The following is a 140,511-nucleotide window of genomic DNA, read 5'->3' as shown; positions in this document are numbered from 1 at the left end:
TATCTAGTGCGGGACTTGTGTGAGGGAAAACAATGATTTAGAGTCTCAGGCAGGAGTTGATCAAACAAACACGAAAAGTTTTATTAAAGGAAGTTTATGACACAAAAAAGTTGAAATTGAAAGATATATACAACAGATTAAATTACAAAATATTCGAAATGGAAAATTAGCTATATTAAATGCACCAATAAATATATCTCAGGTAGCTGATGCAATCAAACAAGCAAAGATAGGGAAATCACCAGGACACGATGGATTAACATCAAAATATTATATATTTTTATATTTTATTATAAAAAAGAATTGATATTGCTACCATTACAAAATTTAATGAACGAAATTTTAAAAGTAGGAAAAATACCAGAGACTTGGAAAGAAGCCTTTATTTCTTCTTTTTTTAAAAATAAAGTTTTTATTGAACAAATTTAACAAAATACATTATCGATCATTGTAACCAAGTACATTTCCCCCCTTTTTATACCTCTCCCTCCCTCCCTTTCCCACCCTCCCAAGACTTCCCTCAGCTCCCCACTCTGATTTGTTTGCACATGCTATTCTCTGCATGTTGTAAAATTGTACATAAGGTAAAGGGACCCCTGACCATTAGGTCCAGTCGTGACCGACTCTGGGGTTGCACGCTCATCTCGCATTATTGGCCGAGGGAGCCGGCGTATAGCTTCCAGGTCATGTGGCCAGCATGACAAAGCCGCTTCTGGCAAACCAGAGCAGCACATGGAAATGCCGTTTACCTTCCCGCTGTAGCGGTTCCTATTTATCTACTTGCATTTTGATGTGCTTTTGAACTGCTAGGTTGGCAGGAGCTGGGACCAAGCGACGGGAGCTCACCCCGTCACAGGGATTCGAACCGCCAACCTTCTGATCAGCAAGCCCTAGTCTCAGTGGTTTAAACCACAGCGCCACCTGGGTCCCTAAAATTGTACATACTGTACTGTATTAAGAATGTGTCGAAAGTTCTGTGCATACATAAATTTACAGGAAATAGGGCTGCCACACACTCGGATTTTCCCGACATGCGGGATAATGCGGGCAGCAGCAGTGTCCAGGCTGAAATCGGGAAATGTCTAAGACAATCTGGATGCGTGTGCTGTTTTTGCCATTTTTTTTTCATTTTCCAAAATGGTCTTTTTTATTTCTCCCCAAAAATTCAACAACGTTGGGCAAAACTAAACAAAAACTTTCCCCGGATTTTCAACCCTACAGGAAATATGTCAACCCTACAGGAAAATGAAGCAGATAGCAGGAAAAAACGTAAAAGAAATTGTTTAAAAATCAAAATTACAAGATATGGCGGATACTGCAGTATGTAATTTAGGAATAATATGAGTTCCGAGGAAAGGCAGGGAAGTATTTCTTGGAACTAAGGGGGGGGGGATGCTGTCAGAGAAAAAGTACAGAAATTATAAAATTGAAGTACTGTGCAGTATGAGTGTTGTTGGGGTTTTTTAACCACCTTCTCTGCAATCCTATACAGCAGTGGTCCTCAACCCCCGGGCCACGGACCGGTACCGGTCTGTGGATCAATTGGTACCGGGCCGCCCAAGGAACATTTAAATACAATTAAATTAAAATTATTAAATCAAAACAATCTAAATAAAATATAAACAATCAACATCCCCCCCTCAGCGGGCCCCGGTAAAATTATCAAACGTTGACTGGTCCGCAGCAATAAAAAGGTTGGGGAGCACTGCTATACAGTACTCATAAACATTACCATCTCACTTGCATTTTGCTGATGCCTTCTGTATCTGAATAAATCACACACAGAACAAGCAATCCTCATATTTGTTGTTGTTGTTTAGTCGTCTTAGTCGTGTTCAACTCTCCATGACCCCATGAACCAGAGCATGCCTTGGAAACTCTCACTTTCTTCTCAAAGCTTCTCCTTTTTTATGTCTATGGAGTTTTCTGGAGTGGTTTGCCAGTTCCTTCTCCAGGTAGATCACATTTTGTCTAAAAACTCTTGGCTATGACCCGTCCTCCTTGGGTGGCCCTGCACGGCATAGCTCATAGCTTCTTGGAGTTATTCAAGCCCCTTTGCCACAACAAGGCATGAAGTCCATGAAGGGGAATCCCCATATACCTGTAGATTACAGCTATGACAAGTAAGCATAGGACGACATACTCAACTGATTAAAATAGAACTATAAACCACATGGGCTTAATCAGGATTTATTTTATTTTATTATTATTATTTTTTAGAAACATTTTATTGGTTTTCAAATAAACACATTAAACAAAAATAAAACACACAAAACATTCATCTACACACACTCCAACATACAATAGACATAGAATTTTCTTGTGTTTACAATTCTTCAATTATTTCTTTTCCTTTGCTCTGCCGAGCTTTGACTTCCTCCCCCCCCCCCTCATCCGGTTTTCTTATTCACTCCTGTCTTGCAGTTCTTTTGTTTTAATCAGGATTTATTTTAGGGGGGGCAGAACTGAGTTATCTACAACACAACGGATCAGATAGTAAAGTATTTTTTATTTATTTTCTTGATTTTTATCCCGGCTACACCCAGGATAAACCATGCAATGCAGAAGAAACTGTGGATGATTAATGGAGTCCATGATTAAGATATTTCAGACCCAAATGTTTTCTGAAAGGCATGCAGTTCACAAACAAACAAAACAGAAGAGAAACCCCCTTTTACTAAAAAAAGATAAAAGGGGGCTACGTAAGGAGAGGCGAGGCGTGGGTGGGTTGTTTCTCCAGTACGGTACAGTACTGTATGTACAGTACAGTGTAAAAGAAAGTTCGGGCATTTTGCCATAACAAACATGGCTGCTTTAGCAGCCGGCCAACGAGGCTGGAGGGATAGACGGGCTCCTATCTGCGGTGGTCATAGCAACCGGCCAAAGAGTCTGCAGGGATAAACAGGCTCATGTCTGCGGTGGCCATAGCAACCAGCCAACGAGTACGGAGGGATAGAAGGACCCACGTCTGTGGTGGCGATAGCAACCAACCAACGAGTACGGAGGGATAGAAGGAAGCGCGCAGTTCGCTCCTGCGCGTGTTTCCTTAGAAATCTGAGTTCGGTCCGGGTCTTTCCCAAGTCCAAGTACTGTACATAGATAGGATCGTAGTTCCTGAGGGGTTGCCGACCTTTCAAAAAGTGGCGTTTGCTGCTGGGAATCTGAAGCCTTCTATCCCCTTCTACAGCAACAAAGGAAGCAAAAAATGCATAATTAGGTATCTCCCTGGGCTGACTGCCTGTGTTGCGCGTGTTGTGTTGTTGTGTGCAGCCCGTGCAAAGAAGGGCTACATTTAAGCCCCCCAGGAGTCTTCTGTTGGGTTATGTGGGCAAACTTTATTTTGCGGCGAATGCTAGCTAGATTCATTGGGGGTTATGGTATATGCATATTCAGTGTTAGCCATTTGTTTTGTAGTGTGCAGCATTGTTGTGTTTAAATGGTTTTATTGTACACCACCATGATGTTCGTGGTTTATAAATATTCTGTTTTAGGCAGAATCCCCCCCCCATTCCCGACAATATGAACACGGAAGATTCATGTTCTTGTGGGACTGCAGCTGTTGTTACTGAGCCACAGTTTACTCAGCTATTCAGGTATGGCTACAGGTATTAAGAGGTGGGGTAGGGGAAATGAAATAAATGCTTACGAAAGGTACATTCATGCATGTGATCAGTAAACTGGAGGTGCTATGTTGATGGAAGTGAGGCTTTTGTAGAAATGAACAGACCTATTTCTCAGTGGTTTAGGATTACCAGTGGCAAAGAGTCAGACTTATTTAGCTCACAATGCCTTGATTTCTCTGAGGGTACCACTTTGCTTTCTCAGTGAGAGTTACCTTTTACTCTTATGTCTGAAAAGGGCAATGCCCATGGGCGGGGGGCCCAGAAGGCACAGTGCGGCGGCCCTAGGCTCGCGCTCCCCACGCGCCTCTGGAGCTTCACGCAGGAGCGGGAGCCTGGAGGCGCCGCGCTGCGCTTCTAAGCTGTTTTTTTTTTTTGCTTCTAGGGGGGGGGTCAGCAGCCCCCCTAAAAGCAAAAAACAGCTGAGAGGCGCAGCACCCGGCAGCCAGAGGAGAAGGTGGACAAGGTCGGGGCCTCTGCAGCGGCGGCTCCGCGTCCGTCCGGGCTCCCGGCCGGCCTCCTCGCCATGCTCCTGGCCAAGATGCGCCCCTTCCTTGCCGCCTCCTCGTCCCTCCTTCCTCCCCTCCCTCCCTCCTTCCTCCCCTCCCTCCTTCCTCCGCAGGCTCCTCCTCGCGCCCCGCCGCACGCGCGGGCGACTCGGCGGCAGCTGCGGACGCTGCTCCTGCTGCGCTTGCAATTGCAAGCCGAGGGGGCCCATGGGGGTGCCAGGGCGCCTGGCCACCATGGGGGCGCCGTCGCTGCCGTTGCCACGTAAAAAACACAGAGGCCGCCTTAACCGCTTTGCTCCTTTCCCGGCGGCGGAGCCTTAAGCGAGGCGGCAGCGGAGGCTTCGGAACTGCCTCTGTTGAGGAGCGGCGCCCGCTCAGCCCAGCCCAGCCACCCGGCGCCGCGCGCTCCTCAGGGCGCAGATTGCCGCGCCTCCGACAAAGCCGACTGTGCGCTGGGCAGTTGCTCTGCCAGCCAGAACTCGGACTTGCTGGACTCTGAGATTATTCTGTTGTGCCCAATTTCTTCTCCCGGGGGCGGGGAGAGGAAGGCAAGATGAGACTCCCTTGTGATCTCCTGCTGCCTGCAAGGAATTAGGGTCGCGGGAGCCTCCACCCTCAGCAGCGCCCGCGCGCCTTTCGAAGCTGCAGGCAGCAGCTTTTGCGCCTTAGCGGCCAGGCAGCGCGAGTCACGGGGGAGAAGGGCCATTGACAGTAAGAGCTGTTCGGCAGTGGAATTTGATGCCAAGGAGTGTGGTGGAGTCTCCTTCTTTGGAGGTCTTTAAGCAGAGGCTTGACAGGCATATGTCAAGAATGCTTTGATGGTGTTTCCTGTTGGACTGGATGGCCCTTGTGGTCTCTTCCAACTCTATGATTATATGATGCTATGAGTTCGAAGGCATGGGCAACTTTTAAAGTGTGGTGGAAGCGCTGAGCACAGTTCACCGCCCCCCTCCCTCCCAGGAGCCAAGGCTCTGCCATCTCAAGTTTTGAAATCACGGTGCCTAGGTGAAACCGGAGTCAGTTTCACCTGGCTCCGTAGCCCCGCCCACATTCCCACTTTGTGGCCCCTCCCCTCCCGTGCCTTGGCTCTGCCCCTCCCCCCTAGTCTTGATCCTGGCTACGCCCCTGGCAATGCCAAAAGTGAGGGTTTCAACCCAGTGCTGGAGATCCTACCCATTGCTAACGGGGATCTGTAGGGAAAGGAAGAAAGACTTACCGATAAATAAATACAGAGAACTATGCATTTGCCTAGTTATATGTTCATTTCACCAGTGCACTTGCCCTCTTCCCAAATCCTAGTCAAGAGATACAATTTTAGCATGAGAATGAGGAACCTCAGGCCCAGGGACTAAACGCAGCCATTCTTATTCACCCTGGTCATACCCTTCCTAGCTTTCATTTGGCTGGGACACACGTTTGAAATTTAATAATGCCTCTTGATGAGAGATGTGTGTGTAGTAACATCTGAGTGTTGTGTGGCCTACAGCACAAGGCACATTTGTTGCTTCTTGCTCCATGCACCATTGTCATATGGCTCCTGGAAGGTTGCTCATAAGGGAATGTGATCCTCAGTCTGGAAAAGGTCCCCCATCCCTGCAGTCTAGCATCTTTTCTCTCCATCCTCCTCAGCACATACCTGTTTCCCCAATTCACAGTTGTGAAGCACACAGGCCTCATAGAGGCTGTTTGGATACTCAGGCCAGACAGTTCTAGTGCATCTCAGAGGCCAGAAGGTTTTTCATCTTCTGGGCCATGAAGCCCAGCTGCCCCCTCCTTGGGAATCATGGCACGATACTACTTCTGACAGAGCTGACAAAGAGCTTTCCCTGCCCTCCCTCTTGGATCTTCTTCCCTGCAGCAATAGCAAAGAATTCCTGTAGCTTTAGTCGATAGCCTTTTCTGGGAGCTCATCAGGTTGTTGGTTTTACAGGAAAGTTTTACAAAGAGAGGGTTTCCTGGACAGCAGTTACCGTGTGCAGAAGCTTCCTAATGGTGCCATAGCCTTGCCTGTGTTGGGTCAAAAGCTCACAGCAGAGCACCTGCATCAGCTGAAGGAAAGTATCCTGCCTGGGAAGACCTGTGCTCTAACATGGATTCTGGTGAGCCAAGTTATTGTTGGCAGGTTGCTTTTATTTCATGACCAACGGGCTTGTCACTGCACTTGGCAATGACTGTTATCAGGCCTGCCTGCCTGCATCCCTCTTTTCTTGCCTTTGGCTTGTCCTCTTCTCCACTTCCTACCTGCTTCATTTATTTGATGCCATCAGTTGATGTCTGATGCCACAGTATGACTGGGTGGTAGTGGTGGTGGGGCCACATGCTGTTATTATACTTTGGGAATCATTTAGGCTATAAAGTGAATATTTTCCAGGTGTTGATCTGCAAAACAATTTTTTTAGATTTTTTACCATAAAGATGGTGCTTGCTGCCAACTGATTTGTATAGGGTTTGAAAGTGGTGTGTGGCATGTGTATGAAACAGGAAACTGGCTAATCATTTGCACCCCATTTGCAGAATCCCGTTCCTTCAAAAGCTGCCCAATTCCGACCTCCCATCCAGAAACTGTATGATGAGTTGCGGTGCCTGATGTTGAGCCATGGAGTTGCCTGGTCAAAAGAATTGGAGAGAGATCTACCACGCTCCTGGCAACGGCACGGGGATCTGGTTCTGTTCAGTGAGGAGAGCTTCAGAGAACCGCTATGGGGAGAGCTGGGTAAATTACAAACACAGCATTGTGCCAGACCATTCTGAGCTTCTTCCTTTCTCAGCAAACCCATCACAACTGTTCTCTTTCAGGACAAGAGCTCTGGGAGGTGGTTGCTGGTGCACTCGGGGCCCAGCGTTTGGCAAAACGTGGACGCGTGCAGTCAGATTTGTTTCGATCCCCAACAGTGACCTTGTTGCTGGGGGAGGATGGCTGGGTTGAACACGTAGAGAATGGAATTCGGTAAGGGAGAGGTGCAGTGTAATATTTTCTCCACCATACTATCTTCTTTCTTTGAGTTCACTGAAAAATGGAGTCTAATCAAGACTTTTTCAGTTCTAGAGCTTAAGCCTAGAAAGTTGAAGGTGTTTAAGGAGTGTTCATTCACCCCAGTCTTTAGCCAGAGCAGCTTACAAGGGTCAGCAATGAGACCCAGCCCTCAGGCTTGATCTCTCAAAAAGAAAAGGGAGTGGGAGGGAAGAGGAAGAAGAAAACTTATTTTTAGTTACAGAATTCTTATAATGGCTAGCTGCAATGGAAAGAATTCAAGGAGAGGAGCCAGAAGTTGCTGACTTTTCAACTGAGAGGCCCAGAAGTCCCATCCCTACCTCTGTTTTGGCCTGATCTTATGCTGAAGTAAATGTGCCCATCAAAAATATGACAGCTATTTCTTCCAATGAATTCTAAAAAAGCAAAGGATGAATTTGAAGTCTGCAGTAATTTTCATGTAGTAAGATTTTTGAGTTGGCTCTGGAAAACCCAGCTGGTATTGGGTGAAGATTGGATTGGGGTAAGGGTATGGTGAATGTTTCACTTCTCAGGGTGAAAGGTAGATAAGGCTGCAGTCCTATATATACTTATCTGTGAATGAGTCCCATTGCATTCAGTGCTTATTTTTGAGTAGATGTGTAGGCATTGCGCTATAATAGCTTGTTTGTTTGTATATGTGCACAGTATTTAGAAAAGTATCCTTGTATGCTCTGAATTTCCTCCCACCCCAAATAGGGGTTGGTTAAGAACTACAAGTACTTAGCAAGTACAAGCTTGATTCCTTGGGGACATCTTCTGATTCGGTTGCCTCCGCAGGTACATGTTTGAGGTGACACAGTGCATGCTGTCTCCAGGAAACATCACCGAGAAGCTGCGAATAGCATCTCTCAACTGTGCTGGGGAAGTGGTGGTAGACCTCTACGCTGGTAAATACTGCGATACGAGGGAGAAGCAAAGCGGCTGCTGTCTCTTTCTGCAGCCCTATTTGGGGCACAGCCTATTTCTAAGTAGTTTAGCCATCCAGAGATGGGTCTTGAAGCCGGGTGGGCACCTTGGGCCATGCATAGAAGTAGCATGAACTCAGTTCGCTTGATTTCTCCGTGGTGTTCCTTGGTTCCCTCTTCCAGGGGTCTAGCCCTCCTCAAGTTGAACTACATTTCCCATGCATCCTGGGTTGTGATTGGCAGCATGGTTCTCTAGCCCTAGCAAGAAGCATTTGACCCATTGCTTTGCCAACTAAGGCTTCTAAAGAGAGCCCTGCTGGATCACACCCAGAGCTCATTAGTCCAGCATCCTGTTCTCTACATTGCGGCCATGGAGGTTCCTCTGGGAAGCCCACCAGCAGGAGAAGAGTACAGTAGCACTTACCTGTGCACCACAGCTGCTTGTATTCAGAGGCACACTGCCTCTGGTTGGGGAGCTAGTAGCCATATCACCCTATCATTTGTCTAACCCACTTTTAAAGGTATTCTATAAGATAACGAGCGGCTCTTCTCCCCCTTGTCTTCAGGGATTGGCTATTTCACCCTGCCGTACCTCATTCATGCTGGTGCTGCCTTTGTCCATGCCTGCGAGTGGAACCCACATGCTGTGGAAGCACTGCAGAAGAATTTGCAACTGAACCGTGTGCAGGATCGGTGCCTCGTTCACCAGGGAGATAACCAGAAGGTGAGCAAAGAGGGGTAGAAATGAATGAATTAATTATCAACTCCCGTCACCTCTGACCTTTGCCCGTGCTGATGGGAGTTACAATCCAACAATATGGAAGGGTCACCGAAACTGAATGTTGGAAGATTAACAGCAGACAAAAGAAAGTCTTTCTTCACACAGTGCATAGTTAAAATTAGAAAGATGGCTCCCACAGGAGGCAGGAATGACTCCCAATTTGGATACCTTTAAAACAAGTTTGTGGAAGATTGTGCTATCAGTGGCTACTTAAGATGGTTGGATGGTGCCTTGTGTGCCTCCTTCCAGAAACTCCTGCAGCCAAGCTGGAGCCAATCGTATTGCTCTGCTTTCTTTTGGACTGCAGCATTGAGGCCGATAAGGGAGGTCTTATTGGAGCAGCCCAGGACCTCCCTACATACTGCCCAGGCTTGTGCCCTGGGGAGGTCATTTTGGTGCTGCTAATGCAGTGGTTTGACTTCACCCCGAGAGGCACACTCCATTGTCTCTTGAGACAGACAGATGCCAACAAATGGCAGCATTGATAAATCCTGCAAATACAGTGATAAGACACACTCTCCTCCCTCCCATCACAACTACTCATGAAAACTCTATTTGGGCACACTTTTTCAGAACTTTGCTTTTACTCTGGTTCCAGCTGCTGCTTTTATAGTTGAGTGACATCTACTTTTTCTTTTTTAAATGGTTCTACTTTTTAAAAAAGGTTTTACTTAATTACAAGGTTTTTCTTTTGTATTTTGTTATGTAAGCTTTTTTATGTACTTCAGTAAAGAGTAAATAAGCAGGAAATAAAATAATAATTGTCAGGGCAAAGCAGGCAGGAAGGAGGTCTGGCAGCTGGGTCCAAGGAACAGGGCCTTTTCAGCTGGGTCCTTGCAGCTATGGAACTCTCTCCCCTTGAAATACACTGTCCTTGGTAGTTTTTAGGGAACTTTAAAAAGTCTTGTTTGTTTGTTCTGCATTGCTCCAGATGTGGGTGTCTAATAGGCAGCAGCCTCTATTTTTAGTCTAACACTGGTAGCTGGCTGTGATGTATTGATCTGTAATTTGTTAATTGCTGCTGCTAGGATGGTGATTATGTTGTATAAAACCACTTAATGTAGTTTTAAACGTTACAAGCCACCATAGGAAAGTATTGTAATTTGAATGGTGCCAATTTATTAAGTGCATAAAGGATTCAGGGTCTTCTGACTTCATTGGCCCTGACAAGGGGGTTGATCTCTGCCTCCTGTTTGTATTCATGAAGTAGAGTTTTATTTGTCTCTGATTGTCCAGCAGTTCAGTTTCTCACTTGTTGCCCTCTGAAGCAACAGAGTGAGAATTGCTATATTATCTGTTAGAGCAGCCCAGACTGCCCTTTGCTGCCTTCTCTAGATTACTCTCTGCATCTCAAAAACTTTTTAAAAAAGAAATAAAGTCTCCTCTCACATTTTCCTTCTGTTATGCCTGTTCTTATTCTTCCTCTTCCATTCAGTGATAGATTATGTGCTTTGTACGCCAAAGATCCTCTGTTCAATACGTGGCATTTCCAGTTAAAACAATTTCAGGAAAGGCGCACAAAAGGCCAGTCTCCTGCCTGAGCTGCGTGACACCCGCTGCCAGTCAGGGAAGGCGATGCGGGACAAATCTCAAACTTGCAAAACACAACTGTCTATGTTTTTTCCTTGTTTGCAGCTGGAACTGTGGGATGTGGCTGACAGGGTGAATCTGGGACTGATCCCCACATCGGAGGCAGGATGGCCAATCGCCTGCCGGGTTTTGCGGAAAGATGTGGGTGGGATCCTGCATATCCACCAGAATGTGGAATCCTTTCCAGTGAATGCCCTTAGGCTGCACCACAAGCCACATCAACCTCGTGAGCAGCTTCCAGTGCAAGTGGTGTCCAACGTACAAGAGGACAAGGTGACCCTTGGGGACCACAGTGTTCTGCAGGAAGCAGGAAGGAAGGACCTGGCCCTCTCAGCCAGGGACGAGTGGCAAAGGTGGGCAGAGGCCACAGCAACCCAGATCAGGACTTTGCTTCAGGATTTGGACGGGAAGCAGTGGAGGACAAAAATCCTGCACATTGAGCAAGTGAAATCTTACGCCCCTCATGTGCACCACCTGGTCTTGGATTTGGGCTGCCAGCCCCTTATGTAGTTAGTTGGCTTTCCTACAGGAGCAACACTAGGAGAAAGGTCCCCCATCTTTATGGGCCTGGGGGCACATTTGGGAATATGAGGAGCTGTCATAGGCAGCACAAAATACCCATTTTGCAGAAGTGAAGACGGGTGAGGCTCAGAACTTCTGACCTAGACAGGAGAAACAACTGCAACCTTCCCTCCTCAAGCCCCAAGTAAAACACAGACACAAAAGGAGGAGGAAACTGCTTCCCAAACAGCAAAAGCAAACAACAAAACAAAAAGAACTTGCCTGATGAGGGCTTCCAGTGTGTTGTGGCATTGGGGAATCTAGCTCCAGAACATGGTCTTTTCTTCATGGCACTAGCAGAGGAAACAGCTTTGGGTTTGGGCAGCAGAAATGCATGTTGTTCTTTTGAATCTGCATGCAATTCTTCACTGCCATCCTCTTTTATCCCTAGTGATATGCTTGCTGTTGTTCATCTTGGGAGTGTTCTGGCAGGAAACGGCTGACGTATCTCCCCAAACCTTGCTGTGAGCACTGGGTTTTCTCCAACTAAATTATACCCTGTTTTCAATGGACCAGCCTGGTGTAGCTTTTCTAGAAAAAGAGGTGCCAGAACTCACCATGAACGCCTTCATTGTTCTCTTAGAATTGCAATGGTGCCCGCCTGAGAGGTGCTGGAACTCAGTTCCAGTAAGTTCCAGCTAAATAAAAAAAGCCCTGGACCTGCCCATGAATTTCAGTAGGTCTACTTAGAGTAGGACTAGCATTGGCTATAATCCAATCTTTAGGATGCTGTTGCATTTTCACTCATCTTAACGTGAGGTCACTGACAATCTGTACATCAGAGGTCACCAGCTTTTTTGACCAGGGAAGTTCTTTCTAGGCATATGTGTGCCCATGGGAGCCAGGTTGGCAACCGCTGCCATACCCTGTATTTACAGGACTTGGCAACTGTGAGCAAGGTGAGGTCTACAGATGACCACTTGCTGGCCCATTAATCCTTGATGCCATCTACCTGCTTCCTCTTTTCTTCCCATTTTGCCCCTGCTCACCTTTGGAATATCCTGGAAGAAACCTAAAGGACCCCTCTGTCCTGCAAATGGCAGAGGGAAAGTGCTTTCACAGAGGAAGCAAAGGCATGGGAAGTGCAGTGGGGGTGAAATACTTGATTCAATCTAGTGCCCACATTGCTGGTGCTAAGAATACCAAACTTTTATTGTTTTCATTGCCTTGGCAGGGTAGCATATTTTTTTATTTGGCTGCCAGCCAGTTTCTAGTACAAGGATGTCTCTGAGTAGATCAGGGTGAGGTATTTGCCCTAGGGGCCTGTTCAGCCCTCGGTGCTTTACCCAGGCAACACCTCTTCTTTATATTGTTTTTATTTTATCGGGGTTTCATTACTTTTCAACAAGCATCTTTTAACTTTTTGTAGTTTATCTGTATAGTTTTTTTGGTTTTTTAAAAATAATTTTTATTGGAGATTTTCAACTTAAAACACTTATTATAACAACATAACATAAAAATTTAGAAAAATCAATCAACTTTACCAAAAGGGGGAAAAAAGAGAAAAAAGAAAACAAAAACCACAAAAGGAACAAAAAAAGAAGAAGAAAAAGAAATAACATCAATCTTATCTATATCATTATCATGACTTCGACTTCCCCGTCCTACCCTTCCCGAGTCCATTTTGTACCCAACTTCAGCAGTTTTCACCATCATCTAATAATACTCATCTAATACTCATCTAATAATACTTCCTATAGCTTTACATAATTTAATACTTTTAAATCCTAAAAAGCTCTGTATAGTTTTAATTTGTGTAAGTCCTGGTCTGGGAAAACGGTGGGGCACAAATAAATAATAAAAACAGATTTTTTTATTGGCTCTGCTCCATGCCCTCCTTGAGTGGCCACCCCCTTGGCTACGCCTATGCCCCTGGAATAGATCAATCGCATGTGAATGTCTTGGCGCAGCTTTAGAAGAGTGTTTCATTTGTATGGGTTTAAACTAGAGTAACATTTCTGGGAAGTTACTGTGCCTGGAAATTGGGGAGCAAAAGGGAAGTGCAGGTAAGCCCTGAATAAATATAGGCCAGGATTCCTGTTTCTGCTCCGTGAGGCATCGTCTCAATCTGGGATGCACAGCCTTTGCTTTTTTGCTTCAGTCTAATCTGCCTACCTGCCTGCAGGGTAGCAATGGGAGCTGTGAACTCATTGGGTGGGGTGCCTGCCTGCCAACACTAAAGCCTGTCATTTTTGTTATCATAGCTCAGAGATAGAACCCAGAGAGCAAACGGAGCATGAGTCAGCTTTCCATTTGTTCTGGAAGCCACCTCCTGGGTAAGGAAGCCTCTAAATCAGTGCCAAGAAGCAGCAGCAGCAAAGGTGGTTGCCAAGAGGAAGATCAGAAAACCTAGAGGCTAGGCTAAAGGAAGCATTTAATCACTGGATACAGGAAGAGACTTGGAAATCCTTGCAGGCAAGAAATAAAAGCCACTCTAGGATCTGGGGCCTGTACAAACCAGTCTGGTCTGACCCCACCTACGTTATCGCCTGTTGAGGTTTTTGTGTATTCTTGGGGAGGAGTTCAAATGCTGTAGCTGGTGATGACATGTAGCCAGATAGGTCACCTGCGTACTTTGGACCAGGACCAGCCCACCTCTCCTTCACACTAGCTTTCTGCGGCAGTGCTAAATTTGACAGTAGCATCTGTGTCACCCTTTGTGCCAAGCAGCAAGCTGGGAGAGATCGTAGTTTTGGTCTGATTCAGCAGGTCTCCTGTCTTCAATAAGGTGCAAGTAGGAGCCTAGGAAGCTAGCTGCCTCATACTGTGCAGTCAGACCCATAGGTCCATCTAGCTCAGTACTGACTAATGAAAGACCGCCTCCTACCCTCCACACTCTGGTGTTAAGATCAGTAGAGGGGGCTCTCTTAGTAACTCCATCAGAAGTTCAGGTGTGTTTGTGGCCGTGTGGCCCAGGAGAGGGCATTATCTGTGGCAGCCGGTGGATTGCTCTCTTCTGTGCCATTCCATCTCCACAGAGATGCATCTGGTACCTTCATAGTAATAGTTTATGCCATATACTGGAGAGTCACCCTGGCTTTGACACTTGAGACGTGTTTTCAGGACCTGCCCTATTCAGGAAACTCATTTCTCTTCGATGTTTTAAATATTAGCTAGAGATCATGGGAGTTGTAGGCCAAAACATCTGGAGGGCCGCAGTTTGGGGATGCCTGGTATATATGATACAGATATTCCTTTGCCTGAGAAGCCAGGAATGCCCCTTTTTCTAATAATGCAGTTGTTGCCATCAGTTTTTATAATAGGCTCAAGTTACTCTTAGTAGTACTGCATGTTCTCAAAGCAGTACTTATGTCCAGTAAAAGCAGGGCCTTTATTGTGGTGGCACCGGTCATTTGGAATGCACTTTCAATGAACAGCAGTAAACACAAAGGTTGCGTACATTACTCATCATCTAGATAGCCTGATAGGTAGTGCTGGAAAGGTATTGGTGGTCACGGTGCATGTAAGCACCAGTGACAAGGAAATGTAGTCTCGAGGTCCTGGAAGCATAGCTGTCAACTTTTCAATTTGAAAATAAGGGATCAGCAGCAGCCTCACCTGTCCTGGGGAGACTACAATATATCTAACAATACAGGATAGCAGCAGGAAACGGCACTGGAATAAGGGAATTTCCAGCAAAAAAAGGGAAGGCTGATGGCTGTGGCTTGGAATAAGGGAGTTTCCTGCAAAAAAGGGAGGGGTTGACAGCTATGCCTGGAAGCCAAATTTAGGATGCTAGGTAGGGTCTTTTCCAGGGAGTCTTCACTTCTCATGAGGTGGCCAAAGTATTGGAGCCTCAGCTTCAGGATCTGTCCTTCCAGTGAGCACTCAGGGCTGATTTTCTTAAGAATGGATAGGTTTGATCTTCTTGCAGTCCATGGGACTCTCAATAGTCTCCTCCAGCACCATAATTCAAAAGTGTCAATTCTTCGGCCTTTTTTATGGTCCAGCTCTCACTTCCATACATCACTACTGGGGAAACCATAGCTTTAACTATACGGACCTTTGTCAGCAAGGTGATGTCTCTGCTTTTTCATATGCTGCCCAGGTTTGTCATTGCTTTTTTCCCAAGAAACAGGCGTCTTTTAATTTTGTGACTGCTGTCACCATCTGCAGTGATCATGGACCCCAAGAAAGTAAAATCTCTCACTGCCTCCATTTCTTCCCCTTCTATTTGCCAGGAGGTGATGGGACCAGTGGCCATGATCTTAGTTTTTTTGATGTTGAGCTTCAGACCATATTTTGCGCTTTCCTCTTTCACCCTCATTAAAAGGTTCTTTAATTCCGCCTCACTTTCTGCCATCAAGGTTGTGTCATCTGCATATCTGAGGTTGTTGATATTTCTTCCAGCAATCTTAATTCCAAAGACAACAGGCTGCACAATTAATCAGGGGCATATGCCTTCTCAATAGTGGCACCACAACTGTAAAAATTGCTGAAAGGAACCTAAAGAAAAGCCCTGCTACATCAGACCAAAGTCCTCTTGGGGTACCTCAAGACATTATTTTGTGAGAAGGATTCAAGCACATACCCAAAATTTATTCCCTGTTTTAGGAGACCCTAATCCCCCCAGGTGGCGCTGTGGGTTAAACCACAGAGTCTAGGGCTTGCTGATCAGGAGGTCGGCGGTTTGAATCCCTGCAACGGGGTGAGCTCCCGTTGCTCGGTCCCGGCTCCTGCCCGCCTAGCAGTTCGAAAGCACGTCAAAGTGCAAGTAGATAAATAGGGACCGCTCCGGCGGGAAGGTAAACGGCGTTTCCGTGCGCTGCTCTGGTTCGCCAGAAGCAGCTTTGTCATGCTGGCCACATGACCCGGATACTGTCTACGGACAAACGCAGGCTCCCTTGGACTATAGAGCGAGATGAGCGCCGCAACCCCAGAGTCGGACACGACTGGACCTGATGGTCAGGGGTCCCTTTACCTTTAATCCCCCCCTCAAAGAGCTATCCTTTTCATAGTGGTTTAACAACCAACCCTTCTTCTCAGGAAAATGTAGCTCTGTGTGGAAAATAGGGTAGTAGTACTAGGAACTCTCAGTCCCCATGATTCTTTGGCCATGACTGTTTAAAGTGGCATACAGGGTAAAGGGACCCCTGGCCGTTAAGTGCAGTCGCGAACGACTCGGGGGTTGCGGCACTCATCTCGCTTTACTAGCTGAGGGAGCCGGCGTTTGCAGACAGCTTCTAGGTCATGTGGCCAGCATGACTAAGCCGCTTCTGGCGAACCAGAGCAGCGCACGGAAACACCGTTTACCTTCCCTGGTAAACTTAAGTTTTAGCGCTTAAAGTGGATTGAAGTGCCCTATTGCCTTTTTTTTTTTTTTGCTGTTAGTGATGGAAATGCTCTGAAAAGTGTGGTATGAATGAATAACAGTGCGATGTGTAAGGCACCCTGTAAATCAGAACAAACACTCATTGTTCTGCAACTGTCCTGCAGACAAAACTGGAACGAATGCTTAAACAAAAGCCATAGTCTAATCCAGGGGTCAGCAAACTTTTGCAGCCGGGGGCCAGTCCACTTGTGGGGGGCCGGACTATATTTTGGAAAAAAAAATGAACAAATTTCTATGCCCCACAAATAACCCAGAGATGCATTTTAAATAAAAGGACACATTCTACTCATGTAAAAACATGCTGATTTCCAGACTGTCCGCGGGCCAGATTTAGAAGGCAATTGGGCCGCATCCGGCCCCCGGGCCTTAGTTTGGGGACCCCTGGGCTAGAGGTTGTAAGACTACAACTCCCATTGTTCTTGACCATTGGCCTTGTTGGCTGGGACTGATGGATGTGCATAAGCATATGCATGTATACTTCATCAATGGAACCACTGAAAAAGCTAAAGACTGGGAGAAACAAGTGGAACATGCACCCAGAGTCTGTAGCACTGGTGTTCTAGCCAATTGTGCCTTTTCCTAGGGTACTCCATCCCACCCCCAGCGAATAGACATTCCACATTATGAGCATTATGAGACTGTCCGTGGGCCGGATTTAGAAGGCGATTGGGCCGGATTTGGAAGGCGATTGGGCCGCATCGGGCCCCCGGGCCTTAGTTTGGGTACCCCTGGTCTAATCTCTGTGTCACCTTTGTGCAAGCAAATCAAGACGAGTGCTCAATAAACAGGTCATCTGGAGGAGCCTAAAGTCCAGCATCCTGTTTCTCAAAGTAGCCAACCAGATGCTTATGGGAAGCCTGCAAGCACGACATAAGGACAATCACCCTTCTGTGGGAGACTTGCCAGACTCCCGCACTTCCTGCCTCTTGAGAGATTTTTTTTTTGGGGGGGGGGACTTCTAATTTCCATTTGTTGAGGATGCTGTTGAGTGATTAGGAAGCCTTGTTCCCCTCGTAGGGCTGCAGTTCCCAAAGTGGTTTAACGACGAACTCTTGAGAATGCTAGATCTCCAAACAGCTCTCAGCACCCATAACAAACTGCAGTGTCCAGGATTCTATAGGAGAAGCTATGACCGTTTAATGTGGCGTGCTTTGTATGCATAGCGCAGATGAGACATAATGTCCAGCTTTATGTCGAGGAGCTTCAGAGCTTGTTGGTTTTAGGATGCTCTTGAAAATGTTTTTACTTCAGTACTGCTGACTATTTAAACGTGCGCGCGCGCAACCCTCCCCCACCCCCGGCAAACACCCCTTTTAGTCCATTCGAAAGTTTGCAGTAGATAAATAGCAACCGATTAAGCGATACTGTGTTTGGAATAAATCCTGATCTCAGCTTTAAGAAGTTGGCAAAAGGGCGCGGTGCCTTTAAGGAAACGGCTCCTCCCAGGTCAGGGAAAATTTCAAGCTGTTCCTGCAGCAGCTGTGGTGGTTAACCGCGACGAGAGCCGGGGAATCTGCGGGGCGCGCTGCGTACAGGTACCTGTACCCCTCTTTTTCCATGCCATTTTCTCCTCCGCCCCCACCACCTCGCCCCGCCACCGTGGGAGGACTCAGCATTCCACCTTCCAGCTCTGGGCCCCTTTCTAAAGTAGTGGTTTTGCACCACCACCAATTCCTGTCCTCGATTGCATCCCCGCCCTAGTTCGCAAGCCTGTTTTGCCTGCTTTTAAAAGGCTAGCGTGGCATTAGTTAACCACCTAGGGGACAGGTGCCATTCCCCATCCCAAAGTCCTGCTTGGGTGGTCTGGCCTGCAGGTCCTCCCTGGTGTGCAAAGGCTGGCTGGGTTTAGAAAGACACTCTGCGTGTGCTTTGAGGCAAGGGTTCCAAGTAAATACTGCTTGGGCTTACTTGGAAGTAACGCACGGGAGTCCTCGGTGAGGGGTCTGCCCAAAGTTCTCTCGTGAGGTGTGTACCCATTGTTCTTTCGTCCTAATGTTTTCATGGACTCGCTCTGGTTTATGAACTCTGTGCTTCCTTTATCAGATGCAGGGCCTTGCCATTGTTTAGAAACAGCAGACTTTGCTATTAAAATTTTATGTTAGCTTCAGGGATTTAACTTTTCCCCAAACCTATTTGAATTGTATATGTGAAGGTGTTCATATGGAGAGTCTTCTTGAGCATGTGCAAAGTGTTTCCCCCTTTTATCAATTCATTTAGTTATTAATTGCGTTTATATCCTCCTTTTCCTCCAAGGAGCTTTAGGTGGCACACATGGATCTCCCCCTCTCCATATTATCATCACAACAACCTTGTGGGGTAGACTAAGCTGAGGATTGGTGACCCAGTGAGCTTGGATTTGAACCCTGGTCTTGGCATAGCAGAGTAGTTGCAGCTTGCAGGAGGAAACTTTAAGTTGGTTGGCATAGCCTCAAGGCAGACTCATGTTCTTGGGCGTAAGGGAAAGAACTTCATGCACATTCAAAGGTGTTGCCTCTTACATTGCAAGATCCAGGGCTGATCAGCTGACATTACAAGTGAAGGGCCTCTCCAGTCTGGGTTTCATTTTGCTTTTTTGACAGGTATAAGGTATATTCTGTAGCATAGCAACAAGGCAATCATATTTATTCATTTTTATGTACTTAACAAGATTTGTATAGCACTTGGATGTAAAAATAAGGAAGTTAAAAGCATGCAATATAAATATTTAAAAGATAATTAAAATTAACTGTAAGCAAAATGAGATTTTAAAATGTGAACACCTACACACGTCTAGATAGGCCTGCCTACACAAAAGTGTTCTAAGCAGGCACCGAAAAGACAACAACAAAAGGTGCATGCCTGGTGTCAGGGGTGATATGATAGCCATGTTCAAATATATAAAAAGATGTCATATAGAGGAGGGAGAAAGGTTGTTTTCTGCTGCTCCAGAGAAGCGGACACGGAGCAATGGATTCAAACTACAAGAAAGAAGATTCCAGCTAAACATTAGAAAGAACTTCCTGACAGTAAGAGCTGTTCGGCAGTGGAATTTGCTACCAAGGAGTGTGGTGGAGTCTCCTTCTTTGGAGGTCTTTAAGCATAGACTTGACAGGCATATGTCAAGAATGCTTTGATGGTGTTTCCTGCTCGGCAGGGGGTTGGACTGGATGGCCCTCGTGGTCTCTTCCAACTCTACGATTCTATGATTCTATGGCAGGGGTCCCCAGACCAGACTACGGCCCCCGGGCCGGATGTGGCCCAATTAGCCTCCCAATCCGGCCCACGACGCCCCCCGCCGCCCGCTGCCGCCGCCCGCTCTTACGGCGCGCGGCGCCGATCTTCAAAATCGGCAAAAAATCGCCGAAAATCCTTTGTGCACATGCGTATGGGCCTCTCCCGACCCAGAAGAGGTCATTTCCGATGCACTTCCGGGTCGGGGGAGGCCCATACGCATGCGCACAAGCGATTTCCGGCGATTTTCCCCCGACCGTGTGCGCATGCGCACGGGCGCGCACTCCCCCGCCCTCCGGCCCGCCGCGCGCGCACTCCCCTGCTCTCCGGCCCGCCGCGCGGTCGGCGCAGCGGGCACCGGCCCGAAGCCCGGTAAGTCTGGGGACCCCTGTTCTATAGTGTCAATGGGCAGGGAGTTCCAAACTGTAGGGCAGCCACCCTAAAAAATTGTGGGTTTTTTCTTTTTAGAATTATGGCATACTGGTCTGCCTATACACCATTCTGCTTTATTAGTTTTCCCGCAGTACTTCCCCAAGGTTGTTACATTATTGGCATCTGGAAGCTCTTGAGCTATTGTGCAAGAAAAGCAGGCACTCTCCCCACCCCCCAAAAAACTTACAGGATCTCCGCAGGAAGTTGCACTGAGTGGAAATGAAGCAGTATGCCATCTCTGAAAACAGAATCGCATATGACAGCCCTGATACCATCGTGAGCATAAATCATTATGAATGCACAGCAAAAGGGTGGCTCACTCATAGGCTGGTTAAGATCAGTATGTTTTTGTCAGCTATGTAGGGCAAGAACTATCTCATTTCTCTCAAGGGAAACATTACAAGTACGGTAGTTGTTTGAGGAAAGGCTTCCTCCTTCAGAAGTGGAAGGGTGTGCGTGTGAGAGACCTAACCAGGCATATCAGCTAAGTGGAGCACTTCGCATTGTGTGCTGTTTTTCTATGGTTAGTGCTAAAGAGTCCATGACCATGTGTTGATAAAAGTTTTCGAAAATGTCATGTGTTCTTCCACAGGATCCTGTGGAATGGTATGTTGCTGCTGTTTCATAGGAACCAACTCCTAGGGGCCGAGGTCCCTTCGAAAACCTCCCCCCCCAAAAAAATATTTGAGGGGTTCTGGTGCCCCCAAAGTTGATGAGCTTTGCCATTCAAAGAGTGTGAATGTGACATATCCTGTTTGACTATGTGGTGTGGGACTTACCTGCCCCCCCCCCAATATTTTATTCAAGCTGGCACCCCTGGCTGTTTTGTGTTTTAATGATTCTTTGCCAATTCAAATATCCCGTACAGCTTTGGAAGCCAGCTAGGGGTCCTTCAGCCTGTGGCATAGGAAGGGTGTGTGTGGTGGGTGCGCGGGTGTCATCACTGGGGTGTGTGTAAAAAAATGTGTTTTTTAAAAAAAGTAAAAATTGGGCTCACGGCACTTTTTTTCTTGATAAAATAACTCCTGCACCTCCCTCCTACATCACTGGTAGCTAGGTGAGGCAGGGGGCACTGGCCGCCACACCGCGGGGCCTATAGCATGCCTGAGCAACGCATCTTTCCTGAGGGGGAGGCGGCGGGCAGACTGCCTGCAAGCTCCACACTGCTTTTTCGAGCAGTGTGGGGCTTGCGTCTGCCCACTGCCTCAGCCACCCTACAGCTGGGGGGGAGGCTGTGGAGATGCTCCACGCCGCACACGCCACAATGGGCATGCTGCTGCTTTCGGCTAAGGCACACTCCTGATCTTGAAACATGAAGCAAAACGTTTGGTGTGGGTGCACTTGTACGCAGGACAGGGGACACCAGGTAGAGTGGAAAATAGGATATTAAAAATCCTATCCTGGTATCCCAAGAGGTATTTGTCTTTCGAATACCAGAGCTGAGTGTTTTTATCAAACATGCTTCCTGTTTGCTGTGGGAAAATGTGGGACAGCTAAGCAGGAAATTAAGTGTGTGTGTTTAAATGCAGGGGAGGGAAGACTTCAAGCTTTGAGGTCTTCCAGCAGGAGCCAAGTGCAAAATAGTGGTTAATTCATTTCCTTAATTCTACATGTATCTTGGCCAAGGGATTTGTTTTCAGTAGCAGAAATGTGATTCCACCTCTTTCACACAAAAACGCAATGCTGTTTCCACCCATGCTTCCTTCATTTTAACAGCCTGGAATATGCGGGGAAAGCCCTACCTGGAGATACAAGGGATTGAACCCGGGGCTTTCTGCATGCATATCAGATGTTTTTATTGCAGAAAAGTGGCAAATTTCTGGGTGGTGGTGCAGTTGCGTCAGCAACGTTTTCTGGCTCCCACTCGAACAACAACAACAAACAGGCTTTGCTTCATCAACTCTTTTAAGGGTCATCAACACTCTGCTTGCCCCAGGCTTTGAGCAGTTTTCTGTTTGCCTTTTCCTGGGAAAAGCTGCTCTTCATCACCGAATCGGAGCAAGCATCTATTTGCGGAAACCCTGATTTATGTTTGCTGCAGTTCAGCAGTAAAGAGTGGGTTTTCCTGTAGGGAAGCATCCAGACAAGAGGAAGTGTGGATGAACACTTAGTCCCCCTTGTCTCAGCCTATCCTGTCTCACAGGCTTGTTGTGAGGATATGATAGGGAGTGGGCAAATTTATGTATACCACCCCGAACCCTTTGCATGAAAGATGGGATATAAAGGTAATAAATAAATAAGTTTAGAAATCTACTCATGATGCCTGTTTTGGTTTGTAGGTGTGAATTTATTCCCCTTTGCATGGCTTATGGGGTGCGCTAGGTAATCAATACTATTCACTGCCTGCCCAAACCATCATTGTGTACCTTCTTCAAGTTTGTAGATCTCAAGAGTCTTTTAGGCCATGCACATACCATGTATTTAAAAGCTTGTTGTCCCCAAAGAATCCTGGGAACTGTACTCAGGTAAGGGTGCTGGGAACTGTAGCTCTGTAAAGGCCTAAAGTTCCCAAGATTTTTTACGGGAGATACTGTTGTTGGCATCCTTCTTTCTCGAGATAATGGAGTGTGCCTCCAGGGGTGAAGTCAAACCGCTGCATTAGCAGCACTGAAGTGATCTCCCCGGGTGTGAGCCTGGGCAGTATGTATGGAGGTCCTGGGCTGCCTTGCTAATGTGATCCAAAGGAAAACAGAGCTATACGTTTGGTATAAGCCTGGCGGCAGGAGGTGACAGAAGGAGGCGTACAAGGCGCCATCCAACCGTCTTGGGGATCTGAGTAGGGTTAATTCCTTAGCTTTTTCTTCTCCCAAAGATATCCTTCAAGGCAGCAGAAGTTTAGGACCAGAGTTTTACTTCTCCTACATGGCCTCCCTTCCCAGGTTGACAACCCCACCTGCCCCTCACTTCCCTCTACACTGCATGTAGAGCATGTATGTTTCCGAGCACAATTCAAAGTGTTGGTGCTGACCTTTAAAGCCCTAAACGGCCTCAGTCCAGTATACCTGAAGGAGCATCTCTACCCCCATCGTTCTGCCCGGACAATGAGGTCCAGTGCTGAGGGCCTTCTGGCGGTTCCCTCGCTGCGAGAAGCCAAGTTACAGGGAACCAGGCAGAGAGCTTTCTTGGTAGTGGCGCCCGCCCTGTGGAATGCCCTCCCATCAGATCTCAAGGAAATAAACAACTATCTGACTTTTAGAAGACATCTGAAGGCAGCCCTGTTTATGGAAGCTTTTAACGTTTAACAGACTATTGTATTTTAAAATTTTGTTGGAAGCTGCAGAGTGGCTGGGGAAACCTGATGGGAGGGGTATAAATATTATTATTATTATTATTATTATTATTATTATTATTATTATGTGCAAAAACTGCCTTCTTGGCCATTGACATAGCTGTCAACTTCCAGATTGGAAAATAAGGGATCAGCAGTGGCGCGGCACCGGAAGTCGCTTCTGCGCATGTCCAGACATGTGCAGAAGCGACTTCCAGTGCCGGGCTGCCCATGTCCGCCTGTCTGGGCACCAGAAATCACTTCTGTGCATGCCCGGGCATGTGCAGAGGCGATTTCCGGCAGCACTTGGCAAGTGAGCGAGCAGCCAGCTGGGAGCCAGGACATTTACGGGGTATTTTACAATCCGAGGTTGCAGCGGGAAACGGATTTAAATTCAGGGGTTTCCTGCCAAAAATGGGAGGGTTGACAGCTATGGCCATTGGACCCACTATTGGCCTCATCTGCCCACTCCACTGGAGCCTGTCTTCACAATGCAGGTGAGAGCTGAGTGCAGGGTGGGGACCAAAGGTGGAGAAATCACTCCAGAAGGAACACAACATGTCCCCCATCAGAGGTACTACCCCTCTCCTAAGACAACATGTGGAAGATAATGTGCTTCTAATGTATGGTGTGTGTATGCAGCCACCGTGAGGAAAAAAACCCAGTAGATCCACAAGCCTGAAGTCTCTGCCCCCACCCCATGCCATGTTTCCAATATGAAAGGGCTCAGTGGCAGAGCATCTGTTTTGCGTGCAGAAGGCCCCAGGTTTAACCCCCAGTGTCTCAGAGTAGGGTTGAGAACATCTCCTGCCTGAAACCCTGGAGAGCCTCTGCCAGTCAGTGTAGACAATACTGAGCTAGAGGGACCAATGCTCTGACTCAGTGTAAGGCAGCTTGCTATGTTTTGTTATCACGTGCATTGGGCTTTTCACCATTTTTCACTGTTAATTTTATTTTATTAATTTTTTTTTGTAGCCTTGTTTTTACTACCTCAACCCTTCCTTCACTGCTTTTGGTTTTTGATGGTGCCCCACTTTCCACACCACGAAACCTCAGAGTAATACTGTCAAAACATAGAGCTGAAATGAAAGTTTGAGATTGGCCGGAATTGTCCAGTTTTGCTGTTCCTGTTTCAAATTTAAAACCTTGAACTCTCAACGTCAAGGTCTGCATTTTGAACATGAAATTTTACTTCAGCATTCCAGTGCTTGATTCTGTCAGGGTAGGATTCACTGAGTCAGGTGGGCCAACGGTCTGACTTTGGTATAGGACAGTTTCTCGTGTTCCTACAGCACTTCACCAGCTTCCCCTTCACCAGAAAGGCCGAACACATGGTGGAGGCTTAAAAACTATAGGGCAGGTAACTGACACTATCAGCCCCCTCAGCTGGTTCAGCCTCATTCTTCAGCTTCTTGGTGACATAGGACTGTGGAGGATGGGGCCCTGGTCCATACTTTTCATATCTCTCCCAAACGGCTCAGGCTGGTCTGCAGCCTTGTCTCTTTTCACTCTCTCACAACGGTGTAGTCCCATGGCCACAATCCTCTCCTCAGACCTTTTGGGGTCTCTCTTCTGAGGCCTGCTCTGTTAATAATGGGTGTCTTGCATGGACATAGCCAGGATTTTTGTTGGGTGGGGGCAGGCCTTTTGTTGGGAGGGCAGGGTCAGAATCTGCTAGCTATGTCTTTTTATTGATTTGGGGTGGGGGCAGCTGCCCCTCCGTGCCCCCTCCCCGGCTACACCCATGGTGACTTGGCATTGATCAAGTTGGCACCAGGGCAGATACCATAAAGCTCAGTACTGTACATGGGTTTTTTGTTTTTGCACGAATGTTAGTGCATTAACTGCTAGATAATTTAAAAAAAATAAAAAGTAGGATGTTTTTGAGACTTTTGTGAGGATTTCTTTGTTTTGGAGGGCAAAATCAATATGGAATCCCTATCCCTCTGAAGCCCAAGTATTTTTTGTGGCGTCTGTTGATTTCACTGTCTTTGCTCAGAGCGATTCCCCCTGGCCTTTGACTTTTAATTCAAAGCCCAGGTATCAAAATGCTAGAGATTTTAGGCTCTTCTCTTCTCTCTTTCTCCTCCTCCCTCTGCTGTGCCAACATTCAGATATTGTCTGCCTGGAATAAGATCCTATGTTTTTCGCCGTAACCTTTATGCCAATTGGATCCCCACTCTAATCCTTTTAGCAAATATCGCAGCTGGTCCCACTATACTTGAATCGTCTTTGAGAAGCATTGTTCTGTCTTGTCTTTTTCTTTCTGTTAGTCTTTCATTATAAGTACTTCTAATAAAGAACTGAGTTATGGCATATATATATAGCTAAAGCAGAGCTTCTGAGAGACTAGAGAAGAAACTCAAACATCCGCAGAAATAGAAAGAAAGTGTATTGGAGGGAACTTAATGGAGCAGCTTCTCTAGAAACAACCAGATGAAGACTGAGCATGCTCATAATGTGGAACGTCTATTCACTGGGGGTGGGATGGAGTACCCTAGGAAAAGGCACAATTGGCTAGAACACCAGTGCTGCAGACTCTGGGCGCATGTTCCACTTGTTTCTGCCAGTCTTTAGCTTTTTCAGTGGTTCCATTGATGAAGTATACATGCATATGCATCAGTCCCAGCCAACATGGCCAATGGTCAAGAACAATGGGAGTCTTACAACCTCTAGCCCATATGATGTAGCTTAGAATTGTTATTTACAGAGCCTCTGCAGTATAGCGGATACGAGTCAGAGCTATAAGTCGGGGAGTTCCCAATTTTAAATCTCATCTCTCAGGTGGACTTAGGCAAGCCTCAGTCTTTCTTGACCCTGGTTTCCCCACTGCCCCAAACTGCAGTAGAATGCTTTGACCTTTTGTAGGCAACTAAATTTGCAGGAAAACAATGCAAAAAGTGTGTTTTGAAACCAGGCTTACTTTAGCTAATACTGTATAGCAGGTCAGTTGCCTTCAGAGTTTTTGGTTTGCATTGGCTCATGTCAGCTGGTTACATCAGAAATGCCGAGCCTGTGGCTCTCCAAATGTTGGGACTCTGAATCCCATCATCCATTAACTTTGGCTGTGCTGGCTGGGGCTGATGATAGTTGGAGTCCTGCAACATTTCTGGAGGGCCACAGCTTCCTTATCCCTGGGTTAAATGAACCTGTAGTATTCTTGCTCAGCTATGCTAAACTCTTAATCTTCCTTCTAGCTCTGAGAACTCTGCAGCCAGGGAACGGGAGCTGCCTTCCAGCCTGAGGATAACGATGGAGGCTGTTGATTTGTCCTTCCTTTCGGAAGCTGAGAGGGATCTGATCCTCCAGGTCCTGCAACGAGATGAAGCACTGCGGAAAGCAGAAGAGAGGAGAATTAGGTGAGAACCCAAATGGCTCAGGGGTCAAGAGGGAGGCAAGAACACCGCTGCGCTTGCTTTGGAGAACTCAGCTGGCATAGGAATATAGTCCAAACCTTTGCTGCTTGCTTAAGATGACAAAAACAAGGGTGTTTTCAGGTTCCGATTGGTCTGCTTCAGCTTCATGGGTTGTGCATTGTACAGGCCTGCCCTGGAGAAGTCAGTCTGGGTAATAATAAATAGTAAACCTTTATTGTCAATACACCACCTGTGTGCAGTGAAATTAAACGAGCCCCCCTCCCTCCCCATACACTCAGTCTTGTTTGCACTCTGTGTGCTTGTCAGAAGTCAATTTCACCACTATTTTTTTCCATTCAGCAGCCCAACAGCCCACGGATTAAAAAAACCTGTTCTTTAACCTGTGGCTGACTATACTTCTATATCTCCTGCCCGAAGGTAGGAGATTAAAGTCGTCCCCAAGAATTTTCCTCGCTGTTCTGAGGCAGCGGTCTCCTGCGATGTCATCTAGTGAACTCAGGGGACAGCCCATGATATCATGTGCTGTATTCATCACCCTCTGTAGGGACTTCCTGTCCATGGTTGTCAAACCAGCATATCACACTGTAATACAGTATGAAAGGACACTTTCTATTGTGGACCGGTAGAAAGAGATAATCAATTTTCGTTTGACATTGTTCTTACGCAAGACCCTGAGGAAATGGAGTCTCGGTTGGGCTTTCCTAACCACCTGCCCTGGAGAAATCTGGGTGATTCAGAGTAGTTTTCCCATCGTAGGGATCTGCCTTATACTGCATCAGACCATTTGTCTGTCTAGACCATTTGTTGTCTTGGAAGCTTTCTTCTGTTTGCAACCTTTGGGATCCAAAGCACTGTTTGGGGTTTGGGGCGGGGAGGCACTGTCCACATGCCTGAGATTGCCCATCTCATCATCTCCCTGCTCATTGCGAAACTCTGTAAAATAGTCCGATTTTTATCTTTTCTTCCTCTTATATTCTGTTTTGAGGCTCTGCTGCCTCTGTCTCTGCACTTACATGGGCTAAGCTAGTGAGAAATATTTTGCTGTATTCATCTCTTTGTAAGATTTGTTACCTGCCCTTCACCAAAAGGGCCTACAATGAAAAGTATGATTATAAAAAACAAATTGCAATTATGAAAGCTATAAAACAATTCCAAATGAAACAGAACAATTTATTAGCATAGAATCATAGTTGGAAGAGACCACAAGGGCCATCCAGTCCAAACACCATCAAAGCATTCCTGACAGATGGCTGTCAAGCCTCCACTTAAAGACCTCCAAGGAAGGAGACTCCACCACACTCCTTGGCAGCAAATTCCACTGTCGAACAGCTCTTACTGTCAGGAAGTTCTTCCTAATGTTTAGGTGGAATCTTCTTTCTTGTAGCTTGAATCCGTTGCTCCATGTCCGCTTCTCTGGAGCAGCAGAAAACAACCTTTCACCCTCTTCTATATGACATCCTTTTATATATTTGAACATGGCTATCATATCACCCCTTAACCTCTTCTCCAGGCTAAACATAATCAGCTCCCTAAGCCGTTCCTCAGGCCTTTGTTTCCAGGCCTTTGACCAATTTGGTTGCCCTCCTCTGGACATGTTCCAGCTTGTCAGTATCCTTCTTGAACTGTGGTGCCAGAACTGGACACAGTATTCCAGGTTAGGTCTGACCAGAGCGGAATACAATGGTACTATTACTTCCCTTGATCTAGATGCTATACAGTCATACCACGGTTTAAGTACGCGTCGGATTGAGTACTTTCAGTTTAAGTACTCCGCGGACCTGTCTGGAACGGATTAATCCACTTTCCATTACTTTCAGTGGGAAAGTTCGCTTCAGGTTAAGTACGCTTCAGGTTAAGTACAGACTTCTGGAACCAACCTCCTTCTTTGGAGGTCTTTAAGTAGAGGCTTGGCAGCCATCTGTCAGGAATGCTTTGATGGTGTTTCCTGCTTGGCAGGGGGTTGGACTGGATGGCCCTTGTGGTCTCTTCCAACTCTAATGATTCTGTGATTCTATGATTCTAATTGTGTACTTAAACCGAGGTACCACTGTACTCTTATTGATGCAGCCCAGAATTGCATTGGCTTTTTTAGCTGCTGCATCACACTGTTGACTCATGTCAAGTTTGTGGTCTACCAAGACTCCTAGATCCTTTTCACATGTACTGCTCTCAAGCCAGGTGTCACCCATCCTGTATTTGTGCCTTTCTTTTTTTTTCCAAGTGTAGTACTTTACATTTCTCCCTGTTAAAATTCATTTTGTTAGCTTTGGCCCAGTTGTCTAATCTGTTAAGCTCATTTTGAAGTGTGATCCTGTCCTCTGGGGTATTAGCCACCCCTCCCAATTTGGTGTCATCTGCAAACTTGCTCAGGATGCCCTCAAGCCCATCATCCAAGTCATTGATAAAGATGTTGAATAAGACTGGGCCCAAGAGAGAACCCTGTGGCACCCCACTAGTCACTTCTCTCCAGGATGAAGAGGAGCAATTGATGAGCACCCTTTGGGTTCGGTCAGTCAGCCAGTTACAAATCCACTGAATGGTAGCATTGTCTAGCCCACATTATACCAGATTCTTTACAAGAATACCATGGGGCACCTTGTCAAAGGCCTTGCTGAAATCAAGATAGGCTATATCTACAGCGTTCCCTTCATCTACCAGGCTTGTAATTCTGTCAAAAAATGAGATCAGCATAACTCTTTCTCTCTCTGATATACCAGTTAATTACATTAGACTTGGAGCTCGTAGTGTTTATTTCACAAGGGACATTATCCATTATGTTATTTCTTTTATTCATTGCTTATTACAAAAGAAAGTGTCTCAAGGCAGCTTAAAACAAATTAAAAATGCAGCAAGTAACCTAAGCAAAATAACTAAATTATTTATTATTGCATTCCCCCTCCCCCCTCTAAGGAGCACAGTGCTTGCCCCCTACCCCATTTTATTATCACAGCAGCCCTGTGAGGTTGGTAGATCTGGGTTTGGGCAGAGGTTATCACAGGCCTCCTGCTACTTAACCGAAAGGGCCAGGCTAAGTCCTTCTGCATGCAGATCAGCTTCTGTGACATGGCCCTTTCCCAGTCTGCAGAAGTACAGACCATGTTCCTTAGCTTCTTACTCTCAGCTCCATGTAATACTCCTGATATATAATTTCCCCTGAGAGGCATTCAAGGTGGTTTACAGATAAAAATAAGAACAGCTTAAAACATGGGGGGGGGGCAGTAATTAAACAATGAAACATTAGTAGAATTAAAACTGTGCAAATAATTACAGGTGCCCCCCCTTACATGGGGGTTACGCTCCAGGCCTCCATGCACATAAGGGAAAGTTGTGTAGGTGGGGTGCACCCTCTAAAATGCCGGGTTTTCCTGCTCTCCAGATCTCTCTCCCCACACAACTCTCCCTTCAACTAGAGTTGAAGCTCTGGGACCAGTTGGAGGCTGGAGGCTGTACAGAAAAGCAGCTCCTCCTCCTGCAGCAATGCACACATCGGCTGTTAGGCAGGGAGGCTGAGCAGAGTAAACAAAGCCCCACGACTTTGTTTCTTTGGGGCTTCTTCTGCCCTCACTGATGTTCTCTTTGGACTCTTTGGGGAGAGTCTCCTCGCGAGCCACGAGACTCTCCAGCTCTCTCCTGCCATTGCCTGGTATGGTTCTATTTCTGCATTTACCTCCCAGCGCTGCACATATGTGCGGTTGTGCACAAGTTGATCGTGTGTATGTGTGTGGGACGCCTATACGATAAAAACAGCATGCCATCATTAAAAGCAATCGATTCGCCAAAGCCTGTTGGGACGAGGAGGTCTTTACCTCCTGGCGGAAGGACAGCAAGGAGGGAGCCAGTCTGGCTTCTCCAGGGACGGAGTTGTAGAGTCTGGGAGCAGCCACTGAGAAGGCCCTCTGCTGCGTCTGCACCAAGTGAGGGTGGCGGGACCGAGAGAAGGGAGTCTCGGAACCTGATCAGGTTCAACTGAGGGCATACTCTCTTTCAGACAGATTAGACCAGGGGTCCTCAAACTACAGCCCGGGGGCCAGATGCAGCCCATGCGAGCCAATTGTGCGGCCCCCGCCACCCGCTCTTACTGGTGCGCCGTGGTGTGGTTGCCCATCTCTAGGTCGGTGCGGCACCAGAAATAGCATGTGCACACGCGCGGGCCGGAGGGCGGGGGAACGCGCTCCCATACGCATGCACACAAGCTATTTCTGGTGCCGCCCCGCCCCGGAAGTGCACCGGAAATGACGTTTGTGCATGCGCAGAACCCATGCGCCAGAAAACGCGAGTATGCGCGCATATGGGAGCTCGTTCCCCTGCCCTCCGGCCCACTGTGCGATCGGCGCCAGAGGAACCGTCTCGAAACCAGGTAAGTTTGGGGACCCCTGCCTTAGACCTAAGCCTTAAAGAGTACCATCTTCACGGATGCAAGCCTTAGCTGGACTAACCAGCACCTGGATTTCTGGAGCGGATGCTGTGAGATGTATGGGAACTTAGGCTCAATTCCCTTGTATGAGGTAGTCCTTAGTCATTCCTGCTTTGTGCTCCTTGCAATAGGCGCCTGAAGAATGAGCTGCTAGAGATCCGCAGAAAGGGAGCCAAGAGGGGAAGCCAGCGCTACAGCGAGAGGACGTGCGCCCGCTGTCAGCAGAGCCTGGGGCGGATCAGCCCCAAAGCCAATACTTGCCGTGGCTGCAACCATCTGGTGTGCCGGGACTGCCGCTCCTATAGCGCCAACAGTTCCTGGCGCTGCAAAGTCTGCACCAAGGAGGCGTAAGTTTGGCAGCTTGAGTTTGCCAGTGATACTTCCTGTCCTTGTGCTTCCTGTTCCTTGTCTCTTCCAGCTGCGTCTGTTTCTTGTCTCTGAACCCACATGTTTGAACCCAGTTTTCAATGTACAGCTTAGAACCAGCTTTTAATTTAAAGGAAAACATGCAAGATTCTAGCTCTCAATGTTTATGCACAACTTGTTTTGTCTAAGGGCTTTAGGATTCAGGAGTTTTAACTGCCCTGCTCAATAATTTAATCCTCCATGCATTCTTTTTATTTTCCTTCGTAGAAACGTGAGGCGAGTACCATTAGCAAGGCTGGGTTCTTGCCACCAAGGCCATGAGACTGGTTCAGGATTTATTGAGCCAAGAATGTTGCTGTGGAATTGTTTGGGCAGAGGGAGGGTCCCATCTGAACACGCCCTTGATAACTACCTACAGGGGAGCTTTGCTGTTCCTGCTGCAAAGTTGTGTCTGCAAAATCCCAAAGTCAGCAACAAAACATCTATAGGTTTCCATAAAATGTTTCCCCTGTACATTAATGAGGGCTAGAAACTTGAGGTGTTTATTTTAATGAAACAACAACTCAGCAAGTCAAATTCTATTATACATAGTTACAGGTAGGTAGCCGTGTTGGTCTGAGTCAAAGCAAAATAAAAAAAATTCCTTCTGTAGCACCTTAAAGACCAACTAAGTTTTTATTTTGGTATGAGCTTTCGTGTGCATGCACACTTCTTCAGATACACTGGAAACTTCCATTTTACATTATACATAGTTATGTAATAATCCATGCTTCGGGAAAACTGAGTGATGGTAAAAACTGAACTAAACATTAGTGATAAAATGGTTACAAATGGTCTTTTGCAGCACTCTTCTCTCTCTCTCTCTCTCTCTCTCTCTCTCTCTCTCTCTCTCTCTCTCTCTCTCTCTCTCTCTGTGCAGGGAGCTGAAGAAATCAACTGGTGACTGGTTCTATGACCAAAGAGTAAATCGATTTGCTAGCAGGCTGGGCAGCGACATCATTCGAATGTCTCTTCGGCGCAAACCACAGGGTAGGTTTGACAGTTCTTGGTCTGAAGAGGAGCAAAGAGTCTTTAGTTGCTGGTTCTTATGCAGGATTTTTGTTTGTATTTTCCAATTAAACATAATCAAAAGTTGCCCCAAATAACTTATTAGCTGGCAATTCATGTCCTGGATGCAAACTCTTTCCATTCTCCACACTCTCTCCACCCTTATAGAAATCTAGCTTGGCTTGCCTACTTGAGCGATCTGTATCTTCTCAATATCCTGTGTATTTTCATTCTTCAGCCATGGTGATGGCATGGGCTGCTGAGGAGGAAAGGAGGCAAGCAAGCAAATGTCTATTTTTCCCCAACTCCCTCCAATAAATATTTTGGACATTAATTGGCCCAACCTACTCCTGATACAGTGGTACCTCGGGTTATGAACTTAATTCATTCCAGAGGTCCATTCTTAACCCGAAACCATTCTTAACCTGAGGCACGCTTTCGCTAATGGGGCCTCCCGCTGCCACCGCGCCATCAGTGCACGATTTTTGTTCTCATCCTGGGACAAAGTTTGTAAGCTGAGGTACTATTTCTGGGTTAGCAGAGTTTGTAACCCAAAGTGTTTGTAACCCAAAGTGTTTGTAACCCGAGGTACACTATACTGCAGGCATCCCCAAACTTCGGCCCTCCAGATGTTTTGGACTACAATTCCCATCATCCCTGACCACTGGTCCTGTTAGCTAGGGATCATGGGAGTTGTAGGCCAAAACATCTGGAGGGCCGCAGTTTGGGGATGCCTGCTATACTGGGTAAAGTGGCAGAGCCCTTAGGTGTGGGGTAAATGACAAGGCCTCGGACCAAGTTTTTCTGAAACAAATTACTATTTTACTTACAGTTTTAAGAAAACACCAAGTTAAACATCATTTGAGAAAATGAATTTTTTTGGGGGGTGGGGTGGGGTTTTAAAATCCAGCAAATAAGCAGAGAGAAACTCTGTCAGCTACTGTATTGTTCTCTTTTGTTCAGCTACTGTGTTTTATTCTGTATTTATCCATTTACATTGCTCAGTCCAGCTTCTGGGTCCCTCAGAATCCCCCCACCCCACCCCGGCTCCTTTCTGCTGCAAGGGTCTCTTAAAACTTTTCAACTTTCTATAACACTGGTTCCACAATAACTGCATTAACCAGTTTTCTAGCTTATAGACAGTGACCTTGTTTGCACATAACACTATGGCAAATGATGCTTTAGCCTGTAAGGTATAAGAATAAGATTTGGAAATGACTAAAGATGATATACAATGCAATGCAGCTGGAAAGGATATGAGGAAGTCATTAATATTAGACTAGATATAAGTTGAAGATTTTGTATTTTTGGGTTTTGGGTTTTTTGTATTTTTGTATTTTGTAGTCTGTATGTTTTTTGCTCTTGTGTTTTTGTTTTGTTATAAAAATAATAAATATATTTGAATAATGATGCTTTAGCCTGAACAAGCAAGTGTGCTGGTGAACTGTCAGAAATCTGTGGTTGTTTTGCTCCTTCCCTGTTTGTATTGCTGCTGCACCACTGGAAGCTAAGCCATGGTTTGGCACACCTGAACCTGTGCTTATGGTTTGTCTCCCCCAAACAAATTGTGACCACAAGCTCAGAAATAAAATATTGGGCACAGCTTGTGGTATGTCTGGAACGAGACAAACCATAAGCCTGAGTACAGATGTAATGCTAACCCAAACCATGGCTTCATTCCTGCTAGTGTGGCAGCAGGAGGAACAGGGAGGAGCAAAGCAGCTGCAACCCCCCTCCCCCCAATACATCAACTTGTTTGCTTGTTCATTCACTCCTACGTCATGGTTTGCTTTGGTGTTAACAATTAATGAGGCCAAAAAATATATTTGAAAAAAAATCACTCCCTCACCCAAAGATTCCAGCTTTTCAGAAGTTTCCATTTCCTCTTAATTGCCAAGTTCCTAGGATGATGGGAGTGGCATTTTTGACAATATATGGAGGGCTACAGATTGGCTAACTGTGCACTATATATAGCCACCGAGAGAACTGGGTTTGACGTGGGTGGCGCTGTGGTCCAAACCACTGAGCCTAGGGCTTGCCAATCGGAAGGTTGGCGGTTCCCGTTGCTCAGTCCCAGCTCCTGCCAACCTAGCAGTTCGAGAGTACATCAAAGTGCAAGTAGATAAATAGGTACCGCTCTGGCGGGAAGTAAATGGCGTTTCCGTGCGCTGCTCTGGTTTCGGTGTTCCATTGCGCCAGAAATGGCTTAGTCATGCTAGCCACATGACCTGGAAAAACTGTCTGCAGACAAACGTCGGATCCCTTGGCCAGTAAAGCGAGATGAGTGCCGCAACCCCAGAGTCGTTCGCGACTGGACTTAACTGTTAGGGGTCCTTTACTTTTACCGTTACCTTTATATACAGTGGTACCTCGGGTCAAGTACTTAATTAGTTCCGGAAGTCCGTACTTAATCTGAAGCATTCTAAACCTGAAGCGAACTTTCCCATTGAAAGTAATGGAAAGTGGATTAATCTGTTCCAGACGATGAAAAACACCCCTTAAAACAGCAATTTAACATGAATTTTACTGTCTAATGAGTCCATTGATCCATAAAATGAAGGTAATAATCCATGTACTGTACTATAAAATAAATAAGACAGTATTTTAGATGAAAAAAGTAACTTTTTTCCTTATGTGTACTGATGATAGTCAGTTTGGATGGGGGACTTTTATCCATTTCTGCAGTCACACAATCAACCAGTAGCTGAACTGGGTTCCACACAGTCACAAAAACAAGTCACAAAAATGAAGTCACAAGCCACAGTCACAGAAGTGAAAAACAAAACCAAATATAACTTCTGTGTTGTGTGAGTGCTCGGGACTCAACAGCTAGCAGACTCAACAGGAAGCCTCTGATTAGCAGCGAGGGACTCAACAAATGAAACACATTCAACAGGACCCGGACGATGAAAAGCGACCCCTAAAGCAGCAAATTTACAGTGGTACCTTGAGTTAAGTACTTAATTGGTTCTGGGGTGCCATTTGCACCCTGAAAAGTACTTAATCCGAGCAGCGATAGCGCGTGGGTGTGAAGTGCGCAGATTACTTCTGCTCATGCATGGCGGAACCGGAAGTAAACACTTCCGGGTCCGTGGAGTACTTAACCTGAAAGTACTCAAACTGAAGCGTGCTTAACCTGAGGTATGACTGTAAATGTTAATTGTTGACTTAACCTACCTCTCAAGGTTGTTGGCTGGGTGGAGGATGCATCCTGTGTACAACCTTGAGTTCCTTGGGGGGCGGGGGAAGGTGAGGTGGAAATGTCGTGAATAAATGGGGACTGCTCCCAGTATGTGAGTGTTGACCCTAAAAGGTTTGTTATTTTTATCCCCTCTCTTTTAGCTAACAAAAGGGAGACAACAGGGCAAGCTCTTCTGCAGAAGGCCCAGCTCACCGATACCAAAGGTTCCTCCAAGGCAACACCAAAGAGTCCCCAGCAGCAACGCAAGGAACCCAGGTGACTCTCTCTCTCTCCCACCCACCCCTTCTTGCTCCACCATGGCTGGGGCTCTTGCAGCAACAGGAGTCTGTTTCATCCCTCTCTCTACTGGCAGTGAATATCAAAGCACATGAAGGGAAAATATCAACGTACTTAAATTCCTTCAAGTGTGCAGGAAGTGTATATGCCAGAGGTTTTCAACCTTTTTGGGTCCACAGCTCCCTTGGCCAACTACATTCTTTCTGCGGCACCCCTGCAGGGCTCAGGAGCCCAGTTATATTACCCCTTGCCGACAGAGCCAGCAGCCCCTCACTGCTTTTCAAACACCCTCCCTTGTTGAGTGTTCGCTCAGCCTCTCTTCTCCCTTCTCCTTGGGAGTCCTCCAAGCAGCCACTGATGCCACCCATGATCTCTGAACTGCCCACCCCGCCCCCAAAGAGAGGTGCTTCCTCACTGCCCCACAGGGGCCTGGGAAGCAGCCCCTGGCCAGCGCCAGAGGCACCATTCGCCTGGGGAGCTTGTAGCCAGGGCTGCTGCAACAAACAGCCATGCAAGTCTTTGGGAGGCAGGGATGTGGGAGGGCGTCAGAGGAAGGGAGGGAAGGAAAGAGGGACAGAGGCCAGTGTTGCCACGGCACATTGGTTGAAAACCACTGGCCTATGCATTTTGCATTTGCAGGCAGGCAGTTTTCAGGATGCAATTGCAATTTTTTTAAAAAAGATTTTTATTAAAGTTTGAGAATTTTTACATACATTATATTCTCTCCTTCCAATTTTTAATTTCCCGTACCATTTTTCCTTTCTCTTCCCACCCCCTCCCCCACCCATAATCCATTGGAAGGGTTCAAACTGTTGTCCTCAGCCACGGGCACAATATCTTTAATTTCCACTGAATGTCTTCTGATCCAGTAGTTGTTATCCATTGAAGATAGGGGTTCCATCTGGTCCTTATAATAGCAGACTTGGCCCTCCATGTTATTTCCTGTGACGTTACTGCCATAATGTCTGACTGAATAAATTCAAACAAATGATTAGTCCAGACCTCTACTGTCCATTTTTCTCTATCTTTCCAACCTAAAGCTATTGTTGCCTTTCCTGCTAGTATCATTGCTTTGAAGGTGTGCTGGTCACCTTTCTCTATGGCCATGTTTCCTAGTATCTTTTGGATCTTTTGGATCTCTGTTTGGTTTTAGGATGACCGTTATTTCTGCCTTTCTCCATGTTTCTGGGGCCTTTTCCCCTTCTAGTATGCTATTAAAAAGTTGTTGTAATTTAGGGGCCAGAATTTCTACTATTTCCTTGTAGAATTCGGCCGTAAAGCCATCTAGTCCTGGCGATTTGCCATTTTTCAATTCCTTGATTATGTCCTTTATTTCTTTTATTGCAATTTTGCTATCTAGTTTACTTTTCTCAGACTGATCCAGTGTTAAATTTATATTCTCCTGAAAATTTGCTACCTCCCTTTTTTATATAGATTTTTATAAAAGCTTGCAAAGGCCTCTTTAATTTCCTTTGGGTCTTGCATTTTAATACTGTTTATTTTTATACTTTTAACTTTTTGTTTCTCTTTCCTTATGTTAATATAATCCTTATATTAATATAATTTACAAGTCTTTTTACTGATTTTATATTGTTCCTCTGAAAATCTTTTCTGACCATTACTTCCTTCTTCCACAGCAAAGTCAGATCTAATTCCTCTAATTGTTTTTTAATGTCCTTAATTTGATTTTGGGTTTTGGAACAGTATCTAATAATTTGTTTGTTCTGTAATATTTCTAGTTCCTGAATTTTTAGCAATTGCATTTTAAGACTGGAGGCTTAGAATAGCTGTAAGAAGGCAAGTTCTGCTGTTCAGATGTGCATTGATAAAATATGCCACACATTTAATGGAAAATAGCCTTATGTATGAGTGCGTTGTATGTCTCTTCATCCCCCACCTATTACTGGGACAGAGACCCCCAACAGCTTTTCTACTGAGATCATAGAGCCCTTCTTGTGCAATGTTCTCCACATCTGGTGTAGACAGTGATGAGCTGGGTAGATCAATGATTTGACTTTGTATGAGACAGCTTCCTATGTCTTTGTGTTCTGCTGCCTGATCCTTTGAACTAGAGATGCCAGGGATTGAACTTGGCCCCTTCCACCAAGCCCCTTATTGCCGTTCACCTGTCTAGACTGTTTCTTCCAGTTTGACCCCTGATCACTTGGAGCTTCGAGATGCAAGGAGTGACACAGAATCCACTGAGAACATGAGTCTGGATGGCTTCCACACTGTCTCTTCTCCTACAGCTCCTGGCCCCAGGTTAGAAAAGACCAGTTCTGATTCCTATAAGGTGTATATCCCAATCTGTAGGGGAATCTCTGGCTCTCCAGGAGTTGCTGGACCACAACCCTAATAATTTCTGACCATTGATCATGCTGGCTGGAGCTGATGGGAGCTGGAAGTCCAACAACAATGCTCTCTAAAACTAGTTATTTTCTCCAGCCAGTTGATTATCACTAAAACCCCAAAACACCACTTTTCAGAATGAGCAATCATTTTTATGCCAGCAGTTTGTGACATGATGCAATTCACTGGTTTTCTGTAGTGCCTTTTGAATGTTTGAAAAGAGACTTACGGTGATGGAATCCAAAGGTACTATAGGACAATTCCTGTGCAGTTTGAGCAGTGCTTTCCACCAGAGTTAATCTTTTATTTGCTGAGATGGAGGGTGCACACAGCTTGCCTTTATGTGCCCTTCAGCTTTTTCTCACATGGTTTGCTTGTAGCAAGCTAAACGCAGAGAGATCTATATCAACTTCATGTAAATCTCCTCTGCGATATGACTTGCCATGATAACCTATGAATGTCACTTCTGTTTAGTGAACTAGTGGATGGCCTGGATAATGGAGGTAGCATTCTGCTTTTACCCTATCTGGTTGGATAGCCATCTGTGACGTTCTAGTTGAGATTCCTGCATTGCAGGGGGTTGGACTAGATAGCCCTCAGGGTCCCTTCCAACTCCATGATGCTATGAACTTCTGGTGGGAGGGTGGGGGTGGGAGGGAGCCACAACTTGCCCATTCTTGTTTTAGAATGTGCTACTTTAGAATCACAGGAGCATTCTAGGCAGTTAAATCTGTTGAGTTCAACTGAGGGAAGAGAGAAGAGGTTTTATTAGAGGGAGAGGGAGAGAAAAGGGAGGTAAGTTGGGGAGGATAAAAGCCCTTTTCAGACTTTCCTCCTTAACCCTTCCATAGACCAAATGCCTGGGGTGGGGGTGGCTTGCTGGGAGTTAGAATATTGCCTGCAGAACCTCTGCCTTTGCTTTTGGGGTGGTCCTCAGTGAACTCATGCTGAGAAATAACTTTATGCATGATGCAGAGAAAGAATGCAGAGTTTTATTTTCTGCCTCCAGTAATACTACAAATCAAGCATTGACCAGCCTCCTTTCCCATTCTGACCTAGCCTTCCAGATATTGTTGGACTACAACTCCCATCAATTCCTGATCTTAGGTGGGGCTGATGGGAGCAGGAGTCCAGAAACATCGGGGGGGGGCACAGGTGGGGGGTGGCTGAAACAGACAAAAGGCAAGATCTATTGACCCAATGCACTTCTCAATTTATGGAATTCGCTGCTGCACAACATGTGGCAGTTGGCTAAGGTTTTAAAAGGGGATCGCCTAAATTCATGCAAGTTTACAGCTGTTGCTAAATGCAAGGGTTAGTGGTTTTTCTTCTGCTGTGCCTCAGCTGATCTCATTCTCAGTGTGACTGCAGAAATTTCCAGGCAGACATACTGTTCCATTTCCAATCCTCGCATATAAGCTTCCTGCTTTTCCTCCCACAAATGTTCCAAGAATTTCTTATTAGTTCTGCTTTGGCTGTGCTATAGAGCAAGAGCACCCTTCAGATAGCAGTCATGTGATAACATCGAGGAAGCAGAGCAGAGCTACTAATAAAGCAGAACAATGTGCACATCACTAATTCCCTATTATTGCGTTGATGATGTATTGCAGAAAACAGTCTGGAGGGTACCCTGTTCGGAGAGATGAATATCCTTGCTCTGCTCCAGGAAAGATGTTCTTATGATCTCCCTGCTTTTTGTTTCTTTGCAGCCCTCAACAAGAGAGGACAAAAGCTACCAGCCCTTCAGGGTCCAATGCATCCAGCCTGACGCTCCCCAGCCGCTTCAGAGAGGCCCTCCCCTCCGATTCAGATGGTGTAGGTTTGCACTACTGCTTTGCATGTGGCTTGCTGAAACAACAGGTTTCTTTGCACGTGCTTGGGCACTGTCATATCGTGGCAGGGTGTCTTGGGAAATGCAGGACTTTCCCTTCCCAAGGCACCCCATCCTTTTTCATGGGAGTATGCACATTGGTCCTTGTTGGTTGTATTGATTGGCAGAGTATGGTATTGGGTGGGCTGTCTTAACTCATCTGCACATCTAAAGCTGCTGGACTCAAAAGTGCCAAAACAGCCTTTGGCGCTTGTCCTAAAGCTTGGGCTGGCTAATGCTTTTGGGAATCAGATTTCCTTACTCTTTCTACCTGCAGTCCAGTGTGTGGGATGGTGGTTGTGTGAGGGTCTTGTTTATGTTTTTGTGATGTTGGCATATTCTTTCCTAGGATGCTCGTTTGGGGATCCAAGGTGCAGCTTCAGCTAATGATAATGAAACATTGTTCAAGAAGAATCCCAGGAGAGTTCAGAGGCCTTCAGGTGAAAGACGCTTAGATGCAATGTTATGCTGGCCAGGGTGGTGCAGTGGTTAAGCTGCTGTATTTAAACTGGAGAGATCCACATTCAGATCCTAACTCAGCCATGAACCTTCCTCAAAGGAAGTTTGGACAAGCACCTGTTTGGGACAATCCTCTTGGATTGGGGGTGGGTGGGTGGGTAGTGGTTCTGTGGCCTCTTGGCTCTGTGATGCTGAAAACTGTAGCTCTCTCTTCTCCTGACCTATTTCTGTCACAGAATACACAAAGTCAGTGATTGACCTAAGACCAGAGGAGCCTGTCATTGAAAGTGGGCCTCTAGGAGACAGAAGCAAATCAGTCCCAGGCCTCAACGTTGAAATGGTGAGTCTCCCAAGGGAGTGCTGGGAGCCTTTTTAAGCCTGAGGCCCACATTCCCTTCAGGGGAGCCAGGTGTCAGTGGTAGGTAGGCCCAGAAGCAAAATTTGGCAGAGCAAAAATATATATGTTAATTTTGCCTTTATAGAGTAGGCTAATTCACCAGAGACCCCCCAGAGGACACTGAACGTTTTTAGGTTGGCACGCCTATGGCAGAGCCATGCAGATTTGCCTCCTCCTGTAGGAGAAGCCCCCGACTGGCTGTACCTGTAGCGCTCACAGGTGATGCTGATTTAGTGCTTTTAAAGCCAGAACCTGAGATTTTGGTTTTTTCCTTGGGCGTCAGCTCCCATTCCTTCCCTCACGCTGCTGACACTGTTTAGGTAGGAAGGGGGGGGTTCCTCCACCTTAAAGGGTGGGGTTTCTTTTCTTCCCCTTAGTGGTGATGCACCTTGTCTCCTGCCTTTTCTTACACCTTACAGAGATTCAGGTTACTGAGTATTCTGCTGGAGTGCAGGAAGAGCTTCAAACAATGCACTCCACTGAAGCGGTGTGGCTTGGGGAGAGGAGGTGTGACTTGAGATTTCCCACACCGGTGTTAAGGGAGGTTGTTCCAGAGTCAAATACTGAGAAGTGCTCTCTGCGTCCTAGGGATATTTGATGTAGGGGTAGTATTAATGGACTTCCTTGAGTCTAACAAAAATAAAAATCATTATGGGACATAAAGGGAGAGGTGGTTTCTTAAGCAGGACCAGCCCAATCATAGAGGCAACCCTCACAACCACCTGGGGTGCTGAACTTCCAAGAGCTCCTGCTGTGGCTATGTCAGTATTTGGTGAAAGAACCTCTGCCTTTGGTTTTGGGGGTTGGTGCATAGAGGCAGCTTGGCAGCTCATTTGGCTGGGTGGTGTGTCATTTCATAGGACACAGTCAAGAGAGCCTTTTGAGCTCCAATGGCCACCTGGGGGCATAGGCACAGCTCTAAAAAGAAGTGATGGTATGCAAAATAAAGATGCACTCAATAGCTCATAATAAAACAAGACACAGGAGGAGGGCGATTATGAGCTGTGGGACTTTTGAACTTGCCTGGGGCTCCAGATGGAGCCAGCAGTCTTCCCTTTGGGAAGTTGTGCTGATGCTGTTTAGGATGAAGCCCAGCTGTGTGTGTTTTCTTCTCTAGGAAGAGGAAGAGGAGGACATAGACAGCCTGGTAGAGATTCACCGGAGAAGGACAGCCAGATGCAGCATGCGCAGCGGTACATCCTCGGTGGGTCCCGGTACCAATGCCTGTTGCCTAGGACTCTTTTGAACAAGGGTGGGGAAGCTGTGGGACTCCAGCTCCCATCAGCACCCAGGCAGCATGACCAATGGTTAAGGTTGATGGGAACTGTAGTCCCAGCAATCTCTAGCGGGTGACATGGGTTCTCCATACTTGGTTTACAGAGCGTAGTGTTCCTTCTTCTGCATTCCTATCAAGCCCAAGATATTTATTTATTACATTCTACCTTTACAAAAAGAAAAAGTCTATATCATCAGCATTAAAGGGGGGCGGGAATATATCGTGGCGGTGAACAGCACAAAAACAACAGTAGAATTTCATTCATAAAGCAAATGCACCGTAACTCAGTGGTTCAGCTTAATATGTCACAGGAAAGCTGAGTCTGACCACTGGTCTATCTTGCTAAGTGTTGTCTACTACACTGACTGGCAGAGGCTCTCCAGGGTTTCAGACAGATATTCCCAATCTTACCTGGAGATGCCTGCAAAGCAGATGCCCTACCACTGAGCTACGGTTCTTCCCCCGTTAGCGCAGCTGGATTAAGATAGGTGATCTACAGAATAGGGGGCTTCTTTGCCTCCATTGCTGTCAGATAGGGCAGTCACTCTTCCTATTCATGCAGGAAGTGGTGGAATTCAGTGATGGGATTGAAACTAAAAACGAAAGCTGTGTTGGGACCTTAAGGTTAATGAACAGATTTTTAAAACAGCATAAATTTTCAGGGAACAGAGGCCTTTTCACCTCCTGAAAAAATTGTGCTGTGCCAAATTAATATGATTGTTATTACTATTTATATACCACCCTTCATCTAAGGGTGGCTCACAGGATAAAAATGCAAGGTAAAGACACAAGCAAATAATTAAAACAATACCCCCCCCCCAGGGTCTTTTAACTTCCCCGTTGTTTTGCCACAACAGACTGAACGCTGCCCCCACTTTATAGATGGAATTGTAGGTTGAACATTTTGGTTAAAAACCTTCCGGAGTTGGTTACAGTAGCTGGTCTGCACGTGCAGCAAAATCTCATGGTGACATTGGTTGAATCTGGGCCAGGAAGGCAGAATTCAGTGGATGGTAAATGACGCTGCTTCTTTTCTTTTCTCAGAGCACTTTGGGAAGCATGGTCAGTATCTACAGCGAGGCGGGCGATTTTGGCAATGTCTGTGTTACGGGAGAAATTGCTTTCTCCCTGAGCTATGAGCAGAAGTTGCAGACCCTCTTCATCCACATGAAGGAGTGTCGCCAGCTGGCCTATGCTGACGAGGCCAAGAAGCGCTCCAACCCGTGAGTGTGCATCGTGTTGTGCTGGATGTGTGGGGAGGAGGGAACATGGGACAACCTGTAGGACCAAATTAAGTGGGTTGGTTTGGACATGGTACAGATTAGTAGTTGAGGAAGCTTGACTATAGTTTAGAAGTGTAATTGCAGCATCAGTTGCTCTCCCTCCTAGAGACAGGAGGTAGAAAGCAAAAGCAGACAACCAATTGTAAACCATGTGTTTCCTAGATTTATTTGAAAGCTCAACTGTGGGCTAGGTTTGGTTCTAAATTAGGGTGAATGCAAACAATGTGTGTGGTTTTGTTTTTGTTTTTAATGTGATGCCCGAAACTGAGTTCTGGTGTATTCATGTGTACTTTTTCATTTGTATAATTGTATAAATTTTATAATTATATAATTTTTAATTTAGGAGGGATCAAAAGCAGGTGTAAAAACGCTTTGAATGAACGAACATATATTTTAATCAAACACTCTTTTAGCATAGTTAAAGATGGGCTGCTTTTGGGACAAAATTGCAGTGCTGTGCTTCCAAGACAGAATAGTTATGCAAGAGGAAGTGTGTGCAGCACCCTCAAATGCATTTTTTTTAAAAAAATAAAGGCACTGTATTATATTTTAAAATATGCCAATTTGAATTTATAGATTTATCACTTTATTTTATCCTGCCATTCCTGCAAGGACAGCTAACAGTATTCTTTCCTTCTTCTCCACCCCTTGCCCTATTTTTAGCAAAATAGTTTAGGCTGAGATGGTGAGTGATTCAAGGCCACCTAGCGGTTTTCGTGGCTGAGGCTGCAGGGGTTTTAACTCTGGTTTCCCCAATTTTAGCCCAATGTACTACATTAAGAGTAATCATGAGGAGGGCTGCAATCTGTAGTTGAAGTGTTTCACACACCAGTGTGAACTATCTAAAAATATGGGTTTTTTGGGGTGGGTGTGGGTGGGGGTGACCCTCAGCAAATAGTTATTTTTTGTAAGGACTCACTGTGTGGATACATCCCGCCTCTCAGCATACCAATGCAATTGCACAACCACTTTATCCAAAGCTGCCTGCTTCGCCAGTCTCATCACCATTAAACAGAGGAGTGTGGGACCATGGAAGGAAAGGGAGATAACTGGGCAAGGTGTAACCCTACATGTTTTGCTTCTTGCAGGTATGTGAAGACATACCTCCTCCCGGACAAATCCCGCTCGGGGAAGCGGAAAACCACCATCAAACGGAACACCGTTAACCCACTGTACAACGAGCTGCTCAAGGTGTCTGAGAGTTGTGGGCAGGGGGCTAGCCAGGCTTGTATATGTTGTGCTCCTCTGTGGAACCTATCTTTGCTAAATACACATCCTCTCTTTTTTCATTTTCTTGCAGTATGAGATCAGCAAGGCCCTCCTGCTGACGAGGACCTTGCAGTTCTCTGTCTGGCACCATGACCGTTTGGGCCGGAACACTTTCTTGGGAGAGGTGGAGGTCCCGATGGACACCTGGAACTTTGAGAGCCCGTTGGAGGAATGCCTCCCCCTGCATGGCAAGGTTTGCCCTACCCCACTGCTTGCTTCTGTGGTCCTCCTGTCATGTAGCTTCAGCTGAAACAGGTTCTTGGGAGCTCCAGGAAGTCTTGCTAAACTCTGTTCTCAAGCTTCTAGTTCTAGGTCATTACCTCTGTGTTCAGCTGCAGTTTTGGTTTAAATAACAAACAGGGAATCTTGCTTGCCACCCGTTTTGTTGCAATTTCAGTTGCAGGTGAAGATCTGTCCCATTTTCACACATTTTCAATCATTTTAATTGCTTCTTTTCTCAATATTTTAGTTCTTTGAAGCTGCAGCAGATTTTTTTTGGCCCAGGGATTGTTCTATAATGTGCTTGGTTCGATTACTTTTTAAAACACGTTTTGTTTGTTCTCTTTGAAAGCTGTCCTGGGAATGCCAATTTTGACACTGAAAGGGTGGAGGTATTATGCATTATTTGAGCCACTCCTCCCTGCCCTTAGGTGCCCTGTAATTTATTCTCCTTCACAGCCACTTTAGAAACCCCCCCACCCCATTTGTAGAACCTGCCACAGAATAGCCCCCTCCTCCATATCTTACACAGAGCCATCTCAGTGTCATCTCCTTGCATCAGTAAATCCTGCAGGAATCTGATTGGTTGTACAAACCTTTTATTAATGATGTGCTAATATCCTAATATTTATCATTGCCCATTTCTGTCCTAGAATGCTGCAGACTCATCTGCTTCTCCTCACTACAAAGGCGAATTGGTGGTTTCTTTGAAGTTCATTCCACCTGCTAAGCATGCCAGTGCAGGAAACGGAAGAAAAGGTGGAGATTCAGTGTAACACAACCAGTTTCCCCCTGAATGCAGCAGAAACCATACACGTGGCACCTGTCTGTTTTTCCCTCTTTATTCGTATCCAAACCTTTCCCCAACTCCATAAGGTCTAGAAACTTGACCTAAATTCTGATAACAATCGGCTTTTCCAGTTCTGTGTGGTTGGTAGGGTGGCTTTGGGATTGGGGGAACTCCTGCCATTCATGCTCACCACAGGGGTCTCTTTGTTAGGCAAAAAGGAAGAAGGTGGTGAACTTCAGGTGTGGATCAAAGAGGCCAAGAACTTGACAGCAGCCAAATCTGGAGGGACATCTGACAGCTTTGTCAAGGGGTGAGCAAATGAGAGCTTGCTAAAACTCTGTGATGGGTGGAAAGGAGGCTGGAGACTGAGGGTTTAATTGTTGCCCTGCCCAGGTACCACAGGGGTTAGGTGTGCATCTGATTATAGAAATAATAATTTGCATTTCATGTGGTATCCTGCACAGTAATACGAAACAAGTGTGCTTGGCTCTGGGTAGCAATTGATTTGGGTCTGTGCAAATCCTTCTGAGTTTTAAAAAGGGCTGGATCTTATTATTATAGAAGAGAAGCACTTTGACTTTGAGCTATGCAATACAGTGCATAGTTCTGCGTTTACAGGTCACAGGAAAAGCACTCGCAGGGTGCCCTCTTCTGGCTGCTGATAATTCTCTCCACAGCTTCTTAAGCACAAGAAATTTGCAGAGAGATCTTCAAAAGATGCTGAGTTTTCTACCCCCCCCCCCAATTCAAAGCCACCAATTTCTGCAAGTCCTGGTTGCAGGAGCCTCTTTAATAAGAGAGAGGCGTTTCCTCCTCCCTGGTCCACAGGTATTTGCTCCCTCTGAGAAACAAGGCCACTAAAAGGAAGACACCAGTCGTGAAGAAGAGCCTGAGCCCCCACTACAACCACACCTTGGTCTACAACAACATCAGTCCCGAAGAGCTGCCGCACATCTGCCTGGAGCTTACTGTGTGGGACCGGGAGCCACTTTCCAGCAACGATTTCTTGGGAGGAGTCCGACTCGGCGTTGGGAATGGTGAGGAATCTTCTTAGGGCATGCATATGTGTTTGTGTGCGTGCTCATGGGTGCACCTGTCCCATCAATGGAGATTATATTTTTTAGATGGTTTATTCCTCCCACTTGCTCAAAAAACGGGACCATGCCAATCACTGCAGACAGTTAAGGTTCCACTTAAGCTAGAGGCATTCCTGAACCCTAGCTCCCAGCTCCAGTCTAGCCTCCTTCACAGCAGTAGGGTTCTTCTAGGGCAGAGTTCCCCAAATTTGGGACTCCAGCTGTTGTTGCTTTTTTAAACTACAACTCCCATCATCCCTAGTTTGGCAGGGTCAGTGGTCAGGGATGATGGGAATTGTAGTCCAAAAACAGCTGGAGACCCAAGTTTGGGAAACCCTGTTCTAGGGGAAAGACCATAGTTCAGTGGTCGGCGCACTGCTTTGCATGCAGAAGGTTCCAGGTACCATCCCTGACATCTCCTTTATTAAAGGGCTGGGAAAGGTTCCCAGTCTGAATGCCTGGAGAGTGTTCTTTATTTCAAATGGTATTGCCTTCTGTTCTGTGTACAGGGGAAAGGGTCACTGAAATAAAGTTGTGGAGCTAGAGGCTCTGGAATTTAAATATCCACCACTGTGCAGTTTTGATTCCTGGATGAAATACCACCAGCTGCCTTGCATATAGAAGATCCCAGTTTCAGTCCTTGGACTATCCTGATATGGCTAGGAATCTCCCCTGCCTGAAACCGTGGAGAAACACTGGCAGGCAATGTAGATATGACTGAGCTAGATGGACCCAATGGCTGACTCTGCATAAGGCAGCTTCCTGCATTCCTAAGTTCTTGCTCCTTCGTTCTCCTTTATAAGGCCCGGTCTTTTCAGCCATTGCTTTCCATCCATGGCTCCAGTCAGTTTTATGCTAGTTGACGGGCTGCTTTTCCACAGTGAACTCAACGCCTGAAGCTGATCCCAATAAAACATTTAACTTAATTATAAAAAATGCATAACGTATGCTTGTTACAGAACACTTCAACCCAAGTCAGACAAAATAAACACTTCAGTAAATGTAGCATCCACTAAACATTACAATAAAACAACCTAAATCTTGATACATAAGAAGCAGAGAGCTAAATTCGAAGTTGATGGGCCAAAAAGTAGATATGAGAAAATAAATATGCACAACTAGTACTTGTCTTAGAATCATGGAATCATAGAGTTGGAAGAGACCACAAGGGCCATCCAGTCCAACCCCCTGCCAAGCAGGAAACACCATCAAAGCATTCCTGACAGATGACTGTCAAGCCTCCGCTTAAAGACCTCCGCTTAAAGACACTCCTTGGCAGCAAATTCCACTGTCGAACAGCTCTTACTGGCAGGAAGTTCTTCCTAATGTTTAGGTCTTGCTGCCCTCCCAAGGGGCCACAGCAGGATAAGGGTGGGTCTTCATAGCGGTTGCCCTCATTTCTGGCCATTTCTCTCTACAGACATCCACAAGGTCTATTTAAAGCACTCTTATGCAATTTTAAACAGTCATAGCTCCCCGCAATGAATGCTGGCAACTGTAGTTTGTTAATGGTGCTAGCCTCGCAGAGCTATTTTCCCAGCACCCTTAACAAGCTACCGATCCCAGGACCCTCCATGACTGTTAAAAGTGTTGTAAGATGGCTTTAAGTGGGGTGGATATGACACTATCTCTATTGTTTTACTGTGAAATTTTGTATTGAAACAGAGTTGAAAAACAGGCAACGAAAGGGAAGAATGCCACATGGCATTAAAACAAGAGGACCCACAATTTAAAGACCCGCAGTTTATCTGAGGACAGCTCTATTAAGCAAAATCCAGTTCTTTCTGAGGGAGTGTTACTTGAGTAGACAACATTTGGGGATGGAGGTGCGACACACGTGGTGGTGATTTCAGCCTTTTCGGTGAAGAAGACAGAACACAGCTGGGCACCCAAATAAAACGCCAGGTTTAGCAACGCCCTCACAGATTTTGTAGCTCATGCTAGCCTAGTGAATTCCTGGTGCACGGCTTATACTAGTGTAAGGTATTACACATGTTCATTCTAGTGGGTTTTTTAAAAAAGTCTGTAAACATTACACAGAGATGATTTACCTGTCCTGTGACTCTTTTTTGGGGAGGGAGGGGGGAATAACTAACAGGAATAGCACCTGCTTTGCATTCAGAAAGCCCTATGTTCAGTCCCTGGCATCTCCAGCTAAAATTAATTCGGTAGCAGGTGAAAGGTGAGGAAAGACCATTGCCTGAGTGCCTGGAGAGCTGCTGCCTGCCAGAGTAGACAGTACAACTCTAGATGGGCAGGGCCTGATCTGCAACGAGAAACATGCTCTTGGGACTCCCATTATTCCCAGCCAGTATGGCCAGTGGGGACAGAGTTGATGGGAGTTGTAGCCCGGACAGCACCAGGAGGGCCACAGATTCCCCCCACTCCTGCTCTTTGGCTTTGCTAGGGATACTCGGATAGCCAAATCAGTTCCATCAGTTGGTCAGGATGGTGAAAATGGGCCTTGGCTATTTTGTGCACTTGGCTGACCTCGCCTTTTTTCTCCTTTCAACTACTTGTCCTCTCTTCAGGGATGAGCAATGGCCAACTGGTGGACTGGATGGATTCTACCGGAGAGGAGATTAGTCTGTGGCAGAAGATGCGCAAGTACCCCGGGTCGTGGGCAGAGGGAACCCTTCCCCTTCGCCCCACAATGGCCAGGGCAAGACCATAACTTTGTTCCAGCTGGCTTTTGAGATGGGGCACAGGAGGCAAATGATGGCCAAGTTCACTGCACTAGAGAGTTTGTGGGATGCAGCAGCAAACTTCCTGGCTTTGTACCACCTGTACCAATAGAACTAACACTTGAAAGGGCCCTTGAAGCTGGCTTGTTCTGGAGGGAAATTCTTGGCAGTCTGTTCCAAGGATCTTTTGTCTTATGACCAACTTTATTGGACCCTTTCCGGGGGGGGGGGTGTCCTGCCAAAGTGCCTTTTAAAAATGCCTTCTTTTCCCTTATTTTCTTTATCCCTCAAACTCCCTTTCCTATTTTTTACCACCCCCCTGAAGCCTTCTGCAACATACTGAATCTCTGCATCCTGTTCTTGATTTTAAATGTTAATACCTTCTGTTCTGTTCTGTGCACAGCACAAAGGGTCACTGAAATAAAGTTTGGGTGTATGAAGCTGGAGGCTGTATAATTTAAATATCTACTTTTTATTCCTTTATTAGCAGAATATGAAGGCATGGTGCTCAATGATATGGACAGAAAGGAGGGGGAGGAGGAGGTGCAGTTCAAGTAATGACCAGCCTGCTGTTCCATTGTTTGGTGATTGGCTTTCCCCCATTCAGTGATGATGGTATGGTGGCATGGTGAAATGCATATTTGGGGAAGAGGCATAACTTAATGGCAGAGCATCTGCCTTGCACATAGAAGGTCCCATGTTCAGTCCCAGCATCTCCAGGTAAAGTTGTGAGATACATACTCTATCTAAAAACCTAAAGAGCTGCTGCCAGACAGCATAGACCACTTGCAAAACAACATCAAACCTTGCATTACATGAAATACATTCGACAAACACACAAGATGTAACCGGCTGTGCATTCACATAAACAATACTCTTCTATATTTTCTCATCACAATATCAAATGTTTATCTTGCACATAAACAACACATAATATAATGTTCATATATAGTATATCAAAGTTATGGAACTCGCCCTCCTGGGCTTCATCAGTTGTACATCAGTTGTACATATTCATATATGAAGTATCAAGATAATAGAACTTATAGTAGTTTCTGCATGTACCACTGATGAAGCCCACGAGAGTGGAACAAGGCATTATTCTGGAAATCCTTGTCAACTCTGTGGAACTATAGTAGGCTCCAACTTGGACTTTATGAACAAATGTGGGTCTTTATGAATGAACTGATCTATTGGGACTTCCGTCTATATTATTTCATTTTATGTGTTGTTTATGTACAAGATAAACATTTGATATTGGGATAAGAAAATATAGAAGAGTTGTTTATGTGAATGCACAGCTGGTTGCATCGTGTGTGTTTGTCGGTTGTAGACAGTGTACACCAGGCATGGCCAAACTTGGCCCTCCAGCTGTTTTGGAACTACAACTCCCATCCTCCCTAGCTAACAGGACCAGTGGTCAGGGATGGTGGGAATTGTAGTCCCGAAACAGCTGAAGGGCCAAGCTTGGCCATGCCTGGTGTAGACAAATGCTGGGCTAGATGGACCGTGACTAGGTATAAGGCAGCTTCCTGCATTTCTTTAACGCTTAGCCAACATCTGTTTTCCTTGTTGTGTCTACCCATTAGCCTCCAGGCCTTCATTCCGTAGCAAAAGAGAATAAATTTGTTCCATCTTCTGTGTAACAGCCATTCAGATTTTTGAAGGCGGTATATTAAGAAGAAATTTGATAAGAACCCTTTCGCTTGTTATATAGAGAGTGTCTTTTGTTTGAGAGCAGGGTTTTTTTGTGTGTGTGTGTGGAAGAACATTCAGCTATGTGAGCCTTTTACCCCTAGCTTGGAAAGGTTAGAACCCAGAACGCATCTTTATCATCACAGTGGGAACTTAGGACGAGAAGATCTGCACTGCTTCATGAGAAGTCCTGAGAACAGGAGAATAGATACTGCTGTTTCAATTTTGAGCAGGGGATTTGGATATTTTTAAATGCTCCCCACACCACAATAACCACCCTCTCTGCTGGGAAACCAGCATAGCAGGGAGATAGCCTAGCACCTTTGCCTTGATGTTCTCTGAGTAGACCAAGTCAATGGGACTCCCAATACTGAGCTGATCACTGGCTGAATGTGCCTAGCCTTTTGTTGGTTCATGAGCACCATGGAGGTACAGGGGGAGTGGAGACCCGCTGGTCTTACAGGACCATGCCCCCCCCAATTGATTTAAACCCATTATTTTAAGGGCTCAGGTATTCCAGGGCAGCCTTTGCCAACCTGGTCCTCTCCAGAGATGTTTTTGGACTGCTTCTCCCACCACCACTGTGGGAGTCCAAAAGTAGCAAAATACCTCTTTAGAAAGTACTGCCCTCCGCAGTTTCAAAGTTTTGGCACGTGTTCTGTTCCTCAGCTGGAAAAAACCGGTGTGTGTGTGTTGTTAAATAAAAATAGGTTTATATTCATTCCACCTGCTGTAGAGCTTCCAAATTCCTAGGTGTTCCAACTAGGATGCTTTTAATTCTCAGTATATTAACTACTGCATTGACTGAAAGGAGGTAAGGAGTGAGCAGAAACATGTATACTCTTTAAAGGAGAGAAGGTGCCCTCCACTTAACATAGTTGTAACCAGAGCAGGACCTTCTCCACATGGATTGCTGGCTTGCTCTTGAAAAAGAGAGAAGAGCTCTGATTCTGGGCAGTCCTCTGGTTGTGATACCTTTACACACACACACACACACACACACACACACGGTGGAATGTACTTCTTGTCTAGAAACGGGTAGGCACAAATAAAAGACATCCTTCTGGATAATCCCTACAGGAACAGTTGTGATTATTTTCCTCTTTCTTAATGTGGATGTGGCTGTGGCCTGGGGCGCTGCAGGTTCTGCTGTCCTTTCCTGCAATTTCCTCCCTTCTGTTTCACCTCCAGTTCAATGCTGAAAGGGAAGTCCTGGCTCTCCCTTAGCAGGCAGGGCATGTTAGAGGTCAAAAGGTGTCCACTGTGACTCCTGTGGACGGAGCAGCCCATTATCACTCGCATGTATCCCTGTTTTGTTCCCTCTGGAGCACTTCTTGGTTGCTCAGCAGGTAGGTATCCACAAAGGAAAAGAGCTCGTCCGGTGTCAGAGGTTGGATGTAGCGCTCACGGTCCACGCCTTCTTTGTCGACCAACACTATGTTGAAACGGGAGCGGGTGATATGCAGGAACTGCCTATAGAAACAGAAATTTGGCTGGTGGCCAGTTTGCTGGAGACCTTAAGAGCTCATGAAGAGTAGTGGTCTTAGAGCAGGGATGGGAACTGCTTTTGGCCAGAGGGCCAGATCTGCAATTAGCTAACCCTCCGTGGGCCACATTGACAGGCATTTGCAGCTGCTCACCTGTCAGGTCACCTGACCCTTTATGCCGCCAAGCATTTCCCATGAGATGTAGGAAACACCAAGCCTCAGCTCTTTTAAGTGCGCTCCAAACCTTCCTTTGCAGCAGCTGCAGCAGCAGCTTGAATTTTCCTGCTCTTGACACTCTGTGATGACAGATAAGGGCAAAGCCATACCCAACTTCGCCATATCTAGAGGCCCTGGGGAGCCAGCATGTAACACGAGTGCTTGCACTGACTGACAGCTTATGTGTTGCCAGGCCAGGTTCAATGTTTTTGCATTATTTTATAAAGCCATTGGGAGCAGGATAACTTAAGGGCTGCCTGAGCCCTTCTATCTGCCTGCAATCTTTGGGGGGGGGGGGTCTCTGTTGTTGGCTTCCCCATGGCTCACAACTACTAGAAGCCGCCAGTTGCCAGTTTGCTTTTGGCTTGCTGTTCCACTGCACCTAAAGCCAAGGTATCTATCCGTATCATGGAGCGAGAGTGTCAGTGGATACAACAGGGTCAGAACTGGAGCAATATAGGGAAAGGGAAATATGCCTCAGGGTCCACCACATTTTATTCCAGACCCCAGTTCACTGAGATGAATGAAGGATCTGGTACCATCTTCACAGCATCAGATCAAAGCTCCACTTAGTCCACCATATTGTTTCCAATAGCAGACACCCAAATGCTTCTTGCAATTTCACAAGCAGGACATGGAAACAATAACAGCCCTTTAATTGTTCCACAGCTACTGTTCCTGAACCTGGAAGATGCATGTAGCCAGATTGGCTTGTACTCACTGATAGTTGGCTTTAAAGATTTTTAAATTCTAAGTTGACCCCACCGCATTTTGTGGCAGCTGAATTAAAAATTACAAATGTGGAAAAAACAAACTCCCTCTTCATTTTGTTTTGCCTTATCATGCACACTCTTCTCTTTGCAACATCCCAGCAACTGGTCGCCCAAGGCCAGTAACATTCGTCACTGAGCAGGGATTTGAACCTGAACCTCTGCCAGCCACTCTGCACCACTAACCTGAGCCCTTCAATGATGTTCTCTGAGAGTCGGTGCTCACGGATCCTCCCCACCTCGTGAGGCGGCAGCCCCACCAGCTCAATGACAGTGATGTGGCGCAAGTCCAGCCCACATGTGGCTTGCTGCAGTGAAGAGAGAAGCAAATGGTTGAAGGAACCCAGTTGCTGGAGATGGGAAGGGTGTGAGTTCTAGGATGGAAATTCAAGAGGAAGGGCTTACCTGCAGCATGCTGTTCTGCATCTTATAGTAGCGGTCAGAAGGATCAGGAGCAGAGATGATGAGCAGCCGGCGCTTTTCATAGAATTGGTCCAGAAGGCCAGCAGCAGAGTTCACATCCACATTGATCTGCATGGCTGACAGCAGAGCATGAGAAAACACAGGGTTTTAGCATGGTTGGTGTTAACATGCTAGATGGGTAGCAATATGAAGAATGGAGAGCAGTAATAGCGGCAACAGAGCCACCTGCGACACTCTAGGAATGGATACTAAGGACATCTCTTGAGTGTCCCCTCAAATGCCCCCTTTCTGCCATCACTGCTATTACTTTTCTGGGGAGTGGAGCCAGATTACTAACCTTGCTCACAATAGGTCAAGGGAACCTGTTGGACTCCACCTCACCTCAGTCCCAATCAGTATAGCTAGTAGGCAAAGGCTGATGGGAGTTGTAGTTCAATAGCATCTGGAGGGCCATAGATCCCTTGCCCCCACTCCTTTGCTAGGGATACCCAAATTGGGTATCTCAGATACCCAAATTGGTTCACATGGTTGGTCACAATGGTGCAAATGGAGCTTGTTTACACTTTGTGCTCTCAGCTGAGCACACACACATTTACTTCCAGTCCCTTCTCTTCAGGAACACTAAGGGGAGTTGCCCTACAGCTACCGTAGTGAAAAGGCTTGGTTCCCTGTAATCACTGCTCTTAAGCTGGCAATGCAACAATATGCTCAGAAGGACCATGGTAGGAGAAGATGTTATTCATCACTGCCCCAACAGCCATTTCTTCCAGGTTCTAAGCTGAGGATGAGGAAACACTGGTCCTCCAGCTATTGGACTCCAGTTCACATCAGCCCTAGCTGTAATAGTCAATGGTCAGGGATGATTGGAGTTGGAGTCCAGGAACATTTGAAGGAGCACGGGTTACTCTCCCATGTTCCAACAATGCTGAAATGGGGTTTCCAGTTCACAGAGTTAGAGACTTGCGGCATTGGAAGGGACCCCAAGGATAATCTAATCCAACCCCCTGCAATGCAGGAATTTGCAGCCATCCCATATGGGGATCAAACCTGCAACCTTGGCGTTGTCAGCACCACACTCTAACCAAGTGAGCTCTCTGAACCAAAGTTCAGAACAAGCCCAATGAAATTTAAAAGCCCAAAGTCCACCAGTGCTATTTCCTTCAATATAATAATTTTCTGCCATCAGTAACATTTTCAGAACACTTGTAAAGAACTCCAGATCATATATCTATAGGGCCAGAAAAGTGTAGAAAAGCATTCAATAGATTCTTACCCCTTGTTTCCTTTTTTGTATAGGGCACTTTCAAATACAATGCCCCCATGCCAATAACAGCAAAAAATATGTATAAAATAGTAAGAAACTGGAGTTAGGAGGTTTTCTACAAGCAAGCAGTAAATTTTCCATATATGATTTAGATAATCCCAAATCACACATCTACATATCCAGCAGTGTGAGGTGACATTGAATTGCATCTGGCTCAAAGGTTTCCTTGGGTGCAAGCCCTGTCTAGATAAGTCATGCCTCCTGATTGCGCAGAGGTTTCAAGCATGTGCTTAGAAGCCCCATTCAGATGTTTAGCAGTGGAAGGCCAAAGGAGCATTGAGATCTGGAATACAGTGGTACCTCGCAAGACGAATGCCTCGCACAATGAAAAACCCGCTAGACGAAAGCGTCTAGCAATTCTTTGTTGCCTCGCAAGACAAAGCTTTCTGAGGCCGTGTCTCGCAAGACTTTTTTTTTGGCCTCCCCCCCCCCCCCCGTCTGCCGTTTGTTTCTGCGAGACGAAAATTTTCGGAAGACGGCACGACCTGCGGAACGAATTATTTTCGTCTTGTGAGGTACCACTGTAGCTTGTGTGCCTGCATCATCTCCTTCGTTTCCATTTCTCTATTCAAAAGGAGAACTGAATGGATACTGCACTGTAAATGTAGCAATGATCTCAGGTCTCATTTATGTCATAAAAGTCCCAGTGGAGGAGAAGCTTCACTTTGTGTAACCTTAGGCAGGATTTTTGAGAATGTTTGGACCTCAAAGAAGCTGATACTTAAGCATCTTTAATCCCTATGAAGGGCTAACACTAGGAAGTGGGATATACCTTTAAAACTAAGACATGCACCTGAGATCAGAGTCCCCCCCCCCTCATATTTTATTTCCCATTCAACAGCATTCAACAGTGGATATAAATCTACACAAATCGAATAATATTTTCTGTGACTTCCTCCCTTTCTGCATTTCTTATTTTTCTGTCATTTTCTTACTGCCTATCTTAATTTATCCTTTTTTAAAAAAAACAACAAATTTATCCTTTATAATTCCTTTAAATTTCTTGCTGCTTGTGTTTAGATTAATCCTGCTAACGTTTTTAACTGTTTACTATTTGTTTTCACATATTCAATAAATTCCCCCCATTCCCCCCATTCTATTACATAAAGTCTATCATCTTGATCTATTAATCTTCTGGTTAGTTTTGCCATCTCTGCATATTCCACCAGTTTTAATTGCCAATCGTCTCTTTGGGGGGCCTGTTCCTCTTTCCAATTTTGGGCATATATCATTCAGGTAGTCATGGCTGCATACATAATATGTGAGATCCCACACAGTGATGCTTCTAGCATGACATCACTGCTCTGAGCTCCAACTGACATAATCTCAGTTGTTTCTAATTTCTATCAGCAGTTGGATCAGCTGGGGAATAACTGAATTGCAGAGAGCATTCTTAGGTTCATTGTTAGTTTAGCTAGGCATTGTATATCTATCTATCTATCATCTATCTATCTATCTATCTATCTATCTATCTATCTATCTATCTATCTATCTATCTATCTATCTATCATCTCCATAGTGTTTTAGGTTGTCCAACTATTAGCAACTTAAAAATGTAAAAGGTAAAGGACCCCTGACAGTCAAGTCCAGTCACAAACAACTCTGGGGTTGTGGTGCTCATCTCGCTTTACAGGCTGAGGGCGTTTGACCGCAGACAGTTTTTCCGGGTCATGTGGTCAGCATGACCAAGCCGCTTCTGGCGAAACCAGAGCAATGCACAGCAACGCTGTTTACCTTCCCGCCAGAGTGGTACCTATTTATCTATTTGCACTTTTTGGCATGCTTTTTAACTGCTAGGTTGGCAGGAGCTGGGACCGAGCAACGGGAGCTCAGTGGTTTAGACCACAGCGCCACTTGTGCCCCCTATTAGCAACTTAGGGAGTTATTTATTATAGGTTTTCTGCATAGATGGTAAGTAAATGCATTTAGGAAAATCTGGATTCTCAGCCCATGTTACACACACAAAATCTGCCCACTAAGCCTTTTGTATCTTCTCTGACAATTCTCCCTTTCTGGGGATGCTCCTGTGATGCTTGCTAATGTTCGTGTCCTGTTTGCTGGTAGGAAACACCCCAAGACACACAAATAATGTCCAACCTCCAACTTCTCTTGCTTGGACATTTACTACCAGCAAGCCAGGCAATATTCCTGTCTACTAGTTGCTGTGTGTGTGTGTGTTCCACACTCTTGTAGCACGAATGAGGCATATACATCAAGGGCGTACCCACCACGGGGCAAGTTAGGGCAGCTGCCCTACTCTAGAAGCAGGGCTGGTGGGCAGAGGCGGAGCACAGCCCGGCGGAGCGCGAGTTCGCCATTCCCGCCGCGCCGCGCTGCACCCTCCCTCCAGCTCCCCGGCGCGCCCTCAGGCAAGGCCAAGCGCGGCGGGGAACCAGGGAGTGCGGCGCGGTGGGCGGGAACACCGAACTCGCGCTCCGCTGGGCTGGGCTCCGCCTCCGCCCACCAGCCCTGCTTCTAGGGAGGGGCACAGCCCGGCGGAGCGTGAGTTCGCCGTTCCCGCCCACTTTGTGGCCCCTCCCCTTCCGTGCCTTGGCCCCTCCCCTTGCCCCCCCCCTAGTTTTGATCCTGGGTACGCCCATGATATACATTTAAAACAAATACTTGGGTTAACTGTGTAAGATCTCAGTGATGCTTGCAAAACAATGCTCTGAGCTGAAGCTGATGTCACCAAACAGTGGCTGCTTGGATGTGTTTGTTTCTAACTGAGCTGTGGGTGGAGTTAGAGAGGGTTTTTGGAGCTGGCTAATTTTGAAACAATTGCTTGCTTTGTCTGTAAATACAATGCCTAGCTAATATAACAATGGGCCCAAAAATGCTCTCTGCAATCTGGTTTCTCCCCAATTGACGCAGCTGCTGTTAGAAATGGAAAACAGCAACTGAGATGATGTCAGTTGGAGCTCAGGGCAGTGATGTCATGGTGGAAGCATCACTGTGATATCAGAGGCATGGCTTAGTTTTAAAGGTATATCCTGCTTTCCCCTCAGCAGCAACCTGTGAGGCTGCTTATAAGCTTGCATCCAGTTAAGTTCTACTTGAGAGCAGACCCCTTTTAAATCAACAGATCTACATTAATCATGCCTATTCATTTCAAAGGGTGCACTCTGAGTAGAACTATTTTGGGTACAACTGTTGCCTCTTACCCTAGCTCTTCTGCCCTCAACCCCAACACACACTTACGAATGCACGTGGGCTGAGAGCCAGACCATTGGCGGCTGGACTGACAGACCCTCAAGGGGGCACCCTGGCGTTCATATCCTCCATCGCAGTGGTACTCGCAAGTAGCTCCATAGTTGTTCCCTGCTGAGGTGCAGCTGACATAACCGTGCTCTGGTGGCTTTAGAACAGGACAGCGACTCACTGTGGAAGGGAAGGTTAGGAATCAGAACCCAAAGTCTTCCTCACCTCCAACACAACACAGGGCACACCCACACTTGTGCATTTAAACTACTGTGACGTCACTTTGACAGGCATGGCACCCCCCTAGGGTATCCAAGGGACTAATCTGTTAAAAGTGCTGAGTGTTGTTACGAAACCCCTAATCCTCTCAGAACTACAATTCTCAGAGTGGTTTAACCACCTGTTTCCAAGGAACTGGGAACAATCTAAAGTTATCCCACAAGTGAGTGGATTCTAGAAGAGGTAGTCTGGCGACAGAAGCTTAGAACTCCTCAGGCTGCTCCCAACCTTGCTCACTCAGAACTATCCAAGGTCCTGCAACTCTGCCTTGCCTCATTCCCCATCAGACCCGGCTTCAGAACAGAACATGGCATTTGTAGCAAGTCACAAAACGTCCTGGTCTGGTGCTATTTTAAATGAATGGTTTGAACTTGTATCTTCCAACTCCCTGGCAGGAGTCATGGAGGAATGGGGCTGGATGGGGAGTTGATGCAGATCGGGACTGCTCTTGCCAAAAATATCCCACCTCCACCTGCCAAGCTGCTATTCTCTCCAACTGGAATGTTGTTATTGGCAAACAGAGCTCTCAGAGGAGAGAATTTCCAACGGGACCATGGCCTACCCATGGTTGAAATCTAAACCATGCCTCTCTCACTGCTCCTATTTAAGAGAAGAGGCAAATATGTACGCAGCAACCTCATATTTAATGCCTTATTCAGTTTGGAGATATGAGGGAAGGTCCTATCCTTTACCTTGGATGCGCACAAAAAACTTGCAGCTTGCTCGGTTGTATGCCTGGTCATAGACGGTGTAGCGGATAATGTGTTCTCCTTCAGAAAACTCAGATCCTGGTTCTGGGCCCCGGAGTGTCATCCTGGACTCAAAAGACAGAGAGATATGTCAGGATGTAAATATGAGGGCTGGGTTTGAACTTTTTCTTCCAAAAAGAATCTTTAGAACGGTGCTGAGCAGGGCCGGCTCTAGGTAGAGTCCCGGTGGCGCGGGGCGCCAGGGTGCCGGGCCGGTAGGCAGGGCGCTGCACGGCAAAGCCGCGTGGAAGCCATGCTGTGCCCTGCGAGGGTGGGGCGCTGGAGCGATCTCCGCCCCTCAGCGCCAGGGCGCGCGACCTGCTTGAGACTGCCCTGGTGCTGAGACCCCAGTGCAGCCTCCCCCAAGCTTACTGTTTGATGACACCATCAGCAGAGTCCTTTGCCCGAGGTGGATCCCAGTACACAGTGGCTGTCAGCTTGTTGGGTTCTGCCATTCGCTCTCGAGACTCGGGACATTGGATTTTCGGAGGCTCTATGTCTGCTTGAGTAGAATCAGAAAGGAACTCCATGGAAAAAAGCAGCAACTAGGAGGAAAGTTTCCGTCTTGGGCCTGAATGACAAGTGACTGGCCACATCCAAATTGTCAGTATTTTGCAGGAGGGATTCAAGAGCATTCCAGAAATGTTGGTTTGTGCCATTGAACTGGATTAAAGTGCTCTTTTCCAACAAATCCACTTTTTTAAAAATGGACTTTTTGCAGATGGGAAGGAAATGCACTAGAAACTTTGGGATAAAACTGTTGAGGTTGGACCACTAAGGCAAATGGGAGCCCCTCAGGGCTATAAAGCATGATGTAAGTATTCCTAAATAAATACTTTAGGTTGTGGTTTGAATAATTGTGTAGCTAGCTGTCCAAAAGACCTATCCCCAGCTGGTTTAATGGCAGTCTTTGGAAACTGTCTTTGGAAACCCTTAGCAGTCTTTGGAAACTGTAGTTCCACTGTTGTGGCCAGAGAGATTTCTGCACAGAAGATTCTTAGGGAGTTCTCAGGGAGTCCAACAATGGAAAGCCAGTTTAAATATGTCAAGTACATGTACATTGGCAATTCCCCCTCCCGTTTCTGTTTCCATCAGAATTCTCTGACATTCCTGGTAGTGGCAATGGCAACTTCTTCCATGCAATATGTGGTTGGCTCCGGGAAGAATTTACCTACACAAATTGGCTCGCTGCCACTCCAATGTCCGTCTTCTGTGCACACACGGCTGCGATCGCCTTCCCGGTGGTATCCAGGCCGGCAGGTGTAGTCACAGTGAGAATCGACCTTGACTCCATCTGAACACTGGTACGATCCATGGTAGATAGCCGGCAGTGTAGGGCACCGAATCTCTGTGCACAGAAAGAGAACTTGAAAGTTCCCCAGTCTCTTCATGTAGTTACAACCCCCTGGACACCAGCTTCAAAGTGTTTCAAGCTTTGTAGCAAAAATACTAAGGTCACGCCTGCACCATGCATTTTAAGCAGATTTTTTTTAAAAAAAACATCCTGGGAACTGAAGCTTGTTAACATCTCTGAAAGCATCCTGGGAACTATAGCTTGTTAAAGGTGCTGGGAATTGTAGCACTGTGAGGGTGCTTTGGGGGAAGCTGATCCATGCAACTGTGCGCAGCAGGTTAATATAAGAGAGTAGCATGTCACAGAGTCAGACTTTTACTCTCGCAAGATTGAATGTATTGCCCTTGGCTGTACTTGAGGGACGATTCCAACAGATTTCACACAAAAAACATTTATGGCAGTACCGAATCAGTGGTGCATGCCCTTCTGGCTTGCACTCTTTATAAAGACTTGAGGAATGAGATTATCACCCCTCTTTTATTGTCCATTCCAGGTTGCCCAACCACTGCCACAGTGTGCTTTCTCTTGGCAGATCAAGATGAGCAGGTGACAGCAAAGGTTGCAAAGTTTTTAGCTGGGGCAATCAGAATAAGAACCACTATTTGACTACTGATTCAAAACCCTAAAAATGTATTTTATATAATTGCCTTCTTATTTCTATTCTTTGTATATCGTATTGTTGTTTCATTACTATGGCCAATGGCTGATGCAAATAAAGATTCATTCATTCATTCATGTCACAGAGTAGCCAATTGAGCAGGAATCCGAATTCAGCTCCCTGCTTCCCCTATGCAAGTCCAATTCTTCAACAATCTGTGCCAGGAACCAGCATGATCCAAAGAGGGAGAGCTTTGCTACATTGACAGGTTACTCAGACTAAGAAAGCAAGCCTGGAACAACAGCCCCCATTGGCTCCTTAGGTTGCCTGGTCTGCCTGGCCTAACAGAACTAATTCTGGTGTTGCAGCATAGCAGGTGTCACAGTGGCCGGAGTGGGCTACTTCAGAGTAACGACGCTACGCAGCTCTGCATTTTATTCTTTTATTGGTGCTGCGTATTTACAGTGCTGAAGTCATTGCTATTTACACGGAGTGATGTGGTCAGTCGGTTCCAGAACCTCCGAATGGCTTTTGGCGCGTCTTTCTCCAACACAAAAGCTTTGGCAGACCCATCCTCTTTCCCCTCCTCTTTCTGCGTAATTCCGGAGTTGGGGGGATGGGTCTCCCCCCCTTATTCGCCCCTTCCTGTCCCACCTGGGACCCTGGCTCCTCTACCTTGCCTGAGCCTCGGACACGACTTCCTGCTTCCCCATTGGAATCGGAACTCTCTCTGCTTTCCCCTGTGCTCGGGGATGGGCTTGAACTCAGGAGGGGAGGGACTTCGCGATATCCCCTGTCCCTCACATCCACCCCCCTCCCAAGCTCTCCTTCACCCCTCCCCAGGTCCCCCCCAGGTGTCGGTGACGACTGGAAGCCTAAGAACTCAGTGCTTTCCGAGCCCGTTGGTGTGAACACCTCCCCCCAGTCCTGCGAGCCCCCCCCTTCCGCCTGGGAGGACGGGAATCCCAAAAAGTCCGTGGCGTCAGAGCTGGTAGGGGTAAAAATGTTCTGCCAATCTGCTCCTTCCTCTGACTGGGTGGATCTCGGTGACACCCATACCTCATCCTCTGGTTCCTCAAACTCCGCTTCCCAGCGCCATGGTGAACTGCTCTCCCGTGCTTCCTCCCCCTCCCCCTCCCTTTCCATGTGCCAGGGCTTGGGTCTATGGGGAAAGAGGGCGTGAAATTCTTCTACCAGGAATTCCTCTTGTATCTGAGTGGCTGGGACCCATTCATTCTGGGACGGTGGAGCATCCTCCCATGCCATGAGGTACTCCAGGCCCCCCACCCCCCTCCTTGAGTCCAGGATGGCCGTGGCCTCATTGAGTTGCTCCCTGCCTTCTCTCTCCCCCCCTCCCTCAGGGGTTTGTTCGCTGCCTCGGAGCCTGCTGCTTTCCCTGTACGGCGACAGCAGCGATCTATGAAACACTGGGTGCACCCTCATGTCCTCTGGCAGTGCCAGCCTGTATGCCACCGGGTTGACCTGTTGCGTGACCGTGAAGGGGCCCAACCTTCTGGGCGCCAGCTTTTTGCACCTCCCTCTGATGGGAAGGCCCTCCGAGGACAACCAAACTTTGTCCCCCACCCTAATGACCTCCCCCGGTCGCCTGTGGCGATCTGCCCCCTTCTTGTACGCTTCCTTGGCTCTCTCCAAGTGTTCTCTGAGCTGCTGGTGCACCGTCTCCAGTTCCTCTGCCCAATCCTCAGCCTGTGGGCCCTCCTCCTCCTCCTCCCCCTCCCTCTCTGGGAAAGATCTGAGGTCGCGCCCGTAATTGGCCTTAAAGGGCGACACCCCTGTGGAGACGTGCACCGCATTGTTGTAGGCAAATTCTGCCAGTGGGAGGCGATCCACCCAGTCCGTTTGCCGCTGGCTGACGTAGCATCTCAGGTACTGCTGCAGAATGGCGTTGACCCTCTCCGCCTGTCCATTGGTTTGCGGGTGTCTAGCCGTCGACAAGCTGACCTCCACCTGCAGGAGGTTCATGAGCCGCCGCCAGAACCTGGAAACAAATTGGCGGCCACGATCCGAAATAACCCTTAAAGGTAATCCATGCAGTCTGAATACGTGATCCACAAACAGTTTGGCTGTCTCTTCTGCAGAGACCGCCCTGGCACACGGTATAAAGTGGCACATTTTGGACATGAGGTCCACCACCACCAACACTGCGGTCTTGCCCCTGGAAGAAGGCAGATCTGTGATGAAGTCCATGGACACCACTTCCCACGGCCTGTGTGGCGTGGCTAAGGGCTCCAGCAATCCCGGTGGCGCTGCTCTGACCACCTTTGCCCGCTGGCAGGTGTCACAGCCCCGTACATAGTCTCGAACATCTTCCCGCACCCCTGGCCACCAGAAGTGTCTCATGACTAGGTGAGCTGTTTTGTCCCTCCCAAAATGACCCGCCGTTGGGTTGTCGTGCATCTGCTTGAGGACCGTACGTCTAAGCTGGGTGGTGGGCAGGTACAGTGCACCCTTGTAGAAAAGCAGCCCCCTGCGTTCTGCAAAGTCTTTTGCCTGCTCCCCCCCCTCTCAGTTCTCTGAAGATGCGGTTGGCAAAATCATCCGCTGCCGTCAGTGCTGTGAGTTCTGCCTCGCTCACCACTGCTGCTCCGCAGGACCATGCTGATGGGGGGAAAATGTGCCTGGGTGCCGGTGGCGCCTCCTCCTCCATGTACTCTGGCTTGCGGGAGAGGGCATCCGCCCTGACATTCTGCTCTCCCGGGATGTAGTGTATGGAGAAGTTGAAGTTCGAGAAGAACTCTGCCCACCGTATCTGCCGCTGGTTGAGCACCCTGGCAGTTCTCCAGAACTCCAGGTTCTTGTGGTCTGTGCACACCTGGATGGGGTGCTTGGCGCCCACCAGGAAGTGTCTCCAGTGCTGGAACGCAGCGTGGATCGCAAGTAGTTCCCGATCAAACACCGTGTAGTTTCGCTCTGGCTGGGTCAACTTCCTGGAGAAGAAGGCACAGGGTCTCCACTCTCTGTTGGCGTCCAGTTGCAACAAAATGGCGCCCACAGCTTTATCAGAAGCATCTGTCTCCACGCGTAGGGGCGCGTCCTGAACCACGTGGAACAGGTTCTGGTCTGAGGCGAACACCCTCTTGAGGCTTTCGAACGCTGCTTGCGCCTCTGGTGTCCACCTGAACTTCTGCTTGCCTCTCAGGCAGTCAGTGATGGGAGCCGTAACGCGAGAGAAGTTCTTGATGAACTTCCTGTAGAAGTTGGCGAAGCCTAGTAGGCGTTGGGCATCTTTGCGCGTCCTGGGGCTGTGCCAGTCCAGGATGGCCTGCACCTTGTCCTTGTCCATCGCCAGCCCCTTGTCTGACAGCTTGTAGCCCAGGAAGTCCACCTCCTTGGTGTGAAACTTGCACTTCTCCAGCTTCACATACAGGTGGTTCTCCTTCAGGCGCTGCAACACCTCCCTGACATCTTTCACATGCTGCACTGGGTCATCGGAATAGATAAGGATGTCATCCAGGAAGACCAAGCATTTCCTGAAGAGGAGGGACCCCAGGACGTGGTGCATGAAGGCCTGGAAGCATGCTGAGCCCCCTTGCAACCCGAAAGGCATCACCAGATATTCAAAAGAGCCCAGAGGCGTGAACATCGTGGTTTTCCATTCATCGCCTTCCCGGATCCTGATCAAGTTGTACGCCCCCCTCAGGTCTAGCTTGGTGAAAATCTTGCCCCTGCGTGCCGCTGTCAGGAGATCATCCACTCTGGGCATGGGGAAAGCCACTGGCTCTGTCACTGAATTCAGCCGTCTAAAATCCACCACAAGACGGCGCTGTTGCATGTCTTTCTTGTCCACCCAGAAGACCGGGCTGCCCCCTGCTGCCTTGCTTTCTCTGATGAACCCCCGCTTGAGGTTCTTGTCGATGAAAGCGCGCAGATCCTCCAGTTCCTGGTCTGACATGGCGTACAGCTTGGCTGGGGGTATAGTTGCCCCTGGCACCAGGTTGATCTGGCAGTCAAAAGGCCTGTGTGGGGGTAGGTGGTCGGACTCCGCTTCGCTGAAGACCTCCTGCAGGTCCCAGTACGGCTTGGGTATCGCCTCACCCCCTTTGACGTGCATGGTGGCCACCGTGGCTATGGGAGGCCCCTCCCCTGGTTGGTGCTGCATGCAATGTTCCAGGCAAAAGTCCGACCCAAACGTGATGCATCTCTGGTGCCAACTGATGGAGGGGTCGTGGCGCGCCAGCCAGCTCATGCCCAAGACGATGGGGGGGTCTGAGATGGTGGTGACGTTGAATGCCAGTGTCTCTGAGTGCCTTCCCACCGTCATTTTCATGGGGGGGGGTTTGATGAGTGATGGCCCCTCCCAGCAGCTCTCTGCCGTCAATGGTCGCCACGTGCAGAGGAAAATCCAGCTGCAGAAGCTGGATCTGGTGCTCTTCTGCAAAGTTTCTCGAGAAGAAGTTCGCTGACGCCCCACTGTCAATTAGGGCGAGGACCGTCAGGGGATAGCCATTTGGGAGCATGAGCGTCACTTCTAGAACCACTCCTGCTCTGGGAGGGGTGGGCTGGCTCTGCTCCTCTCTGTGCGGGTGGGTGGGCTGGGGCTGTTGTCTGCTGACTGTGCCTGGCTGCTGCCCCTTGTCTCCTGCAGCCAGGCTTTCCCGTTTCCCTGCTGTGGTGCTGCGTCAGTGGGGGAGGGCACAACCGTTCCCGCCTTTCCTTGCCACTCCCTGCGATGTGGGCAGTCTCTGACGAGATGTTGGGGGGAGTTGCAGAGAAAGCAATTCCCACCCCTTCCCTCCTTGCGTCTTGGCGCCGCTGGGGTTTGAAAAGCCCCCCCGCGCGCGCTATCAATCTGCATGGGTTCCTGGTCCTGGCTGGCCCCAGGCGTGGCTTGAAAGGGTTGTTGGGGGAGTGGCTTCTCCTGCGACCGTGGGAACCAAGCCCGCTTTGCGCGCGTTGCTTGCTTGTCGCTCCACCGGGATTCCTGTCTCACCCCCACCGCCAGAGCCGCTTTGCTCAGCTGATCCATATTACTGGGCTTTGGACCTCTCGAGAGCTCATCCTTCACCTCCTCATGCAACCCCAAGTAGAACGCCGCTTGCATTGGGGGTGACTCTAGTTCCCACCCCAATCTGTGCACCAGCATGGTGAATTTCGCCCAATACGCGCGAACTGTCATATTTCCTTGGCGTAAATTATGAAGTTCCTCCTTAGTCTGGTCCATATGACTATCGGACGAATACATCGTTTTCAAACCTTCTAGAAATAGTTTGACATTCTTCATGCAAGGATTCTTTGTTGCGATTAACGGTCTTAGCCACTCCCTGGCTGCCCCGGTAAGGTGCTCCACAATAAACGCTACCCTGTGCTCATCATCAGGGAACTCATCGTGGTGCAGCTCAAGAGCATACACAATCTCAGTCTCAAAGCCCTGATATTCCCTCGGGTCTCCATTGAACTTGCTTACTAGGGTCCCGGCTCTCCTTCCTGGCAGCACTTGGACTTGGGGTGCCCCTCCCGCCTTGTTTTTCTCTGCATCCAGCTTGTTTTGGAGGTCTACCGCCACCGCCCTTAATTCCTGCTCTCTTTCCTGTAGCGCTCTCACCTGTTCCGCAAGTTGTAGCCGGTCGTCCTGGACCTTCTTAGTCTCTTCTTTAGCTGCCTTCAATTCCCCCTGCGCCTGCAGCGACAGCTGCTGCAGTTCTTGCTGGGCTTTCTCCGCGATCTGCCGCCATCTCTCCGCCTCTGACACGCTCATCCCGGCAACTCCAAAGTAGCCCAAAAAAAGGATTCGGAGGTTGCTGTCACAGTGGCCGGAGTGGGCTACTTCAGAGTAACGACGCTACGCAGCTCTGCATTTTATTCTTTTATTGGTGCTGCGTATTTACAGTGCTGAAGTCATTGCTATTTACACGGAGTGATGTGGTCAGTTGGTTCCAGAACCTCCGAATGGCTTTTGGCGCGTCTTTCTCCAACACAAAAGCTTTGGCAGACCCATCCTCTTTCCCCTCCTCTTTCTGCGTAATTCCGGAGTTGGGGGGATGGGTCTCCCCCCCTTATTCGCCCCTTCCTGTCCCACCTGGGACCCTGGCTCCTCTACCTTGCCTGAGCCTCGGACACGACTTCCTGCTTCCCCATTGGAATCGGAACTCTCTCTGCTTTCCCCTGTGCTCGGGGATGGGCTTGAACTCAGGAGGGGAGGGACTTCGCGATATCCCCTGTCCCTCACAGCAGGGATCAGGCCAGACGCTTCTTCTGCCTGAGAGCTGTTCTAATGGTGCAGGATTAATATGCCTGGACCCTTCTGTGAAACCCTTGGTCCTTCATACTCAGTCCTCCCACAAACCTCCTTTTGCACTTGATATAAAGCACTCTTGAAATCAGTGGTGAAAATCAATACAGTTCTGAAAGGTTCAGCCTGCTTTCTTGATTAAAAATGATGTGTAGCTGTATCGAAGCATAGATTAAAATCTCATTGGTCTCTGGAACAACGAGCAGGCAAAGTTTTATGACAATATCTTAAGAGGTGTCAAAATCTACAAGCGAACAGATAATTTTCCAAAATATGTAGTAGATGTGTATGTCTATTCTCTGCCAGCAATTACTTCTGACACATAGAATCATAAGGACCACAAGCATGGGCATAGCCGGAGGGGGGGGGACAGGGAGGGGCAGCTGCCCCCCATCAACAAAAAACATTAAAAAATACTGTACAAAGCTAACAGAGGTTCTGCCCCCCCTAACAAAAATCCTGGCTATGCCCATGACCGCAAGGGTCATCTTGTCCAACACTCTGCAATGCAGGAATCTTTTCCCCCAACATGGGGCTTGAACTCACAACCCTGAGATTAAGAGTATCTTGCTCTACCAACTGAGCTATCCTGCAGGCTCATCTTGGGTTATGTTGATGGCACCCTATGTTGGGTACTTTAATGGGGCTTCCTGAGGATGGCTGTAATGTGGAGCGGCCTCTGGGCACTGGCGTGACACTTACGTCTGCAGTAGGCATGGCCTGACCAGCGACGGTTTAAGAGGCACTGTACGGACCTCTGGCCAATCAAGCGGTATCCACGGTCGCAGGAAAGCTCACAGCGCGTCCCCAGGCTGCTGCGGTAATTACCTCCACGGGGAGAATAGCACGTAGCCTCCCCGTGATAAATGCTCAACAGGTGACACCACTGGGGAACTGAGAGAGAGAAAGAGAGAGAGAGAGCCTCAGCTAGGTATTCTAGCTATCAAGAGCAAAAGCTTTCGTAACTCAAGGGGCCGCCTGCTCTCAAATATACCTGGTCATGCGTTCAGATCTACCATGGGGAATCTGATCTGGGTCGTTCCCCCCCCATTGTTTGCAATAAGATGAGTGGCTGTGAAAGGATGAGGCTTTTTCACATGAAACGCAGAAAATGTAATACCATCATGGTATTTATAATGGCATATTTATCGGGTGTTTATTTACCCCAAATAAGTTTGTCCCAAAGTTCAGCTGAAATTTAATGCTTCTGTGGCATAATCCCATTACCACTACTTCTGCCCACTCTGGGACAGCAGATAGTATGTTTTTGTCCTTTTCTATCCAACATCTCTTCAGCAGTAAGAAGATTTCTATCATGTCCACCTCTTGACTTCTCTTTCCAAGGCTAAACACCCCCAGTTTCTTTAAACTTTAATCATAGGAATTGCTTTCTGTACCACAGACAATCTTCATCCTCCCCCCACTAAATTCCTTTCAATTTGTATCCTCCTTAAAAGGGTGGCCCACAGAACCAGGCTGAGTTCTCTGGATAAGGTCTGACTAGTATGGTTAGTTATTTGGCTATGGAAGAAAGCACTCTGTGTGTGCTCAGAGGAATTCTCTTTGTTATTGTTCCTTAACAAGCTCCAGGCTTTGAAAACCAGATTCAGGGGGCCAGCCCTGGTGAACAATAGCACAGCCTTGGAGCTTCCCCAACTAGCTGCCCCCTAATTTTACATTTCAGGCAAACTTCTGAATTCAGGAACTGTGGTAAATTAATTTTGTGCCAGCTGTTTCTCTGTCTTTACATCAATTATTTTAGTCAGGGCCGACCCAGCCACAGAGCAAAACAGCAGCTGTTGGCTGTCCCCATAGGACCCCATGGCTAGCATTATCCAGGCAGGTCAAGGGCCTGTTGTGTGAAAGGGAAAAGAGAATATCTGCCCATGATGGTTGCCTAGCACTGTTTACAAACTACAGTTCGCAGGATTCATTAGGGGAAGCCATGGCTGTTAAAGTGTTATGATACTGCTTTATAGTGCAGATAGGGACCTAACATTGTGGTGGGCTCTTCTATTTCTAAGTTTTCCAGTTTGAGCAGGTGAGTTACCTACATGGCCTACAAGGCTCCCCTCACTCTCTCTGACCACAACTATATATTTAGCACTCTTATACCACCTGGGAACTGTGGTTTGCTAAGGGTGCTTAGAGTTGTTAGGAGACCCCTATTCTCTTCCACAGAGTGGAAAGTTCCCAGAGTGGTTTAACAAACAAATTCATTTTCCCAGGGAACTCTGGGAATCATAGCTCTGTGAGGGGAATGGGGGGCGGTCTCCTAAGGGGGGTCTTCTAACACCTCTCAGCACCCTTAGCAAATGACAGTTCCCAATACTCTTTGGGGAAAGCCACGACTGTTACAGCAATATTATAGTGTCTGAAATGCAAGTGGAGCCTAGGAGTGCGCAGACACCATACACCAAACATGTGAAGCATGCCATTAATGAGAATTGTTGTTGTTTAGTCGTTTAGTCGTGTCCGACTCTTCGTGACCCCATGGACCATAGCACGCCAGGCACTCCTGTCTTCCACTGCCTCCCGCAGTTTGGTCAAACTCATGTTCGTAGCTTCGAGAACACTGTCCAACCATCTCGAGAATATGCTCACCCAATGTTTGAGCATACAGGGCTCTTCCTCACAACTGGGAACCTAGATGCAGTCCCATGTAAGACCCCTATGTGCCTACAGTCCTTGCTCACTAATGCTCTATGTTCAGCCCCTGAGAAGTATGGCTAGTGGGTGTATGGTGATTGCAGTGGGGCTAGTAATTGCGGTCCCATTCCCTCCTCGCACCTCCAATTGATGTGTGTATGTGGGTTCCTGACACCCTTACTGCTTGCCTCTTGCATCCCTCAGGCTGCAGGAGGGATGAAGAGCCAAAAAGATGGAGCCTTTCCAAGGATGCCCCAAACTGCCCCTTCCCCCAGAGAATGATGTATGTGTGACCTGGGCACAGCTGGGCCTTCCAAGAGATCACATGAGAATGGCTGGCCTCCATGTGTCAATGGAAACCCAACTCCCATCAGCCCTACTCAGCCTGGCCAATGGTCAGTGCTGATGGAAGTTGTAGTCCAACATCACTTGGATGGCAGTGCACTTTTAAAGATTATTTAGCTCTACCAATCTGAAAATGCTTACCTCGATATTCTGGAGCAAGAACATGGGTGGTTTCTTCAGCATACACCTCATTGGTTTGCCTTTCTGCAGCGGAGTAGCCAGATCCTGGCACAAAGGAGGGGAGAAACAGAATGCTCATCTCCAGATTGTCTATATCAGGGGTAAGCAAACCTTTTCAGCAGGGGTCCCTCAGACCTTGTGGGGGGCCAGACTATATTTTTTTGGGGGGGGGGGAATGAACAAATTCCTATGCGCAACAAATAACCCAGAGATGCATTTTAAATAAAACGACACATTCTACTCATGTAAAAACACGATGATTCCCGAACCGTCTGCAGGCCGGATTTAGAAGGCGATTGGGCCGGATCCGGCCCCCAGGCCTTAGTTTGCCTACCCATGGTCTACATCCTTGTTCCCAGTGCTATTTTTCTAGAAAAACAGGTGCCGGAATTCACCATGAATGCCTCCCTTGTTCTCTTATAATGGCAATGGCGCCCACCTGAGAGGTGAGTTCCAATGAGTTCCGGGTGGGGGGGGGAAGCCCTGCTTGTTCCTGTCCCAAATCAGAGTAACATCGCCCCCACAGACTCTGCCAAAATGGTTCCGAATCTGTGCCAACGATGCCATTGCCCAGGGGAAGTCCTGAGTTTGGTTCCTCCTCCCTAGAAATCATCCCGGTCCCTGATCTGTCTGTTGGGATTTCTTTTGAAATTTTGCTACTGATTACACAAATGCACAAGACGGGTAGACGTGTTTGTCCTGGGTGGGTGGGAGGGGAGGCAGGTCAGGGGCAAAAATCCAGAAATGCAGGAAAATGTATTTAATAGGACTGACTGAAATGTCACAAGCGTTTGACCTCCAAAGGTCTTCTTCAGGCCCGATGTTAAGAAAAAGAAACAAAGGGTGTCCGTGGTGGATCCTGAGGTCTCACATTTCAGTGGTGCCCAGTGTGAGACATCAAAATTCAGCACACACACACACACCCCCATGCTCCAGTCTAAATCCTAGCTGCGCCACCCCCAAGGCTCCACGCTCAATGTGACTGAACTGGATGCACTGCTCTAAATCTGCTTCTGGTGGGGTTGGTGAAGGGAGAGAAAGAATTATGGTGGGAATGATTAAGCTTTGGGACTTTTCTTATGCCTGCTTCAGTTCTGCCTGTTCTGCCTGCACATTTGCAAATCAATAGATCATACTAATACAGCACAAGTATCCAGCACTTTTTTCCTCACAACCAAAGTGATCTTATAAATGTCTCCAAAGCCGTCTAGTACTTGAGGAGAGGCATTAAGAAGTTGTTTTATGTTAGGATCCATCATGCAGGTCATGCAAGTCTTGGTTGCAACTTGTCGTCTTCTGAAACATTCTTGGAAAGGGCATCGAAGTTGGTGAATACGGCACCTAGAGAGGTGAGGCTCTACCTGCTAAAACCTCTTTATGAATAGCATCTGGTGTTGAATTCAGTAGGTCAAGGGAGGGGAGGGGACGTACATTCGTGAATTGGGTCCCCAACCTCAAAACCAATCATTAGAGCATATACTCTCCGAAAAGAGTTCTTGCACAAATATTTCCTCCCAAGAGCAGCCTGGTTAGGGCTGCTGGCATGAACCACCAGACTAAACAGTTTTTTCTGCCAGGTCTGTTAAATGCAGGAAGCAACATGGAGATGGCATGGAAGCAGAGATTGCCAGAGTACAACTTAAATCTATTAAGCCTTTTTACCAGCTTCAGTTGGTAAGGCAGCTGCAACTATTTCCGGGTTGGGCTAGCCTGACCACAGTCAGCCATGCACTGGTAACCTCCAGGTTGGATTATTACAATATGCTCTGTGTGGTACTGCCCTTGAAGCTGGCCCAGAAGCTGCAGCTAGTGCAAAATGTGGCAGCTCAGCTGCTCACTGGGGTAGAATATCACCATCTTACTACCTTGCTGCTGAAATAATTGCACCTAGCTACAAGGCGAGGTTCAAGGTGCTGCTATTGGTGCACAAAGCAACATACAGCTTGGAACCAGGATAGGCTTGGGACCTGCTAGGACCACCTCAGCTGCTACATACCCAACCAATCACTGCATTCTGTAGGAGAGAGAGCCCTGCACTTACCATCCTGTTAGGAGGTCTATTCTGCACAATAATGGAATCGGACCTTTTGCATGGCAGAACTCCCTCCCAATGCATATCACACAGGCACCCCCTGTATTGTCTGTGAAAAAAGTTCACCTTCCAACAAGCCTTCTGAAACCTTTATTCCACTTGGTATCTGAACTTGGAATCGGAACTGATTTTATCTATATGCTGCTGTCTAAAACTTTTTTTATAGTTAACAATCATTTTTAATAATTGAATCACTTTGGGGTGCCTGCCTCATGGGAAGTGATTCACAAATGCAAGGAAATAAAATTATAGGGAGGGTGTTGATGATGAAATATTCACTGGCTCCTGCAGCAGAAGACTGCCCCCAAACCATTCCCTCTACTAGCTCATCCACACTTAGACTTGTCCCACGATTTCTAGGTATGGATTTGAGAGGTTCTTCATTTGTCCTGCCACTTTCCACAGGAAAAACCCACCGTTTTCTGCATATTGACCTTTGTTCTGGGTCAGTGGTAAAAAAAAGTGGGTTTTTCCAGGGAAAGTTGTGGGGCAAAAGGAAAACCTCTCAGACCAATGCCTAGAAATTGTGGGACAAACAGAATGAATCATGGGACTAACAGAAGTGTGGGTGAGCCTTATTTCTGATGTTTAGGCTGTAAAGCTCTTACGCAGTGAAAACTGTATCATCCACTCCCTTGGTACCAGCAGGCTTGGGGATGCCCAAGGTTTGCAGATGCACATTATTATTTTTAATATATATAAAACATCACCCTAAGAGAGAAACCCTCTTCCTGAAACAGCTCATAAGGACTGAGTATGCTGTGTCCCCGGAAATCTGCCAGCCTGTTGCTTTTAGCTGGGAGGAATTGAATGAAGTGACTGGAATCAGCAGCACTTTACACGGCAACATTTTGTTACACGTCTCATTTGTTTCATGAAAAACGGATTCAAATTGCTTTCTTTGAATCAGCATCATGCAACCTGTCTGTGAAGGCACAGACCAAGAGAATAGCACATGGGGCTTTGTGCTACCACGGGGTTTTGTGCTGTCGCTGTCTTGACACCCGCATGCCAATTGAGTTCAAGGACGAGTTTGGAGTGGGGCAGATGGCTGCCTCCCATCGCCCGCCCCATACAATTCCCCAGGAAGGGACTTCACACTAGGATGTACGGTTACTCCCTGGAAGCATTTTAGAAGAGGCGCTTTGTTTGTTTGCTTTTACTGTCAGGTCAGCAGCTTAAAATATTTTAAAAGTAGAAAAGAAAGGCCACCTTGTAAGTGCAGTGCAAACCATGCTTGGTCTGTGGAGCATACACCTCTCAACCTACAGTTCCAATCCACACACAAGTCTGAGGGGGCCTACATGCCTTCACCCAAAACGTGTGTAGGGCACCTGAACCCTCCCTAACCTATTCCTAACACAGATTCCTGCCCCCCTCTCTTTACACCTCTCCATTATTATTACTACTTTCTGCTCGCTGCTCTGTAACCAGTTACTGATCCATAAGAGGACCCCCTGTCCCATTATCCCATAACTGCTAAGCTTCTCAGGAGCCTTTGCTGAATTGAATCTCCAAGTGTCTAATACCGTATCTGCTGGATCACCTTATTCATATGCCTGACCTAGTATAAGGAAGTTTCAAGTGTTCACTATGATGTAATGCTGGGCAGGCTCAGGATGCCTTTTCCAAATGATCCTTTGGGTATCCAACATGTGGAAAGCTTGCCTTGCAATGAGGTGTCTGCGTAAGTTTTCAGCAGCAGCCTCTAAGAAAAATCTGGGATCCTACTTGTAGGATTATTGTCCTTGGAAGAACGGTGATGCTAACATAGGCGTAGTCAGGATTATTTTTGGGGTGGGGGTGTTGACAGAACCAATGTGATTGGTCAGTTAAATATTTCTATTGTTTTACTTGATAGTGGGGTTGGGGAGTAGCTGCCCCTGCCCCCCTTGGCTACGCCTATGCATGCTAACCAAACCCTCCCTAAAGACACGTTGGATCATTTTGAAGGCTGTCTTTTCCTGTGTATGTATGCCAGAAGGATAGATTGCAAGCATCTCTTTACTTTCTTTGCTTCAGACAAAACAAATGCAGGGTTGTGTGTGTGTGTTTCCCCAAGTGTTTTCCCAAAGATCAGTGAAAGACAAATGTGGAGACAAAAATAACTTTTATAGTGAATTGGATCCCAGATGAATGAATAAGAGCTGGCATTCCAACCCAGTTAGGTCACATTTCCACTGGGTTCCCTCTAATTCCAAAGGCCACAGTTCATTCCCCCCCCCATCACCCAGGCACTCTCATGAATCATTCCTGTTCCTGTTTGTGAATGGACCCACCTCTTAATTTTAGCACCCATGCTTGAAATGAGGCACAACGTCTGCTGCATTAGCTCTGAAACCACATCTCTGCTAAGCAAAAGGCCAGATGTTTCCGTTGCTCTGCTTGAGAGCGTCGCTTCACGTCTATAAGAAGAAGGGCCCTGAGAGCCCAACGCTGGCTAAGTGCAAAATACCTAGGATGGAAAAGCTGCTCCTCACCCACCCACCCACTCCCACTGCCAATGATGACTGGGGTGCAGGCTGCACATGCCCAGAGACACTGCTGCCTTGTATGTTTCAAGAGAGGCGGCCTAGCACTAAAGGCCAGTGTCAGGAATCAGTGCCATTGAGCTTCTGCCAAGGCCCACAGACTTGCCCAGCAGCGTTCTTGAAACCAGTTCCTGGAACCCCCAGTCTTTTTATTTGTGCTCCTTCCTGTTGCTGCCTGTGCAGTGTCTGACCTCTCTCAGTGTGTGAGCACTGATGGAAGTGAGGAGGAAGGAGGAAGAGCAGCTCTTGCTCACCTTCTCCAGGTTTGGATGAGGCTTAGAGGCAAGGGCTAATTGCAGCTCCTGGTATCCTGGGGCAGCTGCCAGGACTCCACTTACTGATGCTTTCTCTGGTCCCTATTACATTTATTTCCTTGGTCCAGTATTTTGATTCCCACTTCATTGGGAATCTTAATGGTGTGTGGACTAAGCTGCTTGAAGCGCTGCCTCTTTCTGGCTCGCAAGCTTCCCATTGTTTTGCAGTGGGAAGTAGTCAGGAGAGAGGGGCAGGGAGAGGATGAATACTAGTCTAGACAGCATCTCCATGGAGAACGTGTACACACCACACACAATGACGTCCTGTGGGGTACTGCCTTCCCACTCATAAATTGTCCTTCTCCAGTGTCATGTTCCTGCACCACCAGCCTCTAGGGAAAGTCTGATGTATGTCTAACCATCTCCTTACAAGGAAAGGGCTGAGTCAGCCTTCATAGCCCATAGTAGTTGTAGCTCCAGCAATCACAAATGTGGCCACACTTTTCCAAGATGGAAATGAAGAAATCTAAACCAACTCTTTCACCACAGCTCATAGCTGGGGGTTGAGAGATAGACCAGCCTTGTCTGAACCAAACCTAGCATTGGTGTTGCAATGTGGGCAGAGTTATCTTAAATTCACAAGGCACAAGAACTGGCCTGAAACAAATTTGCCTATCATCCCCAGTGTCTACTGGCAATCACGTGCTATCTCTGCTGTCAGAGGCAGGTTGTTTCAGCTGCTGGGAATCATAGAATGGTAGAGTTGGGAGGGACCCCGAGGGTCATCTTGTTCAACCCCCCCCCTGCAAGACAGGAATATGCAGCTGTCCCGTACAGGGATCGAACCTGTAACCTTGGTGTCACCAGCACCAAGCTCTAACCAACTGAGCTAGTCGACTGCTGTTGCACTCAGGGGCTGTTTTGGTGCTTCCTATGGGCATCTGGTTGGCCACTGTTAAAACAGGATGCTGGATTGATCCAGCAGGACTCTTCCTATGTTCATAATTGTTTTGGGGTTGTTGTTGCTTTTTAGAGAGGGTGGGGAAAACATTGCCTGCTGAAATCCTTTTCTGTCTTGTTGCCATTAAAGGCACAGAAGTCTGGCCCAGGAAAAGGGCCCAAGCTTATACAGGCATGGCCTCTTAAGCCTCATGCACATGTGGCAAAGCACATCTGTTGCAAGGTTTCCCAGAAACATTTAGACGACTGCAATAAGAACTGGGAACTGTGTCTCCTGACGGTATTTGCTTGCCTAACAGTGACCAGGCAATGGATGGACTTTTAGTGGAACACATGAGAGCCAAGATGCATAAGAAACTCAGTGGAGGAAGGAAAGAGGCTTACTCATTGCCAGCCCCTCACTCCCTGTCGACACCCCAACCCCACTGCTTACTGTCTGAAACTGCTCCAGACAAACCATTGCTTGCCAAGTGGTCTCCTCATCAGCCAGAGACAGAGACATGTGGAAAAATTTAGCTCCTGCTATTGCAGGGGGCAGAGGAGTGCGGAATTATATTTACCTAAATCTAGGTATGGCCCTAACCCCAGATGCGTACCTGTCTGCCCTTCCTTGCCCCCAGCAAAGCAGGAACCACAATTAGTTCCACGATGGGTTATTAGTTGCAATGCTTTTGTGGCGAAGGGGTTGCAGGATGTCTGGCTGCTCCTCCCCCTTTCCCATTGCCTATCCCTTGGGGGCCTCTTTGACAAAGATACCCTACTATGTACAGACTGACTGTGGTCTTGCTCAGATGGCAGCTCAGTGACCAAAAGGAGACCACAGCTAATTACAATGTGTATAAAAATGGATGTGCCTGTCTTGGGCCAAGTCTGCATGACTTTGGTACTGCCTTGTCAGTGCTTACCTTCATACCATGTGGAGGAGACCATTTTGGCCCACAGAAGCAGCAAGAGGGGGAATGCTCCTCGGGGCATCTTAGCATGCGAATGGAGATTCCAGATGGCAGGGTAAAGATGAAGGCAGAGCTGCCTGAGAATTCAAGCTGAAAGCCAGAATAAGAGGCAGGACGTCAACAATCGAAAGCAGCAAGGCCAACCCCAACCCTTGCTAATCCTTAGACCAGGCATCCCCAAACCTTGGCCCTCCAGATGTTTTGGCCTACAACTCCCATTATCCCTAGCTAACAGGACCAGTGGTCAGGGATAATGGGAATTGTAGTCCAAAACATCTGGAGGGCCAAGGTTTGGGGATGCCTGCCTTAGACATACACATGTAGACTCTATATGTTTATTTTTCTTTTTAAAAAAAACCCCTAAATGTTTGGGGGCAGAGGTGCAAAAGAAAGAAAACTATTTTTCTTTTTGAAACTGAAGCACATTTTATTTTATTTTATATTTGTATTTCACTTTGGCAACGGCCAGGCTGAGCTTAAAGCAACTCATTCATTACAGTAACAATGACGAATTAAAAATATTTTCCAATACGAAAGAAACAATCATACAACAAAGCTGCAGTAAATACAACAGAAGAATCAAATCAATAAGGAGCAGGAAAACCACAAGATACACATAAATCACATTGGATATATGTTAAGAATGCCGGCTCACCCTGCTGAAACCACCAAACGAGTCAACTAACGTGCAGGACTCTCGCTCATATTTGTTTGTAAATTTTGACATTTTTTTAGTTTTGATTGAAAAAGTAGTGAATGTGTCTCGATACAGAATTCCTAGGGCACCTGAAGCAGGTTGCATGTGAAAATATACCTGGCAAACAGCTGGTAGACAGAGTGCTGATCACCTGCTTGGAAGGCAGGCAAATACCAGTTCCCTGCCACCACCTGCACAGAAACAACTGGTGCTGCATACAGTGGCATCTCAACAGGGGGGTGGGCGGTGCGCCCCGGGTGCCATGTCTGCAGGGGTGGCAAGAAGTCACCCCATGGGGGCTCGTGGCGGCATGAGCAGCTATCGCACTGCCGCAGCCGCACGTAGAGGATGTTAGAATATCGGGGTGTAAAGCCCTATATTCTTTCTCTTGCCACTGGCTTCGGTAAAGAAGACAGCAAACAATCGTAGCTTTTAACTACGTTTATTAGGGAGCGATGGTTAAGTGTATTCGCCATCACTCTCATTCAATCAGAAGTGAAAGTAGAAACAGAACAAAGAACATCACATGACAGGAGATCAAGTTACACTGTCTCCTGTGTGTGGGAAAGTTACAGCAGTCTTATAATGTAAACAATCAGTCACATGCAGCTTTTTTCCCTTGCATAGGATTTATGCTAACAGAGGATCCTCCGTTTGCGGCTGCAGCTGTGAGCACAGGATCCCGGCACTGTCCGTACGACACTGGAGTGGCGCTGCCGGCAAACCGCTATGTACAGCGCATGTGTGGCATCGCTACGTACGGCGCATGCGTCATACGTAGCGACGCTGCACATGCGCCCTACGTAGCAACGCCCGCCCTGGGGGCCCCGGCGCCTTCCTTTGCCCCTGGCTGCATAGGCTGCAGATGAGGAGTGGTCCCCCGTGCAGGGACCATCTTGGTTTGACACCCCTCCAGGCTGGTGTATTCAGCAGCATGCCCTTTACACAATAACAGTGGATTAGTGGCGGATTTATTCTGCCTTCTATTCTGCTCCATTCAGACAGCACTTTATTTGCTGCTACCTGGCTGTGTACATACTCCTGTTTACTCTGCATCCAGTGTGCTCCCCTTGTTAGTTTGGGAAGCCAGTGTACACGCAGTGTACACAATCAGTATCAATATCAGGTATATATCCTGGTTTTTCTCTTATGCAATACTGTATTTTGGTCTGTTTTCCCCCAGCTTCAATCCAAATTGAGGAAAGGAGCAGCCGAGCTGCATTTTAAGCCAGTACTTCGTACATAGAACCTTCCAACTGGTTGTTTGCATATATGTATTACGCATGAGCCAAAAGTGTCCATCTGTTAACAGGGGAGGAACAGGCTGGAGGCTCAAGAAGGGGGGGAAAGTCTTTGGCAGAGAGGCCCATGACAGGCACTACCAATTAATAGCAGGCAGACCAAAAGAAGCCAATCTTAAGGTGAAGAAGCTTTCCACCGCAGAAGGACAGAGATGTATTTGTGTTGCTTGCATTGCTTCTTCAATCTTCAGGCTCTGTATCATCATCTTATGAGATTCAGTTTGCTTCTCCCTTCCTAATAAACAACACTGGTGATATTTAGTTATAGACAACGGGCACTTTCAGAGGACCTGTGCATTGACCAGTCATCCTGCTCTGTTTCCAGGGAGATTAGATGGCATTGGCTATTTAATGAGCATTTGTCTCAATTTGTTTGCAGGGAGGTTAGATAGTGTTGCATCAAAGCAAGAGTTATTCCATACCTTCCCCATCACTTTCCTTACTGTAAAAAGTCCAATCTTTAGAGGAAGCGGGTTTGTCAGTCACACAAGACCTCACAATCTCCTATTACAAGACCTGAATTTGCCGTTATGTGATTGAATTCCCCTGAAAATAGTGACAGGTCTGGAAGTGTGTTGTATCTCATAACAAAACAGATGCTAACCTTAAGGTTTACTATAGATTGGGAAAAGTGACCTCCAGGTGCCAAGAGAATATAATTTGTACATCGGGGGGGGGGGATGTACTGCTGATAACATTGGGGGACATGTAAACAAGGGACAGAGGAAGGAAGGAAGGAAGGAAGGAAGGGTACGTGGTTGGCCGGGAAGCAGGAATTATTAGCAAATAAACATTGAGTAAGAAATGCCTTGGGGTGCGGGTGGCACTGTGGGTTAAACCACAGAGCCTAGGGCTTGCCAATCAGAAGGATGGCGGTTCGAATCCCCGCAACGGGGTGAGCTCCCGTTGCTCTGTCCCAGCTCCTGCCAACGTAGCAGTTCAAAAGCACGTCAAAGTGCAAGTAGATAAATAGGTACCACTCCGGCGGGAAGGTAAACGGCGTTTTCGTGTGCTGCTCTGGTTGCGGCTTTGTCATGCTGGCCACATGACCTGGAAGCTGTATGACAGCTCCCTCGACCAATAACGCGAGATGAGCGCCGCATCCCCAGAGTCGGTCACGACTGGACCTAATGGTCAGGGGTCCCTTTACCTTTTAAGAAATGCCTTGATGAACACACAGAAGGAGGCTCACTGACAAATTGCCTGATAAAGCACGATTAAAAAAATAAATAAAAACAAATTAGAGAGTCCAGTGGGTAAAATAAAACTATCCAGTGTGTTCAGCTGGCACATCATTATTGGTGCCTGTTTTGCACTGCAGGAGAAAAAACAATAAATTCATATTTACTAACTAGTCTTGCAGAGGGCTTTTCTTTTTATAAAGGGTCATCCCTTTCCTCAATATCATAGAGCACAGGGCAGCCTGTTGAGCTGGAGGTAACTTTTCTGTACTTGGCCCTCTGACTGTGGTCTGCTTGGCGCTCTGACTGTGGTCAGGCAGGTCTGGCAGGATTGGGGTAAGGAATTTGTGGCCCTCTAGATGATGGTAGGCTCTCAACCCCATCAACTTCCAACAGTTTGCTAAACCACTATAGGAAGCACCTCCCACCCCCAGTTAAACAGCTCCCCTGAAGCAGTCTGCTATTCCTCATGCTGCAGTTGGCAAGGCCGCATGAACTTCAGAGTGTTATGATGTTTTACATTTTTATGTATATAGGAACACATAACCTAAGCAAGCCATCAAAATTTGATGCTACCATTACAACTATGTGCTGGGCAAAATAATAATAATAAATACTTCCATTTGCCTGACCTGAATTTCCTATTCTTCAGTTTCATTGGATGATATGGGATTCCAGTATTATGATAGAGGTGTTTTTTTTAAACTCCCTAGCCACTTGCTTGCTCTCCCATTTTAAAGCCAGGGAGTTGAGGCTGAGAGGTAGTAATTTGCCAGAGATTAATCCCATTAATAAGTAAGTTTTGAACTCAGCACTTTACCAAAAGGAGCAGCATGCTAAAAAGTTTTGCAGCATATATTCTTCCCCCCACTCTGTCTCAAGGTGGAAGGACTATTCTACAATCAAATGCATTAATAAGGAGGGAGGTCAACTTGTAGAAAGAGTTTAGCAGGTAATTTTGTGTCTTGTGTCTACCAAATCACCAAAATCCTGCCCCTGCCTTCTACTGGAATGATGTACTGAGCAAGAGACAGTGGCAGCCAACATGGTCTGTGGACTGCAATTCCCATCAGCTCAGCCAATCTGGCTATTGGTCAGGGAAGATGGAAGTTGTATTCCCACAACACCTTAAGGACACCGTGCTGGCCACTCCTGCTATAAGACTGGCAGGAACACCTGTCTTCATCTCTGGCTGTTTCTTCATCTCTGTGTAGTTTTATCACCTTCTCTCCCTCACCCTTGCCTGATGGGCTTGTGTTGTTGTTGTTTAGTTGTTTAGTCGTGTCCGACTCTTCGTGACCCCATGGACCATAGCACGCCAGGCACTCCTGTCTTGCACTGCCTCCCGCAGTTTGGTCAAACTCATGTTCGTAGCTTCGAGAACACTGTCCAACCATCTCGTCCTCTGTCTTCCCCTTCTCCTAGTGCCCTCAATCTTTCCCAACATCAGGGTCTTTTCCTGATGGGCTTACTGTGTCTTGATCATAGTAACTTCTACCAAATGGAAATGCAACAACATGTGCAGCTTTCCCTGCTGCGTTTCTGCCTGTCACATAGGTCTTAAAAGACACAGGACCCTGGCCAGGAGGGACAAGGGAAGATACAGTATCTAAAGGAAGACACCATGTTTTTGTCTTTGGGGTAGAAGTCCAGGATGCCACTCAGAATGAACAAGAGGAACCCTCAAACACATCAGGGCTGGCTTGCCACATTTTGAAGTAAGCATATAGTCCTGATTTATGAGATCCCAATTAAGTAAGAGGAGATATCAGGGCTTGCACCTGACATCTTTCTACAGGCAAAGCAATGCTTTAGAGATGATACAATTTGATAATGTTAGAATACCAGTAAAAGTAGACAACTCTGAGATAAAAATATCTGGTTTCAGACAGAAATTGAAAACTTCATTTCCCCCCATCCAGAATGTGTTTCCTACTTTTTTTTTTTTACTGTTCCCTGCATTTAAAAATAAAACAAAAGCCGGTATGTGTTACTATTGTCATATGCTGATGTTTACTGTTCTCTACTGTTGTCACATTACGTTTTAATCATGAGCCACTTTGAAAAGCTGGTCTGGGGAAAAACAGGGTACAAATTCTTAAATAAATTAAATAAATAGATAGATGGGCCAGTCATCTGATGCAACTTCTTAAAGCAGAAAGGCAACCCTGTATGCTCAGCATCTCTCTCACACACCCCAAATGACACACAAGTCACCGGTTTCCATTTGTGCAAAACGGATGTAGATTTATAAATATTTATTCATGCCACAATCCTAGGTTTGGCTACTCAGAAGCAAGTTCCAACTCCCCAGAAAAGTGTGTACATAGGATTGCAGCCTTAGGGTTGTAACCAACAAAGTTCAGTATATCCACTGAAATTAATGGGCTTATGTTAGTCCTGCTCATTAATTTCAAGCGGTTTACTCTGGGTATGGCTAACGTAGCATACAGCCCATATCCACACACACACACAGCCCAATTATGTAAGTCGCTTAGAGAATCTCAGCGCAAGAGCGGCTAATAAATTCATTGAAAAAAAATAAAATAAAAAAGCTGCCCGTCTCCCCCATATCTTTTCGGTCTGTTGCAAACAGAGAAGCAAAGGACTTCTTTAAAAAGAAGAAGCAGGTTCTCTCTTACCTGCCTTGCCCGTGGAAAGGTGTGCAATTGTGCCTTCTGTCTCTCTGTCTCTCTCAGTCCATACAGGAGTCCTCTTCTTTAACTTTCTCAAAACAAGTGGCTTGTTCTTACCGGCTTCCAGACTCAGCTAATGCTGCCCAGATGTGGAGTAGCTTGCAGTTGCCAGATGTTTATTTAAAGCTGCTCTCTCTCTCTCTCTCTCTCTCTCTCTCTCTCTCTCTCGTCGATGAGGAAGGGGGGGGGGGTTGAAAAGAGAGATCCAGGCTGCTTAGAAAGAAATCTTACTCAATGACTCACTGAGTGCCGAACATGCAACCCCGCCCCCCCAAAAAAGCAGGGTTAAAGCAACATAAGCAGCCCCCTCTACTATCCCCAGATGTACGATACTTCAGTTTTCATGAATCGTAAATTCATGGTTTAAAAGGAAGGCAGTCAGTAAACCATGACACTAGCATGTTTTCTCACCAGACTTTGGTAGGGCAAGGACAATGTGCTGGGATTTTAGCATTTTGGTTCTTGTGTGGCTGTGCACACGCCATGCATTTGAAGCACCCCCCCCCCGAGTTCTGGGAGTTGTAGTTCTGCGAGGGGTGAACTACAGTTCCCAGGATTCTTGGGCAATAAAGCGCTTTAAATATCAATGTGCCACTCTTAAAACAAACTATTCCTATGGCTTTACCCACACTTGCCTTTGCTCCAGTCTTTCCAGGCACAGTCTGCACTTTAAAGCCCTGTGTCTGAACGTGCCCCCCCCCCTTGCAGGAGCTTTCTCTGAGAAAACCTGCTCTTTAGCACTCAATTGCAGAAAACCCCAACCCCAACCACGTTGAGGGAACAACTTTGGGGGAAAAGAGACCTCTGCAATTATGAGGCAGTCATGCAAAAGCCAGCATGGGGGTACCCAGGATCAAAACTAGGGGGGGGCACACCAGCCACACACCCAGCCACCCAATTGGCTGGCTGGCTATGACGTGGCTATGACGTGGCCAGGATCTTCGTGGTCTTCGTGGCTATGACATGGCTATGACGTGGTCTTCTCCATTCCTCTCCCTCCTCCCTGGCCCGCGCTGCCTCTTTGCAAAACAGTAGTGTTTGTAAACAAAGCGTTGTTTTTCGCGGAAGCTACAGTTCGCGTAGTTAAAAATGGACCGTTGGTTAAAAAGTGGTTCGTTAAAACGACAAAGGCCTACAGATGAAGAGGAAGATAATGCATTTGATGTTCAAGCAAGTAAGTCAATTAATGGGGGTCCTTGTCACAATAGCGGCTCAATGAGGGGTCCTCGAGAAAATTTTGTTGGGAACCCCTGCACTAGCGCTTGCACTCCTGCCTTGCCCACTCCTTTAATGACAGTGGTGACTAAAACGAGAGCAGCAAAGCTGCCGCCATTGAAGGAAACCTGGACCTGGAGCTGGGCTAACTTCAGTCCACATTCTTTCAAGTCACAGTGAGCACAGCACAGAAAGTGCCTTGACAAAGGCAGCTTCGCTGCCGCTGCTGCCATTTTGCTTCAGCCAAGCAGGCTGAGGCGGAGCACAGCAGGCAGCGTCCCTGCCTGTCCTCTCCAGATGCCCTGCTTCTGGGGGGGGCAGCTACCCCCCACCCCATGCTGGGTACGCCCATGCAACACCCTACAGTTCCCAGGATTCTTGCCGGGATGGTGGTGTTGGAATGTGCTTTAAATGCATGGTGTGTATTCAGCGCGGCATCGTGCGAGGTAGGGAGAAGCTGCACCTGTTTAATTCCTGCCTGACATTGCAGCTGCAAAGGGGCCTTGCTATGCCACGAAATACCGGTACTGTACTGAAATCATTCGCTACTGGCTAGCTGGCGCCACCTGCTGGCACGAATTAGGCATTCCCGGTCCTCCTCCGAAAAAGACTAAAGCGAATGAAGCAGCTTCTCCCAGGTTTCGGCAATCTTCGGCTTTTCTCGAGCATGCTTCGGAGAACTCAGGAAAAGAAGGCGGGGCTGAAGACTCTCCAGGGGGTGGGTTCGCGACAGGCTGGGGTGAAGAGAAATAACTTGGCCTTCTTTCGGCAAGTTCCGGAAAGGCTCGGTTTTATTTCGGCCGCGGCTTTTGGGCTATGGTCTCCTTTCGGAGATTTTCGGAAACACTCGTGTTTTCTTCCTAACCCCACCCCCAACCCGCGACGCGGATTCGGGAGCTTCCGGAAAAGCCCGGCTCTTTCCGGCTGCGCAAGCGTCAGAGCTAGCCGGAGTCCAGCTGCTCCGCTGTGCGTGGCGGGTTTAAGGGAGCGAGCGAGCAAAGGAGGGTCGCCATCGCAGGGTCTTTCTGGGTCGGCCATGGCGTCCCCGTCGCGGAGGCTGCAGACCAAGCCGGTCATCACTTGCCTCAAGAGCGTCTTGCTCATCTACAGCTTCGTGTTCTGGGTGAGCCCCTCTCGGGAGGAAGACCCCGCCCCGAAGCCCACCTTGCATCTGGCCGTCCCACTGAACAATGGGTCCCTACAGCCCATTGGGCTCACCCTTCTCCAACCCCATAGACAGCAACGGGGCACGCTGCCCGTCCTGTCCTGGGGTGGGGGGGACAGCACTGCATCTTGCACGCTCCCCCTTCCTATTCTCATAGGTAACAGGTGGGTAAATGCCCTCCCTTCTGAGACACCCCCACACTAAAACCTCAAACCCACCCTCCCACCCCGTCTTTGCTGACCCCACAGATGTCGCTTGCTGTTCCTGTGTATAGCATGATGTATCGTCTCTGCTGGCCCTACAGAGAACAATGACTCCCCCCGCCCCGCACTCCAATCTCTCCCGTCCCATTCAGTGTTATAGAACAGATGGCAGCTCCCCCCCCCCTCTCTCCCCCTTCTGGCAACCCTATAGACAACCACAGGGCAGGCTGGTTCCATATGCATTTGTGTAAGGGCGTAATGGGTCGGGGGGGGGGCATGATTGCAAGTTTTGAAAACTTTGTAGCGGTGTGATTAAAGTTGTTATAACCTGCCCTAGGATCTTAGGGTGAAGGGCGGCCAATGAATTAAAAGAATAGCGAGGATGATGTAATCCTGTCCTATGCATTGAGTATAATGGGAGCATAGAGTTTTCTCTTCCGCTCTGCAAAGTCCATAGATACCTAGCAGTTGGGTAAATGCCCCCCCCCCCGCCTCCAATCCTGTCTCCCTGAATACCACATTTTTCTCTTACTAGAACACTGTATGACAGAAAATGCTTGCCTTGTGCCTCTTTATCCTAAAGAGGACAGAGCCCTTACTCATATAAAGCATTCTGCTATGATTATTTTTTAATATATCACCTCACTCTCTCTTACACCTTCCCCAGTTTCCCTTTGGAAATAACGACTGCTCTCTCCTCCTGCCCCTATGGTTCCCCTAACCTTATATGAGCCGAAACATGTGATATACCCAAATGAAGGGTGGCTCTCCAGATACTGTTGTTCTCCAGCTTCCACCATCTCTGACCATTGGCTTTGCTGGCTGGTGCTGATGGGATTTGGAGTCCAGCATCATCTCGATGACCACTGGTTAGTCACCTCTGTTGTAGAGAAGAATGGGGCACAATTTCAGCCCTATAAAGGTTTTAAGGTATATTCGTGCAATTCTGCCCTCCCCTCCGAACAATGACCTTTCCTATAGTTGATAACTGTACACCTGGCTCCTCCCTTTCCTATATAGTGCCTCTTAACCTGTAGGAAGAGAAATGAGACACACACACACACACACCCTCTGCATCTCATAACTCCATAGAGATTAATGGGGCAGGGCCACTGTCTGTCCTATACTCCAATCTCAGCTCAACCCACAGACTCTTCACCTGTAGGAAGAGACATACTCTTCGCAGCCTCTACTCTTGTTTCTAGCGATCCAATAAAAAACAATACAGAAAACTGATATTAGAAAGGTTTGTCCCCCTAGGAATGTTCCCTCCCTCCAGGCCCACTGAGAAGAACTATGCAGCAGTCAACTCTACGTGGAGTTACGGTAGTTGGGGTGGGGGTGGTTGGGGAGAATGTCACCTCCCCAGCTTCTTTTAGCAGTCTGACCCTCACGTTGTAGGAAAGAGCCTCTATCTCTCATAACCCTTCAGTGATATAATAATAAACCCCAATTTTCCAGCTCTGCTCCCGGGGGGGGGGGACGGAGGACTTAGCAGTGTGAGCGTTGCACCTGTGTCTGTGGCACAGATGGCATAATGTTTGGCACAGGAAGGCGCTGATGTGCCTTCCTGTGCCAAAAAACCCTGTGGCAATTGGTTCTCTCTTTCCCTTTGCTCATTTTTTTTTTCATTTGCCTTTTTTGCTTTGTTGGCCCTTTTTGGTTAGTAGCAAATAACATGTGGAATGCATTCTGTAATCCTGTCCTTTCCTTTCATCACTGCTGCTTCAGGCTTCTGAATCAGGTGAGTGTGGTTTTCTCAAGGAGCAGAGCCACTTTTCTCCTTGAGGCATGCAGGTTCCATACTCTCTCTCTCTCAAAAATAATTACAAGGTTTTATTTTCGTGCAAAGGAATAAAAAGACACGTAAAGAATGCAGAAAAGAGAAAACAAGACCAATTCTCCATGGTTCTGATACAATACTAGAAAAGTGTCTGTTTTAATGAAAGTGAATTTTGCAAGCCCACATAGAGCCAGCCATAGAATTGTAGAGTTGGAAGGGACCCCAAGGGTCATCTAGTCCAACCCCCTGCAATGCAGGAATTGCATGGAAGGGGGGGAAAACCCACCCACTGTCTATAATGCAGTGGTCTGAGGACTCATAGCCCAGGCTATATTTGAACATCCGGCTTATAAAAGTGTATCTGGACATTTGGATGGCTTATAACAATTTATATGCTTGAATTAAGATGTATTCTGAATGTGACCTGATGAGGGTTTTGGCTTTCACTTTCCCCCTTTGTGTTTCTTTGTAAAACTTCTTATAAAAATACGTAAGATTCTAATTTTAACAGTTTGGGCTGCAAAGTTAATTACTATTTTTCTTTTACTCCCGCACATCCTGTGGAGAAAACGATATAGAGGGCAAGGTTCATGTTGACGTAACAGGGATGGATCAAAATAAAAGCCATGTTCAAACATCATTTCTGAGTGCAAATGAAAAGGTCTTGCTGCGGTGGCCTGAGAAACAATCCTCGGCTTCGCTGCTTCAAAAAACAGGCAATGGGAGAAAACCTTATGACAGGGAAAACAAATTCCCTCAGGTTACATACCTTTGGAATTCAGTCTGTGTTTATACATTGCTATGGGAGCTTGAAAGAATTGAGAGGAACCAGCTTGCACAGGTGTTTCTAGACTTGTAGCTTTGTTTTCTTCTGAGACCAGAGAGAGCTCAGTGGTAACTCACCATATCCTTTTCACACAGAAAGTCTCAGGTTCAATTGCCACCATCTCCAGATTATTCAAATTTATGTTTAAAATGTTTATTAGCTGCTCTTTAGCTAAAGATTCCAAGGCTGCATACAAAGATGTGGATAAAACTGTAACAGCGTATAAATAATACTATATAAAAGCCAGCAAATAGACTTAAAAAATAAAGAAAGAAAAGGCAAAATCCCAACTAAAACATCACCTCAAATAAAGCAACAATCAATAAGGTATTAAAACTGGTGCTAGGACAAAGGATTGGGTTCCAGGTGACTTGAAAGGCCTGTGCTGGAAAACCTCTGCCAATAAAAGTATAGTTTTCCAAATAGGTAAAAAACGCCGGCTCCCTTGGCCTGAAAGCCAGATGAGCGCTGCAACCCCGTGGTCACCTTTGACTGGACTTAACTGCCCAGGGGTCCTGTACCCTTTTTTACTTAGTTTAGGGATGCAGGTGGCGCTGTGGTCTAAACCACTGAGCCTCTTGGGCTTGCCGACTGGAAGGTCAGCAGTTCGAATCCCCGCAATGGAGTGAGCTTCCATTGCTCTTTCCCAGCTCCTTCCAACCTAGCAGTTTGAAAGCACACCAGTGCAAGTAGATAAATAGGTACCGCTGCGGTGGGAAGGTAAACGGCGTTTCCGTGCGCTCTGGCTTCCGTCATGGTGTTCCGTTGCGCCAAAAGCGGTTTAGTCATGCTGGCCACATGACCCGGAAAGCTGTCTGTGGACAAACACCAGCTCCCTCGGCTTGAAAGCGAGATGAGCAACTAACCCCATAGTCGCCTTTGGCTGGACTTAACCGGCTAGGGGTCCTTTACATTTTTTTTACCTAGTTTCCCAAATAGTCTGGCTTGGTAAAAGGTAAGAATGAGAAGCCTGTGACCCTTCAGATGTTGGACTTAGCTATCAGCCCAAGCCAACATAACCAGTGGTCAGGGATTATGGGAGCTGTAGTCGAGAACATTCTGGGCACATAAGGTTTTCTTTCTGGGTCTCCTCCTAGTGATGTTGCTTATTGCATGCCATCATCATTGAGCGTGTGTGTGTGTGTGGGATGTGCCAGTCTTGTTCTGTGGGAAATGGGATGGAAGTTGACATGGACATTGACAAGGGCTGGGACTTGCCTAGTTAAGCTGATGTGAATTTAGTTGCTCATTTTCATGCTTAGATCACAGGAAGGGGCTGGGGGTGGGGAAAGGGTAGATTTCTTCTTGGCTCTTCTGTGTCTGCTTATGGGGCAGAATGGGGAATCATTGCACTCTGCTTTTAAAGCAGTTTTCATACCGCCGTAAACAAGTCATGGCTTCCCCAAAGAATTCTTGGAAGTGTAATTTGTTAAGGATACGGAGCAAAGGCCCTTATTCCCCTCACAGAGCTACAGTTCCCAAAGTTTGCTGGGAACTGCTCAACTGGAAATTGTAGTTCTTTGTGGGGAATAGGAGATGCCCTAAAACTCAACACCCTTAACAAACAACAATTTAGGGGGAGGCCATGCCGTTTAAAGTGGTACGGTACTGCTTTAAATGGATAGCGCAGGTGGGATCTTAGCATGAAGCCTGGTATCGCGCGGATAATTAGGATGAATGAGCACATTGCAAAGGTGTGGAACTTTGTTTCATGCAGTGCCAGTTCTTTGTTAACTGGCTGTTAAAAAGTAAAATGCATCTACAGAAACTTTTTACAAGTGGCTCGTTGTGTCTAATGGAGTCCTTCCTCCCCGCCCCCCTTTCTAGTTCTCTGGCATCATCCTTCTGGCAGTCGGCATCTGGGGGAAGGTAGGCCTGGAGGTGTATTTCTCCCTGCTAAATGAGAAGGCTACTAACGTCCCCTATGTCCTCATTGGCACCGGCACAGTTGTCGTCCTCCTAGGCACCTTTGGTTGTTTTGCAACATGTCGGGGAAGCACATGGATGCTGAAATTGGTAAGTATTAGGGCGGCACAAGGTTGCAGCACCTGCCTTGAAACTCACAGGATTCTTCCAACTGTGACATGTAGTGATAACTGCTATTTCTCCCCATTCACCCATTTGAATTTTTTTTAATGGCGTTTGCATGCTACCCACTGTGGCTGTTTTCTGTCTCCACTATTGGAGGCCCTATGCCTCTGAATACCAGTTGCTGGTAGGGAAGAGCGCTGTTATGCTCAGGTCCCAGCAGGCATATCTGTTGACATTCTACATATAGTATTCAGCAGAATGAAAACAATCCTCTTTGTTTTATTTTGGTCACATATACAAACGTAAATTCCTCAGTCCTCTAGTGCGGAAGCTATTTGAAAACTTAATATGCAATTACATTGCTTTCTGAAGTGCATGTGAAATCTTGGCTGGGAATGGTCCCTCTTATTGAGATGCTGCTGCTGTCAAGAACAGGTGTTCCAAAAGATTTCCATGTCTTACTGGGAATTTTTGTCCAAACGCCTATCGCCTTTTTGTATTCTTCCCAAGTCACCATCTCTGGACATGAATGGACCTTCCCTAGTGGTAGTTCCCCATTTGTGAAATGCTCTCCCCAGGGAAGCATGCCTGGTACCATTGCTGTCTGTTTTAACATTCCTATTTACCAGGGCATATTTTTTAAACTGGGAAGGTAGTTATGTTAACAGCCTCATTGTGCTGATCCTTTAAGTGGGGTGGCTAGGACTTGTTCTTTAAAAGCTGTTTTTAATCTGATTTTAATGTCTTTGTCATTTTATTTCTTACTGGGTAAGTCGCTCTGAGGCACTTGAGTGCAGAAATGCAATGAATAAATTAAATAAATTTCAATGGCAGAGCACATTTTGAAAATATCATCTAGTGTTGCTTTGCCCAGCCACTAGAGACTGGCTGTTCCAAATGGCCTTTCTTGGGTTTTTATCAGTATTCCAGCAGCTTCAGCTACCATAACGTATACCACCTTATGCAATTTTTTTGTTTTTACTAAGGGTAATCCAACTGCTGTCTTTATCTAGATAACTAAACAGAGGAGAACTTTTAACACAAACTATTGACTTGTGCTACAGCCTTCCACCCAAATATGCAACTCTCCTCGCACAATTTTGCCACGTACCAGTGGTACATTCTGTGTAGATTCTCTGTGTAAATCATATGGCAGTAGCAGGGTTGTAACTTTGCTGGTCTTGATCCTTCCTTTCTGTCCACAGTATGCCATGTTCTTAACTCTCATCTTCCTTGTTGTGCTTGTGGCTGCGATTGTGGGCTTTGTCTTCCGACATGAGGTGAGTTGGTTGATGCTTTTTTTCCTCTCCTTTATATCAGTGGGATTGATCAATACGGAATTGCTTTCCCCCCCTTCCTGCTTCATGCCGTTGACCATGACTTGCTTTAACTGAATACAGGGTCTGTGCCATTGAGGTCAGTGTAATCCCCTAGACCAGCCTTCCTCAGCCTTGTGCCCTCTAGACAGTGGAGGCTGGTTCATTGGGTTAACTGGGGCACTGCCCTGCTGATCCTCAGTCTGGCCTCAGCTTCCCCCACCTTCCTGCCTTCTTACTTACAACCAGTCCAGGGGATGGGGGATGACATAGCCTGGGGCAGCTTCCTTGTCTTTAGCCTTAGTGTTGTCCTTGTAGAACTTAGGAGAGGAATGGGCTCAAGAATAGAATTGGTTGACTCTGCTGCCGTAGGCTCTGATTCCATCTCCCTATTGGGCTTCCTGCCTTCTGCCCAAGGGAAGAAGGCCCAGAGCCTGGGAATCATAGCTGCCAAGTTATCCCTTTTTTACAGGGATTTTCCCTTATGCTGAATAGGCTTCCTCGCGAGAAAAGGGAAAACTTGGCAGCTATGCTGGGAATGAGTGGTCAGAGGTGTGAAGAGGGCGGAGAAAATACAGGCAAGATGAAGGAGCCTCAGATTGCCTGGGAAGGAACCTGGGAAGGAGGAGACTTACAGAGCTGTGAAGAGGGAGGAACCTTCAGTCCTTTCAGCTGTGTCCTCGGGGCAAGATGTACTAGGAAGAGTTGCTGTGCCCACTAGGCCTGGCCTCCTGAGGTGTTTTGTTTCTTTGAATCAAGATAGTTAACTTTCTGACACTGTGTGAGTTATTGCTGGCTTGCTCCTGGCAAAAGCTATCCCTACCCACTGGCCATATTGGCTGGGGCTAGTGAGAATTGCCATCCAAAACACCTGGAGGAAAGATGGTTGGGGAAAGATGCTCTGCGTACCTAAGGAATGACATTTGTAGAAAGGTTCCGAGTACGAACAACATTCAACCATGGAGCAAGGAGTCTATTTTAACTGAATTACATAGCAGAAGGTGCTTCTTGTAAAAAACAAAACAAAACAAAAACAAAACCTGACTAATAAGGACCACTTTGGAGTTCCTTGAATAAGGCTTTTCATTTGGAAATGGATACATAGGTACTGTCCCCGAAATGTCATAACACAGGTGAACCTCTGGCCCTTCATCAAGAGGTTGCTGAACCATTTGCCATGGCTGTTGGGGCTGAGGGGCGTTGTAGCTCAACAGCATCTGGAGGGCCAAAGATTTTCCACATCTGCCATAGTGCAAGTATTGGAGGAGTGCCATCTCAGAACAGGCAACCTCTCCTCTCTAGTGCAATGTGGAATGGTGGGTAGAGTGTTGGACTGCAACATGGGAGACCAGGGTTAGAATTGCCACTCAGCCAGGGTTGTCATGAGGGTAAAATGGGGGAAAGGATGAAACTATGTGTGCCATCTTCAGCTCCTTGGAGGAAAAGTGGGATATAGATATATAACTATAAGTGTAAGAGGAGCTGCCTCTTTTTAGGGGTTGCCACCCACTGCACATGAATGGATATCTAAAAACAAGTGTGCTTTTTCAATTAAAATGTGATTGATTTATTACTGTGCAAAGTGAACAACAGATTGACCAATATTTCCTTAATTAGGTGATGGCCTCTCTCTCTCTGCAAGCAGTGATCATTTCTCATTTTCTCTGCAGATTAAAGACAGCTTTAAGAATAACTTTGAAGCTGCTGTGAAGTCCTACGATGGGACCAAAGATGAACGCAGCAAGGCGGTTGATACCATTCAGAGCACAGTGAGCATTCACCTGTCTTTTTCCAACTGGCCTAAACTGCTCTTTGTGGAGATGCCAGCAGTTAAAAAGGGGCCTGTGCTACAAAGTGGGGTGCAGAGGAACAAAGAGAACAAAAATGCCTGTCGCAGAGACCCCCTGGGGTATCTTCCCTTTGCCTGATGTCCCCCCTCATGCTTGCAAGAGGTATCCCATGCCCTAAACACAGTTGGAGGTGGAGGTGTTGTTGCTTCTGCCTCAGCAGGTGTTCTGCGCGAAAGGCAAATCTTCAGCTTAGAAAGCCCAAACTTGGCCAATGAGGCCAAGAACGGGGAACTTGCATCCCTGCAGATGTTGTAGGGCTCTTGATTCCCATCAACCCCAGGGATAGCAGCAGGGCTAGGAGTCAAGGATGATGGGAGCTGGAGTCCCGCAACATCTGGAAGGGTAACAGTCTCTGCTTCCCTGCCCTCCATCTTGAGGGATGGAGTCAGAAGTGAACGGGACCAGAGCCAAAGAGAATGGAGCTACAGTTTCTTTCTTTCTTGGCTTCCATGCTGCATAGGAAGGAAAATATATCTTCCTTTTGTGTACAGGATTGCAGTAGGCTGTGGGTTTGGAGCTGCACAGTGGGATCAGGACCAAAGACAGATAGTTTATCCATTTATACCGGGGATGGAGACCTCTAGATATTGCTTGTTTCCAGCTCTCATCATCCCTGATGGCTGGTTGTGGTGGCAGGGGCTGATGTCCACACATACTGGAGAGTTACAGGTTCCTCTGTCCTGAAGCTATACATTTTATTTCTTCCCGCGAAGAAATTCATGTCGGTATGGGGTATAAGTGAAAGACAGCAGAGCAGAAAAGAGTTAGGCTGCTGAAAGATGCAGAATTCCAACCAGACTGGATTTTTTAAAATGGTTATTATATTATTTGTAGAAGTTCAGTACGGTTTAACATACTGCAAATTTAAGCCATTTATGCTAAAACAATAAAAACGCAACTATATTCAACAACCTTTTCTAAAAACAAGGTTTTAAAAAAGCCCACAACTGTAAGACTGTATAAAAATGAATGAATTGAAGAGTCCAAAAGGGCTCGAGGACGAAACAAATTTTTAAGAGACATTAAAGGACTTTACTGTCTCTGCTTCACGACTTATTTGAGGGAATGCATTCCAGAGTGGAGCAACCGGCAGGGAGGGGTCTCCTGGGAAGATTTTAAAGATCAGCTTTGCCTGTCTAGGGGAGGTGATCTGCTAAAGTTGCCCCCTTGCAAATCGTTTGTTTAGTGGGTGAACATGTGGAGATCGTCAGAAGCAGTCACGTGTTTGTGTAGCTGTGCAGATTGGGGTGAAAGGGTATTTTGGTTTTATTTCAGAGGAATGTGGGACTGGAGTATGCTAGCCAAATGGTGTCATTCATTATATGTGGCTTCCTCCTATGGCTTTTTTTTAAAAATAATAAATATGGGTGTTTTTTAGCTTTTAAATTTATGTTGGGTTGAATGTATGTAATAGGCTTTGAGTTACTTTTTGTTATAACCCTCCCCCCATTAATAATAATAATAATAATAATAATAATAATAATAATAATAATCTGCCATCTCTGTTGTCCTATACAGTTGCACTGCTGTGGTGTCTCGGACTTCACCGACTGGAATCAAACTGCCTATTTCAAACAGAAAGGGATTCCTATGAGCTGCTGCAAGTCTCTGGGGAATTGCACGGTAGACGATTTGAAGAATCCAGCAATAGCAAAGGGGAAGGTGTATGAGCATGTAAGCCAACCCAAAGCTGTGCCCTTCTGTGTGGCTTGGACGGAGGGGCTTAACAGGCCAGGAGGAGCTGCTGTAATAACGAACCCAGACTTCTCTAGAGATAGTGTAGGACTGCAGACAAGAAATAGGGAACGAATTGCCTGCGGACACGCATTTCTCTTTGTGGGGAAGAAATGAAACACACATGCTAATTATTGTGTTTAATTCAACGTCCCTTAAGTAGAAACTGCGATCTATGGGATGTGACAGTGAGAAGCAGGCCAGTATGATGCAGCAGCTGAGGTTATTTCAAGGCCATCAGAGCTGTTTTGAATCCCTTCCCCCATGATGTTCCACTGTTTTGTACGACTGATAAGGGGATATAGTATTCCTGCCATGAACAGGGAGCAATAGTTTGTTTTAAATTACACCGCGATAAAGGACCTGTATTGAGGTCAAAAACATTAATATTGACACAGCCTGTCTCAGATCAGTGGACATCCTGCTGTGAAGTCCTTTTCTAACTTAAGATGCTTGGATCCTTTCGAGGGCTGCAAGTGCTTCCTGTTTTTCATGAGTGGGAGTTGCCTGGAAGCTTGAATAACCATGTTACCTCCCTCCCTCTCTCTCTCACTCTCTCCGCCCCCCCTTCCCATTTGTAGGGTTGTTACAGTCTGGTGATACAGACAATGGACTCCAAAATGAGCATTGTAGCAGGGATCTCCTTTGGCGTTGCTTGCTTCCAGGTAAAGTTTTTGAAAGTGGTTCAGCTTGACCCTCTTCTGCCCTAATAGACTTGTATTCGTTCTCTCCCCACCCTGCTGGGCTTTTTGATCCTTCTTATCACTGTATATAAAGCATACATACAGCACCCTTCAGAACTGTGGAGTCAGGTGGCAAATCTGGAGGCAGCCAGTTTGATAAGACCTTCCATTTCCGCCCCCTTTCACATAACTCAGACTGTTGGCTCCGTGCCAGGAAACACACTGTGTGTGGCCAGGTTGCCATTCACAGCATGGACATGTGGATAGCATTTACCAGCCTGATCTTTCCAGCATGCTGGCAACATGAAAATAGTGGTGTTAAGTGGTGCTGTTTGCTGTCAAATCCTGCTGGGAGCTTGGATACTTAGGACTCAAAACCACCTGTCTACAGCAGCTATAAGCAAACGTTTAAGCAACCCAGGCATAGCATAGTCCGACTTAAAACACTGCATGGCAGGAAATGAGCCACAGCTCTTCACTTATGTGAAGCAGTGGATCACAGAGATAAAATTCCTCAGGGAATTCTGGGAATTGTCGCCCAGTGAGGGGAATGGGCATCTCCTAACAAGTCTCAGCACCCTTAACAAACTACAGTCCCCAATAAGCCTCTGAGCAGCTGATGTCAAATTCTGAGTGGTCTGCCATTCATGTAGTGATGTGGTCCAGCCCTGCTTAGCTTCAATGGTGCTGGATACTCTTCCCGTCAATCTCCATGTGGACTTCCTTTGCTAGGTACTAAGCTGACACATCAGCAAAGAGTATTAGAAGACAAGAGCCCATGAAAAACTATGGGCACAATCTCTTATTGTGCTATCATGTTAGCCCAGCCATGCGACTCATTGCAACGTTTGTTCTCTCTGCTTTAGATGGGCTGAAATTAATTTATGGGGAGCTTTTGCTCTTTGGGTGCAAAATGACTGCAAAATTATATCTGCAGGGCTGCCAGTCATGCCTACCCAGATGTCCACATGTTTTTAGGTTTTAGGTCCACATGATTTGGGTTTTGCCCATCAGGTTTCTTCTTCTGAAAGATTATACTTCTGCAAACCTTGGGTTGATGCATCGCTTCTGCATAGCCAGAATGGCTCTGTTCCACTTCCCTTGTCAGAGGCATTATGTACCTGAATATCAGTTGCTTGGAATCTCATGTAGGCAGAGTGTTGGGCTCAGGTCCTGGTTGCAGGCTTTCCGTGGGCATCTGATCAGCCTTTGTGAGAACAGGAAACTGGACAGGATGATGCAGCAGGTCCTTTGTGCTTACGTTCTTCTCTATCAGTGGTCCCATGTTGGCTATAACATTATTAGCACCCACTTAGCTGTGTTTGCTCTTAGTGTTTGGATACTATAGTTTTTCCAAGGATCTTTCTCAATCCAAGACTCAATTGGACACTTCCTGTTTTCCCGTTCCTTTTCCATCGCCTTTGGCAACATTGCTAACAAGTCACAATACCATAAATGTGTGGCCTTTCCCCCCTCTATAATGTTTCAGAAAAGGTTCTGCCTCAGGCACAGATATAGAAAATGCAATGTCTGTCTCTTCTGACCGCTTTTGCATTGTCAGAAAATGAAGAGGCCACATTGAGTGAAAGCTGTGCTCTGTTTCCATGCAAGTGGGTATACTTGGATCACCAGCGAAATACAATTTTAAGGTTTTTTAAAAAAATATTTCAGGAACTCTGATGAAATTAGCTCTTGTGCATCCTGCAGTGTTAAGGGTATTTTGATTTCAGATTGCAGCAGGCAGAGCCATTCCGTATGAGGCGGTAGAAGCTAGGCTAAGACACCCAGCATTTTGGTGCTTGTTTAGCCTCAAGTGCCTTTCATAGTTTGGGTGAAATGGGTGTGTGTGTGTGAAGTGCTTTTCTTAGTGCATTATTAGACGAGCATTTTAGGAATTTTGTATTGTACATTTTTAATTTATTTTATCTGCCTGCACTTTCTGTTGTTGTTAAGCGACTTCAAAACATCAGGCTGGAGTCATCTAAATAGTTGCACTAGCAGGAGTCAGCACAGGTCCTGCTAGCATGGTGGGGCTTTCCCCCCTTCTCCTCTCCCTACAACCTCCCAAAATCAGCTCTGGGAGGTTGGGAGAACCCCAGAACCATATGCAGGGTGGGGGCAGAGAGGGGAGACCATTCCACAAACTAACAGATGCAATAAATCATAGCAGTAATAACGATGGTGTGCTGGCTTTTTAGAGCTAAGCATTATGTGCTACTGTCATCAACTTCCAGGGGACTGGCAGATTGATGAAAATGGCATTTTTATCATTGGTAAACATCGCCTGTGGCACATCCTGTACCTTCCCTTTGAAGGGAAGATGGACTTTGCCAGGACAGACAGCCATACTTACACTCTTGTTTCTTTGTGGTGTACATTAATAGTTTTAAACTGCTTAAGGTTAGCAGCGTTGGCTGAAAAGCTGGATGTGAATCAGAGGTGCAGGAAACTGCAGCCCTCTAGATGTTGCAGGACTTCAGCTTTCAACGTCCCTGACTGGTGCTGATAAAGAGATGCAATCCAACGAAATATACAGACCGCAGGTTCCCCACATCCTATAAATGAATAAATACCAGGGTTTTGCCCCTTACCGTGGCCCCAGGTGCAGAAGGTCTCTTGGCGTCTGGCTTCCACGCTCCTCGCAGCCATGAAAGTTCAATTACATAAACAGGCAAAGATAACCATATAATCTCCGTGAAATGCATGAAATGGTAGATTATGCATGGCGTGTGGGCTGACAAGTGAGGACACTCAAGAATTCCTATTCCTATTCATATTAAGATATTTTCCCTCATCTACACCAAAGGTTGAACGAAATAGGTTGTTGGGGACTCTTTTCATTTTTTAAACCTCACCCCACTTTTAGCTTATACAAACAGCTGCTGGTTCCATTCGATTTGGTCTTTCGCCACAGCAGCTGGCAGAGGGCTGGAGCTCTCGGCTGTGGATTGTCAAGCATTAACTTGTCACTGTCCAGCTAACTCTGCCTCTTCCTTCTGTTTTCAGCTGGGGGGGATTGTCCTTGCCTGTTGCTTGTCCCGGTCCATCACAAATAACCAGTACGAGATGGTGTAACCAGCAAGCCTGCAGGCTTGCAACTCACTACAAGGTATGAGCCTCTTTGTTGTGATGCCATCCTCGCTGCGTCTTGCCTTATTTGCTGCCCGGCACTTTACTAGCAGTGCTGTGTGCTGCATCTTGCGAGTTCATGCAGCTGTATATTTTGACACAGTATTGCGTGCTGCCAAAAACCTTAGCTTCCATTTAATTTTTTTAAAAGCAAGTTTCTAGTCCTTATGGGGGTGAAGCTAGGCTAGAAACTGCTTTTGTGATGCTTGGTGAAAACTAGGACCGAGAGCTGGGCAGGTTTCAAAAGGTTTAAGGGCTCCAGGTTTCATAAGGTCTTTAGTGCCCTCCTTGCTGATCTCCTAAATCAGCAGAAGGGTATATGTAGGTTAAGCAGTTCAGTAGCTGAAGTTGCCACTGGACAGCCTAATATGAGCAGCCTTATACAAAGTGAAATTACTGGTCCTGTGATCCCAGTGCAATGGGCTTCCTGTGCCACGGAGGGCTTTTTTTTTTAGTGAAACGCATTTTTCCGACTCAGCACTGCACAGCTTTACTTCACAATGGAAATGCATCTTGCGCTTGTGATTTCTGCATTTGCCAAAGCCCCACAAATGCAATGCTGCTATGTAAACCTGTGGTGCAGCTGTGCATTGAGAATGCTGTTCCGGTTGCAGCATCTCAAAAAGCATATTGTAGAGCAGGCAGAAGTGTTAAAAAAAAAGCAACCAAAATAATCAGGAGCTGGAGCAACATTCCTATGAGGAAATGTTACAAATTTTGGAACTTACTAAACTTCAGGGGGGAAAGGGAGATGATACAGGTGCATAGAATTATGCATGGTGTATAGAGAAAGCGGCTAGAGGATCCTTTCTCTCTCTCCCTCCCTTACAATACTAGAACTTGGAGGATATCCATCGAAAATGATCACTGAGTGATTCAGTGGAAGTGCTTATTTACACAATGCATGGTTAAAACTATGGGATTCACTCCCACGAGAAGTGGTGCATTTTCAGGCAAATGCATGGAAGATAGGTCAGCAATTAGCCACAGCAAGTCCCTGAGTGCCAGCCGCTAGGGAACAACATCTGGAGAGGACCATTACTGCCCTGCCCTGGTCCTGCGACTCTTGGAAAGCATCTGGCTGACTACAGTGGGAAACTGGAAGAAGGTCTAAACCAGGCATCCCCAAACTGCAGCCCTCCAGATGTTTTGGCCTACAACTCCCATGATCCCTAGCTAACAGGACCAGTGGTTATGGATGATGGGAGTTGTAGTCCAAAACATCTGGAGGGCCGAAGTTTGGGGATGCCTGGTCTAAACAAATCTCTGTCCTGATGGCTGACTATGATGGATGCAGCTTAGGAACATAGGGTTGTATCCAATGTTGTACTCAGAGTAGACCCATTAAGATGCATTAACATGGCACATTTAGGTCCATTAATTTCAGTTGGCTCTACTCTGAGTAGAACGTAGCTGGATGCAACCCATGACAATGTAGGAAGGTGCCTTATCACACAGTTGGCCTATCTAGCTCAGTAGTCTCTGCACTGGTTGGCAGCTGCTCTTCAGGATTTAGGACAGGAGTCACTCCCAGCCCTACCTAGAGGTGTTGGAGATTCGAACCTAGGACCTTCTGCATGAAGATACTCTACTAATGCGCTATGACCCACCCCCAGTTTGAACAAGACTGTACCATGTTGTTGTTTTGGCTGCAAAAGACTAACTCTGGAATCTCAACCCTGCAAGTTCTAATCTGTTTCCCCCTCCCCTTCCATTCTTTGCTTTCAGGATTTTGGGACACTTTATAGTAAATTATACATAGTTTTGGGAACTCACTCCCTGGCAGGCTCTAGCTGCTGAAATCCTGTTTGATCAGACTGCTCTCAACCTGTTCACTGGAGAGGACCAGATGTGACGGCAGCTGTACTCTGCTTTATGATGATGTTGTGCTGTTCTGAAGGAGTGCTGAAAGGGACAATTTGTGTAGGGTAGATGTTGATCTTTTTATTATTATTATTTTTGGTGTGTGTGTGCGTGCATGCACTGCGAGGCTCTGCAAGAGGATATCTTTAGCCTTCGCAGTCCCTGCCCTACTGGGTTCGTTATGATTTCCATCGTCAGTATTACACGACACTTTGGACACATGTTGTTGTTTTTGTATTAAATAGGGAATCCTTCTTGTCTTGAAAACAGAATAAAAAATTGTATACTTCCATTCTGGACTTCGTAGTTTGGCCTGGTGATTCTTGAGAAACAGTTTCCGCTTGGTAAACGCTTTGCTTCTCTTGTACTGACCGGCTGTGTGTCTTGGCTGGGAAGTGGCATTTCTGAGCAGCTTGTTGTGTGTGGTGGGAGTGGGTTGATCAGAACAGAATTAGGTGGCTTCTGAACCCCAACAATTGGACTCGCTTTGCAGGCATTTCATCAAAGGACATTGCTGGTGGGAAATTTGGAAAAGCTGAATGGTGCTCTGTGTGTGTGTGTGTGTGAGAGAGAGAGAGAGAGAGAGAGAGAGAGAGAGAGAGAGAGAGAGAGAGAGAGAATGCTTGGGGCATCTTTGGGTATTTTACCACCATTGGGGTATGTAGGTGCATGTAGACACCTGGAAATCTATAAGAGAGCTTCCTTCCATTGACCTTGGAAGACGTTATCCAAATAATGAAAGCAGAAACAAAGCCAGAGCAGATATTTTAATATTTGCCTCACTGGTCATATTCTTTACATGTTAACTAAAAGTAAACAATAGATGAAGCTAAACACAGAATAACATATGAAAATAAGGCTTAACTTGGTAGCAATTAAGCTAACGGTGAGTTAGTAATAATAATAATAATAAATTGCTAAACCTGAGCAGCTAGGTAGCGCCAGTAATCTGAGGTCTGTGAAGAACCAAGAGTAAAACAGCACCTTAAAACACACTTTCATTGTGCAATAAGCTTCCTTGCATAGCCTTCACGGGAAGTCACTTTTTTCATATCTCTGCTGGAAATTCAGCTGAACTTTGTGGAGCACCCACACACACCTTGACAGTGACAGAATTCAACAAAAATGCATCTCCTAAGGTTGCAAGCAGACGTGCTTCTCAATTGCACTGTTACTCCCCCTTTTTAAAAAGCAATATAGTCATACCTCTGGTTATGTTTGGTGCAGATTGCGTTCACCATGGGATACGAACGCGCCAATCCGGAAGTACCGGAACGGGTTACTTCCGTGTTCGGCAATTTGCACATGCGCAGAAGTAAAGACTTGCGCGGCGAGCATGTGCAGATTCAGCACTTCAGGTTGCGCACTGCTCTGGTTGTGAATGGGGCTCCGGAACAGATCCCGTTCGCATCCAGAGGTACCACTGTAGTGGAATGGGCAGCCCTGTAGGTTAAGAAATAAGAGATGCAGAGACGCCCTCTTCCAATGGCGGGCTGTATATCTGATGCCTCATCTCTAAAGGGATGCATGGCATTGATGCTATCCTGCAGAAAGACACCCCTTTTCATTTATGTTCCAATGACTGAAAATATTATGAAAGAGCTAGTTCGGCATGTCCCCAAAGGAACTAATTCCAGTTCACGTGTGTCCAGCTCATGGTGGAATGTGAATGGCTTAATTGCCCCCCCCCCCGCCACCGACAATTATAGCCTTTAAGCTCAAAGGCCCAAAGATTCTAAAGTGTAAGAGGAGATGAACTGGAAACTGAAGTTTTATTGGGAAACAAATTTTGTTTACCTGGCAGTTCTGAGAACTACATTTAGGTACAGTTGAGAAATCTTGGACTAATTCGGTGAACTTTGTTAAACTGGACTAGTTCATTCCAAGCCCTGGACCGTACTGCTACGGGGAACTTGTGGGAGGATTGAGCCAAAGCTATAAATGTGGTTGGGCTTGCTTTGCTTCTTCTGAAATTATATCTGAAGAGCTGTCACGCGGCACAAGCTTGTTTACTGCTGCCCCCAAAGGGCAGGACTCGAACCAGTGGATTCAAATGTCAAGAAAGCAGAAGAACTTTTTGGCAACAAGAGTTGTTTGAGACTGTGGTGGGCTCTCCTTCCCTGGAGGTTTTTAAGCAGAGGTTGGATTGTCATCTGTCAGGGACTATTTCGCTGTCATACCTGCATTGCAGGGAGCTGGACTACATGACTGGGTGCATCCCAACTCTCTAATTGTATGATTCTATAATTTAGATATAGACAAGAAATTTCTTTCAAAGGACTGCCCTCGTGTGGCTGTTTAGCAGGCTGCTAGAGTGGAAAATGATTGTGTTTTCTACTTCGTGAAGCCACAGCATGGAACTCTAGCTAAGTTGAGAGGCTGGGAAAATTCGAGTGGCTCTAAGTAATTGTGGTTGTTTTTTAAAATTTATTAATTTAAAAAACACATTTACCTTTTCCTGTAAAATTTTGCAACCAGTCAGAAAAAGAGTTCTGACCTAGGGTTTGAGGCATCAAGCTGTGGCACCTTAGGGTGGCTTTGGCTGTGCTGCCCTAGCACAGTTACACCAGTCACTTTGGCAATCAGCTGGGAGAAGAGAGTCCTCACATTGGAACATGAATGTGTGCAGGGAAGTTACACAGGCTGTGCATCTACAAAGCTGCCTTCAGAGGAGACAACTTTGCAGCATAGGCAAAAGAAGTCGTCACTGGATTGGTTCAACCTGTTGCCAGTAAACACCGTACAGGATGCTGATTGGTAGGTGCGTGGGAGGTTTCTGGTGGGCGGGGTTTCTGGTGTGGGAAGCGAAGAATGTTGGCCTCTGCACAGCAAAATAAAATAAGAGATGCGGCAATTCCAAAACTAACCACTCCAAAGGCTCTGAAAAAAAACCCTTCTTTGCTGAAGCACTCAGGGGAATGTGTAAATATCATCCCTCTTCATCCAAAGCAACAGTCATTTATTATCTCCTACAGGAAATAGGAAATGATCATTTTCTCTGAACACAGAAAGCTGCCTTACAGCAGGCTCAGATTATCTTCCCACTCCAGGGATGGGGAGCCTGTGGCTCTCCAGATGTTATTGGGACTCCATCTCCCATTATGCTCGCCCATGGAGGCCAGGCTGCCTGGGACTGATGGGAGATGGAGTGCAGTAACATCTGGAAGACAACAGGTTCCCTAAGCTGGTGTACTTCCACCGGATTCCCAGAATGTTGGGCAGAATCAGTGTCTTGTCTCAAACTCAATCCTAATCAAAGGAAACCCACTGAAATTAATGGCTCTAAGTTAGCCTGAGTAGTACTGACATCAGATACAACCCAGAATCTTGCTATGTAATTACAGGTATACTTTTTTTTTTTAAAGCTGGATGTGGCAAGGACAGTTATACAGCTCCAAGGATGGTGATTACTGTTTACGGTAGACCCACAATTTATGCACATTTAATTTGTGCGCATTCAGCTTTATGCAATTTTTTAAAAAAAATACAATGCAATGGGGGCGCGCATCGGGGGGGGGGGAGAACAACCTTGGCAATCCCACAGACCCTTGCATCCAATGGGTCCTGACTATTTGAAATTTTGACTTTATGCACTAACCCCCATGTAAATTGCAGGTCTACTTTACTGGAAACAAACTGGTGACTGCATTTTCAGAAGTACTTCAATAAATGGGTTTCTTAACACATTTTGAAAGTCCGTCCCACCCCCCTCTGCATCCACACACACACACACACACACACCACACATTAGCTGCCCAAGCTGCTCCTTGATGTCCGATCAGCAAAGTTGGGACATTCTGTGGTGGCCTTTTGATCTCAGGGTGGCTGTCTCAGAGGTGCCTACTGAACTGCAGTAATAGCAACTAGAGCAGTGTTTCCCAAACTCCCTACCCCCCACCCCCATGAACAACTTGAAAATTATTGTGGACGCCCTGATCATTCTTCTTCCTGTTGCAGCAATTGTGTTGCATGATGCAAATGCTGTATGATCTTTAATTGTATTTTTACAGTCATGCCATGGACTACCTGGATGAAGCTCTTGGACAATAGTTTGGGGACCCCTGAACTAGATAAAGAGTACTGGTAGCACACAAGTCCATCCCATAGGAAATTCCCTGGGTGGCGCTTGGACACTGCAGTATATCAGGAGTTACCTTTGGGGGGGGGCTGGGTGTGCTTACACTCGCCCCAGCATCCGCGCTACCCACCAGTTGCATGGCATGATTACACGGCAGATGACCCTCCCTCCTTGGTAACAGTAAGGGTAGGGGTAATACCCTAGGAGAGGCTCACACACCCTCTGGCAGTATCGATGGGCACGGCGGCACTGGGCACAGCAATATCCTCTCTCGTCCCACAGGGGATGGAACTCCAGTCCATTCTGTGACTGGAAGAGGAAAACAAAGAGGGCAAACAGGCAGGAAATCAATCTCATCTGCACAGAAGGAAAGGCAGACATATCTGGGAAGGGGCCATCGTTAGTGATGGGCAAGTCTGTTAAGTTCCATGCCTCATTTTTCCAATCTTAAATTCAGTTTTTTCACATTTCCACATCTGTTTGCATTTTTTTTAAAAAGTCCAACCCCCAGTACATACCACATTTTTACTGTTATTTTTGATAATATATGCATCTTCATGCACACTTTACCCTAGTATATACATTTTTGTACACATTATGTGGCTGGAGAATTGAATTGCAACATTTGGAGGAGTGCAAATTTCAGAGGAGGGCTGTGCTTTGGTTCAGAAAGTGCCACTATGCAGGTCTGCCTTTAAATGCAAATTGAGTTTAATTTCTCCTCCATCCTTCACCCATAGCATTTAATGCCTTGTTTCTGGTAAAGCAGAGTACACAGAGACCTATGCTGTGTGGCTGCATATAAATTTAACAAGTCAATAGTCTAGCAACACCTGGAATAGCACAGGTTCCCCATCCTTGCAGTACTGAGTTGCTTCCTCAATATTTCCTCCTCAAGAAGTTCAGTCCCAGAGCTCAGTGATGAAAATGGCTTGATCCTAAAGACTTATGTCGGGGATCACCGAAATGACACCAACAAGCCCCATTGTGCCCACTAGTACTTCTTATGGCACCCTCGAATGGTCTCAGTAAACACCCCCTCAAAAATCCACAACACACAAGGGTTGGTTGGCCCTCAGCCTCTCCTGTATCCAATGTGTCCTCATCATTGGATACAGGGATTGGACACCCACCCTTCTTTCCATTCTGGACAGACGAGAGGTGCAAAGAGCTTCCTTCTGTGATCAAGCTTTTGTGGTGGCTAATATTGGTGCCTTTAAAAAAAATAATTGATGGTGATGAGACCATTGTGGCCCTGTCCCTTCCCTCTCTTTTAGGTGTGGCAGCAATTAGTGTTACTTCGTGCCACGTGTTCCCCAGGTAGCCATTTTGTGACTGCTGCCCACAGCACTATCTTAAAATTCTAGATATGCCCATGGGCCTCAAAAGGTTGGCTGCTCCTGACTTACGTAATCATTCACAGGGAAATCCTCTTCTGTGAGCTGCCGGGCCTGACGTTTGGTACTTGGTCTTACATCCTTAGCCAAGTGTTGCTCTTCCTTTCCCTCCTGATGTCTAGCCCAGTCTTGCTTGTCTCTCAGAATCTGATCCTCTTCCTCTTCCTCCTCCTGACCTTCATTTTCAAAGTCAAGAGGTTCTGGCTCTAAGAGGCAAGTCACCATGAATTACTTTTCTGGTGGAAATTAAAGTGGTTTATGGCTTATCACTGCAACCAGTTGTGTGCTAATTCATGCATAAGAGCACCTTGGCTAACTGCCATTGACAGATCATACAGAACTGTGCTTAAATGGCAACTTTCGTGTCTGGATTTTTGCTTTTAAAAATAATAGTATGGCAAACCTATTTTAATGCCTGTTCCAGATCATAGAAAGCCAGTGTCTCAACACCACCCATTACAGGACTCTAGTATGCTAGCAATCGTAAGCTAGCTCTGTGTTTCGGCGATGCCTCCTTTTCAAGTTGCGAAAGTTTGCTTCTTTTTCCCCTGGAACACACAGAGGCTGATAAGGAAACACAGATGAGCTTTGCACAGGGCAAAAACATCCATACGGCAGTTGACGTCAGTATGTCTGAATTCAGTTTTACTGTGGGCCAAAGAAGGGTGTCTTTATCTACACCATGCTACATTCTACAAAGTCAACATGCTACAAAGAGGAGAAGAATAAGTGGCCTTACCTCTTAATAAGGTCGGGTGGATCCAGTACACAGTCACATTCTTGCAGAGCTCAAAGATCTTGGAACCTTTCAGGAAATCTTTATTTTCAATAGGCTTCTCCCCTGGAATCCAGACTACAGACTGCTCGAAATAGGTATCTGTAATTTCCTCATCCTGCGAGAAATTTTTTTTTAAAAAAAATGTCTTTCTTCATTTGTTAACCTAGAGAAACTATTTCATAGAGCTGTATTTCCCATACATTTCATAAACGGGGCACTATTATTCTGGACTAAAACTGGAGGCACACCTCACTCTTTACTAAAACCAACAACAACCATATTGGTGTTTTCTTGGTTTGTGTCCAAGAGACTGCGTTGGCATCCTCCTTGCAGCTTTGCAGGTTGCTCAGATAAAGTTGCCACTCGGTGTTCCGCCTTCCACTTTGCCCAGACATAAAGGGCATGAGAAGAAGGTAGCTGACTGAAATGCATATCTATATCCCACAGTGGGCAACTAGATCCCTCCAAGGAAACCTTATAAATCCAATGTTTGCTACTTGGAGGCCCCATTGTTCCCATCATGGCTAAATATGTAGCCTCTCTCCTAAAAGGAGGGCTTCTTTAATACACCATTCAGAATCAAACTGGTCCCATGAAGGTCCCAGATTCAATCTTTGGAATCTCCTGAGAAGGCTACGAAAGAAAGCTGCCCGAAACCCTGGAGAGATGCTGCCAATGAGGGACAACAGAAATAAGCTAGAATCAGGGGTCAGCAAGGTTTACCTCGCCTGGGCCGGTTCACTCCAGTGGAGATTCCTGCATGGGCCAGATTGCACACGTGTGTAAACGCATGCACCCGTATTTTCCAACGTCTGCAAAGACGCAGACGTGATTTCTGGCGCCACGGAAGTGAGTCCCTGCGCCGCGCTGCACGGGTTTAGTGCAGCATGCGGGGACTCGCCGAGGGGGCAGCTCGGTTCGGGGGTTGCTCGTGGGCCGGTTAAATGACCCCTGTGGGCCGCTTGTGGGCCCATGGGCCTTAGGTTGCCAACCCCTGAGTGAGATGGACCAATGCTCTGACTCAGTTTAAGGCAGATTCCTGTGTTTCTGTGCATCTTAACTATTTTGAGAAGCTGTGGCATTTGGGTTAAAATATTTCATTTAGCCCTTCACTTCTGCCACTGGTTTAGCTGGACCAGTTCCATCTCTGGAACTAATTCCATCTGGACTGCTTTCGTTAGGCCCCTGTTTGGCATTTAACATATGCTGTGAGTATATCTGCCTGGTCTGTGAGAAATTTAAAAGCTAATGGGATTACTCTCGGTCTGTACTTTCCATGCTGTTATAAATCTCTGGCTGTCCTGGGTCTTATTTAATTCAGGGAGTTATTCGTTTTTGCATACTTCCAGCTCCTCCATGTCCACGTTGGATGTTTCAGGAATCCCTTTAATCTGGTTTCGGATGAAGCACTTCGGGTCTCCCACAAAAAAGATGCCTGTTATTCCCTAGTGGAGCAGGGGGGGAAAAAGCTTGGTGAAGAGAATTAAATGCATCAAGTCCTGCAGTCATTTTATGGGTATAGTTTTAATTCAGGGTAAGATACACCATTTGATATTTCAATAAGGTGAGCGCTGGATTTTCTTGATGGGGCCAAAAGTCTAGGCAGTATTTAAATACTGGTCATAGTATATGGTTCTTTCCCTACAACGAATATATATATAAATAAAAGCAATGTGAACTAAGTATATTTTTATTGTGTGGTTTCTATGCTATGTTTTCATAGGGCATCAGCACATCATGGTGAGCGATTCCTAAGCTAGAAGTCAGGAAGCCCTGGGTTCAAATCCCACTTATGCAGAAATCTCACTGGTTGGTTTGTCTGACAATCAGTCAGATCTAGTCTGCCTCCCTCTTGCAATACAGTGGTGATAATGCTCAGCTACTTTACAGGCTTATAGTTCACGTGCAAAAGTTCAAGTTTTCCCACCAGTCTTGCAATGGTAAAGATGTGTCTCTAGAAAATATGTGAAGTGCTTTGGAAACTCCGAACGAGTACGCTATATAAATGCTTCGTTATTACTGCAAGTGAGACGTACAACAATGTGGTATTTTAGTCTCAGCCTAGGGAGGCTGCATCCTTGTATACTGAAGGAAGGGGAATTTAACAAAAACCTCATGGCACACTTCTCTACAAGCTCTTCTGGGCTTCATCAGGCCAATTCTCTCTCCCCGCCCCCATTCCTCAAGTTTCTCCCTCCTCCAACACCTCAACATTCTCTAAGTCCTAAAAGCTCATATTTGGTTGTCAGGCTTTTATTTTTAAAAATCACACACATTTGTATACTTAAAACACAGTGATTTTCCACTACCTTATTTTTGGTTGGCACTCAATTCATGTATCAGTATACTATAGTCGTTAAATCATGGGATGTCCATTGAACTGTTTATAACAATTGGCTTTCAGTGTGCAGACCCAGTGAGGTTTTTTAGAGGTGTATGTACTCTTCAGAAATAACCACAATCTGTCCCTAAAGGGTGCCCGAGAAGGTGAAAATGCCTCACTCGGTACTCTGTTATGTTTGATCTACCACAATTGGGGGCAGAAATGACAGTACATACATTTTTGAAGTCATGTATTTCCAGAACCTCCTTGTTGCCCTTTCCAGTTTGAAAGATCTCTGTCCTGCTTTGAGGGTCTATCTTCATCAGTATCTTCTGCTTGTCTCCTTCGCTGAAAAATGTGTGCTCCATGTCATAGATCTGTAATGACAAATTGGGGAGAGGAAAGAGAAATGAACAGGGAGCAATGGCTGTGTATCCCAAAGACCTAGGGTGCCCTTTGCAAACAAGCGAACATTTCTTGCTAGTCTGGTTCTTGAAATATCTCTTTCAATGTAACCTGTTACAAGCCCTCACTTAGTCCTCAGTGTTCAGATATTCCCGGGTAGGCAGAGATACCCTGTTTATTTTTCCTTTGGATGAGAGAAAACTGAAGCCTTACGGTTAGGATACCCCATTGCAAAAGAGGGTGGGGTTTCTGCACCTTTAATAGTTGTGTAGAAAAGGGAGTTTCAGCAGATGTGACTTCCTAGGCAAGCTGCACCGGCTGGGATTTTCTGCACAACTACCGGTATTAAGGAGCATAGGCCTTTTACAAAGTCATTGGTCTATCTGCCTTAATGTTGTGTACAATGATTGGCAGTGGCTCTACAAGAATTTAGGCATGGGGCATCCCAGCATTGCCAGTTAGGGCAAGGAGATTGAATTTGGTCCTGCCTTCTTTTGCACTTGGGCATCTACCGGTAGTTATATCTTTGCAACAACAGTAGAAGCAGCAACAATTCTGTTTACAAATATATGAGCAGGACACAAATGGGAGAATGGTGGATGCTTCTCCAAGGTCATAGTTCTATTTATTGCACTGCACTTGGGTGAAAGACCTTGAGCCCCATGGGAGCAGGAGCAGATAGCAGCTTTCGGAGATGGAAGGTTTAAATGAGGGAAACTGCATGCGGTGAAAAAGCCAAGACCACTTCTAAAGCCATGCTCAAATAGGTAACGAGGAATGGGCAGAACGGTCAATTTCAGTGTCAGTTTCTCATTTCCCCAGTCTTAAATTCTGTTATCCACATTTCTGCATCAATCTGTGGATTGGGGGGGGGGGAATCCTCAAGAAAAGTTATCAGTGTTTTCTTACTTATTTCCTCCACTTTTTTGGTATGAAGATTTGACCAGTGTACACATCTTTGCAAGCCTTTTTCCGCAATATGATGCACAGTTGGATGTTGATTTTAAAAAGTATGCATTTTTGTACATATTGTTTGGCTGGAGAACTACAACACGAAATTCAGCATGTTGCTGATGCCAAAGGATAATTGTGATTCAGTTTGCCTGTTGATTTGAAAAGTGCATTCAGGTGTGAACAAAGTTGAGTTTCTACCCCATCCGTCCTGGCAACTACCATTTCTCTCACAGAAAGTGCCAAGCACTCATCTCAGAGACCAACCATGCATGTGACTTGCCCATTCATTGTAACCATTACCACTGTAAGCGTGAAGGTTCTCTCGTGGTGGAAAACCAAAAGTTATTTTGGACAAAACTATAGCAATAGTAACTTGAGCACATAAGGAAAATGGATTTTGCAGTATGGAAAGTTTAAGGTGAGGTCTTGGAAAGGAAGAATGTGCCGGGCATCCTCCATGAACAAGCTGTGCTTCAGATTACTCGCAGTGGCATCTGAAGACAGTTTGGGAAAAGATCTTGAAATTCCAGTCTTTACACATGACTTTTTAAATGACTTTGGCAGTGTCCACATTTGAAGCTATTTCTTAAAGAGAGAGAGAGACCTCATGCAAAGTTCTAAATCAGATGGAAGGATTAATGATGAGAAATGCCAAAGAGATTACAAGTCTCCTAAAATTGTCATTCCTCTGTAGTTAGCAAAAATCTCATTTATTATTTGTTTGCTCGTTTGCTAAATTTGCATTTTACCTTTTCAATAAATGTCCTCTTATAATAAGGTTCAGATATTCTGAAAAAACAGCCCCCATGGTACTGTTTCATCTTTTTCCTACTCTATGCCATAGGAAATTCATTTATGGTCAGTTTTCTCTAGAGGAGAGAGAGAGAAAGAGAAGGGGGGGCTCTTGTGGTGTGTTTCTGTTTGTTTACAGATGTTCAGGTTGAGCAGGTTTAACTGGAGTTTTTTGGGGGGGCATCGCCACGTCCATAATGGCACCTGACCTGCCTTTACCCATCTCCCAAATTTTCCTGGGTCCCATATCTCCTTAAACTGTTGCCTTCTGGCTCCCCTTGAAAAATCTGTTTTATTTTATCTGTTTCACAAAAAATTATACATCACTTGATTGTAAAAAACAAACAAAGCCTCAATGCAGTTTACAAAAAGAATAAAAAAGTAAAATGTCCAGTAAAAAAAGTTCATAACAAATATTTAAGAGATTAAAAAATAATTAAAATCAATGATAAGCTAAAAACAACAAGACGAGTAAAACACGCATCAACATTCTACATGTCTAGGTAGGCTTGCCTCAACAAAAATGTTTTTAGCAGGTGCTGATAAGAGTATGGTGAAGTCTCTAATTCTCATTCTGGCAGGTGAGTGTTGTGATTCTTATTACAGATGCTTGGAATAGCTCATTGTTCATTCTCATCAATTGATCAGCCACCACCAAGTCTGCAAGCGAGAGCCACTTTGCATTTCAGAATGCTCTGATTCATAGCAGCTCTTTCCATTTGCAAACTGTTGTTGTTCACCTTCTGCACAAATATTGGAGGGAGAACTAAGCTATAGGGCAGGCATCCCCAAACTGCGGCCCTCCAGATATTTTGGCCTACAACTCCCATGATCCCTACCGGTAGCCAACAGGACCAGTGGTCGGGGAAGATGGGAATTGTAGTCCAAAACATCTGGAGGGCTGAAGTTTGGGGATGCCTGCTATAGGGTATTAGGTAGGACTCTGGGCTCAGTTGCCCTACTACACCTGCAGCCCTTTCAAGACAGTACTGCCAAGTCACTTATTCCAGATTTTGCCAAGCACGCCCCTGTTGTTGTTTGGGAACCCTCCTGCTCATTTTGCTGAGACATCTTCTTCCCTCAAGCCCTACCTTTATGGTGCCACTGGCACCCTAAGTAAACTTGGAGTTAAACATCAAAGGTCTGTGCTCTGTCAGCAGGCTAAGACGATGCTATGACAAACTGGTGAATGACAAACATGGGAGCGTATGGCCCTCAGAAGAGAGTCCAGGGCCTTTTCATGTACCCTTGCTTGTTGAAACAAGGATGGAAGTTGTTTTCTTTTCAAGATGTTTTGCTTCTTGTCTTTATTTGGGTTTGCAAAATTGGCATTGCATTAGAAATCAAGCCCTGATGCAAGTTTGTTTTTCCTGGAAATTGCTTTGGATGGCTGGACGAATAGTTGTTTCCTGATATCACAAGGACAGAGGTGAGTGAGAGGAGAGAGGTGCGTCGTAGTTATTTAAAACACCCTCAACCCTATGTATCTGTATGCATTTTTAAAATGCTGTAGGATGTATAATTATTGGTGACATTATGCACATGTGGGATTACTGATTAGTGCTGCTTAATGAGAGCTGTGGGGCTAGAATGCTATTGTGCCCACCCACAATTAATTACAGTGCTTGAGGAAGGGGAGGGTGGCAAAGTCTTAAAATGCTGCTCTTTTGTTAAGTTCTGCCTCTGTGGAAAGAATTCGGTTGAGTTAGGTGGCATTTGTTCAGCTTGTGTTTGTTTAATATCCTTTCCCAATAAATCCCAGTCCCGTCCTTTAAAAAAGAAAAAAGGTTTTATTGTCTGTGTCTTAGTATTCTCTCCCACTCCCCACATTTTGGCTCTAAGGTTTATTTAGCACTGTTGTCTGCTAGGCCTTCTGTGTGTCTTGTGAATACATTGTACATACTGTAGTCTGCTACATTATTATGATTATAGCGCTTTTCTCACTGTTATTATTTCCGCTTGCTAAGCAGCCACCAACTAGCAAGCAATACTACAGCTTAGTTTCGTAGCACATACTTTCATTATCTCATCATTTCTAATAATTGTTGTTCGTGGCATCATAGAGTTGGAAGGGACACAAGGGTCATCTAGTCCAACCCCCTGCAATGCATGAACCTTTTGCTCAGTGTGGGACTCAAACCCAGGACCCCGTGGAAATACGATAGAGGTGTTTGCCACTGACTTCAAAGTGGGACATGTGTGTCATGTGAAATCCTTGCACGCCGAGAGGCGGCGGTGAGGCAGCGCATGGCTGGGAAGAGGTGACAAAGGGAAAGAGGGGGAGACAGAATGAGGGGGTTGGGGAATGAGCTTGAGGCAGAGCCTGAGGCTGAGGTAAACCCTGCGTGGCGTTTCAGCCTCGGACTTGAGGACCTCGCCACCAATGGGAATCAATGGGATTTCCAGAGATCTGATTTTCTGGATTACAATTCGGATTCAGGGCACATTGGATTGTGTGATTGCAGGAGATTCTTTATCCAGGCCTGCAGTTCCAAATGCCCCTAGCCTGGGCTGCAAGCCCATTACCTTGATGGAATAAAAAGATTGTAGGCAAAATTTGAGAATGTTTATGCAGGCTTGTTTATGCAAGTTTATTTTCCTGTTTCTGAATCCTGAAAGATCTTTCAGGATTAATCAGAAGCAGAAGATGACCCCCCCCCCAAATACAGCCTCTCTCTGTCAATTTGCAGTAGACCCTAATAACTGGGCTCTCAGCTGAGCTTCTAATATGTATCTGCTGCGTGGCAAAAGACTTTGGGGCTTTGATGTGCCTGGAATGAAAATGTCTTCTGCAGACCTAGCTTCTGAATAGCAGCTATTTATTGGAAGCAGATGTCGGACAATGAAGAAAGCAGCGGGCTGGCTGGCAGAAGCCTCCCTAAGAGTTGGGCTGCTTGTGAGATTATGGCTAGCAAAGAAACTTCACTTGCTATCTCCTTAAGCATTTAAAAGTGAAGGCAGGGTGTGATTGCAGACAACTCCCAATTAACATAATGGTTATGTTCCAAGGCACCATTGATGGAATAGGGGCATGCTCCATCCACTCCATGCATCAACCTGGTATTGCAGTACTGTACTTCCAGAAAAAGCCTGCAAACATCTTGCACCACCCCTTTTTGTGACATTTGTGGGTCATTTCTGGGTTTGGCGCGATGCACATATTGCAACACAGGGGTCTGTTTTTTGTATTTTCTTGCCCGTGTACTATAACAAACGAATGCCACTTAAAGACCATTCTGGGATGCATCTGAGTGTGGGACTTGAGGATGACACTGTAACTAACCGAACAGTTAAAGGTAAAGGGGCCCCTGACCATCAGGTCCAGTTGTGTCCGACTCTGGGGTGGCGGTGCTCATCTCTCTCTATAGGCCGAGGGAGCCGGCGTTTGTCCGCAGACAGCTTCCGGGTCATGTGGCCAGCATGACAAAGCTGCTTCTGGCGAACCAGAGCAGCGCACGGAAACGCCGTTTACCTTCCTGCCGGAGCGGTACTTATTTATCTACTTGCACTTTGATGTGCTTTCGAACTGCTAGGTTGGCAGGAGCTGGGACCAAGCAATGGGAGCTCACTCCATTGCAGGGATTCGAACCGCTGACCTTCTGACCAGCAAGCCCTAGACTCTGTGGTTTAACCCACAGCACCACCTGTGTCCCCTAACCGAACAGTTACACGACATAATGCGTTCAACTCTCCATTTGCAAACCCAGTGAACATAGGAAGTTGCCTTATGTCAAATCAGACATCTATCCAGCTCAGTACTGTCAACATTGGTCTCCCTAAGAATCCTGGGGACTGTCATTTGCTAAGGCTGCTGGGACTTGTAGTTCTGCAAGGTATAAACCACAGTTCCCAGGATTATTTTTGGGAAAGCCATGTGCTTTCAATATACGTATATGGTGTGGATGTGACTACTGATTGGCAGCTGGTCTTCAGGGTTTCAGGCAGAGGTTTCTCCAATCCCGACCTGGAGATGGCAGGGATTGAACCTAGAACCTTCTGCATGCAAAGCAGATGCTCTACCAATGAGCTACAGCCTTGCCAACCAGGTTGTATTCCTGTGTTGGTCATTCAGAAGGAGACAGTATGTTCCAAAGGCCATTCACAGCATACTCCTATTACATGTACACTCAGAAGTATACTTCCCACTGTGTTCAGTGGGCCTTACTCTGTAGCACAGGGTGGGCAGTTTGGGGGTCTCTAAGGTCCACATACAAGGGTGGCATTGAGTCAAGAGTTGCATGCCTGCAGTGGATGGAGCTGATGGGTGTGTCTCTCCCCCCTTTATACACTCACACACAGAGAGACCCCCTGCCACCACAATACACACACACACACAGCCTCCCTGCCCCCAAACACTGATCCACCCTTTCCCCACCTCTCGGCTCCATCTTTTTTCAAAACCACTGGATTTATTTCACCTGCCTAGCAGATTAACACCAGAATAGTTGAGGAGCACTTAAGGGCTGGATCTACACTGTTATGTAAAAATGTTTTTAAAGCTATAAAAAAGTTATATATCTCTCAATGCAGTTTCCCTTTGCCAATGAATTGCTGCTCTGCAGCACCCTCTGGTGTTGTTGGAATTTAATAATGCATTTTAAACGTTATAACCGACTAGTGTGGATTCTCCCCAGCACTCTCCAGCAGTTCCCAGTGCTAATCAGTTGGGCAGTGTGGGAGTGTTCCCGAGTGGGCCAGTTCATCTTGATCTGGCCTTGTGCCGAGTAATGAAATCTCTTCGTGTTTTTAGGATGACATGTCCATCTCAGCTTGGAGAAAGCATCTTCCCTCCAGCTGAAAGGAGAGTAGGCAGTCTGTGAGTGTGTGAAAAATAGCAGCCAGCAGTGTGAAGAAAGAGGGGTTGTATTTTGTAATGTTTGTTTTTATTTGCCAAACTAAAACACAAAATCGTAAGTTTCCAGTGTGCTCTCTTGTCCAAAGTAAACCACAGCCAGGTAGTGCTGTTCTCGTTCTTATTGCTTAAGGAAGCAGGGCAGCGATGGCTGGTAAGGTATATTTGAAGCCATAAGGGCCAGAAACTTTTTCAAAAGACAAGACAGTTCAGACTTTAAGTATCATGCTGAATTAAGTGCCTATTATCAGATAATGGAAATGCATAAAACTCTAGGTGACAGTTGTCTGACTCCTTTGTCAATATGCTTAAGGGACGCACTGAGGCTTGTGTGACTGTGGATTCTGCATCTTAATGTAATTTGGATTGCCAGGGTAAATCGAAACTGTTACTGGAGCTGTTAGGTGAATATTTCAGCCTTTGCAAAGCCTCTTTGGCACCACACTTTGACACTGTGAGCCCCACTATGTTCCTCAGAGGTCCAAAGAAATGGCACAGCATCACTATGGTTGGCAAAGTTGCAGTTCCTGGGGAATAATAATTTGATGGTGGTAGGTGGTGGCCTTTTGACATGCCCAGGAGCTTGAGTATATGTTGTCCAATTCAAAGTACTGGTATAGACCTATAAATCCTTAAATGGCTCAGGACCACAATACTTCAAGGACTTTCCATATGAACTTACCCAGACCCTGTGATCATCTTCTGAGGCCCTTCTTCATGTGTCCCTTCCATGAGAGGTCTGGAGGGTGGCAACATGAGAACGGGCCTTTTCTGTGGTGGCTCCCCATTTTTTGAATGCTTTCTCCAGGAAGGGTCGCCGAGCACCTTCATTAGGCACTTTCCCTTCTCCCAGGCTTTTGGCTGGTTAGAATTCTATGTCATTTTAAATGTGTTGTGGGAGTGGAGGGGGGCTTATTGGTGTGTTTTTGTTTGTATTATGTCTTTTGTGTTCTTATCTTTTATATATATGTTGTGAACTGCCCTGTGATCTTTGGATGAAGGATGGTATACAAATTTTAAAAATAAATAATAGACAAAGAAAGAAATCACTCATAGCAAAATTAAATCTGCTAATGGCACCACCCACGTGGAAGAAGCTTGGGAAAACCTCAGTTTAGATTGCAGAAGGGTAATCCCTCCCACAAATGGGCAGAGTGCTAGGGCTCTGCTTGCAGCTTTCTCACATGCATCTGGCTGGCCACTGTGAGAACAGGAGGCTGGACTAGAGGGTCCACTAGCCTAATCCAACAAGTTATTTTTAGGTTTATGCTCTTATGCCTGTTGCTTAGGGTTGTCACATTACCAAAAGTGAAAATCCAGACAAAGCATTTCTAAAGCATTATTATTATTTTTTAATTGCCCTGCTTGCCATATGTCCAGGTTTTCTGATTCTGCAAAACATTTTTCTGATTCTGCAAAAACCCACCATTTTCAGAGCCCAGTTCCCATACGTATGGGAGCCCTACCGTTGCAGTTCATGTCCAGGGAGACATGAGATATAGAGATACCACCCAGCTAACACAACCAATAGCTCTTGATAATAAATTTATCCTCCATGCATTTGGCTAAACCTTTCACTTTGCCCCTCGACCCCCCCCCCACATTATGATGCAATCCCCTGATTTTTCCCTCTCTTCAGGGTATGAATATACAACCCCCTAGTCGCAAACCATGTAATAATGCCATGTCTAAACCACAGGATCTAGGGCAAAAGGGGAGAGGAAGATGGTGTTTGCATCCACAACCCTATGCACAAGGGGGAAAGTCCTATGATAGTATGGCATCAAATTATGGATGTTGTGTTTTTACCTGCATATATATATATATATATATATATATGGCTGCAACTCAGAGCCAAAGCACCCAGGTAAGGCTGGAAAAGACCACTGTCTGAAACCTCAGAAAGTTACTGTCAGCCAACAGTACTGAACCAGATGGAGCAGTGGTCTGATTTGATATAGGGGAGCTTCCCATATACAGTGGTACCTCGGTTTATGAACACAATTGGTTCTGGAAGTCTGTTCATAAACTGAAGCGTTCATAAACTGAAGCGAACTTTCCCATTGAAAGTAATGGAAAGTGGATTAATCCGTTCCAGACGGTCCGCGGAGTAACCGTTCATAAACTGAAGCGAACTTTTCCATTGAAAGTAATGGAAAGTGGATTAATCCGTTCCAGACGGGTCCGCGAAGTACTTAAACTGAAGCGTTCATAAACTGAAACATGGGTGTAATTGCTTCTGGAAGTCTGTTCATAAACTGAAGCGTTCATAAACTGAAGCGAACTTTCCCATTGAAAGTAATGGAAAGTGAATTAATCCATTCCAGATGGGTCCGCGGTGTCCGTAAACCAAAAATTCATAAACCGAGGTGTTCCACTGTAATTGTATGAGTGAACTCAACACCCCCCCCCCCAAATGCCCTGCAAAATAGGTTAATACAGTGGTACCTTGGGTTAAGAACTTAATTTGTTCCGGAGGTCCGTTCTTAACCTGAAACCATTCTTAACCTGAGGTACTACTTTAGCTAACGGGGCCTCCCGCCTCCCGCCGCTGCGCGATTTCTGTTCTCATCCTGAAGCAAAGTTCTTAACCCGAGGTACTATTTCTGGGTTAGCGGAGTCTGTAGCCTGAAGCGTCTGTAACCTGCAGCGCCTGTAACCCGAGGTACCACTGTAAAAGAAAATGCAATGCAGCAGCTTTCCCCATTCAAGGGTCTTTTTGGGCTGCTTAATGCTGCAGGCACGGAACAGCACAGGGTGATCAGCCACCCTCAATATTTGGCTCCCTCTCCCTTAAAGTGGTGGCATAATAGGTTTTCCACCAGTTTCTGGCAAGCTAATGGAAACAATATGAAAGCACTTTTTCACAAATTTATTATGAAGGAGATGGAATGCCTCTGTGGAAAGGACCCCATCATTAAAAAGCAAAGCAGAGTGAGCACCTAAAACTTTGCGTAAAATCTACTCGAATGGTCTGTGTCCTTAAAATAATAACAAGAAAGGATAGTTAGAAATACTAGGCAGATTTTAAATAAGTAAGCAAATAAAAAATAATAAAATAAAATAAATATTAAGTTCAATGCACAGAATGCAACTTACTTTTTTAGGTGGCGGATTCCAAAAATAATAGAACCCAAGAAACGTCAGGATGACAGAGAGCACTAGGCTGCAAAGCAACACCCCACAGATCTTGTATCTCTTGGAGAGTTCTTTCGTAGCTTTAGGTGTTTGTGCCTAATAGTTAGAAAAGGGGAAAGTCAGAGAAAAGTCGGTTGTCGAGGCAAGCTGTAATGTGCTGGGCATGTATGCCTTGAAAAAGACAGAATGACAGATCTTAGCAAGTAATTGAAGGCATTCACTAACCCACCCTGTAAAAAGGATAACAAAGCAATCAACTTACATCTTGGACATAGAATTCCTCAGAGATCTCCTGGGGATCTTTTGCCATGGTGTTTCCTCCCTCTGTGTGAAATTTCCTTCTGCGTGCAGAGAGAGATGGAGAGACCTCTGGAGCTGAGGTGGAGCCACACGATGCTTTGGCTCACATGGGTGTGTCGGGGAGGAAAAACTCCCTCTTTCCCTGGCTCAGGGTGATCGTAGTAAATGATGCTTTTTCCAGTGTGTGGAAACTCATAGGGTTGGAGTAGTGGGAGTACATGAAGGCTGCGAGTTCCCATGCTGAGGCTAGCATAGGGTTAAGAGTGTATGTTGGGTGTGTATGAGTGTGTGTGGCTTGCACATTAAAACTGAGACCACAGAGGCCATGCGCTGGCTTTCTCTCTGAACTAGAAATGCTTGTGAACATACCCTTTTTGCACCTGCTGAAAATGGGTAACATTTTGCTCCTCCCTTGGTGACCGCTAGTTTCTTTCCTGTGCTGACTGAAGTCACATCTACATACACCATGCTCATTTAAAGCACATGGTTTCCCCCAAAAGAATCCTGGGAGCTGTAGTTTGTCACTCACAGAGCTACAACTCATAGCGCCCTTAACAAAGTGCAACTCCCAGGATTCTTTGGAGGAAGAAGAGTATTCAAACAATGTCAGAACACAAGTAAGAAAGAAGAAGATAACCTAAGCCGAGAGTGAGTGAGACAGGGCCTTCCCCTGATGCTGTTGGACTCCAACACCCATCCGCCTCAGCCAGCATGGCCAATGGTCGAGGATGATGGGAATTGCAGTCCAACAACATATGGAGGGCCACACAGGTCCCCTGGTTATTTTCCTCTTCATTATTTGTGTTCTGCAATTGTTTGAATATTTTTCTTTTTCAGCAAGCCTTTAACTATGTTGATGTTTGAGTTAGGGAGTTGTTGCTTTGCCATTCTGAGTTCTTCTATCCTGTATGATCTAGTTGAGGTTCCTGCATCACAGGGGGTCCCTTCCAACTCTACAGATTCTATAATTCCATGATTCTATTTTTAATTTGGTATGAACTGCTTTTTTAATGGGGATTGTTGCTTTACTTTTTCCCCCTGTTAGCAGCTTTGAGTCCCTTGGTTTGGAAAGAAAAGCGAGACAGAAATGTTAGCATATATACTAAATTAAAAGGGTGGTTTTTCCCCCAATGATTTTTTAAAAATAAAACAATAAGTTCAATTGTTTATTCAATTTATGCATCACTTTACACTTCCAGAAGCAGTTCTGATGTGACTTATAGTAGCAAAAGCATGCAAAATATAATATGCATTTTTATTTAATGCAAACTGATGCAGAACTGTGGAAAACTGGAATAAAGGCTGGAAATATTAGAAACTGAGAGGAGCTAAAATTGACAGATTTGCCCATCCCATTCAGCTTTGTGTTTTTGGAAACAGGGACCAGTGCGTGATCCTTTGCTTTGTCCCAGAATACTGAGGTGTAACTTGATACCCACAGAATTTAGCAGAGACTAATCCAATACGCCTTAGCAAGTCTCTATCTTAGAACTGAGTCTAAATGCAGCTTAAATGGCTACAATACGCAGTCTATTTTCCGCTATTATGCCACCTTTAGGCCATTACTCAAAACCGTGCTTCCTATTTTGTGACTTTTTGATTGACCTTAATAAATGTACAGTATCGCTCCACTGTGATCCACTCTGGGTTTTGAATTCGTGTTTATTAAGAGATATCAATATCCATTATCTCAAGAAAGCAATAGCATGTTAATGATATCCCTTATAAACAGAGGCTTGGGGGTTACCTAAAGGATGGGACATTTTAAAATTGATTATTGTTTTTCTTCATCTTGGAATTATAGGGGAACAAGACAGTAGAACTCTTGACAGGAACAATGATGCTGCCATCTAGTGTTCTCTAGTGGAATAGATTTTTCTTTCTTGGGTTCCATGATCACTGCAGATGGTGACAGCAGTCATGAAATTAAAAGACGCCTGCTTCTTGGGAGAAAAGCAATGACAAACCTAGACAGCATCTTAAAAAGCAGAGACATCACCTTGCTGACAAAGGTCCATATAGTTAAAGCTATGGTTTTCCCAGCAGTGATGTATGGAAGTGAGAGCTGGACCATAAAGAAGGCTGATCGCCGAAGAATTGATGCTTTTGAATTATGGTGCTGGAGGAGACTCTTGTCTTGAAAGTCCCATGGACCTCAAGAAGGTCAAACCTATCCATTCTGAAGGAAATCAGCCCTGAGTGCTCACTGGAAGGACAGATTGTGAAGCTGAGGCTCCAATACTTTGGCCACCTCATGAGAAGAGAAGACTCCCTGGAAAAGACCCTGATGTTGGGAAGGATGGAGGGCATGGGCGTACCCAGGATCAAAACTAGGGGGGGCAAGGGGAGGGGCCAAGGCACGGAAGGGGAGGGGCCACAAAGTGGGCGGGAACAGCGAACTCGCGCTCCGCCGGGCTGTGCCCCTCCCTAGAAGCAGGGCTGGTGGGCGGAGGCGGAGCCCAGCCCAGCGGAGCGCGAGTTCAGCGTTCCCGCCCGCCGCGCCGCGCTCTCTGGTTCCCCGCCGCGCTTGGCCTTGCCAGAGGGCGCGACGGGGAGCTGGAGGGAGGGCGCAGCGCGGCGGGCGGGAACGGCGAACCCGCGCTCCGCCGGGCTGTGCCCCTCCCTAGCAGCAGGGCTGGTGGGCGGAGGTGGAGCCCAGCCCAGCGGAGCGCGAGTTCGGCGTTCCCGCCCACCGCGCCGCGCTCCCTGGTTCCCCGCCGCGCTTGGCCTTGCCTGAGGGCGCGCCGGGGAGCTGGAGGGAGGGTGCGGCGCGGTGCGGCGGGAATGGCGAACTCGCGCTCCGCCGGGCTGTGCTCCGCCTCTGCCCACCAGCCCTGCTTCTAGAGTAGGGCAGCTGCCCTAACTTGCCGCATGGTGGGTACGCCCTTGATGGAGGGCACAAGGAGAAGGGGACGACAGAGGACGAGATGGTTGGACAGTGTTCTCGAAGCTATGAACATTCTCTTCAAGAGAATGGAAAGGCTGCCTTGGGTTATCATAGATATGAAACGATACCTGAACATTTCCAGTACTTCCTTGGTTGGTGTTCAATGTTGCCATCTGTTGAATCCATACACATTGCAATAACAGAGGGGGCAGGGGAGGGGAGAACGCTCTTTTGGCTCCAAGGTGGAATTATATGGTGCAGCATTTGCAAGAGCTCTTGGGAACAGTCTGTGGCTCAGTGGCAGAGCATCTGCTTTGCATGCAGAAGGTCCCAGGTTCAATCCCTGGCATCTCCAGGTAAGCCTGGAAAAGACTGCAGTTTTGCCCCAAGACTATTTGCTCATCTATCCCAGGATTACTGGCAATGTATCTTCCTGGGACTTGGGCAGGTTCCCTGCCATTGAACCAGGACCCCTGCTTCCCCAGAAGCATAAGCTCAGTGGGGAAATAAGTCCAGGGCAAAGAAACAGCAACAAATCACTTTACTCCTAACAAGTGTTATCAGTACTAATGAAACATGTGACTGGACTAAGTTATTTGTAGGAAGAGCTGCAGGAGGCAATGGGCTTTATCCAGCCTTCTCTCTCCATTGGAACACAGGCTCTTTCTTGCACTACCAGAAAGTGAATTTTAATGTTGAACAACAGAGGCATTCCATCCAACAGCTGCACAAGCAGAAACCTTTTGCGTAACAGATGACACAATCTATTTCACAGCAAAGGTACCAACAGCCTTCTCATGCCTTCTGTTGCTCAGCAATGTTCCACTGGTGCAAAACATTTCACCAGCAGAGCAGGTTTATCACTAAGTACGGTATGTCTCTAAGTCTGTGGGGTGGGGGAAAGCTCAAGTGGGGAGGCCAAAGAAAGCAGGAATACATATCAAAAGCAACTGTCATGAGAATAATGTCATAATAACATAATAAAGCAACAACTTAATAGCAAATATAACAGCATACATATTTTAAAAAATCAGTATGATAAATATAATGAGATTGCATTACAAGTATTACACCTCCTGGCAATTGCAAAAATAAAAAGGAAGTATGACAGTTTTGCTTTGGTCACAGAAACACCCCTCACATGAGGTTGGTTGGTCATGTAATGTTAGGTCTCTCGTTGTTTTACCATCCCTCTTGCTTAGGCATTCATGAGAGAGAAATTAAGATGCGAAAAACAGAATTAGTACTTCCTGTTATCTGGGATGCCTGGTCTCTCTTTTGAGTGGCTGACAGCAGCTGAATGAAAGACCACAGGGGGAGAGATCCTTTAATTTAACCATAAAATAACATGACTGCTCTCGGCCTGCTGTGTGTAGCTTCTGTGAAGTGCTGAGCCATAAAGAGAACTCATGTTTCTTCTTTACTGGGGACTCTTGTTTGTCATTTTTATAAATCAGTGTTTATGGGTCTAATTATTGTAAATGCAGCAGACAATAAAGGTGACTATGAATGCAACGTCCGATAATGAATTTTGCAGTAAGCCTGCTGAGCTGAAGAAGGCAGCTGGAAGGATGTTATTTTTCTGTATGATAATTATAGATTTGTTTACATCCTTCTCTCTCTCTCTCTCTCCCCCCCTTGTGACACCAAGACTGGAGTTTCCTCCCAGGTAAGCATATCCCAGGTAAGATCTGCTAAGCTCCCTCTTTAGTGGGTTAGCAAAGTTGTTGTTTTTTAAAAACCAGGTTAGTTTTTAATATATAATCCGCCATTTAAAAAACTTTTAACAACCGTGTTATGCGAAATTCAAGTTAATGAAATTAATACTATTGTCGTTATATGTTTTTAATAATAACAATAACAACAACAACAATAATAATAACAATACATTATTAGGGGATTTTTTTCCCTTTTAATGCTATCTGTATGAGCATTTAGTTCTGTAATGCTATCCATTAATATTTTATGTGCTGCTAATATATTGCTGTTAATGACTCAGTTTTATTCTGATGGATTTTCTTATTTTATTGCAACCCCAGTGGTGGAGCTTCATGCTCCAGCATCGGGGCAGAGAGCAGTTGGGACTGGGTGGTGCACGTCCCAGGGGGTGTGGCATGTCCCCCGGGGTGTGGCACACCACCCGCAGGAGCGTGGTGCGCATCCCTGGAGCGTGTTGCGCCACCTGCAGGGGCATGGTGCACGTCCCGGGGGTGTGGCGCGCTGCACGCAGGGGGGTGGCACACCACCTGCATGGGCATGGCACCCAGCACGGGGGGGGGGGCAGCCATGATGGCACCCCACCAGGATCGTGGTGCCAGGGGCCTTGCGCTCCCCTGCACCCCTCTTCCTCCACCAGTGTGCAAGCCACTTTGATTGTTTTAACAGAAAATCAAATACTAAAAACATAAAACATGTCCACAAATATAATATGAAACCAAAGCTCCAATCCAAGCAGAGTAAGTCCCCTTGAACACATTGAGCCTTCTGAATAAACATGCATAGAATTTCACTGTCAACTAATCCATTTATCCTCTCCATTATCAACACTATTTTAGAGAGAAACAAGAAGGCAGGTCTCTGTCCTGATGGGTTTACAATTGAGTAGGGTTTTTGAGTAGGGAATTTGACTCAAAATGTAAAATTCTGCAAAGTTTTTTAAGGAAACCACAAACCTAACCCCAAAATAGTGATTTAAAGCTTTTTGAGCTGTTTCCGCTGCTTTTTCTATCGTGTTGCCATACACCAAGGTTTTCCTTGACAAAATTCCTCCCTGATGCCATTTCTACACCCCAAAACCAGCACATGTCAGGAATTTTCCTGGCATATAGCAAGCCTGTACTTGAGCAAAACACAAATACATGTTCATTTTCCTTCCTGTGTAGGTCAGCAACACTTTGATGAGCCTGTTCTCCACCTACGTTGTTCACAAGCATATTGTTTGTTGTGCCGTGTGTGTGTGTCCAGATTTGGACCCAGAGTTTTCAGGAGGACATTTTGTGGGTTAAAGTCCAGGATCAAAGGCAGGTGTTAACTCCTCCACTTAAGTAACTGTGAGAAACTTTTCAGCACTGAGATCATTAGCGCAGCTCATAATGTTGTAAAAAAAAAGCTGTTTTCTGCCACATCAGCATTTGCAGCTAAATGGTCTGCCTTGTCTTCAGCTGCATCAGAAGATTTATAGGGACACGACTGTTCTCCATCTCTGGCCATCTTACTGCTGAATGCTAGCCATTGCAGCATTTGAGAGGGGGCAATTATACAGAGGGACATGGGTGGTGCTGTGGATTAAACCACAGAGTCTAGGGCTTGCCGATCAGAAGGTCGGCAGTTTGAATCCCTGCGACAGGGTGAGCTCCTGTTGCTCGGTCCCAGCTCCTGCCCACCTAGCAGTTCAAAAGCACGCAGTGCAAGTAGATAAATAGGTACTGCTCCAGCGGCAAGGTAAATGGCGTTTCCATGCACTGCTCTGGTTCACCAGAAGCGGCTTAGTCATGCTGGCCACATGACCCGGAAGCTGTACGCCGGCTCCCTCGGCCTATAGAGTGAGATGAGCACCACAACCCCAGAGTCATCCGTGACTGGACCTAATGGTCAGGGGTCCCTTTACCTTTACCTAATTAATACAGAAAAGCAGCAGAAGAGAGTGTTTTGCTTAGCCCATCCCTTGCCTACTGCTCCTCTTGCCCTCTTCCTGAGAGAAAAGTGGTGGGTAGGGGCTGTCATTAACCACTTCTACCAGCAGCAGCCTTGACTCTGACACAGAGGCAGCAGAACTAGCTATGGAGGCACTGAGCTCAGATCCATCCACAGTGCCCGTCAGCAGGGACCTCCTTGATCCAGAGACTCCCAGAACAACAATGCCTGCACCAGACTGCTGAAGAGCAGAGTGGCTTCGTGTTTCATGCTTCTTGGTGCCTGCTTGCCAGCACAGGCAAAGAAGAAGGAGGGGGCTGGGATACCAAGACTGGATAAAAGGCTTTGCTTGAGTTGTCTGCTTGGTACTATCCAAGGTGCTGGAGCCCTCACCAGCTGCCACTCACAGGCATTTATCATGCCTTATGACACAATCAGGGCAGGGCAAAAGGTGGGACCCAGGTGGCGCTGTGGTTAAACCACTGAGCCTAGGGCTTGCTGATCAGAAGGTCGGCGGTTCGAATCCCTGTGACGGGGTGAGCTCCCGTTGCTTGGTCCCAGCTCCTGCCAACCTAGCAGGTCGAAAGCACGTCAAAATGCAAGTAGATAAATAGGAACTGCTACAGCGGGAAGGTAAACGGTGTTTCCACGTGCTGCTCTGGTTCGCCAGAAGCGGCTTTGTCATGCTGGCCACATGACCTGGAAGCTATACGCCGGCTCCCTCGGCCAATAATGCGAGATGAGCGCGCAACCCCAGAGTCGGTCACGACTGGACCTAATGGTCAGGGGTCCCTTTACCTTTAATGACACAATCAGGGCAGGGCAAAAGGTTCTCCCATGCATACAATCAAAACACTGCAATCAACTACAGTGGTACCTTGGTTTACAACCATAATCCGTTCTGGAGGTTCGGTTGTAAACCAAAACAGGTTGTAACCCAAGGCACGCTTTCGCCAATGGGGCCTCCCCCCTAAAAACGGGTTGTAATCCAAAAAAAGGGACACGCACTTCCGGGTTTGACGTGGCTGTAATCCAAAACGGTTGTAATCCAAAGTGGTTGCAAACCAAGGTACCACTGTAAATGCAACCAACCATGCTATGGGTTCTCCAACTTCTCGCACCACCACCAAAAAAGGACAGACAGACAAATGAAGAGCCTAACCTCACAAAGCCGGCACAAAACCTCTGCACAATCTCACAATGTCTATGACAGCAGGGTGTCACACCAAATGCAGCTGGCCTGTATAAAGTTGTATGTAACCTTGTTAACTATGAAAATTCTTTAATAAAAACTTTTTTTTTAAAAAAAGTCACAGGATAGGGAGGACAGGAACATCGCAGCAATCTTCTCCAATCCACACTTGGTGGGGTCCCCTCCCACTTTGCTTATTATTGCACTTGCTTAAAAAAACCAACAACAACAGATGTATGGTGACCCTTGTTTGAAGACATGGATCTGCTGACTTCAAATGTTGTTCTCCCCAAGCTAAGGAGCATGTCAGACAACTGGAGACAGACCAATTTGCAAACCCCAAACAGTTTTTGTGGCATTCAAATGGCTTCTGACTCTTGTAGTTGCTTACCAAGCCTCTGGGGTGCAGAAAATCCCAAATGGCCCTCCTCTTTGGGGTGGCATGAATACAAGCAAATGAAGGCTGCAAATCCTAAATAAACTTAGGGATCACCCACACTTCTATTTGTTTTGTGCCTAGAAAGCAGTTTTCTGTTTGTCCCGTGCTTGTCAGGCATGGGTCCAAGCAGTTTTATCTTTGCACAGCTTCCGCCCAGAAAACCTGCTATTTAGTGCTATATTGGAACAAAGAGCAATCCGCAAAAAAAAACCTATTGCTGTTTGTTCCAATTCAATGCTAAACCGCAGGTTTTCCTGGGAGAAAGCAGTGGGGAAAACAGAAGTCTGCATGAGCCCATTCTGGAGAGGAAGTCCCATTTGGGGCTTGCTTCTGAGTAGACTTGCTTAGGATTGAGTTCTATATCACTGGCTATTTTTTTGTCTTTCCTTTAATGTACAGGTCTCCAAGAAACTGCTGTGTAAAGGAGCGAAATCACCCTGCCTAATGGTAAGGTCAGCCAGAGCTGTTAAAAAGCGCCACCATCGTTGTATACAATGTTTTATAGAGCATCGTAAACCAAAAGGCCCCTATCACCAAAGTGAAAGACTGGCAGAATCTAGGCTGGCATCTCTGGAGTTAGTACTGCCAATTTCCAAACTCATCTTCAGTCGTTGAGTGTAATAAAAATAAAAATGGTGGTCCGAAGGACATACAACTGATCTAAGCCAGTGTAACTGAATTCAGAGATAACAGATAGGCTTGTTAATATGGGCAGCAATGATCAAACAAGAAGTGATCCAGAGAAATCCTGTGAAGGTTGCTGTGGTCAGAAAATTGTTTGAGCCCTATCATTAAAACCTGAGAACCAGGTCAAACTGAGCAGGAAGCAGAGCAAATTGAAAAAAGCCCACCTTCTTGAAACACAAGAAGAGGAACGTTCTCAAATCCGGCAATAAATATAAGTTTCTCCCTCTCTGGTGTTTGAAATGAAGCAGATAGATGTTGCAAGTGCCAAAGAAAATGTCCTCCTTTTAAAACATTTATTTAATAGGGAAGTTTAGAGAGAGATATACTAAAGGGAAGGAGGAGGATAAATTGGCTTAAAAGGTGCCGCTGCGGAAAAGAATATGTGAGGAAAGGAGGGTATCTTTTGATAAGTTGTCAGAAAGAATTGGAGTAAAAGTTGTGACAGAAATATTATAGTATGAAATAATTTGTTAGGACAGGCAGGGAATGTGTGGGGTGGGGTGGGAGAAAATGCTGGACAACCAAGTTAATACCCAGGGTGGTGGTTGCCAACTTCCTCACTGCCCCGGACCACTTGAAAATTGTTGAGGGCCTTAATGCTTGTTGTTTAGCAGCTGTCATGTGCAGTGCTTGATGCCAACCTTTTTTTAAAAAAAAATACATGCAGTTCTAATTTTTAATGCGATTAAAATCCACTTAGAAATAAAAGAAGCAATAAAAATATAATTGAAAGTCAATATGGATATTTTAATGTAGTGGATGGACTTGTGTTGAACAAAATTCTTTGATAATCAGTGCAATGTTTGTCAAGTTGAGTCTTTTTTTTTAAAAAAAAGATATATTCAGTTTTACAATTTACATTTATATTCAAATATTGATTATAACCATAAACATATAGTATTCCCTGAATCTTTAGACTTCCCTCCACCCCTTCATGGGCGCCATTGTCAATCTTTTTCAACTGCATCATATAGTTTCTCCATTTTTTAAATTCAAAAATCCATTTTTAACCTTACTTTTTGTTACATTACATTCGTATTCAAATGCCTTGTTTCCTAAACACCGAAAACCCAGAAGTATTCCAGTTTTTGAACGTTTTTCAAAAGCCAAAAGTCTGATGCAGGTGTTGGCTATTGTTTCTCAGGCGCCTGCACCAAACAAAAGCCACACCTTGGTTTTTTAACATTTCGGAAGTCAAACTGACTTCCAGAACAGATTAAGTTCGAGAACCAAGGTACCACTGCATTTGGAGCTTTTGTTTTGCTCTTTATTTTTTGTTTTTGCTTTTGAGGCATTTTTGGGTTAATTTGTTTTTGTGACTGTGCGGAACCCAGTTCAGCTGATTGATTGTGTGCCTGCGGAAATGGATAAAAGCACCCCATCCAAACAATGACTATCATCAGTGCAAGCAAAATTTTTTTTAAATTTTTATTTTTATCATCTACAGTACTATCTTTTTAAATTCATAGTACATTACAATGATTTTTGCTTTCATTTTATGGATCAATGATCTTGTTATATAGTAAATTTCATGTTAAATTGCTGTTTTAGGGGTTGCTTTTTCAAAAGTCTGGAACGGATTAATCTGTTTTGCATTACTTTCTACGGGAAAGCATGCCTTGATTTGAGAATGCTTTGGTTTTGGAATGGACTTCCGGAACGGATTAAGTTTGAGAACTAAGGTACCACTGTACATTGTTTTTTTAAAAAAAAACAGAAAGAATAATAATCGAATTGTAGAGTTGGAAGGGGCTCTAGGGTCATCTAGCCCAACCCCTGCAATACAGGAATCTTTTACTCAATATGAGGCTTGAAAACTAAGGCACGGGGCATTTTTATTCACTCTAGTGACTTGGACAGGTGAGATAATCCAGGAGAGCCATTTTATTCAAAATCTGAGAAGTAGTAGCTACTTAAAAAACAAACAAATATGCAGTGATTTGCTGAGGAACAACACCACTGAAGAAAGCTACAGGCGTGACCCAGACGTCATTGCTGGTTGCAAAAGGGGCCCCCTCTCAGAGTTTGAGTTTCGGGGCCCCAATAATGTAGGCCTGCTGCCACTGGCGCAATACCCTCCCTACCTCACCCCGTGGCCCCTGCAGAACCACAACGCCTCTTCAAGGGCCACCACCGGGCTGGCTGTTGGGGGAGGGCCCTTGTAGCTCAGCGGCAGAACATCTGCCCTGCATGTCGAACGTCCCAGATTCAATAATCCCACATGTCACCTCCTCCTCCAGATGTGGCTCCGAGGGAGATCTGGGTCTGAAACTCTGTCAGTACAGACGATACAGAACTAAGGTGGGCTTTTGGTCTGCCTTAGCTTAACGTAGTGTCACTGTGTTCCCTTCCTGTTGTTCCTGCATTCCCCACCTGGCAGAGAAGAGGGCGCGCGCGCGCCCCCCGCCTCTTTGCCCGCGTTCTTTGCTTGCCTTTGGCCGGGTAAGTGTCGTCCCCGGCGGCGCACCTGCTTCACACCTGTCGCGGCATGGGGGCGGGGCGGGCGGGGGCGAGGCGGGCTCTCTTCCTATTGGTGGCCGCAGCCGCGAAGTGATGCTGGCGGAAGACGCTCGGGTCTCCGCAGGCAGTGAGCGCATGCGCGGTGGGGTCCCTCCCCCTCGCCCGGCCCGCCCGGCTCCAGATGCGCCTTTGATCTCCCGGCCCGGTCAGCGCGGGCCGCGCGTTCGAGACCCGTCCGAGGCCGGCGGCGGGCAGGTGCGCTGCGTGGAGGCCTCGTGGGGAGATGGTGTGTCATTGGGCCCTCCCTCGGGGAAGGATCCAGTTCCCCCTTTGCACTGCCGCGGGAGGCCGGACGGGTGGGCAATGGGCGGATCCCGGCGGGTCAGGTAGATCCCGGCCTAGGTGGTCTTATCCGAGGGAGGGTGGTTTGATGGTTCGGTTTTTGGGGAGGAGGATGGATGCGCCTCCCTCCCCCCCTCCCAAATATGGGGGTTCGGGGCCCTCTTGCTGCTTCTGCTGAGGGGGGGCGGCGGGATTCCTGCCCTCAGGTCTAGCCCATTGGGCATGACCGAGACGCTTCCGAGCACACCGGAGCTGCCTCGATCCATTGCCCCCTCCAACCTGTCCTGTTTGCAAAGGGATCCGCCCTTTTAAAATCTAAACTCCCGGAGGCAGTGATGCTTCTGAATGCCGGTTGCTGGAAACCACCGCTGAGCGCTCCTGTTTGCAAGTTTCTCATGCGAGGGGTGGGGACCTTGGCCTGATCCAGACTCTTAATTTCCATGCTATTAGTATGGCCCACTCTGCCACTTTCCAGTGGAGAGCAGGTAGCACTAGGTTCCTTGGTAAATAAAAGGACAATAAAGTCAATCTTTCTGGCTCACCTTAGGGAAAAGAAGGGCTATCACCCCCAGTGGGTGGAGCAGGGGAAGGAAGTTCTGGCCCCCTCTCCCTTACTCTGTGTGCAGCACCCCGTGGGGGGGGGGTAGTCTGCACAATGGCAGTGCCAGCCATGCCCACAGAAAGAACGATGTCAGGGCCTGCGGCTTTCCGAGAGCCAAATGCTTGCTCATGCTCTCAGCAGAATGTCGTGCTGTTTGTGGGGGCTTTTGCAAAGTGGCAGGTCTGCCCATCAAGAGACAATGTGGGGAGCGAAAGGGACACTTACCATGTGGGGTGGGGGGACAGTTCATGCATAACAAGCTGAGTGACGTGCCTTGCCTTTCAGTGATGTGTAGGTGTGGCATTGGCCAGGCTGCCCCGGAGGTGGGACTGTTCTCTCCACAGTACAGGTACGCTGCAGGTGGGCACTCAGCCAGCCCTCTGCCCTCACTGCTGTGTTCCCTGTCGGCATGGGGCAACCGGCTTACTTTCAGGCTGCCTTTGTCCGCCCAGCAGAGTCGTCCAGTTTCCAAAGCTGTAATTGCAAACCAAAAGCCTACACTGAAGGAGTGTGGTTAGGAGAACCCACACTCCTTGTCACCCTTTGGCTCTCTGCCCTGCACTTAGGGGCTAACTCCTAAGGGGTGAGGTCCCTTCGGCCCTCCCCCACAATAAAATATTTGAGGGGGCTGGCCCCTCCCCCCCAAAGTGATTAGGTGTTGCAATTCAAATGGTGCGTGTCTTGGGAGTTACCTGCCTGCCTCCAACGTTTTATTCAAGTTGGCATCCCTGAAGCAGTGGCAGACCTACATTCTGGGGGCCCTGAAGCTTGAACTTCACAGTGAGCAGCGAGGTCCACGTAACCACTGTTATCTTCTTCAAAGGGGTTGTTCACTACACCTTTACAAACATCGGTGCTAATGGCTCTCAAGCTTTGGGATCGTTGAAATATTTGCAACAAAAAATTTATCAATTTGAGTCATGTCACTCAAATCTGCTCAACTATACCCCAATTTTTTAAGCCAAATGTGGACAAAGGTTGCTTCTGGGGGCCCTCTGGGATTAAGCTAAGTTAGTTCCATAGTAGACCAGCCCTTGCCCTGGGGACATCAGAGGAGCCTTGTTGGATCAGAGGCCTTCTGACTTCTGGTCTAGCCTTCTGTTGGAATAGTGGCCAGCTGGATTTGCTTTTTTATGTTAGCTCAGCAGCAGAGCACCTGCTTGGCATGCAGAAGGCCCTAGAGATGTCCCTGGTGGCATCTCCAGGAAGGGCTGGGCATTGTCCCCTGCCTGAAAGCCTGAAGAGCCATTGCTGCCAGTCATGGCAGAACTCAATGGACCAGTGGGTCAGACTCAGTCTAAGTCATTCCTACAAATCCACAAGCAGAATGCAAGCACCATCGCCCCTTCTGCCCGTGGTATGTAGAAACATGGCATCCCTGAATCCTGGAGGATACCTTCAAGGCAGCATGCAGTCACATGGGCTAGTAGCTATAGAAAGGACTTTTGCACATCCTCCTCTGTGGATTTATTGAATTCCTCTTCAAAGCCAGCGGTTGCCGCCACCCCTTGTGGCAAGAAGTACCACAAATTAATAGGCATATCAAAGAGGTGGGGAACCTCAGGCCCAGAGGGTGAATGCGGCCCTCCGTACCTCTCTGTCTGGCCTTTGGAACTTTCACTAGTGTGTGGAGTGTGGAGCTCTGCCAGCTTCTCCCCCTTGGCTCCACCCATTTGCATGCGGCCCTTGGAACATTGCCTGGCAGGGATTGTGGCCCTCAGTCTGAAAAAGGTCCTTTGCCCCTGGCAGGCACTGGAAATGCAGCAGTGCCAGGCAGAATTCCTCTCTCTACTGTGGCGGAAGAGAGACACGGCCAGGGGCTCCTTACCAGCCGCCTTCTCACTAACGGAGGCTGCCTTTTCCCTCTAGACCTTTCCTCTGCTGCCATGAGTGGGAAGTCGCTACTGCTGAAGGTGATCCTCCTGGGCGATGGCGGCGTTGGGAAGAGCTCTCTTATGAACCGCTACGTCACCAACAAGTTTGACTCGCAAGCCTTCCACACCATTGGGGTTGAGTTCCTCAACCGGGACCTGGAGGTGGATGGGCGCTTTGTGACGCTCCAGATCTGGGACACAGCCGGGCAGGAGCGCTTCAAGAGCTTGCGGACTCCCTTCTACCGGGGGGCTGCCTGCTGCCTGCTGACATTCAGCGTGGATGACCGGCAGAGCTTCGACAACCTGGGTCACTGGCAGAAGGAGTTCATCTGTTACGCCAATGTGAAGGACCCCGACCACTTCCCCTTTGTGGTTCTGGGCAACAAGGTGGACAAGCTGGAGAGGCAGGTGACCTCCGAAGAGGCCCAGGCCTGGTGCATGGAGCACGGCAACTACCCCTACCTGGAGACGAGTGCCAAGGACGACACCAATGTGGCTGTGGCCTTTGAGGAAGCTGTGCGGCAGGTGTTGGCCATCGAGGAGCAGCTGGAGCACTGTGTGCTGGGCCATGCGATTGACCTGCATACCAGCAGCAAGGCAGGCTCTTCCTGCTGCTGAGAGAAGCCAAGGGGGAGGGGAGGGGGAGGGCACATCCTAGAACAGTAGATGCCAGGTGTGGGGGCCCTCAGGCTGCAGTCAGAGTGGGGGGCAGAGGGCTTTGAGAAGAGGACAGCTGGACGGTCTCATTCCTGCATCATTGCGTACCTAACCCACTGAGCAGTAATAGTTCCACTCTATTCTGCCTTAGTCAGACCACACCTGGAGTCCTGTATCCAGTTCTGGGCACCACAATTTAAGAAGGACATTGACAAGCTGGAATGTGTGTAGGGGAGGGCAACCAAGATGATCAAGGGTCTGGAAACCAAGCCTTACGAGGAACGGTTGAGGGAACTGGGTATGTTTAGCCTGGATAAGAGGATACTGAGAGGAGATATAATAGCCATCTTCAAACATCCCAAGGGCTGTCACATGGAAGATGGAGCAAGCTTGCTTTTTCCTGCTCCGGCAAGTAGGGCTCAAACCATTGGTTTCAAGTTACAATAAAGGAGATTCTCACTAAACATCAGGAAGTTCTTTCTGACAGTAAGAGCTGTTCATTAGTGGAACGGTCTCCCTCAGGAGGTTGTGGATTCTCTTTCCTTGGAGGTGTTTAAGCAGAGATTGGCTGGCCGTCTTCCACGGGTGCTTTAGTTGAGATTCTTGCATTGCAGGGGGTTGGGCTAGATGAACCTCGGGGTCCCTTCCAGCTCTACGATTCTATGACCAAACCTCAAAGCCTTGTTTAGAGGAAAGTAGGCATCCATACTTCTCTGTCTGTCCTGATATTGGCTCTCCCTGGTTCTCAGCTGCAGCCTCATTTCAGCACTTTGTTGCTGGGGCTTCCAGGGAGAGTGAAGCTTTGCAGCAAAAGTTGCAAGGTGTCCACAGTAAGCTGGGAAATGCAGCTGTTGGCTTCTTGCTACCCTTTCTGGATATGGCTGCCAAAGTGGTAGTGGTGGGGCTTAGAAGAGAGTGGGAAGTTTACTGAGCAGGAACCCACTCCTCCCTGACCTTGATTGGGAGGAGGCTGCAAAGGTTTGGGGGATGGAGGGGGATAGACATGCTGGAGGGATGTTAGGGGAATCTGATGGGCTGCAATCAGTGCCTGGGAGGGGCGACACTCAGTTGTGAGTACTTGTTGCTTGGCAGTGCAGCAAAGTGAGTGTTAGTAGGGAGTTGCTTGCAGACAGAACAGAACAGTGCAGCCTGCATAAACAGGGATTCTTGTCTCCCCATGACAACCCATTGCTATTGCTCTCCATCCTGTTGTGGGAAGTAGCACCGTGTCTCACCCTCCCCGAGACATTCTGTGACAGAAGCTCACTTGCACCAAGCCACGCCCAAGTGGCCATGCTGCAGTCATGTGAAGAGGAAGAAGGCGCAAGGGGGGACCAGGTGCAGATGCAAATGCTGCAGCCTCGCTTGATCGCTCTGTTGCTCCCGGATGTAGAGGCGCCTCTTCTAATCTCTTGCTGCGGCTGCGCCATGTGTCTAGCCTAGTTTTTGACACTGCATTAGGTTTGCCATATTTCAAAAAAAAGTAAAAACCAGGACACCCTGAAAGTTGTTGGGCTTTGTTATAGGAAGACCCCAAAACGCCACCTTTCAGAATCGCCTCCCCAAGTCAATTCTGCCTTTGAAATCCCAGTAATGTCTGGGGAAATCCAGATGTATGCAGCCCTACACTGGATGGAGCTGCTGTTGTCGCTTCCCACACAGGGTGGACTGTCAAGTGTTGATGGCAAACAAGGAATTGCAGACCCTCTGGACTGTCTTCTGCAACATGTTTTTGACACAATAATAGTGCATTAGGGGTGCCTATATTTTGGAGTGTCCACACCTAATCCTGCTTTATTAACTCCTCTGCGATGCTTCCCCTGTGCCATTGCACTATTGTTGCTGGAGGGGCTATAGTGCAGCCAAAGTGGGACAAATTAGGATATTAAAAAGTGATACAATTACAACAGAAAGTTACAAGACCACGCACAAACTGGGAACAAACCAGTGTGTCCACTTCAAAACCTTTGTAGGTGCAAAGGGTATTGAAAATGGGCGTGTGTATGACTGCCTTGGTACAACTATCATGAGCACAAGTTGCATGGCAGGGGGTTGGACCTGATGACCCTCAGGGCCCTTTCCAGCTCTACAGTTCTGCAATTCTTCGAAATCATCATGAATGCATGAATGGAAAAGACATTGAGTAGCTGCCTCAGAGCACTTAGAGGGTGCCACAAGTTTCTCTGCACTGTGTGGCATCGGAAATGCTGTTCGTGTCTCTGGCTGGAGCAAGGCTCAAGATCTGTGTCACCCAGAGACAGGGGTACCCCTGCCCTGAGCACAGATAAGCAATGCCTGCTGCTGCGGCGGCACTTGAACTTTTGGGGAGTGCTCTTGGTTAGTTTGTAGCAGAGGGTGGAAAATGCACACACATGTGTGCACACACAAAACCCAAAATGTGACCCATAAATCGGGCAGCTTGAGTCTTTGCCCCTGGCACGTTGCTGAGTTCCTGTCAGTACCCATTTGCTCCATTCTGCTGCCACAGAGCAGAGTGTCTTCCCGCTGCTCCTGTCCTGGGGGAGCATTTTCCCACCAGAGTTCCCAGCTCAGTGCTGAGGGTTAAGGCCATGAGGGGCCTTGTTATGGTCACTTTCCACTAGGCGCTAATAGGCTGTGCTAGCTGTTAATCTGATGTTTTCCATGCTTGATGCCACTCTGCCATGAAATGTGGAGCAATAGGTGGGCGACCTTTGCAGGGACTCCTGGGAAGTGGAACCCATCATTCCACAGAAAAATATGCCTGCAAGGGCAAAGCTGCCACTTTGGGGTGGTTTTGGCTGGCAGAGTTGAGCCCCCAGATGCCTTCCGGTAGTGAGTGGGAAATGCAGGCCACTAAAAGACCACCTGCCTTTCTCTTCTACTTGGTAGCCTGCCTTTTCCTGCCGGTGTTTTACAGCTGCCAGCCCAGCAAAACTTCCACCTGAAGTGGCAAGGGCCCCTGGCATGTTCTTGCATAGACCTTGTGGGCTATCCCTTGACATGCACTGCCCCCAGGCTACATCTGCAAAAGGAGGAAGCAAGCCTGGATAGCTCAGTTGGTTAGAGCATGGTGCTAATAACGCCAAGGTTGCAGGTTCGGTTCCAGTATTGGACAGCTGCATATTCCTGCATTGCAGGGGGTTGGACGAGATGATCCTCAGGGTCCCTTCCAACTCTACGATTCTATGAATAGCTGTGGGGCTGTTCCGAGTCTCACAGGGAAGACCTGTGAGGTGGAGGTCAATGCATGTAGGCAAATAAGCTTCATGCCAAGTGAACTGGATGGTGCATAAGAATGACACCAATTAACGCCTGAAATGTAAAGTATTTTGCAGCACCAATAGTGAACTAGATGCTTACATTTATGTTACAGGCCAATGTTTTGTTTGTTGGACCTGCATTTTTTTTAAAAAATGAAAAGGAGACTTCTGGCAATGACTCATTTCAAAGTGCAGCTGCTTACCTCCTCGAAGGGTGAGTTTTGCCTTTGCAGTCTTCCCACCTGCTTGCTTCATCTGCCTGACCGATTCTCCTTTAGCCTTCTGTTGGTGCAGATCCTCTAGCACTCCAAAGGAGCAGGAAATGTAAGGAGGCCAAACTGTCATGTATTTAAGCCAATAAAACATGGATGTATTAATAAAAGGAACAATCCTTTCCATTTTGTCTCTTAACACAAACAAGCAATGTGGGTCTGTGGCAAGCTGCCTTTGAATTTGCCAGCGGGTGTTTAGAAACCCTGCATGGAGACCTCTAACAGGGAAGGGGGCTTGGCTCACTGAGACCCACCTTGAGGAGCCATGCAGGCTATGGAACCACCAGAAGTCACACAGGTCCTACTGGCAACACCCAAGATTCTGCTACCTTTCCTTATGGACTAGTCATCCATCTTGCCTCTTGGGGCTATAGAGTCTCCAGGTGCATTTGTGCCTTAATAAGATCAAGGAGAAATCACTTCGGATTTCACCCCCAGGGATAGGAACCAGAAGGAGGAGGGCTAGCAGCCTGAAGCCCTGAGGGGAGCACTCTTGGTCAATACGAGTCCCCTATGATTCTGTAATACAGTTCAAGGGCAAATGCACCTCTGGAAGGTGATATCCAGCTGCTCCTTCTCACCCTCTTTTCCTGGCTAAACCCTCTTCATTCTGCACAGCACCAAAGGCAAAAAAGGCAATGCAGTCAGTCTGTCACTCAGTTTGCACCACTGTGCCTTTATTCCTGGGAACGGTTCCATTCCAGGGTCCAACTAAGCTATGGCATAGTAGGGTGGGTGGAATCTCTGGACATGTTCCATGGGGTGGGGATCTGTTGGGGGCTGAATGGTTGTAATGGGTGGGAGCAGAGCCCATAGTGGGTAGGGTTTGCAGGATGGCATAGCTCACTAACTCAGTGAGCTACATTTGGGGGGCCCTGAAGCTCAGATGGTTATGGGGGGGGGGTCCTTGGTAACCCCTGTGACCTTCCATGGCAGATCACCACATTTGTGTGTGTGTGTTTTTTAAATTAACCCCTACTTGTCAGATTTTGATTTAAATGACTGTCCTGGATTATCTCACCTGTCCAAGTCACTGGGGTGAATAAAAATGCCCCAAGACTTATAGTTTCTGAGCCCCATGTTGGGCAAAATATTCCTGCATTGCAGTGGGTTGGATTAGATGACCCACAGGGTCCCTTCCATTTCTACCATTTATGATTATATAATTATTATTTTCAGTTATTTCTATCAACATATTCACATCCAGTTTCATCACCTGAGAGCTTCCTTGATTTTCTGGAGACAATATGCAGAAAGAATTTAAGTGCCCTTCAGCAGAACAGCCAAATTACCACCTTGGGTTTCCCAACTGTTTTTGGACTATAACTCCCATTCCTTTCATCTTCCAGCATAATCTGTGAGAAAGTGTGAGCAGGCACTGGAAGTGTTAAGGAGCGAGGGACACTGAAGTCGCTGCAAGGCACGGGCTCTCTTATCAGTTATTGGATGATTAACTAATTGTAGTAGCTGCTGGTTTTTGGTTTGTTTGTCTGTTTATATGAAGTGAACTCTTCAAGGTGAGGGATTGCTTGCTGGCAAATGTAAGCTGTTCTGGAAAGGATCACGTAGTTGAGACTCTTTTATTTGTGGCGGTGGAAAGGATGGGATGATTTATTTGGCTCTACTTGTGCCATATTTACTTTGCAAGGCCAT

At 46.7% G+C, this 140,511-nt stretch overlaps 6 protein-coding genes across 14 annotated transcripts; 4 read left to right on the top strand and 2 right to left on the bottom strand.

Annotated features, from left to right (window-relative positions):
- Positions 1–2,954: 2,954 nt before the first annotated feature.
- On the top strand, positions 2,955–12,800 carry TYW2 (tRNA wybutosine-synthesizing protein 2). Its single transcript, XM_035113920.3, has 8 exons — positions 2,955–3,217; positions 3,492–3,593; positions 6,060–6,228; positions 6,644–6,842; positions 6,926–7,076; positions 7,920–8,029; positions 8,614–8,771; positions 10,464–12,800. The coding sequence occupies exons 2-8, from the start codon at positions 3,520–3,522 to the stop codon at positions 10,926–10,928; spliced, it is 1,326 nt and encodes a 441-aa protein (XP_034969811.3). The 5' UTR covers positions 2,955–3,217; positions 3,492–3,519; the 3' UTR covers positions 10,929–12,800.
- Positions 12,801–17,429: 4,629 nt separating this feature from the next.
- SYTL4 (synaptotagmin like 4) lies at positions 17,430–50,015 on the top strand. The gene is made up of 17 exons (XM_035113424.3): positions 17,430–17,846; positions 26,419–26,580; positions 31,144–31,359; positions 32,298–32,407; positions 35,768–35,882; positions 38,052–38,165; positions 39,962–40,067; positions 40,472–40,562; positions 40,818–40,921; positions 42,096–42,182; positions 43,299–43,477; positions 44,626–44,728; positions 44,838–44,999; positions 45,679–45,784; positions 46,026–46,125; positions 46,644–46,852; positions 49,423–50,015. Exons 2-17 carry the CDS (start codon positions 26,474–26,476, stop codon positions 49,563–49,565), a joined length of 2,052 nt encoding a protein of 683 aa, XP_034969315.3. The 5' UTR covers positions 17,430–17,846; positions 26,419–26,473; the 3' UTR covers positions 49,566–50,015.
- A 1,988-nt stretch (positions 50,016–52,003) lies between these two features.
- SRPX2 (sushi repeat containing protein X-linked 2) lies at positions 52,004–83,923 on the bottom strand. Of its 2 annotated transcripts, none has more exons than XM_035113535.3 (11): positions 83,704–83,923; positions 77,835–77,972; positions 71,054–71,137; positions 68,621–68,812; positions 60,888–61,064; positions 60,089–60,215; positions 59,660–59,781; positions 58,689–58,868; positions 54,149–54,282; positions 53,930–54,051; positions 52,004–52,743 (listed from the first exon to the last, which is right to left on the bottom strand). In XM_035113535.3, exons 2-11 carry the CDS (start codon positions 77,902–77,904, stop codon positions 52,563–52,565), a joined length of 1,389 nt encoding a protein of 462 aa, XP_034969426.1. In that variant the 5' UTR covers positions 77,905–77,972; positions 83,704–83,923; the 3' UTR covers positions 52,004–52,562. The 2 variants fall into 2 exon arrangements, with proteins under 2 accessions (XP_034969426.1, XP_088520638.1); XM_088664512.1 differs by having other exon boundaries at positions 52,430–52,743; positions 60,089–60,218; positions 83,704–83,847.
- Positions 83,924–85,901: 1,978 nt separating this feature from the next.
- TSPAN6 (tetraspanin 6) lies at positions 85,902–101,854 on the top strand. Of its 2 annotated transcripts, none has more exons than XM_035113427.3 (8): positions 85,902–86,095; positions 90,777–90,965; positions 92,186–92,260; positions 93,967–94,065; positions 95,665–95,820; positions 96,462–96,545; positions 99,570–99,672; positions 101,421–101,854. In XM_035113427.3, exons 1-7 carry the CDS (start codon positions 86,009–86,011, stop codon positions 99,636–99,638), a joined length of 759 nt encoding a protein of 252 aa, XP_034969318.1. In that variant the 5' UTR covers positions 85,902–86,008; the 3' UTR covers positions 99,639–99,672; positions 101,421–101,854. The 2 variants fall into 2 exon arrangements, with proteins under 2 accessions (XP_034969318.1, XP_088520639.1); XM_088664513.1 differs by lacking the exon at positions 101,421–101,854 and adding an exon at positions 100,530–100,549.
- A 2,262-nt stretch (positions 101,855–104,116) lies between these two features.
- TNMD (tenomodulin) lies at positions 104,117–120,677 on the bottom strand. Of its 2 annotated transcripts, XM_035113426.3 has the most exons (8): positions 120,535–120,677; positions 120,234–120,368; positions 110,368–110,508; positions 109,152–109,253; positions 107,770–107,923; positions 107,043–107,236; positions 105,853–105,942; positions 104,117–104,376 (listed from the first exon to the last, which is right to left on the bottom strand). In XM_035113426.3, the coding sequence occupies exons 1-8, from the start codon at positions 120,580–120,582 to the stop codon at positions 104,260–104,262; spliced, it is 981 nt and encodes a 326-aa protein (XP_034969317.3). In that variant the 5' UTR covers positions 120,583–120,677; the 3' UTR covers positions 104,117–104,259. The 2 variants fall into 2 exon arrangements, with proteins under 2 accessions (XP_034969317.3, XP_034969316.3); XM_035113425.3 differs by lacking the exon at positions 104,117–104,376 and having other exon boundaries at positions 105,529–105,942.
- An 11,306-nt stretch (positions 120,678–131,983) lies between these two features.
- On the top strand, positions 131,984–135,808 carry RAB9B (RAB9B, member RAS oncogene family). Of its 6 annotated transcripts, none has more exons than XM_088664509.1 (3): positions 131,987–132,125; positions 133,099–133,162; positions 134,683–135,808. In XM_088664509.1, the coding sequence occupies exon 3, from the start codon at positions 134,700–134,702 to the stop codon at positions 135,303–135,305; it is 606 nt and encodes a 201-aa protein (XP_088520635.1). In that variant the 5' UTR covers positions 131,987–132,125; positions 133,099–133,162; positions 134,683–134,699; the 3' UTR covers positions 135,306–135,808. The 6 variants fall into 6 exon arrangements, with proteins under 6 accessions (XP_034968940.3, XP_088520635.1, XP_034968939.3 ...); XM_035113048.3 differs by having other exon boundaries at positions 131,993–132,156; XM_088664510.1 differs by having other exon boundaries at positions 132,055–132,256.
- Positions 135,809–140,511: the final 4,703 nt, after the last annotated feature.

This window comes from Zootoca vivipara, chromosome Z2 (assembly GCF_965207765.1).
Source record: "Zootoca vivipara chromosome Z2, rZooViv2.hap1.1, whole genome shotgun sequence".
Taxonomy (NCBI): domain Eukaryota; kingdom Metazoa; phylum Chordata; class Lepidosauria; order Squamata; family Lacertidae; genus Zootoca; species Zootoca vivipara.
Note: the sequence above shows the minus strand (reverse complement) of the source record. Positions and strands in the feature narration are given on the sequence as shown.

Bases quoted from the DNA above. Each gene is read 5' to 3' on its own strand.
- TYW2 (XM_035113920.3), top strand. From the start codon at position 3,520: ATGAACACGGAAGATTCATGTTCTTGTGGGACTGCAGCTGTTGTTACT. The intron at 3,594-6,059 runs GTATGGCTACAG...TTGGTTTTACAG, and splicing joins CAGTTTACTCAGCTATTCAG to GAAAGTTTTACAAAGAGAGG. The intron at 6,229-6,643 runs GTGAGCCAAGTT...CCCCATTTGCAG, and splicing joins GTGCTCTAACATGGATTCTG to AATCCCGTTCCTTCAAAAGC.
- SYTL4 (XM_035113424.3), top strand. From the start codon at position 26,474: ATGGAGGCTGTTGATTTGTCCTTCCTTTCGGAAGCTGAGAGGGATCTG. The intron at 40,563-40,817 runs GTGAAAGACGCT...TTTCTGTCACAG, and splicing joins GAGAGTTCAGAGGCCTTCAG to AATACACAAAGTCAGTGATT. The intron at 46,853-49,422 runs GTGAGGAATCTT...TCCTCTCTTCAG, and splicing joins CCGACTCGGCGTTGGGAATG to GGATGAGCAATGGCCAACTG.
- SRPX2 (XM_088664512.1), bottom strand. From the start codon at position 77,904: ATGCCCCGAGGAGCATTCCCCCTCTTGCTGCTTCTGTGGGCCAAAATG. The intron at 58,869-59,659 runs GTAAAGGATAGG...TCCCTTCCACAG, and splicing joins GTTTTTTGTGCGCATCCAAG to TGAGTCGCTGTCCTGTTCTA. The intron at 52,744-53,929 runs GTTAGTGGTGCA...CTGTTTCTATAG, and splicing joins AACATCATTGAAGGGCTCAG to GCAGTTCCTGCATATCACCC.
- TSPAN6 (XM_035113427.3), top strand. From the start codon at position 86,009: ATGGCGTCCCCGTCGCGGAGGCTGCAGACCAAGCCGGTCATCACTTGC. The intron at 86,096-90,776 runs GTGAGCCCCTCT...CCCCCTTTCTAG, and splicing joins TCTACAGCTTCGTGTTCTGG to TTCTCTGGCATCATCCTTCT. The intron at 94,066-95,664 runs GTGAGCATTCAC...TGTCCTATACAG, and splicing joins TTGATACCATTCAGAGCACA to TTGCACTGCTGTGGTGTCTC.
- TNMD (XM_035113425.3), bottom strand. From the start codon at position 120,582: ATGGCAAAAGATCCCCAGGAGATCTCTGAGGAATTCTATGTCCAAGAT. The intron at 120,369-120,534 runs GTAAGTTGATTG...TCTAACTATTAG, and splicing joins AGGAATTCTATGTCCAAGAT to GCACAAACACCTAAAGCTAC. The intron at 109,254-110,367 runs GTATGTACTGTC...CTGCTCCACTAG, and splicing joins AAATACATGACTTCAAAAAT to GGAATAACAGGCATCTTTTT.
- RAB9B (XM_088664507.1), top strand. From the start codon at position 132,006: ATGCGCGGTGGGGTCCCTCCCCCTCGCCCGGCCCGCCCGGCTCCAGAT. The intron at 132,157-134,682 runs GTGTGTCATTGG...TTTTCCCTCTAG, and splicing joins GGAGGCCTCGTGGGGAGATG to ACCTTTCCTCTGCTGCCATG.